Source organism: Anastrepha obliqua, chromosome 1 (genome assembly GCF_027943255.1).
Source record: "Anastrepha obliqua isolate idAnaObli1 chromosome 1, idAnaObli1_1.0, whole genome shotgun sequence".
NCBI lineage: Eukaryota > Metazoa > Arthropoda > Insecta > Diptera > Tephritidae > Anastrepha > Anastrepha obliqua.
Genome location: NC_072892.1, coordinates 82,179,874 through 82,324,052, shown reverse-complemented (window position 1 = coordinate 82,324,052; position 144,179 = coordinate 82,179,874). Strand labels below are relative to the sequence as shown.

Sequence of the window (144,179 nt, the reverse complement as noted above, 5' to 3'; positions counted from 1 at the left end):
GCATCGGATGGCAGTTACAGCAAATTCCCTTTAGAATTACCAAAACTTTATCTTTTTTAAAACTTTCCTTACGTGGAATGTAGGCAAGATTAAGATCATACTTGGCGCATTTCCTTACTAACCGTCCCTCACACTAAAAGTGAAGTACGGACGTCACTCCCGGGATCCAGAGATTTGTGGATTTTCTCAGCCCGAATAGCTGTAGTTTATTTACTTAGGTTAGGTTAGGTAGTAATCGTTGCCCAGTGAGTGGGTCCACTTGGACGAAAGAAGTTTGGTTCATCCTTTGTGATACCATTGCAAGAGGGGGAAAAAGAGGTGAAGGAGAAACCATAGGTCGAGAAGGAAAGGTGTGGGGAGGGTTGAGTATTTGTGTGCAATTTCTTAGCAAATATAAATACATTTGAACGTTTTTGCTACTGGCTACTATTTAATATAAGAAACAATACAGCTAAGAGCATGTAAAGTTCTCGAATATACCACGAAACTATCAGGCATGTTCTGCAAATCGTTTTCGGGCAATATTTTCGCATTTTCCGTTTTCAAATCGTTTGACATGTTCTGTAAATCGTTCCGTTTTCGTTTTTTTTCGAACATCAGCAAATCGTTTTTTCACCCTGTTCTGGAAATCGAAATCGTTAAAATTTTCCAGTTTTATTTTCGGCAACTTAAACGTTAGCGGTTTGTGATATTCTTAAAACTGTTTGTTGAAATAAATTTATCAAAATGTGAGTATTTACTCAAAATAACTGCATATATTTATGTAAATAAAAGTGTTTATTTAAAATATTTAAAACTTATTCAAAAACTTTTAGGGGAAAACACAAGAACTCCAAGCAAGAGCTAATTTTAGTCGAGTTTATGGAATCTCATCCAGATTTGGCGAAGAATTTTTTGAAGGGCGACAGAGTTGCTGTTGAGGAAAAGTGGAAAGAGCTAACGACGCTGCTAAATGCAGAAGGGCCGCCCCAAAAAGATGTTAATGGAAAGTAAGTATTTAGTCAAATATTAAAATAAATATTTTTGAGTTGTCTTTTTTCAAGATGGTCTGACTGGAAGGGGTGCATTCGGAAAAAGGTTGCCCATAACAATCTAGAATCGAGGGCAACAGGAGGTGGACCCTTTAATAAGCATGTACTGACGAGCAACGAAGAATGTGTTGCAAGATTTTGTGGAATTTTTGCAGCCGTTGAGGGCATAAGCCATTGTAGAAGCTTTGGGACAGAAGATAATAATAGCGCTATCGAATCTGAGGAAGAACGTCCCCAAACAAGTAGGGAAGCGGTGGCTACCCTGAGAGCTGCAAAGAGGCTACGAGTGTCAACGCAGGACAGCCTTCAGTCGTGTATGGCAACGCAATCTAGTTGTATGGAGAAAATATCCACAACTTTAGATAACATTTGTGAAAACCAACACAAGATTGCAAAATCGCAGGAAGATGAAAGGGAAGAGATTCGACGACTTCGTCGTGCTGTTGAGAAACAAAATGAATTGCTGGCAGAGCAAAATCGCTTGAAGACTCAAAGTATAGAGCAAAAGCAAAGACATTACCTCAAAATGGAGCAGTTGCAACAGGAAACAGTTAATATTAAAACTAAAATGCTTGAGATAGAGACTAAAAAATAAATATAAAAGAATCTTATTGAAATGTTATGTATATATTTACTTTTAATATGAATAAATTTTATGTTTCATAATATTAAATTTCTAGCAATAGAGTCTCTTATATTTCTGCCAACACTATATAAACTACTGTTTTCCTCATTTTCAGCAATTTCCTCATCAATTGGATTGTTTTCTAATACGGTTTCTGTTTCAATGTCATCTATTTGATTACTTCTACATATGTTATGTAGTGCGCAACAAACATTTATTATCTTCACTACCTTTTGCGGCGTATATGGCAGGGTAGTTTTCAAACAACGAAACCGACTTTTTAATACTCCTATAACACGCTCAACGATGTTACGTGCTTTTGCATGCTGCTGGTTAAATCTGTGTTCTGCCGATCTTGGGCCTGGGTTTCTATATGGAGTCAGTAGAAATGGCTCTATACCAAAACCAGAATCTCCCAGTAGCCAAGACCCTCGGTCACCAGCTTCATACTGCGATAGGTAATAGTGTTTTGCACTGCTCATACTAAATACGAAAGCGTCATGGCTTGCACCAGGCCGAGTTGCATCAACTGCTCTTATTATCATATCAAAATCACAAATCTGTAAAATAAAGGCAGTAAATTTTAAATTTTAGAAACACAATTTAAATTCATTCTTACAATCATTGCGTTTATGCTAAAAAATCCTTTTCGGTTAAAAAATAGATGCTCGTTCTCAAAAGGTTTAATCAGAGCCACATGTGTTCCATCAATACACCCTATTACTCCTGGAATACCGAATTTTTCTACAAAATTAAGTTTTGATTTTCTAGAATCCTCTTCAGACATTTTCAGCTTAATCCACTTAGAACACAGAACATTTTCCAAAGCATTGATCATTTCGGATAATATTTTTGAGACTGTGCTTCTACCCATAGCAATATCTGTATCCTTTCCGACGGAACGTTGATAGGAACCTTCTGCGAAAAACCTAAGACTTGCTGCCAGCTTTAATAAAATAGGTATGGACGTTTCCTTGACGAAAGATTTTACTTCATTCAGCACTTCTAAAAAAGCGTACTTGTTTAGGCGATAGTTGGAAACAAATCTAAAGTAGAAAAACTTAATGAATGCCACAAAGTATAACCATTTCTAATCTTACGTAGAATCCGGTGCACTGAGAGGATTCGAATGGTCTCTTAAACGCCGCCTATCTATTCTACTTTGGTAATCTTGCTCCTGTTCGTTTAACACATAAGCTGCCATAAAAAACATGATAATTTTTTAATTAAATCCTCTTATTTTGAAATTATTTCGTATTTTTTGCCAACGAATTCTTTTGTCATTTGGTTTGTTTAATTGCCAAAGAGAAATCAGCTGTTTCAAACTTAAATTCGAATTTAAATGAAATCGGACGAATTACAGAACACCCAAAACAAAATCGTACGAATTGCCATTTCGGATCCGAATTGAAATCGCGCGATTTTCAGAACATGCCTGTATATAACTCTTCAAAGGTAAGCAAAAATTGGCCTGCGAAAATTACTATGTCAACATAAAACTAAAGCATAAAACTCAAAATAAATGTTAAATTCCGCACGGCAATGAATGTAATGTTTAGAAAACGTCGAAAAACTCACAAAATAAATCTCCGGAAATGTATCACCTAAAATTTAATTTTGATGTTAAAGGCGACTGGCAGATATGATTTTGTCAATTTTTGTATAAGTGCAAGTATGTACAAGCATATGTGAGTAGATATGTAGCAAAGTATGGTTATGTAGGGTGGCAAGAGAAAGGTCATAAAAGGCACGTTGTCAAGCAGCGCTCAACGGCATCCATCAAATGCAAACAAAATTTCTTTAATTACATTAAACTTGAGTTATAACTGACTTTTCCCTCGACTTTTAGTTTTTTGTGCTGTACCTTACATGCACTTTTTAAGCTACTTAAAACTATTATGAAAGTGAAATTTATGACTGTCAAAGTTTCATTTACTTCTTTTAATTTATTACATTTCCATATGGTAACTTTATTTGCCAAGTCACCAAAGTCGTACGCGTTAGTTTTGAGAAAAATGCTATTGGTTTTCTTTCCTTTCATCTCTTTGATGGACTCACTGCGGGAGTGTTGATGACGTAGATATTCGTATATACTGTGAGAGTCTCACATTAAAACGAAAAAAAAATTACATAGTAGAAACATATTTAAATGATCAACTGTTTATATAAAATAAAGCGTGTATGGCATGTAGGGTTACAATTTTTTTCAATTTTCATATTTTCATTTTGACGCACCATTGCAATCCCGGGATTCCGAGACCAGAATCGGAATTTAGATTTTCACTATTTTGCAACCACTTAACTCAAAAAATGTTATCAATATTGAAAAAACTTTGAAATATATCTACTTATATTTTTGTCAAAAAGTCAAAGTCAAGTTTGACCTACGATATGTTTCCTAAGATATTAAAAAACCTGAAAATCCCGTGATTGTAGCGAATCGTCACGAGATTTTCGGGACTTAAAAAGAGCAAAATTCCGCAACTCCGGGATTCGTAGAACGACAACAGTCCTATAAGTTTGTTAGCACCCCTAACCCCAGCCGAATGTATTTTTTCTTCGGCTTGGTTAAAGAAGGCTTTATATCTAGCTTTCAAATGTTTTCAGTCAAATGATCCCATGAAGCACGATCGCATGTCTATATATTGAGCAATTGCCACGCAGCACCTTCCGAATGGGTGAAGTGGAGTACAAATTTTATTCGAAAGTGAAACATCCCACGCTTAATAATGACCTATTTTTCTAAGTAAAAACCCAATGATAATACAATAATGAACTATAGTAATTACAATACGGCAGTCGTAGCCACATCGATTGGTGCGTGAATACCATTCAGAAATACCAAAATGATAAAAAAACAAGTTTTTTCTAATAGTGGTCGCCCCTCGACAGGCAATAGCAAACATCCGAGTGTATTTCTGCCATAAAAAAGCACCTCACAAAAAAAATGATCTGCCGAGTCGGCTTAAAACTGTAGGTCCCTGCATTTGGGGAGCAACATGAAGGCGTACGCCACAAATAAGAAGCACCAATTATATATCAATTATATTTAGCAAAATTTATTTTGTGCTGGCTGTTAATCTTTGGAAGCAATGAAACTCATAGACTGACGCCGTATTTATTTTTATTGGGTTCATTATTTGCACCAAATTTGAGTTATTGTATTTTATTAGTAACAGAAACTTCAGTTTTTGTTATTTTGCTAAAACTACCGTTATATGGTAAGTGAGCGTGGCTAATTACTGATTTCAGACATATTCACTACTAAATTACCTTGGTCCAATATGTGTGCCAAGTCTCATTGAAAAATATTAATTTTTGCGCGAGTCTGATGAGCGGGCAGACAAAACTAATCCACCTCTCATCATTCTGAAAATTTTGGTATTTAGACAAAAGGACAATGAAAGGTGTACCACATTTCGACCAGTTTTAGCTATTTAACTTCTTTTAATATATTTAGTGGTTACTTTTTTTTTATAAATGTTTAGCTCATTATACAATAAACAAAAAAATATAAACCGTTTTTTTAACTTTGTGCAAAAATTATGAAAATTATGAAAAATCTGCAAATTTCACCAAAATTTCAATTTTGTATACTGTTGCATAAAATGATTTTGGCAGAAGTGCGCGGGGTATAAAAATGCTTATGAAATTAAAAAGTTGCTAAAATAAAAAAATATAAAACTAATTTCACTCCCCCAAAACGTATCACTTGACTCCAAATCACTCATTGCGCAAGGTTAATTAAAAAGTTAAGTTAAGAAAGGAAAACCAGGTCAGTTGGTTAATTAAGGAAAGCATAACAACAAAAAAGCGCAGAAATTGAATAATAAAATAATTAAAATTTGCACCCATGCCTTCTGATTCGGTAATCAAATTTAACAACTTTCTTTACAGCAAATTCCATTTTTTGGTACGCTTTATGCTTCATACATTTTTCTGTCTTCAAGCTTTATTTTCGGGAGCAGGAATTCAAAAAAATTTTCTCTTCTACTTCTTTCAGCTCCGCTCAATACAGCCGGCAAGTGACTGTGGGACGCATCTGCGACGCCCTTACACTGAGCAAAATGAGGGAAATGTCAATATTATGCATTGATAGTGAACTTGTGGTTCTAGATTCGAAGTGATTAAAAGGATTCTAGAACGATGAGTAATTCATGGCGAATGCCACAAGAAGGATTAAGTAATTGGCAAGCCCAATTATTTGGCATTAGCAAAATTATTAATTTTAATCGCCACTTACAAAAAATTAAAAGAAAATTGTGTGTGCTTGAGTTTGAGTAGAAAAACTTCGGTTGAAATTTATAATTAGTGGAAGTGGCTGCCTTTTAACTAGCAGCAAATACAGCAATACAAATAAAAACAAGCAACTCTCATCAGATCTACCACAAACGGCTGGAAACCTTGACTTGCGCGCCCGTCGCGTTGTCAAAAAAGATAAAACTCGATAAAACCAGTCAAGCTCATAAGAAAAAAGTTAGCATTAAATAAAATAAAAAATCAAGCAGTAAAAGTTTTCTGTTTTAAGCACAAACAAAAGTATTCATAATAAAACATAACGTCTTAGCTCTAATGCAATTTTTCGTGTGTGAAATGCAGGGTCTTTCAAGTCCCAGATCGATTTTAACAGAGCTTTGCTTTGAAGGATGTTAAATAAAAAAATCAACGATTTTGCTGCGCCATTAAAATCTACCATAAAAATGGTAGGCAAACTGTTTATTGATAATTTTTTCCCTTGACTGAGTATTCTGGAATGAATGGAATGCGTGTCCGACTTTTTTTTGTTGTAATTTTGATTAAAATGTTTGAAAATTTTAGGAAAATTTATCGAGTTCTTATGAATTTTGTACAAAATTGTAAACTTTATTTTATATGATATTAGTCCTAGAATGAACGATGTATTTATCAAAAACGAAATTTATTAAAATTAAAATAAACAAAAGAAAAGTAGTCATATTGTTGTGGTACTATAGTGTCTTCGCCGGCTGCATAGTTAGCAAAATAGTGGATAATTCCCTGCAGAATAAAAGAATTAATTAAACATAGGAACATCAGCACAAATTTGCCTTGACCATTCAATTGAAAATATCGGTACTGCAATGAAAGACATTTGGCTATTGTTCATGATATGGATATTGACGACACTCACAGCCACCTAAAAAAATTAACTTGAACTTGAAAGACCCTGTAGTTGGCGCTAAGCCACCCAAGACTAGCTAAAAGCCAACACTTTGTTCGCTGCCTGAGTAGGTTTGATGTTATTTCTGTTAGTTTTCCTTTCATTCATATACTTTAATATACGTACACACATATTTATCACTCAGTATTTTTGTTGTTGTCCGTTTTTATGTCAAAGCTTTAGTTTGTCTGCTTTTGTGCTTAGCTATTGCTTTGCTTATGAAATAAACTTAAAAACATGTTATGCCGTCGCGGTGTTTTAACGATTTATTTGTTGGTTTTTCGCAGCTATGACTTTTTAGGTTTCAATTTTGCAATGAGCTGAATACGCGAAATTAGTCATCGCTTTGAACTCAATTCGACAATTGTACACGTACATACATACATGCACATGCGCTGCTATATAGGTTTATATGTATGTATGAATTTCGGTATAGATTTATGATACCTAAAATATTAATAAAAAAATGAAAGTAAAATATTAAGAGTGATACCATAGCACACGACATACTGGTAGATATTCGTGTGTATCACGTCTACTTTCCGAAACCCCAGATTTTTTTTTCATTACTAGTTAAAACATACTTTACATTAATATAAATTTAAAAAAAGTATCATGTTAACTGGTTTATTAGTTCAACATTTAAATCTAAAACTACTTTTTTAAAATGTATGCTCTAAATTGCATGCCCGATTTTTTTTACAAAGACGAAAAATCCCCCAAAAAAATTGCCAAAAATCGACGATATTTTGTAATCGCTTGACAATCGCACTCGCATTAAAACGCAATGACCGAAAACTGCATAACCAGAAAAATTCTAAAAATTCTGATCAAAACTTTAAGGTGAAGGTTTGAAAAATTTCGTACAAAATTTGAAACTTTGCGTTTGTTATAGTAAAAAAATAGTTATAATTTTACAACGGGGAGTGTATAGAAGAGATTATAAGGGTACGAATTAATAGTTGTTACGGCAAGTATATTCAATATTCTATAGTGCTTTATAGCCTAAGTATGATAAGTCTGAGCTTTTCAAGTTTATTTGTACCTTTTTGGCAAAAAATCTGAGAAAAGTATAGCTTAATATCCCAGAAAATGGTGAAGATTTCACGATTTTAAGAAAGAAATTTTAAAATACCCGGAATTCAAAAAAAGTTGTATTCAAATTTGATACATTCGATTTGAGAATTTGTAATATAAATTAGTAAATTCTAAAAACTTCGTAAATCGATTTTTAAGCCCATTAACATAATTAAAATAGTAGTATAAATAAACACTTTATTCGTGAGTGTAATAAAAATTAATGTATTTATATTTTACATCAAAGTATTTGCCTTAGCAAACACAACCATGGCAACAGCCACCCCCACAGAGCCCTTGAAAACGTGCACAGCAGCATGCACCATGGCCGGAAGGGCAGCTACAGCTACATAGTTATCGGGGTATTGATGGCCTCGATGAAGCGATGCAGTGAAACAAAGTGCACGTATTCACAATTAGCTGCTTCACAGCGACACAACGGGCAGCAACAAAAGCAGCAGGGCATCTAATAATCTTCATGAGAAGCAAAGCGACAGTCAGCGACTGAAGCAGCACGGGCTGGCTGGCTAGCTGCCACCAACTCTTTACACTTCGATTAACCGCAATTTTATTTATTTATTTATTGAAAAATCTTAAGAGCTTCAAACGCACACGCGCCTTTTGTTTATGTTGTTTGTTGGCCTTTTCGGTGCTGTGGGTGGCTGAGTTCATTAGCCAGTTATTTGCCATTGGAGAGCAGTGCGGGCGTTTCTGAATATTTAGGGAAGTGAAAATGCAAAAACCAAAAAGCTTATGATGTGGGAGAAAAAGTTAGGCGAAGTTCCAGCGTTACTCACCAAGAGAAAATATATAAATTTTTTTTTGGTAATGAAACCATCATTTAGTTATGAAAAATTTATTAAGCTTAAAATAAAAAACAATTAAAATCGGTTAACAATTAAGATCTATAAAGTATTTTGAACCTCAACTTTTCTCCCTACACAGCGCTTAGTGAAAACAGAATGTGCAACGAATTGTTCCCACGACAGAACTCCGCGGTGTTCGTTCAAGGAAATGAAATTACCGATGAATTGGTCAACTGCGGATTAGCGGTTTTCACACAGGGGCCAGAGCCAATAATCGGAATGAATCAGCGGAATTGGATCAGCGATTATGCAACAGATTATTAACAGAAAACTGTCGAACTTTTTTCTAAAACTTGGCAGAAAAGATATTCGGTTCATGGTCGGTAATATTACAGGACATAGCGCTTGGGGTCAGCATAGGGCCACCATTGAAATCATTGAGCACCCGATTTGCCTGTTCTGCTTAGAGCAGCCAGATAGCACTGCGCGTTTTCTTTGTGGGTTCCGGTGTAATGAGAACGAGTAAAATTCATTCTCCCAATCTGGAGAGGAGTTACCATTCTCTCGGTGCTTCTCGGCTCGCCTTTTTCAAACTTCAATTTCACAACAGTCGGTTCTACGTTACCGGACCGACCCGGATTTATATCCGACCAAGGATTGTCACTCCAGCAGCATTTCGGTACATGTATGGGAAATGTTTAAGCTGATATAAAAACAACAGAATGTGCTTATGTTTTTTTTTAAATCAAATTCTTTTAATCGAAATAAATTGAGGGTGATGACCTTTTCCTGCATTCTTACTTGTTTTACAGGCACTTTATTTTTCCTTACTTTTTGTTTTTTTTTTAAGTTTATTTGTTTTCTTTTCAGTAATTTAGGAACATGTTTTTTACTGTTCCGCAAGAATTGGCAGGCAAAGTTTTTGATTTTGTAAAGTGCACAAATACTGTTATTGTTTATGTGCATATATATGTATTTTTAACAAATTTACTTTTAATCAAGTTTATTTAACTTGTCTTGAATTCGAATGCCATTTGTAAGTGATTTCCAATTAAATAAAATTGAAAAATGTATCGAGAAGCGTGATTGTTGTATCTACAATTTTCATTTATTCTTGCTTACGGCAAGTATTTACTACATACATATGTATGTGTATATGTGTGTACGAGGGCCGAACGATAAGTTCATAACCTGTGGTAAGCTGCATTCTTTTGCAACAGTAATAAAGGTTAAGACGCTTAAACAATAGGAGACCTGATTAATAACGTTGGCATGGAAAAAAGCGAAACCATAGTGATTGGACCTCTGAAAAGTACTTGAGAAACTAAGTAAAATCAAGCCCATAGTTTATTTTGTAAAAATATCAAATAAATGATATATATATGTATATATATATACAGTGCACTCGCGGTAACTCGAATAGCCGCTAAGTCGAACGACGTGCTAACTCGAACACATTTTTCCCCCTATTGACTTCTTTGTAACTCGAACAATAAAAAAGCGCTATAACTCGAACAAAAAAACAAATTTATTTGTACACACATTCTTTTCAAACATGTACATTTTGTACATAGATACATATGTAATAGTATATGTATATAAATTATATGTATACTAGTGTATTGTCCATATGAATATTTCGGCGTTAATATCCCGTTAGTTTTCTGGGAACAACATCTTCCATTGACCAAATTGCTTTAAATTTGTCATTTGTAGTGTATCAGTGCACGTGAGTAATGGATCGTAAAAGGTTGAAGTGTTTAACATTAAAAGAGAGGGCTGAAGTCCTTAACAAAATTAAACGTGGACGTAGTGTTACTTCTCTAGCGAAGGAATATGGGGTAGCCAAGTCCACCATAAGTCTTATAAAAAAGAAAGGTACGGCAATTTATGGCTTGCACTAACGCTACCGGCAACCATAAGCTTAAACTTCTCGTTATTGACAAAGCAAGAAATCCTCGTGTTTTCAAAAATTTTAACTGTCCGGTGGAGTACAAAAATTCCAAATCAGCCTGGATGACTTCGGCGATTTTCAAAGACTGATTTCATAATTCGTTCGTGCCGCAGGTAAAATCCAGATTCATTAAAACAATTTTTTTAACCAAGTTAAATGACTTTAATATTTAGGTAAGAAAATATTTGAAAGATGGGGGACTACCTGAGAAGGCTCTTCTTCTAATTGATAATGCCCAATCACATCCCAACGAAATCGAATTAAAGTCCGAGGATGGTTTAATTTTAACTATGTTTATGCCGCCGAATGCGACACCATTGATCCAGCCAATGGACCAAAATGTAATTCGTATAACGAAACTATACTACAGAAATTTTCTGCTGGCTTCCATTTTCAACAATCGATCGAAAAATCGATATCGATGACTGTTTTTTTAACATAGCACAGTCAATTGATAAGTCGAACAAATTCGATAAATCAAACAGCGCCTGTTTTAATTAGTTCGCGAGTGCACTGTATATGTATATATATATATATATATATTATTCTAAAGTATAGAGATAAAATACAATATATATTTTGATATATAAGTAATTCCGAGAAAAATTTAATTTGAAATAATATACAATATTTGGTAAATACATTTATTTACAAATTTTGTTTTTCCTTTACAAACACACCAAAATGGTATCATGGTGCTGTATAGTAACTATGGTATATGTAAATTATAAGCGAGTTCGAACGTTCTTTTGCAGAACAGTTGCAAAAGAATGGAGCTATACTTAGCGATTATTCGTCATAACACTATTTGTGGGACATATTGTGGCTGTCATTAATATCGAATGCGCACAACGAACCGAGGGTTAACAGCACTCGGGTCATGACTCGCGAAAGATGACTTAAAAGCTATGGAATTCATAATTATAGTTTTTTTTTATTGACCATTGTATTTACAGTTAGCTATGAAATACAATAAGCTATAGCTATGGCTACTGTGGCCTTAAGCTTTTTTTCGAAACTAGTTACGCGAACGAAACCACAACGGACTTACTTGGTCTAAATAAGTTGGCTATTCCAAACCAACTGCCACAAAAACCTACGCAAACGAAGATTTACTGAGCTAAAAATCATTTTTAGTGGCATAAAGGCATTACTTTGGCGATGTTGGAGTGCATTTTACTTAAGAGGAATTACGTTGAAATATTAAAAAATGTAAAACCATACTTTTCATTAATTCAGTATCTTAGGCCGCGTACTTGTCGGTCGCTTCTCGTATCTATATCCACCACTTTTATTATTATTATTATTTTTTAATACAAGGCAACATATTTTAAAGTGAGGAAATTACTCAATTAAACTTTAGCCGTACACTTCAATCACTGCGACTATTAATATGTCAATTCGTCATGCAATTGTACGGTAAACTGTTGCCACTAATTGTTGTTGTTGGCCTTAAAGATATTACACGTAAATCATAGGACGGGTAAGTGCCAAAGGTGCAATAAATGTTATTTATAGTATTTGACGATTCTTATGCAACCAATAGTGCTAATGTGAAAACAAAGCATTACAACAACTTTGAAAAAATACAGCAAAAAAACAGAAAAAGTGTTAAGAAAAATTTCATATATTCGCTTATAAATATTGATGAGGAAGAAAATATACAAGTCACGGCATACGACGATGCTGGCAAGGCAGTCGCACTAGTTACTAGAGTCTGCTCTCCCTAGCTCTCCCTCTCTCAGAGGTAACACAATGCAATGCACTATAAAATAATTAAAATGTTTCTTATAACTTTTTCTCTTCTCCTATATTCAACTCGAATGTAATTAACACGCTCGCATTTAAGTGGAATAAGCTACATACGTGGTGAATGAAAATGCAGCTGGAGAAGAAAAAATGTTGCAAATGCGGCGTTAACTAAATCACTATTCAACTCAATTTCCCGCCTTTCGGACCACTTGAACAGAGTAGTTCAGCTCAGTTGGCGACGGCAAAGTTCACATACGAGTAAGGTTGCAAAGAACAAAAAGAAAGTAAACCGGCAGGAGGTTAGGCGGTCACATAGGCATGCTGTGAACGCAATAGGCAATGTGTGAACGCATTAGAAAAATTAAAAAAAAATTTACATTCGGTATGAAATTTAATAAAATCACTGGCAAAACACACAAACTGGCAAACAAACATTATTCATAAACAAGTTTTTCGATACGGATTTATCTACTGCCTATTGGTCAGCTTTTGCTATAGAGTGCTTTTGTGTTAAATTTACTCAAGTCGGTAAATATTGAAATTCGTCATCAGACTAAACTAGAAATTCTCCAATTCACGTTTTTCCTTCAACTAAATAGTATTTCTTTATTTACTTGAGAGTAAGTGGTACCATGTCATGCCATTTTCCAAAACTTTATTGTAATCCTATTCGTTTCTGTAAAAGTATATACCATGCATACATATGTATATGCATAAGAATAATAACACCAATTTATAGCAAATTTTCGTTTTATAGGAATATCGAATTTTTTGGCAACTTTGAAGATGGGAGTCGTTGTTCATTACATCCATTTCACCCATTTCAAATGAAAACTTACTATTGAAATTCGTGCATAAAAAGTTGGCCCGTGTAAAAAATATTTTTTTATTTTATTTGGAGATGAATATATTTTTTGTTGCATTTTAATAATCGTCAAGTACGAAATTACCTACTCTAGTGACAAAGTAAACCTTACTACGTCTCTTTTTGAAGCTTTATTGTTTCTTTTTTTTATTATTTTCACTTTTTTTCTATTTCTATATTTTTTCTATTTTTCATTTTTTTTACTTTTTTTATTTTTCAATTTTTTTTTTTAATTCATATTTTTAACTTCTATTTATTTATTTGTTTTCTTAAAAATTATTTTTTTATTTTGTAACATTTTTTATTTTTTCATGTTTTTTTTAATTACAAAAATATTAATTTATTATCTATTTGATTTATTTTTTTATTATTTGTTTTATTTCTTTACTTATTTTTTTATCTATTTTTTCTATTTTTATTTTGTTTTGGTTATTTATTTGTTTTATTTTATTTTTTTTATTTACTTTTATTTTTTTTATTTCATTTTTTATTTTTTTTTATTTACTTTAAATTCGATATATTGTGTGCGTACTGCCGAACATTTATTTTTCATTATTTTTTCTTCGTTAGGTGTATTAAGCGTAGGAACATCCATTGTCAGAAAACGAAACCTCAAACGTTCGGGCGAAATATAGAGCTTTTCTATGTGGTCAGATTTCAGTGTCCGTTACTGTAATATGATATATAAAAGTTCCCAGCAGCAGCGTGAAAGGCATGTAATAAGGCGAATTAGTAGGAGATAAAGGTGGTGCCCAGAATTGGAAATGCTAAATAAAGTTATGAGCATACCCGTTGACAGACAGACACATACATGCGTCAAGATGAAAAATGAGCAATAGATGAAAGAGATAAGAGCTGCTTAGTATATTGTACGGAAAATGTTGCAAAAGTCTATTGGGCTGATGCAACGCGGATATTACACTTTTTGGTTTTGTTTCTTAGTGCTATACTGCCATTGTATACGACAATTGAGTGCACTCGAGGACGGCGCCTGAGAGCGAGCGAATACAAAGAAAAGAGCTGAAAAATATTTTATGTATTATATTTTATGTGCACACGTGGGTTGTATGGGTTGTATGTATGCTATCGTAACTTTGCGAACCGTATTGGCGACAATAAATGTCAACAGCATAAGAAAGTAAACAATGAAAACAAAAGCAATTCCACATACGCCCAACAACAACTATCCAAGTGGCAATAATCAACTTCCAGCAATTACATGCAACCAGCCAAACGGCAACAACAACAGCAAACGGTGGCAAAGTAAAATCCAACTTTATGGATGCGATGGCGATAAAAGCCGTAGCTACTATGAACTTAGCAAAAGCTATAACAACTACTTGGCCATATGAGCTACAAACAAACACAAGTTGTGTGTGAAATTATGATTTTCAAATTAATCTGTTAAAATTTGTTTTCATCGCTTTTACTACTTTTACCTGACGTTGGCATTTACATGCATGCTCTCAAACCGATTTAATGGCGCAATAAATAATAAGAAAAGTGGAAGGCAAAGATTAAATCTGGTAGTGACTATTAGGACTGCGTAAAAGAGTTAATAAAACCAAAGCTAAGTTCACGATAAAGCTAATACATATTTTTTATAAAAAAAACACAAAAACAAAGAATTTTTTGTTTTTTAATAAAAGAAACAAAGGATTAAAGGCGAGTATATGCTTGAAACACAGTTCTTTCGAGCTTTTTCGGGAATATTATTTGTTATGGTTGAAGACGAATACCCTCTGACATGTAATGACTTACTACTAGATTACGAACAAATCTGGTAACTTCTGACATCTAACGAGGAATTAATAACTCGCAGCGCTATTACTAAATGCAATTAAGCAAAGCTAAGAATACGATTGGTGTTTTAAAGTCCGCCATATTGACGGCTTAAAATTTGTGTTTATCTAAAAGGGATTGCACGTCCTTCGGTCTCGATATGGTTGGCAAGCCTAAAGCATATTTGAATGATGTTTTATAGAAGTTCCATTTATATATTCGCAGCACATATTTTCTAGCGTCAGTCGTTTTAACAATTGGCAGCTGATTTCTGCTCACCTCATTTTCCTGTTCTGGCATCAATAAGCTTAGCTTAGAATTAAACGATATTAATATGAAAAAGGTTTTATTTCAACACACAACTGCACGAATCCGACCAATCAAATTATTCTAAAAGCATGCGGTAAGCGTATAATTTCTCCTTTGATTCGTATCTGGGCTTTACTCAGAGATATCTAAAGTCATTGACCCACGTCGAAAACCAAAGGCATTGTACCATTTGAAAGCCAATATTCGGAAAAAGAGGTCGAAATTTTAATTTTCAAATTGCGCTTCATTCGAGGTAGTCGCTAGCCGAATAGGAGTACGAGTTCGGAAAGAAACTCACACAAAGGCTTTAAGGGCTAATTGTATAAATTTATATATGCAATATTACATGAAATAAACTGAAAAAAAATTTAGAAAAATATGTAATAATTTCGAGATTTACTCAACATTGAAAATTTTAACATGGAGGTTTAATAGTCAACTTAATTTGATCCTTTTCAACATCTTCACAATTTCTTTTACTTCCTTTGGGAGGAAATATACTTTTAAAAAACTTTTGCATTGATTGATATTTAAATTAAAAAAATTTTGGAAACATTTTCGTTTTTTGACACTTACGAAAAACACTTCTACTCAAATTTGTTTCTTTTTTTTCTTTTTTTTTTTATTATTAGCTGAGACTTTAGTTAGTAATCCCTGCAAATTTTATAGGGGGGTTCCCACGAATTTTCGAGTTATATTCAAATGTGTAAAGCGAATCAGCGAAAAACACCGCGTACCTGCTTACAAATCTACGAAGCGGTGCGCCGATCGATTTACAAACGGGCGTAATATACAAGGTGGGCCATATAGCGTTTGCTTTTTGAACCACCTATTTTTTTGAGAATGGTAACACAAATGATATGTCAAATGTGTTCATAATTTACTTAAAGGTTTGACATTTACGAAATGGGACGCTATACGCTTGAACAAAACTGGGAAATATTGAAAACCTATTTCCAAAGTGGTGAGTCTTCTTCTTCTTTTCTGATTTTCACATCGGTGGCTAGGTCAATAAGCAAAATTGTTGGATTTGGGGCTCAGAAAATCCACACGTTACTATAGAGAAGCAAATGCATCCCAATGAGTCACTGTTTGGTGCGGTTTTTGGTCTGGCGGCATCATCGGGCCATTTTTTTTCGAAAATGAGCGAGAAGCCGCGGTTACAGTAAATAGCGAGCGTTGCTCAACGAGTTTTTGGACTATTTTTTGTGGGGAGCCGTTAAGGACAAATGCTATGCGAACCATCCAGAGACGATTGATGCTTTAAAACACGAAATCGAAGTTGCCATTCATGAAATCGGAGCCCAAACAATCGAAAATGTGCTTAAAAATTGGGTTGATCGAATGTCCTACTGTAAAGCCAGTCGTGGCAGTCATTTGAACGATATTATTTTTTATTCATAAATGACAATGTTCAATCTTCAAAATAAAAAAAAAATTGAAAAAATATTGATTAGTTTTTTTTTTTTATAGCCGATTCAAAAAGCAAATTTTACATGGCCCACCCTATACGACAAGCACGTAAGCTAACGCTTCCCTAGAGTAGCATTTTGTACTGATTTTTCTTTGGTTCGCTGTACGTATTTCAATATCACTGGAAAAGTTATGTCAGTCCTACAATGAAAATTTCAGGGATTACTGAGCAGAGTCTAAGCTATTAATTAAGAAACAAACAAAAAATCTAAGGACAAATATTTTTCACAAATGATAACAAAAAATTAAATCTTTTCCAGGATGTTTCGGTATAGACAGTCTGTGGCAGTCATGCTGTTTTGGAAACTTTTGTGAAATCTGTTATTTATTGTTCAGGATGCCAAACATCACTGCAGTTATACCAGCACGAACAAATATAAAACTTGATTATCAACGATTTCATAGTTACCTCTTGCGAAGGTGACGTAAATTGGTCATGCAGCATAAAACATTCCCCATAAATATTTGGCAAATGCTGTTGCAGTGATACTCCTTGGGCGGATTAAAATCTGGGTCGTCCCGGAAACGTGGAACCAAATGTGGGGAAATATCAAATTCTGTGGTTTTTGACCCCACTATATATTTTCTTGTGGGCTTTTCGGAAGTCACAGGTAAACACCAATAAAGCCGCAGCCGGCCGATGCACCCAAAGACCACATATACCCAGATCATTCTTCAAATTCAGCTATGCAGCATCATTGAAAATTAGACCTCTCGGATACGTGCCATCATACAGGTACAACGCCGCGGAGGACAATTCATGTTCCATACGTAATCGCATAGATGGGCCTTTCACACGCACTCATAGGAAACCCTATATTTGGCCTGTTCTTCTTACCCTAGGCACCCAAACAATGTATTTATTTTAATACAAGGCATAACTCTGCTTTAGCGGGCACAACACATGGACCTGGTTTTTTAATGCTAAATACAAAAGAAGAGTAGAAGCTCAATTAAACGTATATACATACATATGTAAGCATTTGAATTAAAACATAAAATTTCTATTTTTGCAATCCCATTTCGTTAAAGATGTGTGTGGTAAACACGCCTCTTTATACTTTTAAAAGTAAAATGCACGCATACGTTAAACATCGAATAGGAAGTTGAAAAATTATTAACACCACATAATTCAGCTACAAGCACGCAGACATAACATTGCGTAGCCATTATCCGCATATTACACAATACAGAAAATACAACTACAGTTTAAACATATGTAGTTATGTATGTAATGCTATAATTTGCTTTCTTTTCTAGGTGCGTGCATACATTTTCCGCATTCGAAAAGCAGAGCAAGGAAAAAATTAAAAAAGAAACAAAAGCGAGTATGGAGATAATAAAATGAATAATAATTAGGGGTAAAATGGAGTGAAACCTATTGCTCCGCCTTGGGAAGAAACTGTATATCCAAATAAACTTTTGCACTTTTCATGTGAAATATATGTCATACACAATATTTGAGCTCCTAGCCCCACTGCTTGTAGACGATAGGGCAACAAAATGAGTTTTTGACATATTCCTTTATATGTTTTGACATCTTGCAGGCGAAGAAATGAGAGATTGTTAGTAAATTTATTTTTGGTGCGTACTCTTTTTTGTTTGTTTTTTTCTTTTCTTTTCTTTTTGTTTTTATCTTGGTTTTTTGTTAGCTTTTTTCTTTGTTTGACAAGAGTGTTTGTTGATTCCTACATGAAAGCCGAAAAGCAGACAATAGATAATTATCAATTATAAAATACCACAAAAGCAGAATCTCATTCAACATTACTAAATCCAGCTCGAGAGTTTAGAGAACACTATTCCACTTTGCGTGGTCGCGGTCATCTTTAAACAGAAATGTTGTAAAATATTTTTCTGCTGATTTTACTAACTGTAAGATTATTTTACATTATTTACATTATGTTACAAAGTGGCGCAAAATTAATCACTCTATCGGAAATTTTATAATTTCTGCAAAAAACGTCGTACGTCAACCATAATTGACGCTGCAGTCAACAAACAGACAAGCGCACTCCATTGAAGGTCAAAATAAGGATTTCCATTACACAAAATATTTTTTTTTATTTAGTAAAAAAAATTGATGAAAAACAAAATTGGATGACTAAATTTGCACCACCTTGCATATGCCCAATATAAATGTAAAAAATAAGCTCACAATCATTTGTGTTCATTTAGCAAAAAAAAATTATTAACTACAAAAAACTAATAAGATGATTAATTTTGCGCCGTCTTTTACAGTGACGGAATATATTCATAACTTTTCATTATAGCAGATATGAAAGGCAATGAAAATGATGGTAATTTTAGAAGGCTTAATTTCACTGCATTTGCATGGCGGCGTGGAACTACACTTGCGCTCACATAATTAAGTCACTTAATCTGTTTAAAATATACGCAATATTTATGTGTGCTAAATTTTCTTCTATAATCTTTTTTATATAAACTTAGTTAATTGTATAGCAAAAACCTCATAAATCAATGTTCCATGCTTTTTACAGAATTCACAAAAATTTAATAAGTTTCAAAAATTTATCGACAAAATGAACAGCTTTTTAATCAGATTCCTTAGAAAACTTCTGGGTATGCAGTTTAAAACCAAGTCAATGTTGGTACAATAAAATGTAAGTTTGAAGTCATCCAAAATTCGCGTTGATTTTTGACAATGTTTTTTGCAAGCTTTCTCAATTTTCTACAAAGTGTATTATGGGTACTAGATATGAAGTACTAAATATGAACTATCAATCACAAATTATAAAATTGATTTATTACGATTTATAATGTTTTTGTTATACACGGAACCATATTTTTACAATATAAAAAAATTATGAAAATAGTTTTACCTGAAAGATATTGCGAACATTGAAAAAAGTTGAAGGGATTTAATTATGTGAGCACAAGTGTAGGTATTTATAATATTATATTAAAATTTTAACTGGGAAATTGTTCAAATCAACGATATTTTGCAGCGAAAACGAAACAATAAAAGCATAACGCAGGGTGGCATTATAACTGTGTCAAATTTACGACTAAATTGTATCCTACCTTAACTTCAAGTGCATTTCGTTGTTACTTTGAGCTAATCAGCTGATTTGGCTAAGTGCCAGGCTATGCATTCAAAATACCCCTAATGTGTAAAGAGCTAAAGAATCAATTTTTCAATTGGTACAAACGATTTTTCGATGTCTATTTAAATCAAATTTTTAAATCTAAAATCCGTAGGCATTTGTTAATGTCTTTCTTACCCCTACATTCACTCAGTGCACAAGTACGCAGTGTTTGTGTAAGCGATGGGAAAGTAAATATGTCACAGACAAAAGATTTAAATATGTTCGGACAAAAATGTAAATTGTGTTTGCAACAGCTAGAAAATTGTTTTTCGGGCATACTGGCTCACCATCATCAAATATGGAGGAAGTTGGCTAATGATGCAAACATAAAGTCTTCACATTATACCCCCTGTTCCAAAATAAACGCGGCCCTGATGACCGAGTATATGCGGTATAACCTTACCATCCGTGGCAGAGTAAGAGCTGTTGCAAGCAAACTGGCCGCATGTCTGGGGGCTAAAGCCAGCATCTCAGCGCCAAAATCGGAGAAGTACGCTGTTAACCTGTCAATCTTAAACTCAATTCTATCAATCAAATCACAAGTGGCCTTTGTTCCACGAGGAACTATTATAAAGTATACTGGCTCACAAAGAATTTACTTTTTCAAAACATAAAAATAAATAAATAAATAAATAATTGGCGCGTACACTTCTGTTAGGTGTTTGGCCGAGCTCCTCCTCCTATTTGTGGTGTGCGTCTTGATGTTGTTCCACAAATGGAGGGACCTACAGTTTCAAGCCGACTCCGAACGGCAGATATTTTTATGAGGAGCTTTTTCATGGCAGAACATCATTTCAAAACATAACTAATGATTATTACTATTTGTTTATATCTTGCATTTTACTATTACTTATTAAAGCTTTTGAATGAAAAAAAAACACACCTGCACTTTTGAAAATCAGAAATCACCAATGAAATAATAATGTAAATTGACAGAAATATGAGTCATGCAATCGTGGTTTAAAAAGGACCTCAATAAATTTATTTGTAAATAAATATTTGCGTCAATAAGCTAAAGAAAATTATAAAACTGCATAAATATAAATAAATTTTTGTATTCATTTCATTTATTCATTCATTTTTTTCACGCGGTTTATTTGCTACATTAAATCTGTAAAAAAATGCGGGTCACTTTCTAGAGCAAAGCCAAGCAACAGTTGGTGGCCACCAAAGTTATGGCTGACTGTTGATGGTTAGCTTTGTAATTTTGTTGCTTTGCAGTTGGTGGTAGTTCAACTTAGTGAATTGGAAAATTTGTGAATGCAGAAATGCATAAATCGTCATTGTTGCTTACCCGCTGGCTTGTTGTTGCCATAGTATATGTACATACGAGTGGCATAAATGCAAATGCAAGTGCAATGCGCGGTTAATATGCAAATTAGCGCATTGAGTTGAGTAAGAAATACTCGATGGCAAAAAACAAAAAAATAAACACAGAAAAATTTTTCAAATGTATAAATATATAAAAAAAAATTTTAAAAGTAGTAAATAAGTAAGTAAGTAACCATGAGTAGGGAAACTCCTTTGTTATTTCTGGTCACTGAAGGTAAAGCGTTCAGCAGCGGACGTAAGGAGGTGGAGGCCGAGACAATTGCAGACTGTATGAAAGTGCTTGTATGGCAGCGCTTGTGCCCGCATTAGAGCTGCTACAAATTTGCAAGTGAGTGTAGGTGTTTACTTATTTACATACGTTTGGACTACACAGTGCAGTTCAATAAACTGCGCCCCCAGAGGAGCAGGTACTTGCACTCGTACTTCAATGCTGCTGCTGCTGTTGATGGCCAATGCCATTTGCTTTGCTCAAATATGCGAGTGAGCGGCTGCGCGAGTGTGTAGGTGCTAAAAATGCACTGTTTGTTATTATTGTAGTACAACGCAGCGGTATGCATAATGTGGTCTACTGGCTATTCAAGTGCAATGTGCAACGCCCAACCGGCATATGCAAAATCGCTAAAGAAACAACAACAATAGCAAAATAGCAAATTGTGGCATGTAAGGTAATGTTATGATTGCCGCTATTAACAGCAAATGCAAAAGCAACGCAATACTAGAGTCAACAATTCAATAAATAGTCGGTAAAGAGTCGATCTACACCATTGAAGTAATGTTGGCATTTGTGTTTGCGAATTTCGATTTTGAATACATTTTTGCATTTTTATTCTTGATTATTAATTTAATATTAATTAAGCCACATCAGCGATTTTAAGAATTTTTGCTGGCCAGTGCCTTATTGTGCCTAATAATTTATTTCAAATACTGAGACATGCTCAAGGTCCTAAAAATATGTAAAAAAAATGGACAGTGCAATACGGATAAAAAAAGATGAAGGTGTTTAGTCAAGATTACCTATATTATTATATTATTTTTATGGGTAGTTATTTTCAAGGTAACTCAGTAAAACTGTTCTATGGTGCCTCTGTCACCATTTAGTAAAAGTCATACGGGCATAATATATGTAATCTGAACAGCAAGTGAATGTAGGTACGAAAAACCGAGAACCATAGATTACAAATTTGGCTATCCGTAGCAAAATTGTGAGAATAATTGTTGCTGCACTTGCTCTAACGGAAGACTCGCATGGAGCATGGTAGATATAAAGGAATGTTTTTAAAGGTGATAATAGCCACAACCAAGCGATGCACTGAAAGACAACATAACATAACATAGCATAATACAATATAGCATAACATAACATAGCATAACATAAAGTAGCGTAACATAACGGAGGATAACATAACATAGCATAATATAACATATCGTAACATAACATAGCATAAAATAACATAGCATAATATGACGTTACATAAGACGACCTAAGGCTATTGTTCAACTTCAGCCGATTTTATGCAGGCAAATCATAGAATATTGGAGCTCTCGGATACTTATTCCATGCCATTCAAAGGATATAATAATACAAAATGGCATACAAGAGATTTCATAAAAAAATATTTCCTTAATTTAAGTATGTCTTCAGATGAAAAATTATTTTATGCAAAAATTATTTTATCTACCCTAACGAAACCTCGAACCACCGTGGTTCACTCCCTTTAATGAGGCGGCGATCTGCCACATTCGATGTTCCAAAAACAACAACAAAAGTGCATTTAAAACGCCAAAGTTTATAAAAGTGCAAAAGTAATGAGACGCTTGTGTGTATACGAGTATAAATGCTCATGGAAAGGGTCAAGCTACGTGCACCACACATATGTATGTAGTGTAGGTAGCAATTGCCATTGTTTTTGCATTTTTACTTTTCATGAATTTTGCAACTATGTATATATATACATGCGGTATTCAACCACAACACTTTCATTTTAATTCAGTCATTTAAATTTCATTTTTTTAATTTCCCACCAATAAGCCAATGTCCGACCAGACCAGCGATCGACCGCACCTTCAATGGACAATCTCATGGATGCAACCAATAGCTGAAACAATCAACAACAACTACATTGTTAGTTGGACCAGCGGAAAAAATGCATAAAGTTTCCCCACATAAAGGCATCAAAAAGGGAATTTTGGTTTCCGTTCCAAGCGCTGCATTTAATTGATGCTGTTGCATTTAAATCAAAGCAGCAGCAACACAGCACTAGCATCACTTTATTAGCATCGGGTATATAATCCCTACAATAAACAAATAAAAATTATCTTCCTTTAAAATTCAGATTTTACTGTAAGCGTTTTTATGTACTACATTGTTGTTGATTTTATTGGTTAGTTGCGGTATCAGCAAGAGCAACAAAAAACGCATTTTTATTATACCAATACTGTATTTCACTTTCAGTTCTGCTGTGTGATTGTTAACATTTATTTATTTATTTTTGCTGCGCTATTAAGATCGCGGTCATACATATCCATCCGCTAAGGGTCCATGTGAAATTTGATATTTGATTGCTTTTCATGTATTGACTACGGTCACAAAACTGACAAGAAACAAAGAGGAAGAACACTTAAGAACTCCCACAAAAATTAATATAGAAGAGAAAAAAATTTTAAATTAAAAAAAAAATAAGCACAATAAATTTTTATAAAAATACCATAATACCATGTTAAACGCTCCATTCATAAAGGGCTGAATTCCTTTCTTCTATTTTTTTCTGATTAAAGAGTGTATGAAAAGTTTGATTGACGCAAGGGTCTCCAATTACAATAGGTTTCAAATTTTTATCTTAAGAAAGATTGCATATTTCGACAAAAATTAATAAAAAAATATTTTTGAATGAAAACCTCTAATATTTAAGCGTATGTTTTTACATTGAAGCTTTCTTTAAATTCCTCAACATTTTCGTTGTTATATCCCGCTTTCTAAAGCACAATTTAGATTAATACTTAGGCAAACACACACAAATAAAAGCAAAGCCGTACACATTCGACTATCTTTTGTAAATCGCCTTTAATTATTAAACCCAAATATATAGCAACTGCGCTTAGATTCAAGTGTTAAAAAAATATATTTGAAGCAGAAAGTGTCAACCAAATATATCGATGAGGCATAGACAGCAAGAAAGCATGAAAACAGAAATTATGCTGAGTTGGCGTGAAAATGGAAAACGTGAAAACTCTTGGAATTATCAATTAAAGCGCAGCGATAGAAATCGAAATTAAGGTTCCAATTACATTATATTGGACATTAATATTGAAAAGGCATTAAATTAAAGTAAACGCACACACTCAAACACTTGTCAGTACTTATTGACATTTGAGTGACCAAATGAAGTGATGGCTTATTTACGGCGCTTGGCTGCATAACACATTCATGCATTCACTTTCGCTGGCGCACACTCGCCACCACTTTGTTTTTTCTTTCTTTTTTTCTTGAGTTTATTTCTTTCAAAAAGTAAAACGAAACCGAAAATAAAAACGAAAACGAAAACAGTCTAAAATCATAATTACTTAAACTGCGTAAGTGGGTTGGTGGTTTAGTACAGTTGTTGTTAATTGGTTACAGTTGTTGTTGTGTCTATGCTGTTGCGCATGAATGAATGAATGTTCGCGTTGACCGCAAGACAGGTTCCCTAGTAAACCAAACCGGATATTTTCTTTGATCAAGCAATAAAATGAAAATGCAAAGTAATTTTTGGTGAAGTTTTCATTTTCATTTTCTTCACTTTGCCTTAAATGCTATACATTTACTATTTTTGTAGTAGCTGTTGCCGTTCGTGGCTTTGCTGCAGTTTTTAGCAGTCAGTGCGTAGATTGCTTGTTGTTTATAACCTAAATGAGTCCAACACTTTTACTTCTGACTATTGCTTTTTTATGGAACACGAATGAAAGCAAAATTTATTACAGGTAACAGGTTACTCATACGCAGTGTACTCAGATGTAGTTAAATTATTATGCGTATGTATGTGCTTATGCATAGTTAGCGCAGTTCTTTCCCATTTAGATTTGTCATTACTTAAGACTGTTAACTGGCAGTTTTACTTACAAATATTCTGCTCTATTTTGAGTTCTTCAATGAGGATGAGGAGAAACGCAACTTACCTGCAATGAGAACAATTTTAGAGATTTACATAATTAGTACAGAAAACTAATTTTGAAGTAATTACTTATTATATTAAGTGTTTATTTCCTCATACAAGCAAAACATAGTTGCATTTTTGTTTTAAAGTAAATTTCTATCTTTGCGGTTGCATTTTCGTAGCTGTGCCACATTGCAGTTTTGACAAAATAATAATTGTTTATTCCTTTTTTATTTTTTTATCAAAGCAAAGTTTATAACACAACTAAAACCTTATAACTTAAAATTTCAAACTTTTTAATAAGAATTTTTATAAAAATTTCGAGTATGCAGTTTTATAGCGCCCGCAATTCTAATGTAGGCGCTCTCGATTCGCCATTTCTCTTATCGCTGTATTTGCGCTCTGCTCGCTAGGAATCAAACTTCATAGGAATACTGAGCATAGTATAAGCTATTAATAAAAAAACAAATCCCAGAAAAAAAGCTGAGGGGATTTGTAAAAATGCCAATAAAAACTTGTTAACAAAAAATATAAAAAATTATAAAAATGTTAAAAAAGCGTCCAAACTATAACTCGAAAAGTTACGGGAATATAGGATTACTGATCATCGCTTAAGCTATGTATAAATAAACAAATCGGAGCCATTTTATATCTCACAAATCACAAGAAAAAAAAGATCATAAAAATGTTTAACAAAAATATTAAATATTTCTCGAATTTTTTTTTTTAACCCTGGATCATTAAACATTCGTCTAATAGACTACGCACGTCTACAGTTTTGCAAATTCGGCATATTCCCGTCACACCACCTCACTAACAGAACTTCCATTAATAGTGGTTTGAAATAGAAAAAGGATATATAAAGATATACTTGTTTTTAATTTGTATTCTGTGAGACAAATGATTAGTAACTGAGTGGTTTAAGTTTAGTTATCTGGGGTTAATATATATTTTATCCTACAAAATTAAAGAAGTAAACTTAGCTTCCTTAACTTTCAAAAGGAACCGAAGACAGAATTTCACTTTAAACAGCTTCACCAAAATAGTAATAACCCTTTTATAATCTTTGCAAAAGGCGCCCTACGTCAGTCATATTAGGCACTGCTGAACTAGACAGTTACAGCTACAAACAGACATGCAATGGCGCGTGTAAAGGTAAAAATGAAGATGCCCATCACTCATAATCATTTTTTTATATTTATTTAGTAAAAAAGTTATTCAAAAACAAAACGGGATGATTAATTCAACGCCACTCGTAGCTAAATGCGGAAATCACACATTTGTACTATCTCAATGAGCATTTCCTATTGTAATGCCAAAATTTGACTATTCCCTGCTGAGGTAGATCCACAGGCGCACTTCTGTATGTGTAATTAAAAGAAAAAATAAATATCATAAAAAATAAGAAAATAAGATGGTAGTTTATTTACGAAAATACATTAAACGAAATAAAAATATTTTCTTTGCTGTTACAATGTAAATGTTAATTTATCATTTAGCGCCAAAGAGGAGGTCACGGCTAATGAACAGACATGAGTCACCAGATACATTCCAAAAATATTTGAAAGAGTCTGGGAAGAAAGAGGAGGAGCAGCGGAAGACAGAGTACTGCCTCCATAAAAGCGTAAATGATTACGAACAAGATGAACAAGTGTGTGTGTGAGCATGTGTGCGTGAAATAATAACAAAATGTGTAAAACTTAATTTGTCAAACATCAACTTTAGTAACAGCAGCCCTTGGATGCGATGTTTATATACGAGTAAATATGTGCGTATGTATATTTAGTTATACCGACTACAGATTACATATAATATGCATAAATGCATGTTTGTAAATATAAACGAAAGTGAAATCATTCTGTAGCTCTTATAAGTACGGACAAGCTAATTTAGTTAGCGTTGATTTTGCAGTTTCTTCGAGATAAGAGGAAATTTTTTCGTATACAGAATTGTGCGCAGTCTCTTGGCCGTTAGCCAAGCCATTAAAACATCATTTACTAAATATATATGTATGTACCACAAAACTGCAGTAACTGCACATACCTACAAGCACATAGATATAATTTTTGTATAATTACTTGTATGCATGGCTTCTGTGTATGGGTATAAATCCTAAAAGTAAATTAGAAATGTAAACTTTCTATTTTTGGTTTATGTAGAGCGAGGAGAAGTTTCATTAGAGGGGATACCGCAAAAAACTTAATGGACAGGTATGTCGAGGAAAACAAAACCGCAGTCAAATTGGAATAATAGTGAAACACCAAAGCTTCCGGCAAACATACCGAAATTCTATCGTAATGTCTCTTTTGTGATTTGTATTTAATGGTTGATAGCTTCGAAAATTAATTAAGTTTGAGGCCAAAGTGTTAACTAAAACGTAATTGTGGCCGCAACCGTGATTGAATAGAAAACTATAATTTTTCTGCAGCTGAGTTGTAAATTTTTGCAGCAATTTTATTTTTTTTACACAGTCCAACAAGTTTACACAAGTATTACGCAACACGAACATACGCTAATAATTATGAAAGGGGATGACTCCCTGACCAACTACACAGTATTGGCCCAGAAAGTCGAATTTTTTTTTACGGTGGTTAGAATTTTAACATTTTGGTTGGAAATGCAATAAATTTATCGAAAATATCAGGCATAAAACGACTTCAAATCAAATTTCTGTCCTCAGACTTCTATCGTAGAATCAAAAACATGATTTTTTTCGTGGTAGATTTTAATCTTCTAACTCCTTCTCAAATGGGCACTTTTAAGCCGTACTCAACACAGCTATAATGAAAGATCATTAAAAACGCAAAATAAAAGTTCAATTGCTCCATAGAAATTTTAAGCAGAGAATTTTACGGGAGGATCAACGAAGACACAACACATTTACAAGAAAGCTTTGTTCAAGTTTATGTTTACATATTTGAAATATGTATATATCATGTATTGGAAACAACTACGCTTATGAGCATTAGAGCAGATCGATTCGTGTGAAATTTTTGTATTAACAAATTTATTATCCTCGTTTGTATTAGGCATTCTAAAATAATAGATAATGAAAACGTAATCGTGTAAGAAGCTTTCGAAAGAAACGTTCCAATGGAATTCGTATTCCAAGAACATTTTTTTCAAGTTGAGGCATTAACAATTATAAGACTAATATAAAACGGTTTCTAGAAAAATATATTTAAATTGAGTTAAAAGAGCAACAAAAAATTTCCTGGAAATATTCTAAGACTAATAATGGATAAGTTGATAATTACTAGCGATTGGTGGATCGTAGATTTGCAGAAATTCTCTAAAATGATTGTCGCTGGCAGCTGAACAGCCACAGATTTCTTACCAAGCAGGCAAATACATTTGATACTAATGCCAAAGTTCTCACGCACAACACATATGTCCTTATATATTATATGTATAAACGGCTTTAGAAGTACAACTTTAAGTTGAAGTGAATAAGCACATCGGAGCTAATTTTTGTAGTAATACGCCGCAATAATCATGGCGAAAACCATAGACCCAGAAGGAAATGTGTGAAGATTATTTAGAATGAAGTTGAAATTACTATATTAAATATATTAATTTCTACGATTATAGTACTTGTATATATTTATAGATGGTATAGAAGATGTGATCACATGATTAAGTTTCTTTATCTTTTTAAAATATTTGCAAAATTATTTATGCCAAATTTGTTGCGTTAATCTTTTATAAAAATATAATGCGTTGTATAACAAAACCCTTAAAAATCAAAGTTCCAAACTTTGCAAAATCACAAAAATTGAACAAATTTCAAAAAGTGATGATCAAAATGTAAGAAAATAGACCACGTCGTATGTAAAAAAAAAAAACATTTCAAAAATGAATGCGACTTTCGATAGACTACAAACTATATCATACTAAAATTGAATGAGCTCTATAACTCTACATGCCAAGAGGTTTTCTCAAAATTCTGATAAAAAGTTCAAAATTTTGATTACAATTTTTGTTACTTTTTTTAATTTTTGTGAATTTTGTAAAAAGTCTGGAATTAAATTTAAAAGAAATTCTACCGAATTTAACAACATAAACAGCTTGAATAGCAAGGAAACCTATGAACTTTTAAATAAAACAAACTTAAGCAAAAACTAAACAAACTTCAGATTGATTAAAAAAAAACAGTGAGAAAGAATTTACAAATTTCAAGTTAGGCACACAGATTTATGCCAGAAGAATAAATATTCAAAGGTGGTGCCAAATTAATCACCCTATAGTAAGATTTATAATTTTTCCAAATAACATCAGACGTTAATCATATAATATTTGACACTTGTGAACTGAACTGCAGACAGCTGCAGTATACAAACAGATAAGCAATGGAGCACGCAAAGGTCAAAATAAAGATTTCCATCACTGATAATAATTTTGTTTGTATTTATTTATTTTTACAAAGTAATGCCAAAATAAAATTGCATGATTAATTTTACTCCAACTTGTATTAACAGCGGCTGTTGGCATCATGTAAGCGGAGTTCTAACTCAAAAGCCGATTTCCGCCTCTATTTTGTTGTAATTAGTTCAGATTAAAGCAAATATACACCAAGTAGTCAGCATTAATTTATTTGGAAACACTTTTATATCGGTTTCATTTTCTACAGGGTATTTACTGGTCTTACTCATATGTATGTAGGTGTATGGAAATATAAATTTTTAAATCGCAATTAGCTCTAAATGAAAGCTGATGTAAAAAATTGCCGAAAGGCGTATCACTCGAAATATTGTTAATGTACTTAAAATCGACACTGGAATCGCCAAAATGTAAGAATAATAAAGAACCAATCAGTTCCGCCTGCCACTCTTGCAAAACACATTTAATGATCTTCCACAGATACACGCACGTATGGAGCTGGGAGGCAGAAAGGCAGTGATCAACTAATCGACTGCACACATTTAAATTCACATACTTGTATATATGTGTCTGTACATATCTTCATACATCGAAAGACTTTAATATGCATGTGCTGCCAAAAACAACGAAATTGCAAGTAGCCAGCGCCAAGCAAACAAACTAAGCTATGCCAACAACGAACAACCAACAATTTAATCAGTCCATGAACCTTGAGCTGATGTTTCGGTTAGGTAAACCGTGTACAAACTCAGGTATTTTTCTGATTTTAATTTAGCATTTCGCTATAGGTATGTACACATTATTTTTTTGCGTACTGTTGTTCACAGTTGTTTGGATTTTTTTTTTTAGTTTTAATTTTAGCTCAGTTTCACGAAGGTTTTAGTTAGCCACTGCTTGGCTTCAACTTTTGGTAGAGCCATGGCACAGGCGTACAAACGCATTTATAAAAGTCTTTTTAAGCATGTATGTACAGATGTGTTATATATGTATATATATTCAAGTATTATGAAATTTTTGAGTTTTTCATGACATAAGGCGCGCATATGTATGTATTTGCATGTATATTTGCAAATATAAACATATATGTAAAAGTACATATGTATACGAGAACTGCTGAGCTGTCGAAAAATTAAAACAAATGAATGACGACTGCCTGATTTTCCAATAACTTCAAATAGAAACAACAAATATTATAGTAAAAAAATGCGCACAAAATTTCTCTTTGATTGATAAGTGCTCATCAATATTCACAATACTGCTGATATCGGTAAGCAATTCGAGTGAGCAGCGCATATAAGTACATACTCGTATGTATGTATATACAAAATAGTGTGTAACGGAAAACATCAAATGGTAACAAAATGCATCAGCACTGAAGGTCCGAAGATGGATCAAGAGGTCAGATTTCTGGTAGTAAATCCAGTAAATTCTCCTTTACCAGATTTGAGATTTTTACAATACTTACTTTAAATACCTTCACTTGACCTCGTAAACAAATATGACAGCACCGATTCATCTCCTGTCAAATCTTTTTAGAATACCTTGTAAAATGATCCAGTATTAGTTTTTGTTTGATTCCTCGCTCAACAATTTTTTTCTCAATGCCATCGCTTTATAGTTAAGTTGAGAAATTGAAGTAAGAGTTCTTGAGAAATTCTTGTACATTCTGACTATGAATAGAATAGTTCGATAAGAAAATTAGTCATCATCAACCAGCAATAAAAATTTAGAGCGTAAGCAAGAATCCTCTCTCACATTACGTATATTAAACAATTAAAATGAACGCAAAATCTGCATTCACTAGCAAAACCTGATAGAACACTAATCAGCCAGTTGAAAGTATGTATGCATTTAGGTAACTTAGCATTGAGGACAGCGATTGGAGGCGGCAGCTACCAAAATCCTCAATGCATTCAAGCGCTAAAATACCATCAAAACAAAAGCAGCTTCCAAGACTTGAAAACAAAAGTTTAAAAACCTTCATTGGCAATCAAAATTTGTTTTTATATATTTAGTATATTTATGTATTAAGTAAAATAATTTGTATGGGGTGTTTATAGTTTCATTGTTAAAATGTTTGCATTTTAAGCCAATTTACGTAAACAAATGTGCATTGCTCATAATTCAGGGCCAATCAAAATATCAGCTAATATTTAGCAAGTCAGATAAAATTAAACTGTACTAAAAAAAATTACGCTTGTGGGCTCAAGCAAACACAAAAGCACGGTAAGTATTCCAATGAATTTTAACTAAACCTGAACGCCCTGAACATTTCCTATTTCATACTCATTTTCTATAAAGTTGCAAAGTATTATAATTCACTATTACTCGGGTGTATTTGTATAACAAATTATTTTTTACAGAACAGCTCTGTCTAAAAAGTTATTCAAGCAATAATTTAAGTGTACGCATAATTTATACACTACTAAGTACGCGGAACTCACAGTTGGATACCCTCTGTCATCCCATTAGTGCGAATCACTAACACTTGACAAACACAGACACAGACACACACACACTACTTAATCAGATTGAGAATTTTCAAGTGCGTCGAACAAACAATTGGAATTCACAAATCAGTACAAAGTTATACTAAAATGTCAAGCGCGTGACATTCCAAAGGTAGCCAAGTGAAGGTTGGAGAGGCGTTGAGTGTAACAATATTTGATTGGATTGGTGAAAAACGTCACGAAAAGGCTCAGCCAACTGAGCTTATGAGCTATTGAACGCAAGGCCAAGGAAAAGCTTGTGATTTAATTTTACGAATACCGCCTAGAGGTAGGCAGGGGTACGCACAATCATTACCAAAAGGCTAGCAACGAGGAAGAAAATGAGAAAAATAAAAGAAACAAATGAATGAATAAACAAGTGAAATGCAAAACCTACAGTGATTTTGTTACAGAGAAAACCTACACCACATATAGTCTCGGATAGCAAAATAACGAACGGAGCTAAGAGTTACAAGTGTTCGCGTACACTTACACCTACGCTTTTGACTGTAATGTTTCAAGTATACGAGAGTATATGCGAGGTTTTGAAGATTAAATTTGCTGGACTTCGTTAGGAGTCTTAACGAACATCTCCACCAAGATAGATGTTATAGATTTATGTCAATATTATCACATTGCCTTTCATGGGGCGGATGCTAAATGTACAATCCCCCATTTGATGTTTCATACAATGTGTCACAGTGAGTATTGAAGGTGCTGCAGCCACGCCTACACTAATTGAAAACTTCAATATTTTTTTTATACTAAAATCACATTTATAGCAATGGTTTCAGATCAAGGAAATTAAAAAAAACTGATCCTTTCTAGCAATCTGTCCTAGTTTTGCTGTACGACATTTACGTCACTTATATTATAAGGCATTCTCGGAAATGACTTTTAATTTCCCTGAAGAAATTTTCCATTGATCGGAATAAAAGTATCGTGTATACTTAAGTATCGAATAAATAATTTTAATTATAAAAATCAGACATTTTTTTTATATTTTTTTTATGTTTTTATTATTGAATGGAAATTCATTATTCCATAGTTTGTTTGCATCTTACAAAAGGAAATGCAAAAAAATTAACAGTTTTACCCAACTGAGCTACAAAATATCAGTTCTCTTAAATATTTATTTGCCTAATAGGTGGTTTCTTTTGCTGCTTTCAGGAAAACTTTTTCGGAAGAGGCAGAAAATGCCACGAAAACTAGATAAGAACGTGACATTTAACAAAAGGTATGGAAAAGAAAGTTTTATTTTTCTTACTCTTCTAAAGGATTCACTTTAGGTATTTCACACTTCGGGTAGCAACTTAAGATGTAACTACTAGGTTGTTCAATAAGTTAAGCGGTTTGATAAGAAAAACCCTGAAGTGAGAGTCTGGAAGGGCTGCAAGATACCCTTTCACAGCTATAGTATACCTGTATACAACTGATATCTTAATACTAACCACTTATAACTCTCGCATGTTGTTAATCACCTTAAAGTCGTTTTTGTGTTTAATTTAATTTAAGGTAACATTAATTGTGCTTCATTCACTTGTAACGCATTAACTTTCTTATTCTGATTAAATTTCGATTCCAATGCATCTACTGCTCGGGCTTTTCGCGAATTTAATGAGATCTCGAATTCCATTTCTTGATATTTGGATCATTAAAAACCAATTCTCTGTTTTTGTTGAATGAATCATTTTAGTCGCTAATACGAGTATATTTATGAATTTATTTTATTAATAAACAGTTGGTATTATCAGTAAGTCAGTAATAAGTAGGAGCCTTTGGATTAGTGACAAAAAAAAATAAACTTTTAGGAGTCATCTAACACAAGTTACTTTTGTTTCCCTCAAAGGTCACACTTTTCTATTTAGTCCCATGCAGATTAGATCAACTATTCAAAATCAGCAGTTACAAGAAACATAAACAAGAAATAATAACGGGGAATGGAAATTTACATAGCGTACTTTGAGATGTTGGAACTAATTTATGATGATTTCTAGTTAGGGTAACGCTAAGCAAATACTGCAGAAAAGTATCGATGTCAAGTGGCAAACTTGAAAAAACCATCGGTAAAAATGTATTTAGTATTTACTTGCAGGTACATGCATCGAGAAATCACTATGAACAAGTAGTCCAACAGAGCCCATCCAAAATGCAAGGAGACTTTGTTCGGCCAAAATATATAAGCGTTATCGATATAATATTTACGAATAAACTGATTGATGGCTAGTCCACTTAGCTTCAAGTAGGGCAATTCCTTTATCACATTTTTCTCTGTAAGTTGTGCACATCCATCGACACTAAATTTTAACCACTTGAATCTGCTGATCTGTATGTATTGACCGCCACTTCTGCCTCACCTTAATTTTGAGTGATTTCAATGTTTTTAAATCATGTACGGCCGTGAAAATTTCAATTTGCGAGCGGCTTGAATTTAGTTTTACTTATGCTATGTTTTTTAAGGCAATATCCAGCTATTTTACGTTATTTTTAGTCATACTTTAGGAACCTTGTACTCAAAAAAGAATACATTTTCTTTTATTATTCTACCCTTTTGGGTACAACTAACCTCCGCGCATGTCAAGTTTTTACCTTTCTCTGAATTCTGTTGATAAAATTGTACAATACGTTCTCAGAAATGTTGCTGCTTTGAAAGCATTTTCAGTTATTACTTAGAGGCAAACTTCTACGGCCTACACCTCTCATTACAGTTTATGACACCTAGAAGGCTTAACAGAAGTATGAGCACGGCATGACCCGATACAGAAGGTTCGAGTCACTTTACTTCAACAAAAGCGCAAATTCATAGTTACCTATTACTTCTTGCATGGGTTTTAATATGATGAAAAATAAAATATTTATATTTGGAACGAAAATCAATATTCTGCTTTTCTGTTTGCTACTCAAACTATGCTTTTGTTAACGTTGCTAGCAACTTTGAAAAATATATATGTAAGATTGAAGAACAAGCTTCTTAGGTACAGTGGCTCTAAACGAAACTTGTGCAGATAAAGAAAATTCGGTTTTATCTATGTCAGGTTCGGTTCTATCAAAATTTTCCAGCGTATTAGATACACAATAGATTTACAGTGCACTCGCGGTAACTCGAATAGCCGCTAAGTCAAACGACGTGCTAACTCGAACACATTTTTTCCCCTATTGACTACTTTGTAACTCGAACAATATTAAAAAGCGCTATAACTCGAACAAAAAAACAAATTTATTTGTACACACATTCTTTTCAAACATGTACATTTTGTACATACATACATATGTAATCGTATATGTATATAAATTATATGTATACTAGTGTATTGTCCATATGAATATTTCGGCGTTAATATCCCGTTAGTTTTCTGGGAACAACATCTTGCATTGACCAAATTGCTTTAAATTTGTCATTTGTAGTGTATCAGTGCACGTGAGTAATGGATCGTAAAAGGTTGAAGTGTTTAACATTAAGAGAGAGGGCTGAAGTCCTTAACAAAATTAAACGTGGACGTAGTGTTACTTCTCTAGCGAAGGAATATGGGGTAGCCCAGTCCACCATAAGTCTTATAAAAAAGAAAGATAAGGCAATTTTAAAAGCAGTAAACAACACGTTTTTGGGTAATGGGAAGAGGAGAACTTTAAAAGCTTCTGAGTTTCCTAAAATGGAAGCCGCTTTATACAAATGGTTTCTGTCCCAAAGAAAAAAGAATTACCCAATAAGTGGACTCATCTTGAAAGAAAAAGCGAAAGCTTTTCATACCCAGTTGTGTGGGGAAAATTCTACATTTTTTGCCAGTGACGGGTGGCTTCAAAACTTTAAGAAACGTTATGGAGTACGTTTGTTAAAAATTTCTGGAGAAAAACTGTCATCACAGCCAGAGCTGGTAGACCCTTTCAAAATGGCTTTACAAGAAAAAATAAAGGAAATGGAGATATGTGCCGACCAAATATATAACGCCGACGAGTCCGGATTGTAGTGGAAACTTCTTCCTGAGAAAAATTATGTTTCGTTGTCGGAAAAACAAGCACCGGGAAGAAAGTCTGAAAAGGAGCGTTTTACATCTATGGCATGCACTAACGCTACCGGCAACTATAAGCTTAAACTTCTCGTTATTGGCAAAGCAAGAAATGGTCGTGTTTTCAAAAATTTTAACTGTCCGGTGGAATACAAAAATTCCAAATTAGCCTGGATGACTTCGGCGATTTTCAAAGACTGGTTTCATAATTCGTTCGTGCCGCAGGTAAAATCCAGATTCATTAAAACAATTTTTTTACATTACAACTTTCTTTTCGGCCTAACTTTTCTGTTAAAGCTGACTTTTTTGTGTAACTGACACAAAGACTGCCAAATATTTGATGAAAAATATTGAAATGAATTAATTATTTTAAACATATTCATGTTCATATCCATATGTAAATAAATAAGTAAATTTAATTGAAAAAAATCGATATCGATGACTGTTTTTTTAACATAGCACACTCAATTGATAAGTCGAACAAATTCGATAAATCGAACAGCGCCTGTTTTAATTAGTTCGAGTTATCGCGAGTGCACTGTATGTTTAGACAATTTATATAACAATATTGCAAATATTCAGCTATGAGTTTCACATTTCTCACACTTTCGACTAAGGTTTGCATGTGAACGAAATTGAACTTGCTTGCGTCTGTTCCTCGAAAAGGTATTTAAGTAATTCTTATAGTTCATAGCCAATATTTCCTTCGAAAGTCATTTTCAGCGCACTTAAAAAAGGAACCCTTCAACTTGACGTGGAATATATGGTTCTTCACTCGCAAAAAGAAAATTTGTTTAATTGCAATTTTTGACACTTTTTAAAACAATTGACGACAATGTCCAATATACTTGGATCACTTGACATGGAATCGCTCTAAACAGAAAATAAAAGTTTTGATTTTGTGGGTTGATGTACAACCCAGCCCCGTAGTAAATCGAATCATATTGGATTTTTTAAATATTTACAAAAAAAAAAAATTTGCTAAATGTACGAATTTTGCTTGGAGCTACTGTATGCACATATGTTTTTATATAGACAATGTCACCCTCTACCACAGTTTTGCTGGTTTCCAATTTGTGGCAACACTTTAGCACGTACAAAAACATATATGAATACCTACAAGCAAGTCTACATGCAGCGCTTGCAATCTTTCTACTGTCTGTACGTACAACTGAGTAATTTGATAATGAAGGTCAGTCACGGTGACAGGTGTTCGTAGAAGTAAAATAAGAAAAAATACGTAAATTAGAATCAGTACTTAAATTGCCAATAGGAGGCCGATTGCCGCTAGAGGTTATTGGCATAGAATAAGGCAGAAAACAATAGATTTAAAAAGATAATGAAAACAGCTAATTAGAAAGCGATTTGTCAAGCAAAAATGGAACTTAATGCAAAAGAAAGTAAAAGCGAGACAGGCAAAAGGCTAAAGGGGCCAAAAGCTAAAGTGGTGGAATGCTGAAAGGTTAAGCACAAGAAATTAGAAAAGTGAGAAATTAAGTAAAAACCAATTAAAAAATTGTAAAAGCTGTGAAAAGGAAAAAAAATTTAAAAAATGATGGAGAAAAAACTGCAGAAGAGTGCAGCCAAAGACGCATGAGTAAATGTAAAAGTTATATTTTTGATTTCTGGAAACATTTGAAACCAGCGCTTTTTTTTTACTACTTTTTTACTACCGTTTTAGGTGGAGACAACGCGTTACCAACGCAACAACTTTTCCTAAACAAAATTACGAACATTCCATGTATTTTAAATATCAAACATATTTAGCTTTTACGCCCGACAAAAGCGTCCCATTACGCCCATTAAAGCGTCAAAAGGAAGTTTTCAAAAATGAAGCTTCCAACTTTTATGGCAACTAGCTTTGAAACATGAAGAACTATGTTTACCATTGTCTAGAGTGTAGCACCTCGGTTTAAGCAACACTTTCATTATGGACACCACAAGTGCAACCTAGCACTAAAAAGCACTCCAGGCTTGTGAAGCTGAAAATTGGCTTTTAGCGCAGTAGGACATACAATCATTTGTATTTGCTTTAGTATACAAAGGAGGTATTATTGAGACTTAATTAAAAAAATTTACGATGACTTACTAACCAGTTTAATGTTAGAAAATTTCTTGAATCCAAAGGTCTTTACAAAATGGCTGCGGTCGCTGGTAATGCTGCCCTTTGACATCTTAAAGACTTATATAGATTTGAAGGAAATATTGAAATAATGAATTTTCCAACAAATTGTATAGCATTGGTCAAAAAATTATTAATCTTACAAATTCGTTTGCTGGGATAGCAGTAATGTATCTGTGCACTGACTCTTCTTGACATCTAACAGATGACACAATGTTTGATTGGGTAAATTCTGAAGATAGCGCATATATTAAAAAAAATTGGGAAGAAATAACGACAGAATAGAAACGGGGAATTTTTAAGAAACTTCCACGGCCAAAGTAACGCCTTAGCATGAAATGAGTAAATCTATTCGAACACTTAATTTTTTAACAAATAATTGCATACGAGTCTATGTTAACTAGATAGTAACCAGGCGAGGGCGCACATACTGTGTTCGTAATATTTTTTAATTATTTGTGTTTAAAAAATATTAATATATAAAAACTCTTTTAAAAGCTTCTTTGTTTTTTATGATGCGAATTTTTGTTTTTTGGTCGCACAAAAAACTTGAATTTTCAAATTTACACAATTTAATTATTATTGCAAAGCGAATAGCTACTGTTGTTTGCTCAGTGGACAGTGTTGCGTTACCTCAGTGGCAAAATGGCGCTTAAGTTGTATGCCGGACGTTACCAGATATATTTTAACCGGCAAATTGTATTATCGGGAGGAGTTACCAGTTCTCGTAATCTCAACTCTACTTCTTTTAGTTATAGGGATTTTGTTTTAGTAGAAACTATATTTTTGTAAACAGAAAAAAACAACAAATTAAAATATTAAAAAAAAAATATTAAAAAAAATATAATAAAAAAAATATAAATAAATAAAAAATAATAATCAAATAAAAAGATAACAAAAATTAAAAAAAAAACAAAAGAGTAACAAAAACCAAAATATTACAAAAAAAACTATAATAATATTAACAATAACAAAGAATGAAAAATAGCAAAGTATGAAAAATAACAAGAAATAAAACATACCGAAAAATAAAAAATAAAACAAAAAGTAATAAAAAATTATCAAACAAAAAATAATAATAAATAAAATTAAAAAAATAAAAGACAAAATAAAAATAAAAGATCCAAAAATAGCAAAACCTTAATAAAAAAGTGCGTGTAGCGTAGTACTCGTACACATAACAGAAGTGAAACTTTCAAGCAGACAAAGAAAGCGAGAGAGACCCGAGAAAGAATGAGAGAGAGAAAAAGAATATATGTCTAAATAAATTCACAACATTTGCAGAGAATACAAATAGACAAAAATTGCAAAAAACGGAGAAGGGTCGACCAGTGTAGGTAAACGCCGGACACAAACCGTGGCAACAACGCGCACTACTCCGAGCGTTTATCACCCGCACAAACGCAGCGATTCCAGGACCGCAGCAACGGCACAAATTACCGCAAGGCAATACCAATAAATCCGACGCCGGAATGGATAACACTTTATAGTACGCACAAGCACTAGAAGGGAAACGGAAATTAGCGCCAAAAAGTAGGCACCAAAAAATTTAGGACCAAAAAACGCCCCAAACACTAGGCACCAAGGAAATATAACGCCACAAAGTAGGCACCAAAAATATATTTTCTACAAGTTCGCCCAAACAAACAAGCGCCAAAAAGTAGGCAGTGTTATTTCTCACTAGAAATTAGCAACCACAAGGAAAAACTCAGAAAAATAGCCTAAAGTGTATCTAAGATATATATAAGGTACAGCTCTCTCTCTCCTTTTCCTCTACGTTACATCTTTTTTCTCTCTTGCGGAACGAAAATGCCCAAAACGTTGCATGGCCTTGAAATTTTACTCTCCATTCTCACTCGTCCATCGACGCCTATGAGGTTTCAATTCAAAAATAATTAAGTGTCAAATTTTTACAATATGTCGCGCTGCTTTTATTTTGAACACAGGTGTATACTTCATGCAAGATTGGCTAGTTCGAATCGAAATACTGTTGTTACATATTTTAGAGGGCCTTTGCCACTTGTATGCAATTTAAGAACAATGCTTGAATTTTTATATTTAAAAATTAGTATTTACGCGTGAATGATACCTTGAACTCAAATGAAGGCTAATGATTATTATGTGCAACTCTTAAAAATTCCTACCCATTGCCATTGTTTTAGCGTTACTAGCACCCTTCTCTGGTAAAAACTTTGTAAGGAATACGAAAAGGTTGTAAAAGTTACTAAAGTTTGTATTTTTGTTATGAGTCCAGTCCTGTTCAAGGCTTAATATATCTACATATATAAAATAAAGGTAAAAATATTCGGTCATTCAATTTGCTGATAATATTATATCGGATATTATGCTTTTGGTGTATACCTTCCACCTAATGTTGTTGTACAGTCATACATACATACGTCCCCTGCAATGCCTCAGCGAAGGTAAAATTGAATTTCGTTAAATATTCACGCTAGGAAGATTTCAAACGAATCACGCTAACCTAATTTAGAAATTACAAGGGAGTCAAAGAAATTTTATATGGAATCTAATTTTAAGCGCGTCACATATGCAGGTGTACTTAAATAGCTATTATATTTAATGAAATCGATTAGCAGCCACTTATAATATACGCAGATCCGAGTTATTTACTTTCTAAATGAGATATTATTAAAAGTAAAAACAATAGCGAGAAATATCAATGTTAATGGAATTTAGCGATTACATATCAATTTTAACAATTTTATGAAAAATAAAAATGTTTGTAAAAAACTTTTAATTTTTTGTTCAAAATTTTTTGAGCCCCTGAGAATTTTATAGTGGTATTCTCATAAATTCAAATTATTGAAATACGTACAGGGACTCAGTGAAAACTACCCTTTATCTGCTCTTCCTAATCTACGTAGCGCCTTTATCAAAATAAAACTAAATGGGACAAACAAAACACGGCAAACATATTGTTAGTGTGAAATTTCACTTTGACAACGATCATAAAAATTAAATTGTTTAGTCGATACTTTGCGAGATATCGATCACTACAGCCATCTACCGAGAAAATAATGGATTTCTTTTTCCCCAAACTAATATTATACAGGGTGATTTTTTAAGAGCTATAGGAAAGTTTTTCAAAAAAACACACGTAAAATTCAGAAAAATGCATGAAATTTTTATTTAAATCGATAGTACAGTCCATATAATTTAATGTTTGAAGATTACTTCATGCAAATGTTGACCGCAATTGCGGTTCAAATGGTCCATCCGCTTAGTCCAATTTTGGCATACTCTTTCCAATGTTTCGGCCGGTATCACACATAATTGAAGCAGGCTTGTCTGAATAGACATGAGCTTTAACATAGCCCCACAAAAGATAATCTAAAGACGTTATATTGCACGATCTGGGTGGCCAATTCACAGGTCCCGAACATGAAATAAAATGTTCACCGAACTCGCCTCTCAACAAGTCCATTGTTACGCGTGCTATGTGGCATGTGGCACCGTCTTTCTGAAACCACATATCGTCCACATCCATATCTTCCAATTCAGGCCATAAAAAGTTCGTTATCAATTCGGCATCATTTTGGAAAAAATACGGCCCAATGATGCGCCGGCCCATAAACCGCACCAAACAGTCACTCTTTGTGGGTGCATTTGTTTTTCAGCAATCACTCTTGAATTATCATTCGCCCAAATGCGTCAATTCTGCTTATTGACGAATCCACTGTGGTGAAAATATGCCTTATCACTGGAATGGAAGCAGCACGCAATAAACTTTCTTAACAGAACACGCATTTTTATATTACAATTCAATGATTTGCAAGCGTTGTTTGTTTGTAAGACGATTCATGGTTAAATTATTGACCAAACTGAAGATGCTTGACAGTGAAACAAAACACGAAACGTGCGTCAGCTGTTTAAAAAGATAATAGCTAAAAAATCACCCTTTACTTTTTGCCTTAACTCCTATATGAGCATAGCCGTAGTTGACCTCTTCGCCAGCAGACACAGTTTTGAGCTATATATTACAGTTCGTTCCACGTAAGACCAAAATAGTTCATTTCAGCTTCTGTTGAGCGTCTCCCGACGGTACTTGGCTTACCCACCCCTAGGCCAGCTTGCTGGAAGGGTTCCAACGCAGGGCTTGCCTGGCAACACTGTCATCACTTTTTATATCCTATCCACTGCTACTTCCTTTTACGAATTACAGTCGCCACATCAAGCTGGTCAGCTTTTTTAGCAGGTCTGAGTTGGGTATTGTACGGAGCCAAAAATTCACAAAATGCGGCGCAGGCCACGGTTAACAAACGTTTGCAGACATCTCGTGATTGCCAAGGTTGCTCTCCATGTGGTGCAATCATACTTTAAAAACTATACCGACATTTTCAACATTGAACAAATCTAAAAATGATCAATTTTCTCAAAATGTCTAAGCCTACTGTAGTATCACAAAGGATCAGCAACGGCCTAAGTGAGTTGGTGCAAAGACCGACTGCCATTTCTACCTACCTAAGCCTACAAATAAATCAAATTTCATAAAAATGTTCGGCAATGTCCAAAATACTTGGAGCACTGGCGTGAATCGGTCGGAAGTAGACTTATGGTGGACAAAGTTTAGAAGGTGCGGCGAATATCAGACCATTAATAGGCTCTCAGCAATTCTGAAGGAATTGGATAATTTGTTGACGTAATTGGGTTCATGACAGCGATTTGTTTACGAAAAACCTGAAATTGTGTTGGTGATATGCGAAAAAAATAACACAGCCTACGCTTATGTGATGTAGCCCAAGTTTACTCGTTCAATTTCGTTTTTCACCATAGCTGAAGGCCAAACCTGGTGATCATCCTTGCAGTAGACAGTATGCAAAACATGGATATTTCAAATGTTCTTCTTGTTGATTGCAGAGCAGAATAATTTACTACTCAGTAGTTTCGGCAAAATGAAATTTGTCTCCAGATGTGTCACATTCTCGGTAGTTTACCTAACGAGCAGCAAAGGTTATTAGAAAAATGCTTCTTGTGTGTTGACACATTTTCGCAGCTGTTTCTGGTGACAACTAATTCTATTTACCTGAACACATGAGACCACAGCAATAATTACCCTTTCTAATGAACCGCGCATTTGATAACAAATCAAACTAATTTTAAGTAGCAAAAAACAAGCAAAACAAAGAAATCTACTGTTGAAAGCTACCGTTACAATGGGCTTTATTCGGTTGATATAAAAAAATTAGAAAACATGAAAATACCGTAATTTGTGTAACTCAATTTCAATCTAACTCACGGAAACAGACGGAAGAACAGTTATAAACCCAAAAAGATAAGAAGTAGGAAAATACTATTAAAATAGGGCACGTGTCCGTCTTCATGGAAGTATGTAGATAGACAAATAAAAAATATATTAGAGAATTAAAAAAAAGTTATCAATTATTTCAAACTCACAATTTACACGGCGCAAATGTGATTTTAAAAGGCACGGACAAAAAAGTGCAACGCAATGCTGGAGATGAGAAATAGAGGAAATGCTTTTAAGCATGTCGGATAACACAGGTTACAAATGTATGTATGAGTGCATATCCAACGGTACAACGATGCAACGGAAAGCAAATCACAGCTCAGCTCTTCCGAGGAGAAAGAAGAGATCGAGATTCAGCTGCATAGCTGTTAATTTAATTGAATTAAATTTACCACCGAATGCCAAGCAATTGACTGCCAATCGATACGTATTGGAACACGACACACAACAACAGACACACAAGCGCATGCGACATTCATGCAACATGCCTAATTGGCAGCAAATGACATTAATCTAACAGCTAAAAGTTAGTATTAAGCGAAGAAAGCCAGTTTTGTGGCAAGTAGTCATGCCGCCACTCTATGTATGACTTGTAGTGCGTATAGAGCAGAGCAACGTGCAACAGCTTTGCCATTTTTCCTCCCACTGGCTGACGAATGGGGCGAATGTGGCCAGTGAGGCACAAGCCAGCACAAAAATGCAGCTTAATCATTGCTAACCATTTTAGGTAAGTGTGTGGCAAAGCAGGAAAGCGGAAAGCGAAGAAATCTCTATTTAAGAAAATGAGTAGGAAAATCCTAAATTAGAAAAAACAGCGGCGGCCAACTTAAAAAGTGGCGAAAACTAGGAGGAGGAAAACTACAAAACGAAGTCAAAGCAAACTGAACAAAGCCAAGTTGAGCCGACTTAGCATTGCTATCCAAATGAAATAGGCGTAGAGTCAGCTATTCATACAGTCAGCTTGTTGGTTATATAGCCAGTCAGTCAGACACTCAAGTGATATAGTACGAGTAAGTTGCAAAACTACAATGATAAATTAATATAAAACACATTTATAGTGACTGTCGTAAATATACGGACGGATCGTGAACATGCCTAGCAGATTAAATAGGATCACACGATTAAACAAAGAAACGTATGTATATCAGTACTTCAACTCAGCTATAACAATATATATATATATATATATACAATATATATATATATACAATATATATATATATATACAATATATATATATATATATATACTTTATGTGCGACTTGATGTTGTTCTATAAATAGAGGGACCTACAGTTTTAAGCCGATTCGGAACGGCCGAAATCTTTTTTTTTTGTGAGGAGCTTTTTCATGGCAGAAATACACTCATAGGTTTGTCATTGCCTGCCGAGGGGCGACCGCTATTAGAAAATACTTTTTCTAACTATAACTGAATGAGTGATATCTACATCCTGGAAAAGAGACCACACACGTAGTCGGAGTGTGTTCGAACTATGAAGTACTCTAATGGGTCTACGGTAAAACATGGTACCGGCGATAGCTAAAGATGGCTAGAAAAATTTTACTTGGTCAAAAATTTTGATTCGAAGAGGAACATTTCCGCCTCAACAAATCTCTCAATTCTGGCCCTGTACGCATTCGCTAATCAGGACGCAACATTTGGGGATTTCCCCCATGGTTGGTGACTCGGTTAGAACAACTTTGTAACACATGAGTGTAACACAAAAACAAATCAAAATACACAATAACTTTTAAGTTAATAATTTAAAATCTTTTTCCCTTCAAAGTTCTAGAAAAATCGTTTTTTCCTAAAACAAGTTATCTTATCGTTGAGTCTTATCAACCTAACTGCAAGAACAGCTGAATAAATTGTCGGGAGAGTAATGTTAGTGATACTCCACAGGTGTGACCGATTGAAGCACAATCTGCAGTTACGCTAACGCTTCCTCATTTCAAGCGCCAGCTCACCGCTTTTACTATATTACTGCCACTCGGGCCGCAACAGGGTACGCTCGTCAAAACGATCGTCATCTCGACACCAGACAGATGGTCTGTTCGTAAATTCGGAAGCGAGACAAAAAATTGCCGTAAGCGGTGCTCCAATGGCGGCAAACGATAGATTTAGCTCAAAAAACCCGCCGTCTAATTGTATTCGATAATACAAAGCAAACATTTTTGGTAAACATAAGAGCAGCGTCACTACACCAACTCAGCCGCAGCGAAGCTGCTGAGATAAAAATGTTTTTTTTTATAAACTGTAAACAAGTCGGCAATCGAGACATACACATAAGACCGTCATCCTAAGCGTTGATACGACAGTCAGTTCTACGTAACCGGAACGACCCGGATTTATATCCGGCCAACGACTGTCACTTCAGCAGCATTCCCCGTATATGTATGCTGCTACAACAACAACAACAATAACAACAACAGTATGTCTAGGATTGCGCTATCCATTCCCTTGCAGCTTCATAGTCGCTGATGTGTCGCAGTCTGTTTTAGGCGCTGATTTTTTATCACAAATCTGATAGCAAACTGATTGAGGTCACTACAAGCTAAACTGAACTCTGCGCCCTTTCTGCGACCAAAGAAATAATATTCAATTTGTCAACTACTTGTTTTCCATTTAAGCCAGAAAATATCTTGGTGAGCGTTGTAAAGAGAAAAACAAAGTCATAATTAAAAAGTTTAACAAAACTATGATTTTTGAATTATCCACCACTGTACATTCTTCCTCTATAACTCGCCACAAAAACCAACAAGACTCATCGCCCCAATTCCTCAACAAGCCACGGCTGAACAGGAAAATGAACGAAATTTGAAATAGCATAGTTGTTCGTTTGGTTTACATACATACAGGGTCTTCCAAGCATGAGTTCATTTTACAAATTCAAATTTTTTAATGGAAATCCATTATCTGCTTGTTGGCATAGGCCCGCAAATTGTATTATTACAGATTTTGATTCATTTGGTTAAATGTTTAATGATATGTCGGCATATTTGAGACTCTGCGCAAAATGTTAATGTTTAAAAAACAATTTAAAGCATCAATTGTTTCTGTTCAGTTCATATAAACTCCAAGTCCAAGAGCGTTAAATGAAGTCAGCTTGGCAGCCAAATTCTTGCAATATATTGTGAAATTAGTATTCACGGGCATTTTGTTGCTATCAATATATTGTCAATATCTATACTATCGACCCGTTCACATAAACGCACTTTCGATGGAAAATGGGTCAATAACACCACCGGACTACAATGCGCACATTGTAACATAAGAGCTAAAGCTACCTCGCTTACGTGTTTTGCCATTTTTAATGCCCAAATGCCATTTTTGTTTGTTTTGAAATGGAAATGAGCTGCAACTGAGAATATAGTTTTTTCAGCAAAATCCTTTGATTTTTCCAAGATGGTGGACGTTGCTCTTGGTCCGATTTCTTCATTTCTGCACCGAAACCTTGTGCAATATTCACTATGTGGTAGTTGCAGATAAGTCCAGTTGCTGTTAATGCAGTTGGATTGATAAATTTTGATATTAAATACTTTCCCTTGCACCAGCGATATTTTCGATTAAACGGGCGTGACGAGTTTTTAGGCGCTAATAATTTTATTCGGAGGAAATCGAATTTATTTTAGTTATTTGTAGATTTTCTATTTAGCATCTGTCAAAAAAGATAACATAGAAATGTGAAAGCTTTTAAAACAAAACACTGCAAAAAAATTAAATTAAACTTGAGAGACCCTGTATATAGTACAAGCAGGCAGTCAAGCAAACTTACGATTGAAAGAGAGTAACAAATAAGGCACGTGCAGGCAATGCCAAGTCACATACTCGGCACCGAATAGTTTGCCTTTAGAGGGAGGCACAACAAAAACACAAAAAATAAAATGCTTGGAAAAACTTGTAAGGAAAAAACAATCGGTTGACTGGGCGTAAATGAGGACGAAATGTGACCGATCGATCGATAAATGGCAACTATAATAACATACGACAACACAAGCTGGCATAGAAATAGAATGAAAAAAAGCATAAAAAAGAATATCAGTGGGTTTAGATAGAAAGAGCAATAAAATGAGCGCCACTGATTAGCTTTTAAAGTTATAATCGAAGTATAGTAATGAGAGTTTGTTTGGGTGGCAATCTAATAAAAGTGTCTATACTCGTATCTAGGGAAAAATAAGACAGTACGCCACACAAATACTTGTATGCGCGATGCGCGTGGGAATGTGGGGTGTTTGGGTTACGTGTAAATCGAATGAGATACGTATACACATGTATGCATGACGCCTGACACATCCACGCTTTTTCCACATACACAGCTCCTGGGTTCATTTACCTATTGTGCTAATAACAACTAAGCAGCGACAGCCACATCACTACTCATATGGCCTCTGGCCACGATCCAGCATGCTTGACTGAGCTTTGTATGTGTTAGTGCAGTCGGGTGGCGTCGTGTCATACATACTTGTTGTCGGTAAAAATCAAAAATTTTAGATATTAGCGTCAAGAACCCGACACGCACACATATAAAGTTCTTGTCAAACAATGCTTGACCGTCACCAGAGGCCAATAAACAGAAAAAAATCAGTAAGCGTCAACAAACACGATAAAATTTAATTTATTTGCACAATAATATTTATGGATCAAATGAAAAGTGTATATTATATACGAGTATATTAACAATATGAATCGACTGATGGTTGTGGTTGTCTGAACAGTAAACTTATTAAGACGCCAACGCTTTTGGTTATCAAGAGCGGAAAACACATTTAATATTAATTTTTATTTTTTTATTTAAATTTGATATTATAGCCATTACTCTTACTTGGGGTGAGTCATGTGTCACTATCAAGAAATTTCTTCCTAATATAAACTTGTATTGCAACTTTATGTATGTACATTTGAACTCACATAATTAAGTCACTGTACCTTTTTGCAATATTCGCAATATTTTTGAAGCTAAATTTTTTTATAAAAACGGGGTTATTTGTATAACAAAAGCCGTATAAATCAGAGCTCCAGACTTCTTGACCAAAAGTCATAAAAATTTAAGAAAATTCAAAAAAAATTATCAAAACATTCAACGATTACATCAGAATCTTTAGAAAACCTTTAGTGTAAAATTTTACTTTCAAGCACATGTTCGCAAGTATTTTATATGGAATAATAGTACTCCAAAAGTATTGTGATCAATAGGACTTTTCAGGAAGCTCAAGATTACACTTTATTATACTAAAATATAATGGACTAAAAAACTGCATACTTAAATTCTGACTATATATATACATATAATTGGCGCGAACACCCTTTTTTGGTGTTTGACCGAGCTCCTACTCCTATTTGTGTTGTGCGTCTTGATGTTGTTCCACATATGGAGGGATCTACAGTTTCAAGCCGACTCCGAAGGGCAGATATTTTTTTATGAGGAGCTTTTTCATGGCAGAAATACACTTTGCCATTGTCTACCGAGAGGCGACCGCTTTTAGAAAAAACTTTTTCTTAATTTTTTGATCTTTCACCGAGATTCGAACCGACGTTCTCTCTCTGAATTTCGAATGGTACGAGGGGTGCCTTTTATATGTCGGGATTAGAGAACAAAAACAAATTTTAATCATCGAAAATCACTTTATTGTTTTCAAAATATTCTCCATGAAGATCTATACACTTTTGCATGCGTTTGAACCAATTGTCGAAGCACTTTTGCCACTCTGAATGAGGTACCTCCAAAACATGCATTTTGAATGCCGCAACCGCTTCTTAAGGTGTCGAAAAACGTTGACCTCTCAGTTTGGGTTTTACGTAGGGGAATAAAAAGAAGTCATTCGGTGCCAAGTCAGGACTATACGGCGGATGACCCATTAATTCGATGTTTTGGCTGCTCAAAAATGCAGTTGTTTGAGCCGATGTGTGAGAGCTCGCATTGTCCTGGTGAAGAGTGATCCGTCTTTGGCGATGGGTTTTTCTAATTTCTTGGAAGACAACTGGGAAACAAATGGTTGTGTACCACTCAGAATTTACTGTTCTGCGTTGTTCTAGTGGTACGGTTGCGACATGTCCAGTTTTTCCGAAAAAACAGGCGACCATTTGCTTGGAAGTGCTTCGTGCGCGAACAACTTTTGTTGGATTTGGCTCATCTTGAAACACCCATACAGTCGACTGCTGTTTACTTTCGGGCTCATACACGTAAATCCATGATTCATCACCTGTCGCGATGTCATTCACATGTTTCGAAGCCCCGCGATCGTATTTTTTGAGCATTTCCTTCGCCCAATCGACACAAGCCTTTTTTTGAGCGATTGACAAATTGTATGGGATCCAACGCGAAAAAATTTTTTTGACAGTCAAATGTTTATGCAATATTGAATGTATGCTGGTCCCACTAATGCCTAAGATTGCTGAGTTAATCCACGTGCAATGTTGCTGAGTTAATCCACGTCGAAAGTTGTAAAAAATAATCGCACGAAAATGTTCACAATTTAATTCCATTTTTGGACCGAGATAAATCTTTTAAGTTACTGTAAATAACACAAATAGCGCTGGTATTTCAATACGTTCTGAGTACGTAAAAGCCAAAAAATGTCAAACTTTGTGATACAGCTGTCAGTTGCCAGATTGCAACACCAGGGTTGCCAAATCCCGACGTATAAAAGGCACCCCTCGTAGTCACGCACCAGCCCATTCGGCCTCGGCGGCCGCCGTTTCTGATTAAAAGCGTGAAATTTAGATGAAAACTTATTGATTTTTTATAATTTGCACAAAGTTCCAAAATATATGGTTTTTGTAGTAGAATGAGGTACATTTTTATAAAAAAAGTTATTAAAATTAAATTAGAAACAAGTAAACTGCCAAAACTTGTCAATAAGTCCTTCTTCTGTATTCAACATCTTTTCCCCCAAGGTAGTAAAACACATACGCACGTGCAAAACACCTCTTTAGCCTAAGTACTCAACCCGATTATAAATTCCATAAAATTTTGCCGATGCGCATTTACTGTTGATTTGCTGATAAAATTACACCACTTTGACAGATAGATAGTACTGGCGACGAGATAAAGACAACTGTAAAACTGTTGTAAGTGCAAGCATTTGTGTGAGCATGATTTGAGGAACATTGAAGCATTTGTGGTGTGACAAATCCCATAGAAAATTACCAACACACAAGATAACATAAAATAAATTAAATTCAAATGAGGTAAAACTTCAACTAGAAATGCCTGCTTGGATATTTTAAATATGTCAAATAAAATACCTCAACTTAAATACAGTTAGTAAAACAAAAACTAACTATTATAACAAAGCATAAAATAAAATAATACAAAACAAAATAAATTAAATTAAATCAAGATTGGAAAGGCCAGTATAAAAACAGTATTAAAAATAATAACAAATAAAATAAACTAAATTAAAGATAAAAATAAGTGGAATAAAATTAAATAAAATAAAATTATGAGGAATAAAAAAACAAATTAAACAAAATATAAAATAAAATAAATTTAAATAGAACGAAATAAGATACATTAAAATAAAAAATATATAATATTCAAAAAAATATAAAACAAAATAATTATTGTAATAAAATTATGAGGAATAAAACAAATTAAAGAAAATAAAAAAATGAAATAAAATAAGTGGCATAAAATAAAAAAATTTAAAATAAAATAAATATAATAGAACAAAATAAAATGCATTAAAATAAAAAATATAATATTCAAAAAAATATCAAACAAAATGATCGAAATTTAAATAAAATAAAATGAAGTCAAGTTAACAGAAAAAAATTCGAATAAAAAAAATGAAATAGAGCATATAGCCGATTAGAGTAAGCGATCACTAGCTGGTTATAAAAGACAAAACGTTAAAAACCGGAAGATGTAGTTGACACTTGAGTGTCAATCTGGCATTGACGGTGCAGAGCCGTTGTACTCATAATTTATCGGGGGTGATGCTTATTGTAAAGACCCCACAAACAAAATAAAATTAAATCAAATTTAAAATAAGATAAATTTAAACTAAAATTAAATAAATTATAAAAATAAAGACATTTAACATAAAATAAAAATTAAATAAAAAACATTAAATAAAATAAAATGAAGCCAAGTTTATTAAAGCTAGTAAGAAACTATTATTTTAATTTAAATAAAATGAAAATTAATTAAACAATATAAAGCAAAATATATTAAGTTTGAAAAATAATAGTAAAATAAAAGGAATTATATTTATTTCAAGTTAGTAGAAACTATTTGGCCGAGCTCCTCCTCATATTTGTGGCGTGCGTCATGATGTTGTTCCACAAATGGAGCGACCTACAGTTTTAAGCCGACTCGGAACGGCAGATATTTTTTATTAAGAAGCTTTTCCAAGGCATAAATACACCCGGAGGTTTGCTATTTCCGCCGAGGGGCGACCGCTATTAGAAAAATGTTTGTCTTCATTTTGGTGTTTCATGCACGGAGATTCGAACCTACGTACTCCGAATGGTAGTCACTCACTAAACCATTCGGCTACGGCAGCCGCAATTAAATAAAAAAAGATGGAATAAAATACAATAATAAAAAACTATTAATTTAAAAAATCTAAACATAAAAAAGTTTAGCAAACTAAAACATGAAATATTTAATTTAATAAAATTAAAAACAAATTAAATGAAGTCAAGTTAAATACAGTTAGAAAAACTAAAATTAAAACTAATAAAACTTGTTAGTTTAAACAATAAAAACTAACTTAAAAAATAATACAAAATGAAATTAAAAATAAATAAATAAAAATAAAAAAATAAATTTACATTAAATTTAATTAAGAGTTAAATTAAATTAAAATAAATAATTAAAAAATCATTATAATAATAAAATAAGAACAACATTTTATATTAATGATATAAAAATAAATCGAGCAAGATAATTCAAGTTAGTAGAAATACTAATACAAAGAATTAAACTAAAATACAAATAAATAAAATAAAACAAACTTAATTTCATTTAATTAAAACAAGCACAATAAAATAAAACGAAGTAGAATAAAAACCATAGCGAGAAAAAATAAAATATAAGATAAGGATATAAAACAAAAATAAAAAACTAAATAATTTTCACAGCAGACACAAATAAAATAAAATATTCACAGGCATATAAAATAGAAACATAGATACAAGTGTGGATGCGCCAGTTTTTGTGTCATGCCCCATAAAATTTACTACTCGCTACCTGTGCGGCCACTTTCAACGCAGTAAAGCAACACAAAATCAAATTAATGAAACTAATGAGAAAATATGTGCATATATCTAAGCAAAAAAGTGAAATAAAGAAATTAGTGGTATTAGTTTTAGGCGCGGATGTGGCTTAAACATTCACAGCAAAAAAAACGTACACTTCGACATATGTACATGCGCATATGAGTTAGAAATTTATCCAATGCAAGTGTAATTTGTGGCATGTGGCATGTGGCAGATAATTTTAGTTTTCGCGCACTTTCACGCGCCAGAGTCGGTGGAAGCATTTCTAGCGCGCAAGAAAACTGAAACAAACACAGACCCACATACAGTATACATGCACAGACAGAACCATTACATTAAAATCGTATGAACATGAGTGCAATAAATAAATGGGCCAATTCGATGGATCGACAAAAGCTGGTGTCTGTCAGTCATGTGGAAATAAAATCTCACACAAACGTAAAACAAATGTACTGTTGACTTGCTGTAAACGGGGAAAATAAACGCGTTCATAAATTTTCTTAAAAATTATGATTACGATGCGTGAAAAAGGAAAAGCTACCGCAGCTATTGGCAGCTGGCTGTCGTTGACGTGTGGCCGGTCACAGCTTCCTCTAACCGAGCTGCCAAATGCGGTTAGCGGAAATCAAAAACTAAATTTAGCCACAAACATTTTTACATTCGAATTACGCACCACAGAAAAACCCCAAGTGCAGCAGCGAGCATAAAAATATGCACATCTAGTATGATTGTATCTACAGGATTATAGAAACTGGCAAATATGTTTAACATTCATTAACGTTTTAACAGATAGTTGCGCAATCGCCGTGAAAGTAAAAGTGTGCTAAGAAAATGACCGAAAGCGGCAAGAAGAAAATTTTGGTCCCATGGAAATAAACATTCTTTCATTTCTTTCATTCAACATTTCAAACATTCTTACGCAAACTCGCACTTGATTTGGCATATGACTACATACAACGGCATAAAACACCAAGATTTCAAGCAAGAATTTAGCATAAAAAATATAACGAATTTTCTTCAGTTATTTATTATTATATTAACCCATTACTGCATAAAGTTTGTCCTTATACTTATAATGAATTTCTGTGAAAATTTCGGGTTATGGAGATCACATAAATCGAGTGGTGAAAGAAAAGTTACACATTTTTCTGTAGTTTGTTGTAAACAAGCCGTCCGATTTATCGAACGTTATGCATACCGGCACCTCAAGCTATCTCATGAGAAATAAAAGAAACCGAATGCTCCTATAAAAATTTATTAAAATATTACTGAAAATGAAGAAATACAAGTAAATTAATTATATATAAAATATATTTAGGTATTGGGCTCCACATGATACTCCATGAAACACTTAGGATGGAGGCCTTTTTCACATTTTTGGCATTTGTATTTTGATTTCCCACCACACTTATTTGCACAACGGCGTTCGACAATAGGCAAAAATTGGCCACCACCATTTCCTTATCCGCATCCTTGTACGCAAATTTGCAATCGCCTGATCGCATTTATCTACTCCACCCATATACTTATTATAGTTAAAAATTAAAGACGGTTGAGGGAGTGCAATTTTTGCTTTATTCACGTGTGACCACCGCGTGACAGTTGTCATTGTCATGTTTTCGAAATTGGTTGCAACCGTAACTACATTGTTATCTTTCCAGCGACAGGTTGATTCAAACCTGTTACACCTTATATTTTCGGAAAGAAGTTTTGGAACATCGTTGTCTCTGGAAAAATAAAGTCGTTTATTTGGTAACTTAGCGTTACCTGAAAGTATCATTCCTCCCAAAATGACATAAATTTCATCTTCAGTAACCATCAGCTGTTTATTCTTCTGCCCAGCGTAAATATTACTTTGGTCCACAATTTGTTTGATCAATTCCTGATTGAAAAACAATTTAAAAAAGTTTGTAGGAGTCTTACAGTTAAAAGCTTCTTCTGATGGTATTCGTTGGCTGAATTCTGTGCAAGAAAAATTTGGAATTTTCTTTGTTAATATTTCCATCATCGCTCTCCAAAAGGCTCAAAATTTCATCTACAGTCAATCTGGAAAACGCAAAAAACCAAACCACTTAGAGCCTGCTATGCATAAGGTTCGATATATCGGACGCCACAACTAAATACTACAGTAAATGTTTGATAATGAAGCAAACTTCAGAATTTTTTATGTTTTGCTTACTAACACACTTATGCATTAATAAACACTTGTCACTAAAATTGTTTGCTAAAAATATACCAAAAAAATATAAAAAAATATTTTACCCTTTACGCGAAAAAGTCTGCTTGCAATCCGCCATACTGAAAAGTTTAAAATAACGGGAACTCTTTGCGATGGGTCGACAAATGAAGGGTTGCCATTGTTGAAGAAATAGTTTTCTTTCGATTACAACCTTAGAAGCCACCTTCACATCACACTTGCTTGATAGAAATTTAATTTAACTCATGTCCGATATATCGAACGTTATGCTGTAATGGGTTAAAAGGCCTAATAAATATTTTTATTTCGAACTGATTTGATTTTTAATTAATTGATATATGTATTCTTGTTTTGAAAAAAAAAAAAAGAAAAACTTTTTGACGTTGGCTCTGGTATTTCCGCGCTCCGCACACGCAATTAGCATTCAAAAAGATGGACAAAACTGATGTTACCTGTCATGTCCGACCGACTGTCGCAGTTCCTCCTGTCACCAGAGGGGACTGTAGGAGGCTGGTTGGACTGATGACGGGCCACTTTCTATGGGCAAAGCACATGGAAAAGGTGGGCATCCGAGACAGTGCACTTTGCCCAGTATGTAGAGAGGAGGATGAGACGGCGGATCCCTTTCTGTGCGTCTTCGATCGCGGCCTTGTGGAAACTATCCAACTCTTCCTCCTGTTGTAGCTCGTTGCAAAACGCGCGTCCCTTTAAAATCACCTCATCATCAGAAAGAAAATTTTTTAAAATTCTCCACTAATGTGTCACTTACGCAAAACCGCTCAGTTTTATTAGATTGCGCGTTTTCACGGATGTTACCGGCTGTGTTTAATAATAAAAATTAGCTCTTGTCGGTAACTTACAGTTGCGGACAAAACTCTCCGTTTCTTTATTTCTCCCGATCTAAAGCATTTAAAAGAAATGTTATGATGCAGTTTTGATTTAAGTCTAATTATATAACAAATGTAAAAGAAAAAATGATTTTCAGTATTTACTTTAAAAGTTATTCACGAAAAACCAAAAAAAAAAGGCACTGACAAAAATGTATATACTTTATATTAAGACACTTATTTTGCTCTTCTTTTCCGCGAAAACTTAACTGTAAAGCACCGTTTATTTTATTTTGTGGTTCTACTTTGCATTCTTTTTAAAATTTATGGCATTCTGTCTTTTGAAAAAGTGTACGATCGGAATAATGTCGCTTCGCAAAGAAATCTCTACTGATTTGAGAAAATTAGTTGTTGAGTACAGAAGTAATATGAAATCCTTAGTGAAATAGCTGATTTATTGCATTTAAGCATGTCTACGGTACAAACTATTTGTAAAAACTTTGAAACATCCAATTCTCTGGAGAGTAAGCCGTGTAGTGGCCGGCCCAAGAAGCTCAACCGGAGAGAAGTATCCTTTATTCGCAAAGCAGTGAATCAGAATCCGAAAATACATGCTACTGATTTGGCCCAGGAGGTAGCGTGAGGTATCAAATTGTTGTCCACCCACGTACAATAAGCAGGGCCCTTAATAATGAAGGCTACAACTGCAGAACTCCTCGCAAGAAGCCCCTTATAAGTGAGAAAAACCGAAAGCTTCGTCTGGAGTGTGCAAAAAAGCACCTTAATAAGGGAATAGAACTTTGTTTTATTCACTGATGAGTCCAAATACAACATATTTGGATGCGACGGCAAAGCCAAAGTTTGGAGAAAACCAAACACTGCCATGGATCCTAAGAATCTGATTCCGACTGTTAAGCATGGTGGTGGCAGGGTCATGGTTTGTGGAGCAGTTTCAGCCACAGGAGTTGGAAACCTCGTTTTCATTGAAGGAAATGTGGATTGCTTTCAACACAAAACCATTTTGGAACAAAACCTGATGCCATCCGTGGACAAATTAGGCCTAGACTCGAGCTGGATCTTCCAGCAAGATAATGACCCGAAGCATACTGCGCAAATCGTCAAGGACTAGCTGCTGTATTATGCTCCACGGCAACTATATTCACCTCCACAAAACCCGGACTTAAACATTATTGAGCATGTTTGGGAAATTTTGGAGCGAAAGATTCGGAAGCACTCTATTACTAGTGCTTCAATCCTCAAAGAGAAGTTGCTGGAGGAATGGCAGAATATCTCGGTGGAGGAGCTTGAAAACTTAGCAGTCAGTACCTTTTTTTTGGTTTTCCGTGAATAACTTTTAAAGTAAGTACTGAAAATATTTTTTTTTTACATTTGTTATATAATTAGACTTAAAACAAAACTGCATCATTACATTTCTTTTAAATGCTTTAGATCGGGAGAAATTAAGGAAAAAGGGGTCGTACGGAGAGTTTTGTCCGCAACTGTATGTATTTTCAAAGCAACCTAGAAAATATTTTCGCAACCTATATTTGAAATGGATCGGGTTTGCATTGTGAAAAATGCTAACTTTCGCGCACATAAGCACAAAAATATCCAGTTTGATATGCTGACTTAAGCTGTATATCAGGACGCATTCCATATTATACTGGTGCTGGGGATACCGGCACAAGCCCCTGAACGCGTTCTTGCTCATAGGCACACCCTTTTGAAAACAAATTGTTAGTCCTACAAATTTTACTTTTCCCCCACATTTACTCAAAATTTCTAGAGTTAACAACTTAGTATCTTGCTGAGGGAGCCGATTTGAAGGAACGAGAAAGTTGTTTCCGGAGCAAACCTTTTATTATTGAAACTGAGGATATTTTCTCAAAACAACGAAATGAAATTCTTTCTGATATTTTGTTTTGATATCAACAAAAAAATACTTACAGTAAATATTTTTTCATATTATTTAAACAGAATGATTTAAATTCGGATAATCAGCATAACAAAATAATTTTTAAATATTTAGTTCATATAATTATTAAAACATTTCTTCTTTGTGATTTTATTATGTACCCCAGTTTTTTAATCAGAAAACTTTTGTGTATGCAGTTTTGCGGCTTATACAATTTTGATATAATATTGTGCCAGTGTAAAGTGTCTCGAACTGTTTCTTTCTTCCATATAACAAATACGCGAAAATTTTTTATAGACCAAAAAACAAATTTACAAAAATCAACACAAAACTCATTTTTGAGTCGCTTCAAATTTCCACTTCATTAAGGCAAAATTCTCTGAACTATAAAACTGCATCCTCTAAATCCTTTCCAAAATTCAAATTAAAAAATAGTAAAAATATAGTAAAAAGTGCAATATGTCGAAGAAACTTTGCAATATGAAGAAAGAATAGAAAACCAAACAATGTTTTGTTCAAAAACATTTTTCTTTCCTCAGAAGTGATAAAAACGACAAAAAAAAATCGAAAGACCACACCAGAATTAAAAAACCATTTCCGCAAAACTATTAACTTAAAAATAATGGATTTTTTTGGGATACCACTTTTATGTTCGCAAGTGTGGAAAGTATGGTTGTACATCTGCATGTATGTATGTATAGAGCTCTAAGTGCGACCCAAATATAACGCGAAAATGCATGAGAAAAGCTAACGTCATCACCGCGACTCACAATCGCATCATTTGCCGAAACGTCATCATGCTCAGCGTGCTACTGCCGCAGCATCGACTTCATCGGTACACTCATCATCAGATATTGCGTTTTAGGTTGCAGCACTGAGCTGTCGACAACAGCTGCAGTTGTCGACATTTGAGTGAACAAATGCCAACACAAATACACATGCACATTAGTATACGCGCAACACGCAAGTCTATTACAAGTATATGAGCGTGTATTGTAGAATTAGCCAGACAAGCCAGGCAAGCCAGCCAGTATGTTTCGTTGTGGCCAAACAGGTGCCGCCTGCAGCAAGTAAAGAGGCAGCAACACATGAAACGCAGTATTGTCGTGACAACGACATGTTGCTACCGATGGCATTGCAGTGTGTGTCAACATGTGTGCGGCGACATGTCGCCAGTTGTTAGTCGCCGACATCAAGGTCGTCATAAAATACACGACAACATGGCAGGTTGGACAAGTGCTAGATAAGTACTTGGTATGCTGCTGCTGCAATCGAGACGACACAACAGCCGCAACCGATGGTAAAATTGTTAATATTAATAGTAACTAAAAGAGACCTAGCCACAGATGGCAATTTTTAGTTAATACATGCAGTATTTTTGTGGGTTTTCCCGGTGGCCATCCAACTCTTACTTGCTCTGCACAGAGGGAAGTACAAAGAAGCGGTTTACTGAACCATGCCTGGGATTGGACCAAAAGCAGTGATTGGGTACTAAGTTGATATTTTTAGCTGCGATTAGCAACGGTAGAAAACATAAGTAAGCACAATGCAACAAACCGCAAGATAAAATATAGGATTTCAAGTATTAAATAAAGTAAGACATGATTTCCTAAGCTTCTTCTGACCTCGCCGTCATGAAACAAATTATAAGTGGTGACGAGACATAACTTCATAAGTATGACATGCAAACAAGTCAACAGTTATCGCAATGGTGCCTCAAAAACGTGCAGAATCGCAAAAACCCCGTAAAAGTCGTTCAAAAATCAAAGCCATGCAGACAGTTTTCTTCGATTAAGTGATATGAAGCACCCCGAATTTCTTCCAGAGGGAGAAATAGAGAATAGCGAATACTATTTAGACATTTGCGAGGGACTGTTCGCCGAAAATGGTCACTTAAACCAATGCATGGATATTGCACCCCGATAACGACCCACCGCACAAAGCCATCATTGTGCAAGTGTTTTTGGCCTAAAACTCAACGAATGTAATCAACCAAGCACCGAACTTTTTTGACAATACCCCGTGTGACTATATCTTGCTCCCGAAGCTAAAGTTACCACTTCGAGGAAGGCCTAATGAATAATCTGAAGCCATAAAAGAAACTTCGCAGAAAGGACTGAAGGCCGCACCTCAATTAGCCTACGATCAATATATGGAGGATTCGGTCAAGTGATGGCATAATTGTATAGCACTTGATGAGATCTACTTCGAAAGCGGCAATAAAAATTTTAATTTTTTGTATTTTATTTAACAATTCGAGCCTAACTTGTCATCATTAGTTTCATCAACTTAATTTTAAATGTGTTTTTGAAGTCAGCGACGTTCCCTCTAATGATTCAGCTGGCTTCAGCTCCACTCGCAAAACTCTACATTGATCAGCTAGACGAAAAAGGGGAGATTTAAGATTTCCCTATGTTTGGATAGGGATATCCTCTAATCCCCTTCAGGAACTTCAAACAATTCGTGGACCCGTGAATAATCTCGCTTTTCCTAATCGCTACTAATCAAAACTAATCCTTCGCGGGCAGGCGAGTTATGATTTTTGTGTTGGTAGGGCAAATTAAAACTCAGTGATGGGTTTCACTCACTATGATGACATTGAGTTCAGTCACTAAGAGTAAATAATTTATGTTGTAATTTTTTTTAACACGCGCAATACATGAAACGAAAATATTAACAAATATTTACTTCAATACAATTCTTAAATCTTCAGACAATTCTCGCTTAAATTATTCGCAAAATGGAAACATTTTTCGTTTGAAAAATTAATTAGATATTAGCCGCTATGACTCGCCATTTTTCTGGTTAATTAAAGTCGTTTGTACATTGGCTGGTATTTACTTAGTAGTAAGTAGAATCGCAAATGAAAAAAAAAGAAATATTTAAAAATTACTTGTCCATTTTTCTATTTTCCGAACTTTTTTTTTATTGATTTTTTCTTGCGCGCATCGAGTTTATTCACTACTCAGAGCTGATTATTATTTTATTCGTAGGTGGTTGGCGAATAGTCAAATATCTCAAAATCTTACCAAAACAGTTGACCAAATAGTGAATGACAATTGGGAATCACTTACCTAAAAATAGAGAGAAAAATATGTTATCAGTAAACTCGTTTATCAGTAAACTTTTTATAAATACAATATATTTTTAGAGCTTCCATTCAGTCTTTATAAAATTTATAAAACAACACAGATATGAAAAGTTTTTAAAAATTACTTTTAGTTAACTTCCCACCCAAAGCACAGTACTCGTATACCTAATTCACTCTGCAAACAAACAACTCCTACTCCTCTCGGGCATTACGCTGAAAATTTGTAGTGGCTTGCAGTTAGCCGTAGTTGCCGCTTCGGTTAAATATAATCCCAAAGCTTGGCGATCAAATTACATGATTGGTTAAGCAATACAAATAAACTAAAAACACGCCTAAGAGTGCACAAAGGGTGTTCCATTAAAACCACCTACCCTTACCTCTAAATATATTTCAAAAATCACAATTTTATAATATTATTTATAATAGTAAACTAATCGCAAAGAATAATATACTGTTAATCCAGTAGAAAAAATTAAGAAAAACGAAAATAAATTAATATAACTTAAAGAAACAATTGCCAAAATTAAATCCTTGGACTTTTTGTTTTGATATTGATAAATTGTCGAGGAGTCTCCTCTTACAGTATAGGAGTTGTGCTTGAGTTATCAGCAGACACTCTTTCTTTAAAAAAGCGAATAATAACGACTTCCCAACTGCCCTCACAAAACTATAACTATTTCAGTAGACGATATTCCCCATACCTATATTTTTATTACGAATAACCTGAATCCGCACAGATGGCAGCAGTCAAACAACAACACTTTATGACCGATACAAAAAAATTTAAAGAAACTGGTCATAATGGATCACTCTTTATATAGTTAAATTGTGGCATTTGTGGTAAGCTTGTATGCTCAAAAAAAGCCGAATGAACAACTGAGATGGCCAGGAAGGTCACCTTAATGCTTGGTGATAGATCGTTTCGTTGATGATCAGCAGGCACAGCTGTTACGAAGATTGCCAGTTTTTAGCCAACATATTACACAAGCAGCAATATAATAAAGTAACAATAAATAACGAAAAGAAAAACATAAAGCAAACACTTATGGCATTTTGTCTGCACTTAAACTTAACAAATTACAAAAAATGAGCTAATGCATGCATTTGGAGACTTTGTAGCGAGGTCAGTAACAACAGTCAACGGCAGATATTTTGCAATACCAGTCAAGACTATGTATAGATTAAAGTTTTTAGTCATTCTACTTGGCTCAATCAGTGATCTTGCATACAAACACTGCACTACCCACCCTCTTTTCACGATCACACCATCCATCATTTGCGTTTGTTGCTGCAGATCCATGCAAACCAACTTTCCCAAAAACAAAAAATTATAAATGACAAGATTGTAAAAAAATTGCTGTAGCATCAAAAGTGTCAGTCAACTTGTCAATACATCACTATGATCATTGAAATTTTGACAAACAGTCAACAAGTTATTGAGACGCCTAAACTCACCGGTCGGTATGCAATACAAGGCACTGGCATTGGGGTTACATAGCGCCAGTCAGCCAACAATGCCAAACGGCAGTAACTTATGGGCTCATGTAACTTACGACAACGCTAATATTTACTACCAATACATACATTCAATTACTAATATGCACTGCTACTTGTGTATTTGTGTAGGACTGCCAAATGGCGAATCATTAGATTTGTCTCTCTTTTTTTGATAGATAAGTCAAGTTGTCAAGTACCAAAAGTTGTTGAATTGTGACAATGAAATGATGATGCAACAGTGCTGATCCGCCTGAGAGTCAGTGTGACTGAATAAAAGCACATATGCACATACAAGATTCATATACTACAGCATTATGCCCAACAAGTACCGGGATCACTTAAAATACCCAGGCCCTGCCAGTGAATTGTACTCACCGTACGTCATCGTCTAACTCATCTAATGGTAGGCCTAGGAAGCATGCCGTTTCTACAGGTGGGATTCAGAGAGAGGGGGGTGTTAAATATAAATATAAAAAGGAAATTCGCAACGAGAACTGAAATCGATTCCGAATTGCAGCAATATTCGATGCAAAAAAAAACATTTTATTTTATTGACTAATTCCTGATACTTTTCTGGCAGAGCGTATGTGAAAAATTATCGATTAGCAATGTTTGCCAAAAGAAGTACTATAAGAGAAAGGTAGATCTCAGTAGGTGTTACTGAAGACCCGTCTGACGAAGATTCAGATGAATTTTTCGAACTTAACAAAAGTTTTTCCTGTGATATACCAATATCAATAATCAGTTTTTTATTCTCTTCCTTACATTCTTCACTGTCTGCATGCTTTTTTGAATATAAAGCCGCTGTGCAAGTGTTCTTTGCATCTTTTGCAACCGAATTGAAGTTAGATTTGAGAAACATTTTTTTTTTATGTATTAATAAAAATCTATTTTAATAATTTCATATAAAACAATGTGTTTTTGCCTTCATTTATCTACCACTATCCCAGCATTCTCGCAGCGATCTGTGAATTTTTCGTAGTGAACCACTAAAGCAAAAGTGGCCAGAAATTATTACAAAACCACCATCGGCAACAAATAATCGAGCATTACAATATATTTCTAGCAAAACGTGATTAACACTTTTTGCAATGGACAAGCGGCGAATATTGGAGACGAACAATTTGGCGCACGGCCAAAACGCCAAGCGCATTGATGTTATAAGTATTGTGCACAAACAAATGGCGTGCGTATATCCAACTTGAACAGGCAAGCTGCCACATTAGAATTTCGGCATTTCGCACGCCTAAAAAGAACAATTAAAACAAAAAAACGGGAAGAATTTCAGTGGAAATAAAAAAGAAAATGTGTGAAAAGCAGACGTGTGTTCAAGCGATAAACGCCAAAAGTCGCCGGCCGCACGAACATTCTTCTATTGTTTTTTTTTTGTTTTTAATATTATATTTATCAAAACCTAATAAAGCACGTTAGTAGCGTAAACTTTGTAGAGGTAGAGAAAGTTGGAAACACCAAGCGGCGCGAATGAGCCAATTGGCAGCAAACGGGTAGCAGAAAGTACATAGATGAACAATCAGTCAGCTACGAATTCAACGCAGCTCGTCGCTGTACGCAATTCGCTGTTGCTGACTACTGGCTGTTGTTAAGGATTTATTTGCGGTTGTTTTCACTGCTCATCATCTGGTTTATTGACGTTTCCACGCTGCTTCAGCCATTTTCTAACTACTCTACCGGTAACTTGAAGCTCACTGCTTTTTTGATCTTTTATTGGCGAATGGCGTCAATTTTTCAGAGCAAACTTTTTTTACTATTATTCGTTTTCTTTTGATCACTTTTATTACCAACTCAGAGAGCATTTGAGCAGATAGAAATCAAGCATATAAAAAAGCATAAACAGAAGTGTTTAATTTTTTGCCGTGCTAAACAGTTGTTAGATTGTTTTTTGTGGTAACTTCTTTAAATGCCTGCTATCGGCCACAAAAACTCAATCTTCTTCGTTGCTATTCATATACAGTGGTGTGCATTGAAATAGGGCCTTCTTGGTCAAAGTAGTAAATTTATTATTTCTAGGCAGAAATGGGACTTTCAAAGGATACTTGAAAATAAATGCGATGATGCATATTAAAGAAATATACAGGGTGCGAAATGACCCGGATTTATATCCGGTCAAAGACTGTCACTCCAGCAGCATTCACCGTATATGTATGGGGAATGTTTATGCTGTCACAACTTAAAGAATACATTCTGTAGTTAATTTCATGGGGCAAGAGATCTAAAAGTATTAATGGCAGTTGGTTATTTATTCTTAAAAACAGCAACAACTGATATTTACTATTTTAGCAGCGATTGTTGTCTCAACTTGAACCATCTTTGCTAAGTTCTTTAAGTTTGGTGGTTTTTATCAGTGAGTTAATCAAGTGAGCGTTAAAACTAAATCATTTATCATTCCAAGAAAAAAAAATTTAGTCCCCTTATCCTTTCAAAAACGTATATATGTAGTTCAGTGGCTTTGGAACTACTTGAAATATCCGTGGCTAAAAAAAACATCTTGAATTCATCTCTTTCTATCGATTAAATTCATTGTAATAGCCCAAAGTTCTGAAAAATAAAATCCGCATGAGTTTACTAAACAAATGACACAGTTAACAATAATATTAAAGCTCAATATTTAATGGAGTGGCCGTTATTTTTGACAACACCCAAAACGCAAAATGCATTGAATTCATCAATTATTGGCATGTCATGCCATTCTCCACTGACGTCTTCGTAAGTACCCACAGCTCGTCCTTATTGAATTGATGTTTGACTTTTAAAACCACTATTATTACTTAGAGTATTATTATAAGTACGAGTATTAGACCTATTTAAGTTTTGAAAAGTGTTTATCGAAGCTACAACCCGATTATTTCAACGTATGGTAAATATTCCCACATCATTATGAACCACGAGTCTCAGTACACAAGGACCCGTTTTGGTAGGAAGTAAATAAATTAATTTTCGTTTTAAAAGTATCCTTGTAACAGAAAGAATGGCTTGGAATGGAAATTTCTTGTTCGCATTGTAGAGGCCTCAAAATCCAAACAATATTGCTGAAGATGTTAGGAGAGGGTTCTTGTAAAGTGACGCAGCTTTTGCCTTTTCGGAAACGTGATCATTATATAATACTTTTTCCTTTTATTTTATGCTTGAACTTATAATTTATGTAAATGGTCTTATCTTATTTTTAACAGGATTTTCAATCATATCCTTCAAACATCTAACACCTAACACCGGCAAGGGAAACCTTTGAGCGTTCGAGTCTAAGCCTTTGGAAAGTAACGTCCAAAAATGACGATAAATCAAATCAAATTTTAAGAAATTGGTTCTATCGGGGATAGAAATAGGACTCAAAGACCAAAAATTCATTCAATTCATTTTTTTAATTCATTCAATAGGCATTCATGAATCTACTTTTTGGCAGATTTTATCTGTAGTGTGTACTGATGGTGGACATTTAAATAATGTAATTTCTCACATACATGTCAAGAGTCAAACGTGAAAGAATCTTAATTTTTACATGTTTTAGGCGCGTCTTTAACAGACACTTTATTCGGCGGTTTTTTCTGTAGCTTCTGTCGTCTTTATAAATTTTTTTTATTATTATTCTGTGTTGCTAACTTCCCATATTTAAACCTAAATTATATTTTTTATTCCTAAACATTAGTGAACTTTTATATTACTCTGTGCGACAAAAATCAACTTTTTTTTGTTATCCAGCAAAAAGTCGTAAACACGTGAAACTATATTATAAAGTAATTCTGTGTTCACGTAAAAAAATAGTTGTACTTAACACCTTTGAAATAAAGTACACCTAAAGGAAACCATAAAAAATCTATATTTTTCCTGGCGAAAAGTAAATAAAAAAATGTTTTTAATAGTGCGGTATCTCCTCGTTCGTTTGATATCCGTTTCATAGTATAGTTTTTAAACCCATTTTTGAAATTGAGGTCCTTTGAAATTGTGTCCAATTTGAAAGTCCATTACTTGTTAGAATTTAGAAAAAAATAAAACTAACAAACAATAAAACTAAAAACTGTCAACAAGTGTGCGACTCTATTTAATCGCACATCACTGTATACGAACACACATTTTTTCTGTGCTTTCATGGAAATAAAACCCACCTCTTTCTTGTTCATGATTTTGGCTATTTTGAGCTAATGGTCTTTTTTTGCTTCGCTTTTTTCGCTATTTCTTGGCAAAAGCTGAGAAATCTTTTCATTGCTCTAAAAATGAAGCTGATTTTAGTTAGTTAGCCAATTGTTGGATTTTAATTGCTAGCAGTCGCTTACGTAATGTACCGTTAACGAAGAAATTTACAGCATCGCAAACAGAGAAAAGCATTAAAGTAAAGAAAACGCTATCCACATATAAAAAACCTATAGAAACTCCTAAAATTAAAGCAGAAAAGAAAAAAAAATTACACAACAAACATTTCCTTTCTCACATTTTCTCAACATTTAATTTTACCACTCAAGAAATTGGAAACGATCAAAAGGTTTTGACATGCAAATGGTATTTTTATAAAGAGAAATACATGCGATTTCTTACAACATACAGAAACAAGGACTAAAGTGGGTTGGGTCCTACAAAAAAACCAATAAAACATCAGTAAGTATTTGCTAAACTTTAACCTGGAAATAATAAGTGAAGGTAGCGAATTAAATTCTGATTACTGTGAAGCATTGATGATTGCTTGAAATTGATATTTTAGTTTTTAATGATCCGTGTAGCCCTAGTCTGCGAAATCTGCAAATGAATTAAAACGACGGAATCCAAATATTTATTACTCAAACTCATAAAGGAGAAGGGCGCAGAAGTATGCGTTCAGTACGTCAGGTGCAGGTGACTGTGAAACAAAAACCGGAAGGGAAACTTTTGAGCGTTCGAGTGTAATTGTTGGGATACAACAAATGGCTTTTCAGTGATTCATAGGTCCACAAAATTCACTTTACTGTTTTTTTTTTCTTTAATATAAGACTGATTATATAAAATATATAGTATTTTTGTGAATTCTGGTGATGATTTTGAGAAAAGTTGATCCCGCAAAAACTTATTTTTGAGTGTTTTCACTCTCACCGAACAACAAATTTCTTGTTTAAAAACCCCTTCACATATATTCTATCAAAAAAGTACCGGGAATTTGCTCAATAAAACGCGAAATAATTGTTTAATCATCACAATTTATTTTGTCGCCTTCAAAATAGGCTAAATGCGAAGCAATACACAAATGCCAACGATTATTCCAATCATCGAAGCATTTGAAGAGATCTTCTTCGGCGTTGGAAGAGATCTTCTTCAGCTCTTTTAGCCAATTCTCTTTAATGGCCTCTATCGACTCAAAGCGGCGTCCGCGGAGTGACAATATAAGTTTTGGGAAAAGGAAAAAGTCACAGGGGGCTAAATCCGGTGTAGACGGTGGTTGTTCGATGATATTTGTCCAGTTTTTGGACAAAAAAAATTTTCACAATATGGACCTTGTGAGATGATGCATTATCATGGTGCAAGATCCATGATTTTTTTTCCACAAATTGGGCCGTTTCCTACGCACATTCTCTCTCAAATGTTGCATAACTTCCAAATAATATTCTTTATTTAGCGAATTCCGAGTGCACAACAATATGATAATCAAAGAAAACGAGTAGCATGACTTTCACATTTGACCGACTTTGACGTGGTTTTTGGGATTCGGCGCATGTGGATAGCGCCATTCAGCCGCCTCTTGAGTGGTTTGCATGTCAAACTCATATACCCACGTCTTATCTCCTGTTATGATGCGCTGGATAAATGGATAAACGGTGGGTCCGAATTCACTTGCTCAAGCAAGTCTTCAGCCACCTTCTTCCGATGAATTTTTTAAAGAAATTCAACTCTCTTGGAACTAGTCGAGCAGCGACGGGTCTCATGCCGAATTGATGGTGTAAAATGTTGTGAATTGATTCGTGATACACTTGAATGATAGTTCTCCAGCTCCATTTCCCTGACTTTGTCGACGTTTTCATCCGTTGATGGGCCACCAGATCGAGGCAAATCTTCCACGACTTCTCAGCCCTCTGCAAAAGCCTTACATCTATCGTAGACCCATGTTTTTGATAAATCACACTCGCCATAGTTTTTCTGCAACATTTTCAACGATTCGGCACACGAAATCTCGTTCAAAGCATAAAATTTAAGACAAATTCGTTGTTCGGTATTTTTATCCCTAGTGAAAATCGCAGAGCGCACCTGCGGTTGGCGCTCACACTCTGCGACACTATAGAGGACAGTTGTACCAACATTTCAGCACAAAAAAAAAAAAAAAAAAAAAAATGTGTAACGCGCGCTTTTTAAATGAACAATTCTCGATAGTTTTTGACAGAATATATAAAGTAGAGTTTATAAAGGATCGAGAGTAAGAGTCGAAAGCGCTATATATAATATTTGAATGTGCAAAAACTGTCTGGGCCCTAAATCGACTCTAACACTGGTTTCTCATTGACGCACTAGTTATTTTATTCTATTCTACGAGGATTATTAGGTTATTTTAAAATTTTTTACAAAGAAATATTTTCATGTGTTTTCATAATGAATTAATACGATTTTTCAATGCATCTTGATTGCAGCGACACCTAGCGGGTCATATAGAACAAACATAAAACTGGCTTTAAATCCATCCATGAATTTTAAAGCCATTTAATAACAACGAAAACTGCTATCATTTCATTTACAGAGCATATCTGAGGGCATAATGCATTTTTTTAAATATTTATAATGTTTTTATGACACACCCATTGGCTGATGCCACCGCCAAACTTCGTCAACTCGAAATATATAAATCCGCGTGCAGTCGACCTTAAAATAAACTTCACAAAAACCAAGCTTATAAGAATAAAAACAACAAACAAACGCTTATTACAAACGAAAAAGCCTTCATTATTGAAGATACGGATGAGTTCTGTTACTCCGGTAACCAAATAACAAAAGATGGTGCCGAAGTGTCTAATGTGGGAGCACAAATTTATAAAGCACGTACTGCACTCCATAAGCTAGACCTACTGTGGCGCTCTCGTATCCTATCAGTAAGAGCAAAATTTAGAATTTTCAATACCAGCGTAAAATCGGTATTCCTATATGGATCTAAAACCTGGCTCATCTCTGCGGACATAAGCAAGCGACTTCAAACGAATTTTTTTGGTTTTGTTTTATTATTGATCATTTTCGACTAAACCATATACCTAAATGAAATTCTCAAACTTTAAACAAAATTTCGAAAACATTAACAAATTTTCATCCCAGTTTTGAAGTTTTTAATCTGAATAAAATTTTTTTTTTTAATATTATTAATCGAGGAGTATCAGGGGTTACTGAAAAAACACTGTTGAAGAATCCCCCGCGCAATCGCGCTTTCTCTAAATTGGTATGAAAACACCAAAGCAGCGCGATAGCACTTGTTTTATTTTATGTCGAGAAAAGTCAATACCAATAAAAAGTTTATTATTGCGTTACTACAATATTATTCTACCTATCGTAAAATGTACATCAAAAAAGCTGTGTGAAGCACATGCTTCAGTAAATCTGTGCGCAAAACTTAAAAAAATTGGTAACGCAACGTCAATTGTCCAGAATGTTCGAATTTTTGGAAATTCTGGATTTTTTCGACATAAAACTTCACTAGGGTGATCGTGCTGCTTGGGATTCACACGGTCCAAACAACATAATATTTGTCGGCATACATTCAATAATATCACTCGTTTTCACAATCTTTCTTAAACATGGTGAAAGAAACAGGCATGAGATTATAGCTTTATTTAAGCCCTTGTTTTTTTGTTATAAGATTTAAGTACAATTACATAATTTTGTTTCTAAAATTTTTTTTTTTTATTTCGTTATATAATATCTCATCACTATAGTATATTCAATTAGCTTCGGCTCATCTGTAGCACTGACTGCAATTCACAATTCAACAAATTACCGATCCATTTATACAAAGGCAAAATTTACGCCGATTAAATCAAGTCCCTCCAACAAGACCGACGTAGAGGCACTGTTTAAGGCTTCCGATATTATGTAAAAGAGACCACATATGGTATATTGTCTATAAAGCGGAGCCTTTCCTATCTGCAGCGCAACATTGGCAGAACCGCCTATTTTAGGTTAAGTTTCCTCAGTATTCGACACCATCTACTTAATATGCACATCATTTTCGCATGTGTGCTATTCAAGGAAAACGTTTCAAGTATTCAAATATTCGAATAGAAAACTGCAAAAATTTGCATAGCACAAAGAGGCGTATAATAAAAATATTTTACACAAAATAGGCAACAAACATTTAAGACACAAATCCAAAACGGCAACAAAGTAGGAACATAGGAAAGCATGAAAATAGCGTAAATATAGAAATAGCGAATATTCATACAACTAAATAAATCAAGCAGCACCACTAGCCAATGGTCAGCAAATTAATGGTTGGGCAACAGCAAAAAACAGGCACGTGCAGTGGGCACGAATGCGATTGCAATGCAAGTTTCTACTAAGTGGCAGAAATGCATATATTTGTAGTTGAAAATAGAGTAAGGCTCATATATTTGGATACAAAACAAAAAAAATACAAGGTAACAGTTGTTAGGGTAACCCCTCGCTGCGTCTAGCGCATTTGTAAAAGCTGTAAGTTGGTTATTTGCAGATTGCTGTTTGTAAGTTGTTAGTCAGCAGCAGTAGCAACACCAGCACCAATAAAACTACGCACCCATTTCGCGCTAGTAGCATTTTAAAATTGCATAAGTTACGACAGCATTACGAGCAACACTTTTAGCCAGTTTATCACGCCACAATTTTTATTTATATTTTTTTTTTTTTCCTATTATACATATTAAAAATTTTTTAATAGTTTTTATGCTCACATTTTTTTAAGTTTCTTCCAAATTTTTCATTCCGTACTTTTAATACTTGTATATTACAAAATTGCTGCTTGCCTACTATTTCAAGATGACGGCATTATTTGCTGCCAGTAAATACTGAGCAGTCGGTGCTTGAGGGGCGAATTTCGTAATACCTCCACTGCACTTACAATGCATACATATGTACATGCATACGAGTATATTACTCCGATGACGAGTATAACAAAGTCAACGGCATCGAGGCCATGAAGCGAACAAACCATAGCTGGTGGAAGGTAAGTTTGTATATGACGAACTGATGATGTCGCTTCGACTAACCCGACTGCAAAACAATGCAGTTTGGGCTCTCTAAAATTATAAGCATTAAAAACGTAATGCAACTTAAGCTGAGAGATTCGGAAAAAAGTATAAAAGTAGTATCAAATTATTGAAAAAATAGCGAAAAATGTAATAAATAAAAAGTAGTCACTACCCATGGCGTATTGCACTACATTGCAACCATTTATGCAACAAATGGATCAAAAGAAAACAACGCCTGCCACATGTGCAACATGCTTACACATAAAAACTGCATCGGTAGCAATAACAGCAGCCATTGCTTATCCGCCGCTGATTTTCACTATTTATCTGCTGTCAGTGGTGGGACCGATAGACTAGCAGCGCTGCCGTCAATGGCCTGTAGCAATTTAATTGAGCGGTTACAATGGGTTTGGTGTTATCGCTGATTAGTAGCAAGAAAAATCTGCAATTGCAATTACAACAAAAAGACATACTTTTATAATCACAGCGCTACTCAACAGCTCAATAAAAGTATAATGAATTGCATTTGATATATTGTATTTTTTTTTCATTTCCGTCGGAACGAAAAATTGTGTAAATTCATTTCAAATAGTTTGGATTGAAAGATAGTCATAAAATATGTTAACATAAATTTGATTAATGATTTAAAAGCTTGACGTACATATCGCACCCTAAATACAAAAGGGTCACAACTCAAAATGTACTTCTGCTCAAATATGAACGAGACGTTATCAATAAAACGGTCCGCGGATGACATAAGGCAAAAATAAATTTTTTGTTTTTTGGTAGGACTGTTATAAGCTTACATGGCAAATTTCAGCGTGATATGTCACATAGTTTGTTTTCTGTGCTGCTGTTAACAAGTCAAGCTCGAGTGTGGAAAATTTTGAGTTGTGACCCTTTTGTATTTAGGGTGCGATATGTATCAACACTTAAACATTTACAAGTTGATTAAACTCTGAAGTGAAAAGTAAGGGTTGCTAGCGAACTTTTTACAGCATCAATGGTTGAAGCAGATTGAAATTCGTGGGCTTCGCATTTAAAATGTGTATTGAGGGAAGTGACTATGCTTGAACTTGAAAGCATACATTTTGTTTCTTATTTCTTTTTCTTTATTTATTAATTGTTTTATTTCTTATTTTTTTATCTGTTATTATTTTAATATTTCTTTTTTTTTCAATTTCTTATTTTTTTAATTTCTTATTTTTTTAAATTTTTTTAAAAATTTTTTTTTAATTTTTTTTTAATTTTTTTTTTTATTTTTTATTTTCATTTATTTATAAATTTTTTTCATTAATTTTTTTTTTAATTAATTTTTTTTTTTTATCAATTTTTTTCATTCATTTTTTATTTTTAATTTATTCTTTTTTAATTTAATTTTTTTGGAATTTAATATTTTTTTAATTTTTATTTTAATTTTTTTTGTTAATTTTTTATTTTTTTTTTTTAATTAAATATATTTTTTTAATTTTGTTTTTAATTTAATGTTTTTTAATTAAGTTTTTTTTTAATTTACTGTTTTTTTAATTTACTGTTTTTTTAATTTACTTCTTTTTTATTTAATTTTTTTATATTTTTTTCATTTTTTTTCTTTTCATTTACTCTCTTTTCATTTTTTTTTTTCATTTATTTTTTTTTTCATTTATTTTTTTTTTTTTCATTTGTTTTTTGTTTTATTTTTTTCCTTTCTTTTTAATTTTGTTGGTTTTTCATTTTTTTATTATTATTGATTTAATACTTTTTTTGTTTATTTACTTCTTTTTTATTTATTTACTTTTTTATCTATTTATATTATTAAAGTTATTGCCAAACGTAAACGTAGCATACGAGGTATGGTTATTAAAAAAAACACGAGACTGACGCTGTAATAGACTGCTATCTGATTAACTCGAAGCCTTCTCTTTTGAAGGAGTACCCCCCTTAATACTAGCTCCGTTTACATAAAAGAAGTTTCTTTTTTTTATTCCACCGAAATAATGTGGGCAAAACATTAGAGCAACGAACGATTCTAAAATTTCACTTTCACTTTATAATTTATGAGAAAGTCTTTGAAAATAATACTAAGGGTCGCCTTCCCGTGTCATTAGACATTAAAACTTGAAGGGTGTCACCGATGCATACGACGCAGTCATATCTTCAGTTCTGCTTTGTCCAGAAACAAAAGTTTCAATACTCCTACAGGAAAACTACCTTTGTTACTTACTTCTTCTTTTTGTTTGTTGTATTCTGTTTTTTTGTTTGCCCTTTTTTTAATATTTAAATATAATAATATATAATACAATATAATCTTTTTCCCAGTGTTTAATAGTTTTTTTAGTCAATTATATATTTTTTAATTTGTTTTTAATATTCTTTGTAATTAATAATTTTTTTTAATTTTTATTTTTTTATTTTTTAATAATTCAAAAATAAATAATTAACATAAAATACCTATTTTACCACTAGGGATATACAAACTCGAATAGTAAATTTAACGTAGTCCAGTGATAAAACCCAGAAATGAGGTTTCAGTAATCTAATAAATATAATTTAGTTGTTTTAAAGCCAAGAAGCTATAAATGCATCCATAACTTTGCTACACTTTTAAGAAGTTTCTACCTGTTCCGATATCTCAGAAAGATAATAAAAATTCAAATTTATCGCATTCAACCAAAACATAAAAAAACACCAAAAAAACCAAATAAATATTTGATTTAGAATTTGAAAGTAAACTTTAATTGCAAACCTATCAAAAATTATTAATCGATTAAACGGAGAATCCAATCATCATTGACTCGCTGCGCCACCACCCACACCCTCGAATTTGCGTTCGTGCTTTAAAACGCTCACAACAACTAAAAATGAGGTCATAACTTCCGCAAATGCGCGAATAATTAGAAGTACGAACGGTCGCAAAAACAGTGACAATTACTGTAACAACAGACACCACTTCATATTAAAGAATAATTATAAGTAAATAAGCAAAACAGAACAAAAAAAAACACAGCAACATATATATACTCGTACTATATTATAAGGAAAAGATAAGCAAGCAGTAAAAATATAAAAGCAATAAAAATAATAACTGAAAAGGAGTCAAATGCGCGCTGTGGACTCATCTAATGTATGGAGTGTGAGCAGAAGCCGTTGCGGCGCAAATAAAGTCAGAGAAGTTCCAGAACAAGTTCGCAATCAGCGCAATTTGCGAGAGAAAAAGCAAAAAGGAAAAAACTCAGCGAGGTAGTCAAGAAAATTTACACTTTATAAAATTGCACAGATAAATACAAATAAAAAGAAATAAACAAAACAACATTATACACCCAATCACAATTGCGCGCATGCGCAACACTTAACGATTCTCATCCTCATTTATATATTTGCGAGCAGTTGATTGCTGCGCGGCAGGGCAAGAGTTGTGTTTACTTCGCTTTACACCACGTCACGCCATCTTGGCTTTGAAGCCAGTTGTTCTATCTTTTTATTTTTTGTGTTGCCATGGCTTTTTTATATCATGAGCGTCAAATGGTAGCAACAGTCACAACAGCGAATAAAAATAACAACCAGAACTAACAATCGGCACAATTTAAGCGCATCATTCAGTGGAGAAAGGCAATTCTCTGATATCATACGCTGCTGGTGAAGCAGTCACAGTAAGCCAGCCAAAGTCGTTAGTCTATTTTAGTATTCGCCACCAATTCGCAACAACTGTTGGTTTCCCTCTATTTGTGTATACTTGTGTGATGAAGCGCAGACGGAGTACGTTAGGTTAAACTGTGGGATAATTTATGGCGCACAGTATTCTAAAGAGTAAAAACAACAGATAATTGCGTATTAGAATTAGTAAACTGAAACTCCATACCAATTGTTCCAGGTACTTTCAGCTGTTATTATTATTAGCCTTTGAAACATAATCCCTCAAAAGGGAATTTGGGAAGCCCGATTCTTTTAACTCCCAAAACTTAAAAACACTCGAACAAAATGGAATTTGTTGCAGCATTTTATAAACTCATACTCGTAGAGATATCGAGGTTCAAGATGATACTTGGTACTCAGAGTACACCGAAGTGATAGCATAGCGTCTTTCCATCCCTCGAGCCCAGCAAATACATTTTAAGGATCATGTAAGCAAAAACTAGACTTGTGGAGGCATAGATAACGCCAATGAAAGCTATTTCTCGCGCGCATTGAGTCGGATGATTAGAAGGCATTCGGGGATATTACATACAATATAACACTATCAAGCATATTCTCACCGTTAATTTTTTTTATTTATAACACACAAAACTTAATTTGGTATTCTAAGGCAATGGTTACAATATTTTATAAACTACCGAAAAATGTCGCAAATCAATAAGGTGCCTATTAGGCGTTTGGCATTTCAAGAAGTAAAAAGGAAAAGAATGACGGGGATGAGGCTATGCAAAATACACTTTAATTAATGTTTTTATTATATTTTTTATGCAACACAATTTCTTTACTTTTTTTACATCTTTTTCTTAGATATATTTTTTTATTATATTTTTACTTTTTTTTAATTATTATCATTTTTATTATTTTTATCTTTTAATTGTTATTGTTATGTTGTAATTATTAATATCATGTTTTTTATATTAAACCCAAGATTCCCAACCGATTTCCAACACTCTACAGCACTGCAACAACTCAGTTTTTTTCATAATTTACCTGCATTTCCCCCCCTTTTCACAGTGCAAGTCTGCAACTTCGAATGTAGGTGTCTAGGTCGCAATACGCAAACGTGTATCCACTTTTTTCTGCTGTAGCCAAGACTTTTGCCACCATCTCAGTTTGGTTCAACTTTTTCTTTTGCCTTTAATGCAATTCTCATTCCCATTTTCTACTGTTCACCCACATTTAACACTGCACACTCACTGCGCTAGAAGCTCATTAAAATGGGAGTAATGCAAGCAGCAGAGTCAGAAGTCAAAACATAGAAACCTGAGAGATTTATGCACAGAAATGAACGAGCCACACACAGGGCCCATCAAGTTCGAGTTTCTTTTGAGCAGTATTTTTAATTTTTGTGCGCGATGTCGCCTCATTGTGTAAATAAATTGAAGACACTATTTGGCAAGTTCTGTAATTCTCTTTCGAGTAAGTTTTAATGCAAGCTCCAGAAACTTTCAGCGAAATTCACTAGAATAAATAAACAAATAATGAATTTCCATTCACATATGAGTTTAATTTGAATTGAAAAATGAACTCGAACTCGAATCTCCCTGTAAAATACCATACAAATTGACAAAGAGTGGAATAGGTATACATTCATACATCATCCGCGCGCCTGTCTCAGCGGAGCAGACACTATTTTTCTTCACTTTTTACAACCTCAAGCTTCAAGTGAATCCAACAACTCAGCCAGCTTTTATAACATCCCGGCGTCATGTCTATTAATGCAAGTTTATGTCTTAAATGCGGACGTTTATTTGTCTGCATATTCATTCGCCAACTACAGATGGATGAATGAGACACTTTTAAAAAGATAGTTGATATATGTGAGTGTGCTTGAGTATTTTACATTTATAAAGGGTCACTTAAACACCCAGGCCATCAATCAATATTAGAAATTACTAAACCGAATTTCCCTTTAAATTCTTGGTGTGTTTCTTGAATAGCAGGCTTCTCATGGCAGAAATACAAATAGGGCTTAACCAATACCTGTTGAGAAACGGTATCTACTGTGCTTAAATAAGAGAATTTTTATTATTTTGATGCAAATAAATGTAAAAATTAGGTTTGCAGTTCGACCTCACGGCCTTTTTTGCCCTCTACTCATCACATTATCTCATCCAAACCAAAAGCACTCTGAATAGGCCTAAGATATCGCTGGGTTGGCCTGAGCGTACGTGCTTTTCTTCCACCCGCATCCGGCCGAGATATCTTATCCTTCTTCGCGCATTAGCATCACATTCGCGAAGAATATGTGTTGAAGTTTCCGAGGGCTGGTCGCAGGCATGACAAGGGTCACTGGATCATAACCCAATCCCGTGCAAATGGCTGCGCAATCCGCATTGGCCCGTGGGATTGTCCGTGAGCATTCTCCATTTGTCCTTCGGAAGGGTTATGAGTTGCCTGAGCCTCCTTTGATCACGGTGTCACAATTACTGGCAAGCTTTAGGACCACTTCTGAACCCATTATCAATGTGAATGTGTGGAATCTGAACGGCGATTGATTCATGAAATTGTCTCATCTTTGAAACTAGGCCTTAGACGGCTACATTTTAGCGATTCTCAGATTTTGGATTTCTTCTACTAAAAAACCCCCGTGAGAGTGAAAGTATTGCATATTTGTCATAAATTGCATAGGTCAATGGAAAAAGATTCCATTTGTGGAACAACATCAGCACGCACGCCATATATAGGAGGAGTAGCTCGGCCAAACTCATAAAAAATAGTGTAAGCGCTAATTATATACGTAAGCATGTTCCACGGAAAATATTAAACAAGTACATGAAATTCTAAACTTGCTCATACTCCTCTCCTCCGAGCACATCTAAATTTTAAATCACAAAAGTTTAATTTTTGATTTACCTCGTCCGAAAGCTACTTTCTAAGCGCCCTTTACTTCTTAGTTTTGCGGAATTGTAGCTCTTTTAGATCGTCAAAGAGTGGGAGTAACCCCATTTAAGTAGTGAAACTAAATAACTGCAGATGCGTAAACACATAATTGCAGTGCCGGTTGTCAATTCCTTCGCCAAGTGTCTAATTCATGAAATGCGCAGCCGGAACAGAAACAGAAAGAAAACTTGCCAGCTAAAATGGTGGAAAAGAAAACAAACAACAAACGACAAACAAAAGCGTCATTTTAATAGCCGCGATTTCAGAATTACAAAGTTGTAACTAAACGCACTTTGCTTTGTTTATTTTACTACTTTTAGCTCAACCTTCTACAAATCGAGGCAAAGTAAATTGTTGCATTGTACTTTTTCTTGTACTCGATAATTAACGCACTGACATGAATACGATTTTTTCTCTTGACTTATTCAACGTTTGAGTTAACATGCCTTACTTTTGCCAATCCTTTGTCAGAATAGAAAAGTAATTAAAAGCGTTGCAGCAGTAAAGGTTAAGAGCAAGAGGAGGGCTAGAGAAAGTTGTTTAAACAGCTTATACCACACAGCCAAATATTTTAGGGTCTGCAAGCTGTTTATATACTTTTTCATTTCTTTCTCGTAAATGAGATTTTTTCGCATGAACAGTCTGGCGACAAGGCAAGCGGACAACAGTTGGTAGCTATTCATTTCACATTAAGCTGAGTACATATGTGTATACACATGCATACTATGCGCATATAAATATGTATATGATAATGACAGCGGAGCGTCAAAAAAGAAAGCAATTACACAGAAGTATAACCAAGAGCATGATGCAGCTCCAGCGTAGCAGAAGCGTGCATTAAACCTGTCAACCAAACGCTTAAGGGCCTTATATTTCATACCGTCTAAGAATCAGCCCTGCTGTCGAGTAGAAACTTGTGTTTAATTATAATTACAATGCAACCATGGGCTAAATTTTAAACGGTAATATGAGTAGAAATAAGCATAAAAAACTTGAGGAGAGAATTAAACCAACAAATACCTACATTCTGGCTCTTCGTTTTAGTAAATAAACAAAAGCAAAAAAATAGGTATTGGTTTTTATTGCTCACAAAATGGCTTGAGGCTTAGCTTCACATGGCCTTCTTTTAATTGATGATTTTCGTTTTAAGGCAGGTGCTTGTCTATGTAAGAAACCACGCAGCGCTTAAATAGTCATTTAATATATTTAAAAATAATTTAAGGCCACGATTTCAAAGCATTTCAGCTTGTTTTAAAATAATTTACCAAAATAGCATTTAAAGTATACAGTGTGCAGAGAAATAGAGTGTCATGGGACCAAATTTTTTAAAATACATTTACATTGTGTTAATATAATTGTGTCTGGACATAGTGAACTCATTATTGCAAGGCCTGTTAACAGTCTCCAGGTTGTTTACTATATAAATGTGAATATTTTTTGTTCAAAAACTTGCGTTATTTGCTCTAAATACATACGTGTGTAAATGCAAGAGATTATTAGAATATAAACTGCCTTTGCAAAGAGCCTTCCTCTTAGATGCTTGTCTGGTGAAAAGTAGTACATACGAGTATTACGTATATTTTCTTATTTCCGAGAGTGTTGATTTAGCTGCTCCAAATGTTTCTGCGATTGATGAAGCACTAACCCCTTTTCCGATTTTTTCAACAATATAACAAAAGGAGTTTCCGCCAAGGCATGGTGGCACTATCAATTTAATAACTTTCGGAAACTTTTAAATACACGTAACACAAATACAAATTCAATACAAACTGAAAGGGCTATAAAACTGCATACCCAGAAGTTCTCTTAGATTTTTAATTAAATAGTTAATCATTTTGATGATAATTTTGAAACATTTCTTAAATTTTCATGAATTTTGTACATAGTTTGGAACATTGCGTTATAAGGTTTTTTTATACCATGAACTATATTTTTTATAAAAAATTAACGAAAAAATTTTGGATACAAAATATTTCGATGTTGTAAAAAGATAATGTAACTTAATTATGAGAGTACAAATGTATATACAAAAATTAAAAAGGCTCATCAATGGAAATCTACTAACATACTAATCTCTATACCACCGAAAAAGGATTCCCAATTTCGGTCACTCTATAATAACGACTTTGCCAAATTCACTGAGCGGTATTCACTGATTAGCTCTCGCAAATGCCATTTTCACTTATTTTTGTATGAGAGACAGTCAAAAGCAGCCTAAAATTAACTCCGCATGATCAATGACGTCAATTGGATGCTTAAAGCATGAAATACACGACAACATCACAACTTACCTAAACGAGTCAAGCCTAACATTATCAAAAGGCCGTATCTTTACGTTATATGTACACGTACTGGTATTTGTCACTTTTTGCTTTATATGGTTTATAAATGAAATTAACAAAAAAAGCAGACATTATTGAATTTTACTCAATCAACTGATTTTTATTGCTATAAAATTTAATTATACAGAGGCGGAGGTAAAGTAACGGAAAAAATCCAAAACCGCGTCTACTCCTACAGATCAATGAATCGCATTTTTTTCGCTTTTCAACGATTTATGGCAAAGTAAATTCGTTAGATCTACAAAATACATACTAAATAAATATATATGTACATATATGTGTGTATATGAATGCAGTAAAAGCTATGTAGCGCAGCCTCGTAGAAATAATTCTTAATTGACTGCGAATTGTGATCGCAACTGTATAAGCTCTGTCAAAATTTATTGCAACACCAACAAAAAACGACAGTTGCAATTATATCACATTAATGACGAAAGTGAATTAACAACAACAGTTCGAATTTAAAACGATATTTTATTGATAGTTATGGTTAGATAAATTGAAACTGGCAAGTAGGAATATGCGTATGTACATATACATATTTACATATATTTTTGTTATGCAATATATACCATCCGCGAATATAAACATTTAGGTAAATACATACATAAGTTTATAAGCTCAATATATCACCACATCGGGGCCAAATGGATGGCTGAATGGACCAATGCAAACTTAGTTTTTTACTTTTGTTTTTAGTGTCCACATTCTTCGAAAATTATTTTTGACTGAACGAAGGCATGGAAAAAAAACATGCATACATTCGGTGTCGGTGCAGCAGCCGCCAACATTTTTCTTATCAAGTGTTTCGTACAATCTTTTCTACAGATTTAGTTTATGGGGGGCTATAAACAGTAATGATATTTTCTGCAATAGAGGTTCTCTATTAGACGTCTGAGTTCAGAATTCAAAAAAATCAGTTCTACCAATATTGAGTTCAACTGCACTTCTACAAATACTTTACTAATGTTTAAAAAAAAACATTTAAAAATTCATAATTTCCTTTAATAAGAGTCAAAGGGCTGCTTGACCATTTACTGTCTTTGTTTGAAAAACAATTTTTACTCTTATTTATTGTAGAACTATTAAAATCGAACATCTACATCTACAAGCTTTGTTTCCATATAACACGTTCACAATCAAACTTAAGTTCAGGAAAGGTACAAAATGTATGCGTCATAAAAATGTGTCACAGCTTCCATTTCATTTGAAAAAGTACCACGAATTGGTTAATAAAACACAAGATAATCATTATTTATTCAAAGCCATAGTGTCGAATTCAAAGTCGGCCTGTCGAATATTCCAATCATTAAAATATTTTTCAAACGCAGTTTTCGGAATGGACTTAAGTTCTTGGCTAAAATTACCTTTAGGTATTTTAAATCAACGAATCAAAATTAATTCCAGTTACAGTACTCGGAAAGAAAAATATAAAACTTTTTGCTGTTCTCGGAAAAAGTTTGTACGTGGTGTAAAACTTCGTGTTTTCGTAAATCTGACCTATTCGGCGAAGCAACCCCCTCAAGCGCCACATAACGTTTGGGTCATAATATTTATTTACCGTCCGCCTTTACTTTTTTCGTTTAGTTTTATCTTTGGACTTTGAAATGAACTTCGAAACATTTTTATTTTTTTCAAATTCTTGAGAAATCATTCATTGCAGTCTCTATTCCTAAGCAATTTTCACTTCACATTATATAAGTAACTATTCACAAAACTTTATAGTTACGTATGTAGGTATGCATGTATGTGCTAACGACTCTACCAGTGAAGGCATTTTCAATTAGCCAATAACTAACTGGCAAGCAAAATTGCTAAATCAGCATAGAACCTAACGCTTACGCAAAACGTCAATAGCAATCAATATACTCACGTCCATATACGCTGGAAGTGCATACATACAAACAAATCCATGTATGTACGAAATGAGACTGGCAAAGTGGTGCTAAGCAGCTCGCCACAAAGCGCATTTTCACGCACTGCACGAGAAGGCAGGCAGTGTTGCATATGGTGCATGCGAGGCGGCAACCAGCAGAAGTCTATTGGTGTGGTTGCGCCTGACGTTAATGCTGCTGCTACGGCTGCGGCTGCTGCTGACTTTCGCACTTGTTGGCCAACAACGTGTTAACCCACTTGTTCTGGCAAGTGATTGACTGCTGGGCTGACTAACTGACTTGACTGGCTGTTAGTGTGGTAAGGCGCGAATTGCCACATATACACATACACGCACACACACACACGCAAATAACCAACTTCGTTCAATTTTTGTTTTTCTTTCTCGCTCCTTTTAATCAAAAGGTTGTGAAATCGATGTTGGCTGTGTGCGTTGTGATTGAAGGGTAAATCGCATTGGCGGCGCTCACTTAGTTATTGGCGCGCACAGCAAATAGAACGTATTGACTTTGAGTGTGAAACGTTTTAGTGGTGCTTTTTGGGTAACATAATGCGAATGTGGGTATGTTATTTAATGCGATTTTTAAATAGAAATATTGCGCTTGCATCAGATTATTGGGTGTGTGGAAAATTTGCATAATACTGAGTGGCATTTGGTTTTTCACAAATATTTGCGGTTTCAATCGCACCATTGCATCAAACAGTATTCACCTAACGCCGCGCATCGCTTGCATATGAACTTAGCCATTATTCTCTGATTTGCTGGTTTATCTGCTTACCGAAAGTGCGCTTGAAAGCAGTTACTGCATAATTGAAAATTTGTGAAAAAAATAAAACAACACTTCTGAGTAGTAAACTAGTTAGCTAGTTCTGTTTAAAATTGCTTTGAAAATTACACAACAAATTGCGTCATCTACATAAAAGAATATAAGTTACAAAAACAACAACGCGATCAAATTGAAACATTTACAGAAGGGTTACATTTGGTTGGTTAAAAATCAAATAGCCTATTGCTCTAGCCTACGGATACCTGTATTCCGAGTCTTGTTAACATCTAGAAAAAAGTTATGATTTTTCTACTTATCAACAAAAAAATCATTGGCCTTGTGTTTGTAAAAATATTCTCAAATGTATTACAAATCTTTACAATCATATAGGTCTGAATTTATTTGTTAACATAATTTCGAGAAAAGTTGTATTTCCAGCCTAATAGTTCGCTGCCAAAACTGAGACGTACTGCAGTGTATGAAACTGCATACAACGTTCCTACGACAGTCGTTTTAATTTTACCGGAACGGTAAAATATCCATACGTATATGAGGAATGCTTATACTGCTACAACAAACACATCAACAGACTACACAGAGCCGCTCGGCAAAATAAGCTGTCAGGCGTTGTAATAATTAGATACGTCCGCCGTAGCCGAATGGGTTGTGTACAGGCGGGTACGAAACACAAATTGATGGAAAGTTGTTTTCAATGACGGTCGTACCTTGGCAGTTTGTTTGTTGTTGTGGTTGTTGCTGTTGTTGTAGCAGTTCACTAAGCCCTGCCAGTGCGGTGTAGTCACCGATCCTCACCGTCTAGCTCATCTAACGGTAGGCCTAGAAAACGCGCTGTTTACACAGGTTGGATCCAGAGGCTGTGAGCTGTTAGATGAGTGGGTTTAAGGGGGCATGTGAATAGGTGGTTAGATTAGGTAAGGATGTAGCGATTGCTCACTTCGGGACACACTTAGGCTCATAATCCATTGTGATGCCGTATAGGAAACTAGTCCTTATCTCTACCAAAACCAGAGTGAACGTTTCAGAAATTTTAGAAAACACCGGATTTCCATATTACTTAGATCTTCCAACTCATTAAAAAATTGTCTACTTAAAGTGGTGAATCGACGACTATATGGAGCAGGACAATGGCACCGATGATGTAAGTGGCACAGAGCGATATTGTTCTTCCGCTTTCTTATCTAGACAGCTCCTGCGGAAATAATGTGTCTGCACCCTCATCCTCTGGGCATGTCTGCCTTTTAGGCAGACCCCTGAGTGTATTTCCACCATGAAAAAGGGCCACATAAAAACCATCTGTCGTTCGGAGGCGGCATAAAAAGTGGAAAAGACCAAGACACATACCACAAATAGGAGGAGGAGCACGGCCAAATAACCAAAAGAGGTGTAAGCGCCAATTAGGTGTTGTTCAAAAAAAATCTTCCAAAAGAAAATTGGACTAAATAAAATCAGATTAAAAAATTCTAAATAAAAACAATGTAAAAAAATATTAAAAGGAACCGAAGATATTTCACTTTGAAAAATTTTATGCCAAAATTTTCTACACTGTATAAATTTCATAATTATACTTTTTTCTCAATTTTTTCAGTTTACTTCGGATTATACTCAACTCTACAAATTAACCAATTACAATTAACAATCGGCAACAACGTCCAAAATATAATACTTGGATCACTTCACAGGAATTGACTATTATACATATATTTTTGTTACAGTTTCTCGAACAGGTGGAGTACAACTTTAATAAAAATATTAAATAAAAAATATGTAATACAAAAAAATATATTTAATGTATATAATATAAAAAAAATGTATATATGCATAAATGTATAAAAGAAAATACTGCATCGCTCAAATGGTTATGTCATGCACATTCATAAGATAAGAACCAGCTAGTGCTCAAAACCTTTATATACTTCTATGCATTCTTGTGTAGTGCAGCTAGTAAGACATGACCGTGAAACAGGTTACGCCATATATTTTCACAAATAAGTGCTTACAAAAATTGACCGTAAACTTCAACATAGAACCTGTTCAGATAGACAGACAGACAGTCAGACAAACAGACGAGCAGTAGGCTACTCCAGGCCAACTATTGGATATTTATGTGCCCCATGCCAACCGGAAAAACTTAATTTACGAACAAATGCAGCAGCGAAAAATAATATAAATACGCCGACTTCAAACTTTGGCACAAAGACAGAGGAACGAGGAACAATTTTCAATAGAGGTCGAGACGTAGAGGAGTATATGTATTAAAAGGCGAAAACCAAAATAAATGAATCCAATGGCTCATTGAAAAACGTGTTTTTCTTGCTTCTTTTTTTTTAGCAGGCAACCAAGAGATCAGCTAGAATGCATTGCTAAGTGCTAGAGGTGTGGCATATGCCACTTGCCGACTCAGAAAAACAACGGCATGCCACACGAATAAGCAAATTAAACGTGTTAACACATAACATTTTAGTAAAACAGACTAATATGTGTAGATTGGCGGCAAAGCGAGCAAAGGTCAGTCGAGTTTGTCACACTTCTGACTATACCATTAGTCTATTGATATGAAATGGTTTTCCTATTTCTACAGGCAGATATTCATTCTTTTACAGACTCGCCAACATGTGGATATTCATAACTTAATTATAATTCAAATTCAAGCAAATAGAAGTAGACGGCAGCGGCAGTCGCTGTGGCGGATAGAAAGCAACCAATTGCTTGACGCTAGACGACCGAACGGTTCTAGCACAATAAGCAGTCTGCAGTCAGTTTTTCGATCGCACGTTGTAGATCTTTTTATATTTAGTTGTTTTTCTTTTTCAGTTCCCCAATTTTCTTTGTTTATTTGCTTGGCTTTAATGTCATGCGATGCTAGACCGCGCGGCCACTCATGCACAAAATGAAAAAATATATACGAGTATAAGTATGCGAAGCACGCATTCAACAAGTCTTTGTGACAAAAACCGGCAGGCACCTATGTATACTACTATGGTTAGTATAGTACATACCCTGCAGCAAAAAACAGATACATTTAAACAAAAGCTAATACTTAAGTAACTATTTTTTGGTAATTGTAAACAAGGTCGAATTTTTCTATCAGACTCATGTTGCTGAAAAATCCAGTTGATCTAAAAGAATATTTTATATGGAGAAACTGCGCAACACCTTCATGGTGGAAAAATTAAAAAAAAATTAGCGGGATTTTTCAGCGACTTCGAACTTGCACTTTATATGGCATAGAATTGCATACCAGAATTCTTTCTAGAAATTCCAGCTAAAAACCATGGAACTAGGATGATAATTTTGTGAACGTTTTCTATTTTTTTATAGTATTTTAAAAATGGTATTTATATAGTTTATAGTTTTTACTAAGTCTATTCTTTTATAAGAAAATAATAAACATTCCCAAACAAACAATAGAACAAAGTGCTAAAAATGTTAATGTGCCATCATTTGTGTAGGACTATACATACATATATGTATATGTATATGTGGCGCGTGTAAGAACAATTTCTTTTTTTTTTTAATTTTTTTTTTTCGGATCCTCAATTTTTTCTTTCTTTTTCTTTTTCCTATTTTTGTTGTTTTTTTTTTGTTTTTGTGTTTGAAAGTAATTTAGTTATTTCGACATTAACTAGTATCGCCAGTGGTCGAAAATGCGACCCATAATAATTCTCACTATAAGCAGTAGGTTTTATCCAATTTCACTTGAACTATACAACGTAACCATATAGTCAGCTTAATGATTATCTTGGCAAATACCAAGAAACTCTGTACAGGAGAGAAGTTGTTTGGGTTTCCTGAGCACAAAACGATTTTTTATTTTATTTTTCTTCTGATGAAATATGTCAATCTTTTTTCAAACCTTGGCAGCGATCCATATAAATCCAAGAAACTCTGTACAGGAGAGAAGTTGTTTGGGTTTCCTGAGCACAAAACGATTTTTTATTTTATTTTTCTTCTGATGAAATATGTCAATCTTTTTTCAAACCTTGGCAGCGATCCATATAAATTGGTTCGAGATTTTGAAATTTCCGTCTATTCATTTATTTTGTTTGTATAGGAGATGCGACGCCCCCCCCTTTTCCAATACCTGCCACTTTTCACCATAAGTACAGAATACATAATGTATACATTCCTGCCACGCTTCACATTTTGTCAGTTGCCACGCCCCCTATATATCGGGTCTAACAACTCTGCACTAAAGAAAGTTATTTCGGCGCATGTTTCATTGAAAGTGTACCGTTTGCCCGGGTACACTCAAAAAAGGAGTTTTAATATTTCAGTTATATATGAATATATTTTCCTGCAGGGTATTTACATATGTAAGTAAATAAAAAAAAGAAAAACCCATCAAAAAATGTAAAAAAGAAAAAGCGGAGCAGTAGTTGCCGGCACCGATAAAGCAGTAAGTATAATAAATAAAAATAACTATAATATCAAATAAAATAAAGCCGCATTAGGCCACCCCACACACACACACTCACACAGCAGTCAAAAAATATGTTGCGCGGCGGTGGCATACATATGTATGGATTTATATATGTATAAATGACAGTTTGCCGCCACCGCCCGCCTGAATGTACAACACACAGTATACGGCATACTGCATGCCGCATGCAACACAGGGGACTTCATGCCACGCCACTTCCAACGCTCTTGCGGCTAGCATATCACATCTTACAACTCGAAGCTCGCAGTTTCCGCATTCCACGGATATATCACAAAATCAAGCGACGCAAGATGCATAAAACGCGATCGTACATACTATATAAGGCCAGCAAACGGCAAACGGCATGTAGTTTTTTCTCACTACTCAACCATCTACTTCGAGTGTTACTTCGTTGCACCATTCATTGCGCATTCAGACGAGTCACTATAACAAGCAATGAATTCACAGTCATTGCTGCAACGCGCTTAATTATCAGTTGAGATGCCACTTAAATTTGCCAACCAACAAGTCTCACTCACCCATTCGGCTACATACCCATGTGCATATGTAACCTAAATTCGGCGGCGCAATGCAACTGGCTTGTGATAATCATCGTGTCAACCGTAAGCAACAACTAGCAAATGGGCGAGCATCCAACTCAATGATAGATTTTTTCCTTCATATTTATAAATTGTTTTTGCGATTTCATATTTTCGCAGATGCATACCGCAAGGAACTGCACACTGATAAGCGAAATTGTAGGGCACAAAAAAATATTTAATAACTGTATGGAATGGAATGTGTGATGGAGTGTGGCAAGAGAATGCTCAGGCTAAGAGTGGTGTGATGCAGCCATTATCTTTGTGACCTAATACAACAAACATTTGTAGATTTAAATTGATGGCTGACCATTAAAATATTTAGTGCAAAGGAATGAATTGATTGTAGGTCATATTTGCGATTAAAATTTTAAATGGTATGAAATCTATACGAGGGTCACTATTTATATTGTGCAGGCCTAATACTTAGTAAAAAACGCATACAACGCCTAAATTCAGGAGGAGCCAATCAAAGCTGTTCAGGTCGAAAGTGATTCAAAAATAAGATTGGATAATTAATTTTGCGCCACCAAATATACAAAAGAATAGGGAGCAGCACAGCTCACACAATCACCAAAATTCCTTTTATTGTCATAATATTAATTGTAGTAGAAAATAATTGCTAAATTTTATTAATTCAGAGTGGGAGTTAACATTTCTGAATTTTATAGCACAAAAACAGTAAACCAATTGGTAGAACAATTTTTTATTTGTTACAGTAGGAAAATGTATCTATTGTTTTTTTAACACATTTTGGTTCATATCCACGCCCCTTTTGGTACTTTATTTTATAAGATTTAGAGATATGCAGTGGAATTGTGAAAATATCTCACAGAACCTAGTGTTTCCATTATCTTCAAAATGCCCAGCCGATCTGCGATTAACTGGAACTTAGTATTCATCCGCACTTTTTGCAATCATTCACTCACAGTTCTTCACTTATTCTTCTTCCATATTCTTCAACTTGTCTTCACTTATAATTTGTACAAAACTTACAAAACGGTTTTCTTAAATAGCAGTACATACCTGTAAGAAGAAGAAGAAAAAATTGTTAAAATTTAGAAACGTAATGAAAATTACAATTATAATGAAAACAAGACATGTAAAAACGAGAAAACTTTACTATTGCAACAACACCTCATAATCGGTCATTAATCGTTCAACAGATGTCATAGCCTATAAAACGCACAGTAATATAAATTTTCTAATTTTAAAAGTGATGAAAACATTCCTGAAATCTGAAGTATATCAAAGCAATTATTTTGGGTATTGAAAAGTGAAGTAAACTGAAAGACCTAAATAATTACTTTTTTTAATTTGATTTATTCACTGCTGAAAAATGTGGTATAGTTTTTTTGTAGTGAAATATCTTCAATTCCTTTTAAATTTTAATAACTTTTTTTAATTTTTTAGGATAAAATATACTTAAAAAATTATTTCGAGAAAAAAAATTGTAAATTATATTTAAAAAATACATTTTTTTCTACTTATATATTTTGGCAAAGTTAGCTGTGAGAGGATAGGGAATTTTTTAAGGCGCATATTCCTGTACGTTGTTTCGACTATTCAGAGAATCAACAAATGCTGCAAATTATAGTCACACTGAGCCGATAACCAGATGTCTCAGGTTGTGTGACAACTATTCTTCTTTAATAAAATTTAATACTACTTTTTCTAAGGTAAAATTTTGTCATAATGATGTGGATATCAAAGAGAGGTACCGAAACATGTATGTAAAACAATATAAGATTGAAGACAGAAGAAGAAACGTCATTTGAATGACTTATAATTCCATGGGTTTAAAACATAAATTTAAAATCACATCAACTCACATAGTGGAGCGAATTCCATGGTTCCAAGAAAAGAAAAAATATCTATTATTTTAGTAAAATGTTACGAAAAGATCTTACGTAATTATCTTTGTAGCGTATCATCGTAGTATTTAGGGTAAAAATCGTATATAAAGCACAAAATACGAATAGATCCAATAAAGGTGAATGTTTCAGATGTTGCTTCTTTGAAAGCAAGAGCAATTTTGTTATTTGCGTGCAACATAATTTTCTTTTTTTAATTTTCCATTTTCATTTTTGTGAAAAAATACGTAAATCTGTGAGAGGTCATTTATTTGTGAATAAAAAACACTAAGTCAAGCTGTGCAATTTGCAGAAAAATGTGGACTTATGAAGGCTAAGCCTTCTTCCATGTACTAGCGGTGTGCCACTTACCTAGCATTCTGGAATATGTGATCATCTTTTTTAACGTTTTCCTCTTTTTTAAATTATTAGAAAGGATATAGTGTTTAATGGTGAAATATTTTTTGGCTCCGCCATGAAGTCGACCTTCCAATAAATGGAAAAACCAAACCATATTTCAAGTGAAGTATACTTTTTTGTAGAAGTCATGAAGTAAGCGCTTGAAGAGCAATAGGTATAATCGATTAATCTTTACATCAACTGGTCAAAAATGATTTATTTAAACATAGTGCTTAAAACGCGTATATTGATATTTTATCTAGGGTGCATAGGTGTGAATGGTTTTAAATCGAATAGTTTTTACACGCAATGATATGCGTTCGCACACACTTTTTTCCTGCTCTTATATGATACTTCACAAAAAATTTAATAAAACTTGCTGTAGCTAAGGTACCTATCCAAATTCGATTTAATTTTAAACAGTTCTTTTTGTGTTTTTGCTAATCCACACGATTATAAATATATATATATAATTGGCGCGTACACCCTTTTTAGGTGTTTGGCCGAGCTCCTCCTCCTATTTGTGGCGTGCGTCTTGATGTTGTTCCACAAATTGAGGGACCTACAATTTCAAGCCGACTCCGGCCGGCAAATATTCTGAGGCCAGTTAATTGAGAGTAATTATTATTTTCTCATTAATTTCTCTAAAATTCTATAAAAAATATTACGAGTTTCAAAAAATCGCAGCCGGGCCGGTATTAGTTAACTCCTTTTGTGTAAATGGCGTCCAAAATAAAATACAGATATCACTTTTTTATTAATCACGATGACTTCATCATCTCAAAAGTGAGAACGTTTAAAAGCGTTTTAACTACAGCGGCAAATCTTTTACTTATTTGCAATGCCTTCAGGTGCTGGACTGGAATCTTGGACTTATTTGCAATACCTTCAGGAGCTGATAAGGAAAAATTTCGAAAGAATTTTACCAGCTTAAGCGATAAAAAAGAAATGCCTTTTACGTATTTGGAAACCGGGCAGTGCAATGTGAATGCCGTTAGTAATACACAAGAAATCTTTAGCTAAAAATACCTATTCATACAATAAAACAAATGTTGGTGTAAAAAGATAAAAATTTAAAATGGAAATAAAAATATTAACTAATTAAGTGATCCATTATCTTTTTAACAATAACTATTGAGTCGGCATACATCTACGAGTCAAGCATTAAATAGCTGAGTTTTAAAGAATTATCTAAGCAACTACTCATTTATTGCCTTAGTTTAAACCTACTGAATTCAGATAAGATGATTTATCACAGATATGTACTGATCACTCAATACAAAATATATCCAACCACTTGCAAATGAGCTATTAAATTGTTAATAAGACGTTTGTGTAAAACTTTTTAAGTTGTGTTATTTCTAGAACTGGGTGTGTCTACACATATTTCATGAGAATTTCGTTGCATTTCTCTTTTACTCCCAAAAGTACATTTATGCCAAGACTTGCATTTATGAACGACCCAGATTTATATCTGGCCACGGACGGACTGTCACTCCCCACGCATTCTCTAAACATTTAAGGGGAATGTTTGTCCAGGTGCAACAACAACAACCACGGATATCTGTGTTCTGTTCGATAGTTCAATAGAGGACCAGAGAGGATATTGTAATCTAGAAGTGGTCGGTGACCATCTGCAATGGAGAAATAGCGCGGAATCAATCAATAACTGGCCAAAACATCCGTGTATCCACTGGTATCATCTTGCATCACATACAAGACAATGGGAAAGAGAAGAATTAAAAGGATGGGTTCCAAATCTCAAGTTTTCCCAATTGTCGTTAAAAACTTAGTGGACTTGTGAACTTGACTTGGACATATCAGCAACACTATTAGGAACCAGTGCACCGAAATCGTGGAGAATTTAATCTAATCTTTTCAAGGATTTTTAGTTAATAAATCAAAGAACAGCTATGGCAAAGATCGGCGATGTGAAGATTATTATTGGAACGTTTTTTTTTTCATGTTATGATCTATTACAGCGCTTTAGAACAAGTTAATCGGAAAATTTATGTTTAAAAGTCAAATACAAGGATGGGAAATCCATATTCAGGTGCGCTAAAGATTTGTATAAATTTCAATATATATGTTTTAGATCTGGCGCTCTAGCGACAGGTAATTCATACATTCCACCTGAGTCGGAAATCTGGTGTATAGATGGGCAGCGCTCTAAAAGATCGACGTCAATGGGCGCCTGTCCCTCATTATTATAAGCGGAGATCCATGACACAGAGATTTACGGCAAAGAAACCCTACGAATAGGTATCACTTATTTTGAAGCGCATCTGTATTTTGCCAGACAGCCAGGCAGCACTGTGTGTACTGCAGTCTCATGCAATGAAATCTAAACTCGTTGAAAAATATCAAAAACAACACCAACCAATAACACTCAAAAAGAAAGGAGCGCGAAGCAGTTGATCAGCTACAATACCACCAAAAACAACAGCAAGCAGTTAGTTCTGAGGCTAAAAAAAGATTTGTTGGCTGTAGTCATTCGGTTGAAATACAATGGAAATACTGAATACAGAAATGCCATGAAAATACTAAAAATTTTAATCTTTAGACGGCCTCATAAAGCACATAAATCAGATTGCACTCAAATTGCGTGATCATTTTTTATGCACCCTCAATTCGAAGGTAATTTGATATTTAGCGCGATTTATCTGCATTGTTCAAGCAACTTAGAAATTGCTAGCTTTTAATCACAACTCAAATCAAATTCAGATTAAGGCTAAGGCTGAGAAATGCTATTTGAGAAAGATATCCGATCTAAACGATTGAAAGAAAAGTAAACGAGTTGCTCTGCGTAGGAAAACGAAAACGGAGTATTGAAATGGAAAAAAATGGGAGTACAATTGCACAAGTTTTCCATAAATATAAGCAGTATAAAAAAACAACGGGAATAGAAAACAGATCTTCAAAAATTACCAATCCACGATTGAATAAAATTATAAAGGGTAGTATTGTGAAAACTTCAATAACAAATTTCATTTCATTTATTAAGTATATGGTTACTATGGACCAGAGGCATAGAAAACAAGTACGATTTAAAAAATTTAACATGCCACTTTAAGTGAAAAAGCCAAACGCATATATTTATTCATATATATGACGACATATTCATATATATACATACAGGGCGCTTACATCCTTCGGAGCGTCTTGATGAAGCCCGCTTCGAACGGCTGATAGTTTTTTGAGGAGCTTTTTCAGGGCAGAAATACACTAGGAAGTTTGTAATTACCTGCCGAGAGGCGACTTTCTCTTTATTTTGGTTTTTGACGGACATTCGAACCTACGTTTTCCGAATGGTAGTCACGCACCAACCCATTCCGCTACGGCGGCCGCCACACTTTGGAGAATATTCAAGCTTATTTGCACCAATAGATCTGGGCAATCAATAGTGCCATAGACCATGTCATAGATGCCTATTTCGCTTCTAAGAGAGTTATAACGCTTTGGAAAAGTTATATTTCATAGATTCGAGTTAAAAATCGAAAAAACTAAATGTAAAATTTTTTATTATTTTCTGCACATTTTGCGATCTTTTTACTGCTTAAAATATGTCATAAAAATTATTCTTAAAATACGTTCTTTTAAATTTTCGTTCGAATGATAATCTTCTTGTCGAACAATCACTGTGAAATCATCAAGAGTTATAAACATTTTTGAGTAAGACTGACACATAAATATGAAAGAATTATTGTGGAACTAAACATCCATCGCCAAGAAATTCTTAACCATTCTGAAAAAACAGTACATAATAAGAAGTTTAATTTGTTAATCCCACATTTTGTAGAAAGTAGAAACTGGGGGTGTTGGCAGGGAAGTTTTCATAAATCATTGCGTTCTCAGACTATCGTTTTTTCGATCTCTGAATGTAATAATATTTCATTCAATAAAAGTTTGCAAAATGTACGTAAATCTGAACGCTGGAATCATAGCTAACCCAGCAAACGGGCTTCAGATCAACAATAAATATGGCACGCATTTGTTTATAAGTTTATTAAAAAACAATACTCACAATATAAAAAATATACAACATAAATTTTCTCAAATTTGTTACCAAACTGTTTAGACAAAACGGGTGGTAAAAAAACAGCAAAAGCCCTAAAGAGCATTAAATCGTTTTTAATTATTCATACTTCTTTTATTTACAATGGAACTGACACACTTTACTAATTTATTTCAATTTAACATGCTTTTGATCACAATTACACAATTCATTTTAACCCTAACAAACTCTAACTCCAAGCATAAAAAATTTAAATGACTAACAAATTAAAATTAATTTATAAAATTAAATCGAATCGTTAAAAAGCATAAATGGGTACCATTAACATGGCAAACTCTACATAAATTGCAAATCAAGAAGATCTTCACTAGAGATGCTCAGGCAGTACTCGCCAGAACCCACACACTCTCACTAGACCAGCCAGTCATACAATCAAGCAATTGGGGTTCAAGTGGATTTTTCGCTTTTTATTGTAAGCACAAATACAACACAAGCAAAGCAATGAATACAATCGCACATTTACACGCGCATGCATATGTACTATACATAAATAAAAATTAATATGATGAAATGGGTGTTATGGTTTCTGCCAGTGAAGTGACTTTTATTTCAATTTTATCGTATTTTCGTATTATAGAGAATTCAATTCATTGATATCAATTTTTCAATTCACATAAATGTGTGCATGCATAATATGTATGTATGTTGTACATACGTACACGCGTACATAGCTCACAAGGAAAGCCACTGGGCCCGTACCGGTGCCTGCCTAGTGATTATATGCATGTGTACATTATTTGTAAATGTAGGTATGTATGTTAATGCGTTAGTAATGTAGCTAATGATAATAATAAAGAAGAGAAGCAAACAAGTAACAATAGATATTATAATGACGAAAGGCCGTAAACGCAGCCAACATGGCATGACTTCAGTCAGGCCACTTTAATACGAAATCTGATTTTGGGAAGTATATCAATGAAATGTGTGAAATAAAAAAATTTCAGAGAAAAAATCTCATATAGATGCTGAAACTGGAAATTGGAAAAAAATGAGTTAACAATTGTCATGCAAAATTTGTTGATCTTTTAAGTTAGGAATTTTTTTGAAAATTATTTCGCGTGTTTGCGCAAGAGGCAGAGGTGATGAATTGCTAATGTGACATATGAATAAATTTTGCAAACGATATTTTTGCTTAGTGCTCTGCGGATTGTACTACCTTCATATGAAAAATAAATGTGGGTCGACAATTGCGACTCTGAAGCGAAAGTTGTTTCATTTGTATTTTCCACTTTTAGACAAGTCGATACAGTATAGTGGCAAGCCTTTTTCGGCCTTTAGGGTACGGTTTTGTCCCAGAAAATATAAAATGTTTATTTATGTATTTATTATTATATTTTTATTATATTATTTTTATTACTATATTTTTATTATATTATATTATTTTTTATTATTATTATATTTTTATTGTTATATTTTTATTGTTATATTTTTATTGTTATAATTACTTTTATTATTCTATTTTTATTATTATATCTTTATTATTATACATTCATTATTATATATTTATTATTTATGCCACACCAAAAACCATATAACTGACCGTTTCAAACTTTTCACAAAATTTAAAAAAATTCAGCAAAGTTTCATCAAAATTTAAAATTTTTTAGAAAAGTGGCTGATTCTTGAAATTTTTTTTCCTTTTTGTTTTATGCATTTCCTCTACATATATAAAAAACGTGAGCAATTGTTAGATGTCAACAAATGAAACTATTAAAAATCTACGCTATTTTTGAGCCACTTTAAACCTTCACAATATTATACATACATATATTATATAAAATTGAATGGGCTATAAAACTGGATACCCAGAGTATTTCCAACAAATGTCTTATTAAATAGTTTGATATTTTGATGACAATTTTTTAATTGAATTTTTTATTGTTGTTGTTGTAGTAATATAAATAAACACGTTATAAAAATAAAAAAGAAAATTAATAAAAAATAAAAATAAAAGTAGAAGTAGAAGTAAAACAACAATAAATAAAAAAGGAATAAAATAAAACAATTAAATATTAATTAAAAAAAACTAAATAAAAAACAAATAATAAAAAAATAAAAAAAAGATAAATAAACAAAATATTAAAAACTTATTTATTGTGGTAAATAAATAAAAACTTAGCTTAAGGCCACACTAGCCATAGCTATAAGCTTATTGTACTTTATAGTTAACTGTAAATACAATTGTCAATAAAAAAATAATAATAACAACAAAAAAATATAAAAATAAATAATAAAAAAATATAAATAAAAAACAAATTAAATAAAAACAAAAAAACAAATTAAATGAAAAAAAAAACAATTTAATAAAAATATTTAAAAAAGAAATTCATAAAAGTAAAAAACAAAAACAATTTAATAAAACAACTTAAAAAAATGAATTCATAAAAGTATAAAAGAAATTTTAAAAAGCAATATATGTAATAAAAAACCAATTTAATAAAAAATAAAAGAATAAAAATTTAAATATGTAGATTTAATTAAAAATAAAAGAAAAAAACTGTTAGTCAAAACTTTTTAAAAGACAAACACCTGATATATTGTAGTTAGCACCTAGTAATATGCGTATTTATATTTTCTCACTTAAACATTGGGCAGTAGATAAATTAAAATATGTCCTTTTATGTGGTTCTGACATTAACAAAAAATGAGAATATATTCGGTCGTATGTCTACTCTCAGCCACCACATCAAGGAGCCATATTAATTTTATACTGTATCTATTTATAGAATTAATAAATCCTTCATAACTTACATGTTATGTATCACTGCTTTTTCAACGCAAATTAATTCCGACCAGTACAACACAACAAAGAGTTAATAGATGTTATCGCATATTACCAAAATGAGCTCGTCTACAAGTTTGCAAAATTATTTTTTGTATAACAATTGGCATTCTATGTCTAGGACTTTTTGGATATTAATATACCATATGAAAGAGCTTTATGTATAAATTTGGTCAGCTGTTTAAAAGTGGCCGTATTAAAACAGCCAACTAGTTACCCCGTCGTGCATAATTAGCTGATTACCTAATATGTCGAACCCTGGCTAAAGCCTTACCAAAAAGCTCGCAAAATAAGAAAACCTAAACTAAATATTTGGAGACCCTTAATTATTTTAAATTATATTACACAAAAAAATAATAGCCGGTTATATAAGTATAACGAAATAGGACCTTTTAACCATCATTAGGGAGTCTGATCATATATAATATATTAAAGGTTGAGTTCCTCTTTTCTCGTATCTATCCCTCATATCTATTGTAATACTAAAAATCTTTGTTGAAGGTTCACTTATTTTTCATTTCATTCTACCTTTTTATATACATTTTCATATATTTCTTATTTTTATGTATTATTTTAATTAATGCAATTTAATTTAATTTATTTTAATGTAAGTTCACGTTTTGTGAATTTGATTTTATTCATCTAGTATTTCTGTGTCAAATTGTCAGGTATAAAATTTCCATTATATGTACCTATTTGGCTATCGCCCATTTATAGACTGCCCCTAAACTGAATCGAATAAAAAGTTGTAAGCCCGATCGGTAATCTCATTGTATACCAATACATATGTATAGGTATGTACATTTGTATGAATACATACACCTGTAAACAACGCAAAGTTCACTAAACATTTTCAATTCGCGAGCTGTACCCTTCAACATGCAAAATTAACTGGCAATCAAGGCGAACAAACAAACAAAAAAGATAGGGTTGAAGCACAAATACGGTTACAGTCAGCTGACTATTTCCAACTGACAAATTGCGATGACAAAAACCTGTCTCAATTCAAAACATTATAGATTTCACTAGCAAAAACAAAAAAAATGTATGTAAACATGTGTGTATGTGTGTATATGCAAATATATATGCAATAATAAAAATATTAATATGAACATTTAGACACACATATGTACATTAGGGTGTCCCGTCAATGTATGAAATTTTTTATTTTTCAAGATATCCAAACGCAAGAGTTGTCAAAATTTGCGTAATTTTACACAGATTACGAATATCATAAGAAAATTTGAATTACATATTATCTTGAGGGCTCTACAGAACGTTAAAGTTTATTAAATCTTACATTTTTACAAGAATGAACCATATGCCGAAAATAAAACAAAAGTTAAATTCATAAGCTGGTTTATTATGCAAATTAGTGAACTACAGAACAATAAAATAAAATAAACGAAGTAAAGCGGTCAATTAATAAAAGAATCTTAATATTTAAAAAGATTTTTGTGCCCAAAATTTGGCATTTCTGCTCGAGATTGTAGCCTGGTTCTAATGAAACCATCTCTAGAGCTTGCGGCAGTTACACGTTGTGAGGCCTCTGTTACCAGTTTTACACACCTTTCCACTGATTGTGTATGACAAGGAAAGTCATCGATTTCCAAGATCTTATCTTTTGCCATGTTTTTTAGCTCCTCGTCTGAAATGTGACGAAGAACAGGGGGTGTTGTAGTTAGGCATTCGTCCCATAGAATCATTTCAGTGTAATCTCGGGCCGAGAAGTTAAGTTTTGGTGGCCTGAATATTCTGAGTTTTGTTGAAGATTCATTTTCTCTAGCTGTTATTATTTTCTGTAATGCCAGCTCCCGAATGTGATCCCTCTCATCAAATAACATACTGACAAGTAGGTTTTCTGGGTGCGCATAAAAGGCATTTCTTTCGATAACAGGATCCACAACAGATTTCAAATTTTCTGGCAGAAATCGAGAGTACTGAGTCAATTGGTAAGTATGCTTCGCGCCATCCTTAAAAGAACTTTGTTGCTTGATAAGGAACCACATCGGGGCGTATGCTTTAACAACATAATTGACAAGCAGTTTCAAATTTTCTGTTGGATGAAGAGTACTTATATAAAGTCTGAGTATACGATTAGCAGTAGTAAGCCATCTCGAGTGCGCCATTTTTCCAGGTTGACGGTTTGCCAGCTCAGGAGCACAGAAACCAGTTGATACAGCATTACTCATCTGATAAAGGTATTTTTGATCTGTACTAAGATCATCGATCACATTTCTCGGCAAGTCAGGCAAATTACCAGCCACCGCACAGAAAGACACGGTAGTTTTAGTTTCACAGCCAACTAATTGTTTTCCGATAGGTCCAGAATATTCTTTAGGCCCAGAAGTGGGACCATCTAAAGTAGAAAATAGATGACGAAGCGGTAATTCGTTAGCATGAAGTAAACAAACACACCATTGGAGTGGCCGTTTTAAATATTGCTCTAAATTTTGAATCACGCCACCCTTCCAACCGGTATTAGTTGCAGTTCCGTCACATCCCACGCAAATCAGGTCATCTAACTTCCAACGTTGTCCTTCTAATAAAGTTGTGATCGAAATCTGAATTTCCTTCCCAGTCCCATGATTCGGCGTTGTGTGACCTAAATAAATTGATCCAGGTTCAGCCAAAACTGAGACGTGTTCTTCTAAAACTTCTTTGCGACGGTAGCGATTCCCTATTTTCTCATTTATCAGAGTCTTGTCCTTACGTCCATCAAAGTAAATGCTTTTTATAACGATGCTTCCAATATCTTTTGAGGCTTCGGTCCGGGCTTTAGACACCGCTCTGTGGATCTTGTTTTTATCAATAACCAGAGTTAACTCTTTGGTAGAAACCAAGCCAACGTCTGCCAAAACCGCCGAAGTTACAGCCGTAGCAGATCGCAACGATAAGCCGTATCTGTCACAGACCTTAGCCACGGTAGGCAACGGCAGTGTGTTTCGATTTGCCGTTGAAGTTGATGGCGCCTCTACTGAGGGCATGCTGGTCGATGATCCCTCTAATATCGGATTTATTTCCAGACAAGATTCACTCATCGCATCTTCATAACAGGCTGAGTCCGAATAGGTTTATTGAGTAGAACAGAACTTTTTTGTTGCCCTTGTTGATTCTTCTATTTGTCTCTGCTGTCGTTTCATTAATCTAGTCGTTTCCTTCTTATCAATTCCGCCAATAGCCATTTTCCTGTCATTTCTCTGATCCAACATAAAATTTCTTTCATTGATGGGAACTTTTTTAGGTTTTAAACATGAACAAAATTTGAAAGAAGTGCATTTACAAGCAGCAACGTCGAAGAGTTTTTCTGATAACACTGAGAAATATTTCAGTTTATTTTCATAGCTATCACTTCTTTTGTTTTTGGGGTATCTTTTTAAATGGAGATATTTTTCGAAATGTTGTTTTTGTAATTGAATAATTCGTTCTTTTGTTACGATTGGAATCGAAGCTTTGGTCCAAATATCGCATATTTTTTCAGAAACAATCGCAAATGTATCTGAATTTGATGGATCTTTTCTATTGTACTTCAATTTTAGATCGTGTTTTACGAATAAAATATATTTAATGACGTCCTTTATGGTTGGTAGCTGTCGATCGCCAAGTTCTTCGTAAGGTCCCAATATAGCACAAGTAGTTTCACTACGCCTCAAACTCATTATTTAATCCACTTTTAAAAATAAACCAATCGCAACTGCACTTTAACGACACAAGAAACTGAGTGGCTTTGAAGAAAACACTCCCTAGTTAAGGTAAGAAACACTTCGAATTATGTTGAAAATTGAGGGTATTTGCAGGTTGAAACCTAGCAAAGATTTAGTGATTGGGAACTTGTCAATGCATGCGAATTAAAATATTATGTTTACATTATACTTGAATGTAATAAAAAAGTTAATATTTTTGTATATTCAATTCAGTTCAGCGAAATTAAAAAATGCGAAAAATTACAAAAAAAGGTAAAATATTCTAAAGTTTGAAGATCGGTAGAGACCTGAAGATATAATTTCATTTTTATTTAAAAATTATTTTTGGAATCTACAATTAATTACACAAATTTTAAGAGGTCTTGCGTTTAGAAAAACTAAAAAAAAATATTTCGGGACATCCTAATGTACATATACATGTATACTCGTACATAGGTACATAGATATTTTTATGTACTGCTCGTATCGTCGAAATCACAGAGTGAATGCTTGAATTTATTAAATAAATGTAGAAAAAGTAATTAAAATTCCACACTGCAAGCAGCAACAAAAATATGCACAACACATGCATATGAAAAGTGTTAATGTAGATAAGAAAAATATGGTTATATGGCTACATGTTTATGTGTATTGGTGTATTTTAAAAATGGCAACTATGTGAATGGTGGCGTAAGTGGTATGTGGCTAATTTGTAATGTCTTGGATTATTGAAATGAAAAATTCCATTAGAAAAATTAGCTGCACAGCAACAACAACATAAACCTCTGAACATTTTAGAGACATGGTATGCACGTTTATATGTATGTGAATGTACGGAGAAACTAGCGATTTGCAAAAAACAAAACTATTTGCAGTTGCGTGCAAAATAATAGAAGTGACTTCAGTAAATAACCAAAAAATTGCATTACTTAAACAAAAATCCCAATATTAAAAGAAAGAAATAGCTAAACAAATTGAAAATCAATGAGGAAATAAATATTTAGTTGGATGGTCCCAATTTTCTTATTACAGCTGTGCAAATGCATTGCATGGAATCGTTGAAATCACCCTATCGTTTCTATGTGGAGCTCCTGCAGCTCTCTAAAATTTGAGGGCCTATTCTCAAGCGACACTTTTTTTATATTTTTAATAGTGACGAAAAGTTATTAAGCCGATCAACATTTTGCATCCATTGGCCCGAAATCAATTTTTTTTGCAAATTTCTGTAGGAAAATTTATAAGCGTTTTCAATGCCTTTTTATGTTTCTTCCGCACGAAATAAAAATGCTGAGCCCGCTCGATAAAACAAATAATTTTTTAATTTGATAATTCAGTGCTCTTAGTCTAAGAGTTACTCCAAGGTAAGTAGTAAGGTAAGTAAATGTGGCAGGTAAAAAAACGAGAAATTATTTTGTGCATTTTTATAATTTGTTTGCCAAAAAACGTCTAGAAAAAACTACGCCACTTACAGGACGGCAGATAAAGTGCCAGGATTTTCTTCACATGAGTGGACTATTCTAACTATTCTTTACTAGTAGAGGCCTTTCAGAAGCCTCATGGCTCATAATAATTATATTTGTAAATATTTGCTATGGACACTCCAATTATTTTGGACGCAAATGTGCATATATTTTAATTAAAAGGCAAAATAACATAGTAAAGCAAATTCAATGAAATGAAATATTAAGTGCCACTAAAGCCGAGAGGCGACAAGTGTCGAAGAAGAGAAATTTCGCTTTTTTCAGTTTTCCATGAAGTGGCAACGTAAAAGTGACACAAACATGGCATTGTGGACGCTTAAACATTGCAACAACGGCATTAATAACAACAAATTAATTCATATAGCAAATATTTCTCAGCATAAATATACTCAGCTTAATGAAAAAATGTATCAATGGATGAGTGCGTCGATGCGACGTGATGAGAGAATGTATTGGGATTGGTGGCTAAAGAATGCTTGCACTGATATATATTGTATATATATATATTTTACCCATCCAATGTATGCTCTAAAAAGTAAAAGGTCCAACTTAAGATAAAATAGCCAAGATAAAACTTACAAACAAATCTGTGTATGATTTTCATGTAGTTCAACAGTAATTCAATCCGCGCATAGTAAAGAAAAATAAAAATAAATCTCCACATTTTCAGTTAGATTCTGTCGCACAAACTTCGATAAAATGTGTAACTTTATTTTTTTTTTGTTTTTGTTTTTTTAGTTTTTTTTATGTTTTGTATGTTCGTGGTATTGTGAAGCATAATGGCCCTGAATTTGAGCGCATACATTGCTGTTGTATGTTATCGAATTGTTCCAGAGGAAATCGAAACAGTACTATGTATATGAATGCACACTTAAATTAGACCTCTTTTAATAAGTATGTGATTCTCCTTCCAAGTATGGAATTTGCTTTATGATGGCCGTTTTTTATTACAAAGTGTTTTGAATAGTGCTTTGAAACCGCACCGTATTATTTATCCCGTATTTAGCGGTATTACAAATCCATTTCATTATTTTCTAATAGCGGTCGCCCCTCGGCAGGCAATAGCAAACCTCAGAGTGTATTTCTGCCATGAAAAAGCTCCTCATGCCGTTCGGAGTCAGTTTAAATCTGTAGGTCCCTCCACTTGTGGAACAACATCAGGGCGTACACCAAAATTGAAGGAGAAGCTCGGCCAAATACCTAACAGAAGTGTACGCGCCAATTACCATATTTATTTATTTTATTTTACTCCAGAGAAAGAAACTGAGAATAAATGAGAAAGTATGTAATATTACCATGGTATCATGCCCAACTGATGCATTAGATGTACTTTTATGCATGAAATGACATTGAAAGATCTTAGAAGACTTTCTAGATAATCCTATTTTTTAGAGGTTTATCGCCCAATCTCTTCAGGAACTTTCAAGTTCTTACTAACACAACCTGGAGAAATAAATCTATCAACTTCAAACCTGGCTCTCAGATATGGGGGCGGGGATCATTGAGCCTTAATTTAAAAATTAATTTCAATGGGTTTTTACACAACAATCTTCCGGCCAAATACATGAAATCGAGGTATGTGTGAGGGAATGTATCCATGAGGAAATGAGAGGAACCCATATTTACATACTTTCAGATAGTCAGGAGGCTTTGAAAACGCTTCTATCTACTGTAATCATGTCAGAAATGGTAAATGACTGTCTGAAACTTCTTAATACGTTAAGGAACTTCCACACAGTATTATTAGCTGGGGTTCCTAGACATGAGGGAAATGAAATGGCTGATCATTTATCTAAAAAGGGAGCAATCATGCCTCTAATTGGTCCTGATCCTTTCTGTGAATTAACAGAACGCCACATTAACGAATTTCTCAGAAAGTTTGTGGAGAAGAAATTCGATGAACACGAGCGAAATTCTCTCGACGACAAATAAAAAAATTTCTAATGGTGAGGAATTGCTGATAAGCTACTACACTGAATTTAAATTTTATTTTGAGATTATTATTCGTAAGAATTTCCCTACCCGTCACTGCACAGTAACGAAGCTGTAATGGTGCATTTTTATCTAAGATGCATTTAATTTTTAACTTTATCTTTATCTCTCTCAATTCTCTTTGTCTTTATCTTTACGCATCTGTACTTTTATTTTTGCCTTTATCTTTGCTTAATGCTTGTATCGGGTATTTTTTTAGCTGAATGAGAATTACAATCTGTGTTGACATTTCTGTTCAGTAAGGTTTTGCAAGTCATCATACCAGAACAACGATTCCAAATTCTGAAAATTTACTTTGAAAAAACAAAAAATCGTTCATAAAGCTCAAACTATTTTACATGCGGTTTATAGGTACACTGGCGGCATCATCCCTCCTTATTCCTTTCGAAATGTGAATGGCGAGCGCTATCGAGCCATGCTGACTGAATTTTTGTTTCCAAAAATTAATCAGTTAAACATCGACGACATTTGTTTCCAACAAGATGTCGCAACTTGCCATACAGCGCGCTTAAAAGCGATATAATGGACTGATCGAATAAATATCATATACAAAAAATATATTTGTTTTGTATTATCATTTTAAGTGGAGGCATATCAACCATGTTTCACTTTCGCGTAATTTTTTTTAATGATTTTTTCGCTTTATATTAAACTAATTTGAAATTTGATTAATTTTCTTCACTTCAGCATCAAAATATCATTCGAATGATATATGTGAATTAGTGGAGAACTACTATAAATCAAATAGAGATATTGCAGTATTCAATCAGTCCTTGTCTGGTTGTTTTTGTAGCAGCTTAAAGATTCTATAAACAATTACAACAAACATAAAGATTCTATAAGGGGAGTGGCAGTCATTGGCATTATATAAATCCGGGTCCCTGTCTGGTTTCCATGGCATTTTAAAAGTAGGGTATTGGTTAATTTTAGCCCTATTTATACACTTGGTAAAAATGAAGACCATAGACTAGGCACTTGTGTGTCGACTTATCTGTTGATATTATTTCAACAACGCAAAACATCTCCTAAAACTTGAGTGTAATGCAATAAATTTATATAACTATATACTGCATTATAAAAATATATTTTATTTGATATGTCTTCGAAAAAAATAAACCTTCTCTTATAAAACCATCGTCATAGAGGCAGTGTATGAAAAGTAACAAAGATAAATGACTACTAACCATTTACTTAAGGCCTTTCATGCGTGCCAAGAATTTCGTTGAACAGCGGTGCATTTATGTCGAAATAATATATCCAGCAATTAACAACTCGAACATATGTGCATATATGTATTAGCAATGTCGATATGATGGCAATGAAGTTATATAGATTTCGTCTGCAGTTCCATACGCTGTGACTGTATTTCGCGCGTTCTTTTGTTTTTTCATTTATACAAAAAATTAAAATAATTATAAAACGTCGAAGAACACGGTGAGAACCAGAACCGAAATGAACGTAGGAAAGCTCAATAGTATGACTCCGTGAGATAAACTTACGACACTTTCATGTTATTAAATTAGCGAAACAAGTAGTTTCAGCGTTGGAAACAGCAGCAAGAGTTGCTCTTGCATGCAATCTAGTGAAGTAGGCAATTTCAGTAGTTAAAGCTTTAAATATCCGCCACAAATCGTGCAAAACTCAACTCAACCGGATATGCAATTATGGATGTGCACATAAGTACATGCATTGTTGTGTACGTGTGCGCATTTTCGATTTTTCGAATTTCTTTAATTTGCGCGACACACTTAAAAAATTTCCACACAACAGCGAGCCGGCAGATTTTCACTTTTTCACGCATCACCTGACGTTTGGCGTGATAAATTTCATTTTTGTGCCACTAATTGATTTGCAATTTTTTACTATTTTTATGCGGTTTTCTTGTATTTAAATCTTTAATTAAATGCTCGCACATATTTTAGGGTAAAAATATTTTTATTGCTGTATCACATATACAATACCACAAAATTTTCACTCGTAACTCAATGCACTCTGCAGGGGGTAGATCAAGCGATCGATAGATCCATGCAAACGCACACGCACTCACAAGCCCAGTTTCACCATTTCCTCGTCAACATATGTTTGACAAAGTTATTCGTTGTCGATAGCGCTGTTTACGATCACCCAATGTGAACTGCTAAAATAACAGAAACAACACCCAAATGTGATATAGGTACTCGTAAATACGTTCATAGGCATTCGTTAATTTCGCGAGAAATTAAACTACATATTGCAACGAGTTGGAAAAAACAGCGAAGAGGTTTAACGTCGGACGCACATAGATTTATTTGCTCTATTCAATTATGTCTAATATAATAGCTTTTGTACAGTTATTGTATTAATTTTTCTTTACTTCTTTATAGTATACATTTAGCCTTTAAATGTGTAAATTCTTATATTCTCTTTTTTCGCGCACTTTCTAGTTGATAGCACATCATAAACTCAGCAAAATTGCCAGCGCAGCGTAACGAATTAAAAGTAACTAGCACCACATATTGTAGAAAATTTACAGAAAAAGCAACATCAACACAATTGACAACGATAGCGTAGCAGTTAACAGCGCTATAAAAATAATAATAACGACTGCGAAGAGCACGAAAATGACAACGTCATCAGCGAAATTTTAACGAAATAATGCAAAATGTTTTAAGAAAATCGCGAAAATCTGAGGACACAAGTAAAATTAAACAACGCCAAGTAAGTACTTCAATCCGACCGACCGTATGACGGTAAAAATGTCAAAATGTTTATTTTATTAAACAACAACCAGACTCAAATGTTGCTCGTGATTGGACTGCACTTTGACAACTAAACAGAGCAGTACAGCTGCTTTCAAAAGAGTAGCCACAAATGTTGGGCAAGTGAGCTCACAATACGAGAACGAATTTCAGTTCAGCACTCACGCACTGTATAGCAAGCATACGTGTATCTCACGGATTGCAGCTAGACACTACATAATTCCAAGTTGCGAGCAAGCGTCAAAATCCCAACGCTGGGCTGAGTCACCTCGCGTGAATAAGTTGTTACTCTGTTTTCTCAATGTACATCATTTGGGGAACCCAACAGCGAGGTCTGGTAGGCAACAGTTTTAGACGCTAGCAAACCTACACATTGCTAGTTGCTTAGATTGTGTTGGCTATAGCGCTGAATACAGATATGAAATGTAAAGAGAGAGAGAGAGCGAGAGAGAGCGCGTCAGAAAAAGTAAGTGGTTTATGAAGAGGCAAGCGCATTTCGATGAAAATAATTGCAGCTAGACAGAGAGTTAGTATGCTAGCAAATGAGCGAAGAAACTTAGTAAACAGCTGCTCACTTTCTATTTACCAAATACTCACAGCTGCTGATGTCATACACTAAGCAATAAACTTCTACTTGCAAATAATTACACTTATAATAACTAATGGAAATACTATTTACATACATTTATTGAATACATATTTTGATTCTAAGTTAAACAACATTGCCAATATTTATTGAAAATTTAACAGTGACGTTAAAAGTATAAGCAATATTAACAAATTACCAGCGGGAGTCGTAGTAGTACGATTTATCTTGACTGTAGTTTAAAGACGGTCGCCTCGTTACCTAGCAAACTTTCGTCACGATTCCCCCCGTTAATGTGTTAGCACTATAGTAAAGTTAAAGTTCAAATAAAATCTATTGCAGACTAAATCTTTCAATAAAATTAACAAGACAAATTAACCAGCTCGTGTCGAAGAAACTTAAAGGTAGGTCTGGACATTTAACGATCGTGAATAAAAATTAGCTAAGTCAAACGCCAAAGCATTTGAGACAGTTACCCAACGCGAAAACCACCTTACACTCTAATAGGTTTAATACGTCTAGTTCTTGTATATATACTTTATTATTTGGAAAAAAACATTTGGACAGCACACATAAAAAGATAAATTTTGTTGCGTAGTGTGACGATAAGGGTTGCTCCAAGAAATGTGTGCGGGATTAGAAAATAATACACTGTTGCGAATTAGAAAATTATACACCTGTATTCATAAGTAAAATTAAATATTAACTTTCCTAAAATTCTGTTTTACCCATACCTTTAATCTTATTAGAAAAAATCTTTAAATCGCATTCAGCAGCTCGATTCAGCAGAGTTTTCAAAAGTCGCACAAAACAATTTCGCTCCCTCTCTCTCTCTCTCTCTCTCTCCCACTCAATATTTATCGTAATATCTCAACAGATGTTGCCAGCCCCCATAACTGATTGATTTCGGGGTTTGTTTACACAAAATACACAATTTAGATAGTGAGTTTGTTTTTGGTGATTTATAAATGTGAGTAAGTAAACAGATCAAAGGTGCACACCCGAATTCGTGCACCCGCATTCCAATGAAATTATAAAAAATACAGTTTTTTTTTTATATAATAGAACTGTTTTTCGTTTATGTGAAATACACTTCAGGTACTCAACGCTACTTAAGTGGCATACTTTGGTGCATGTAGTGCTGATATAAGTATTTATGCTGCTTAACTTGAATGCAGTAGAAACGCGCTCACTCAAGTGTTAACAAATACAAAAAATACAGTGGCGGCCATATAAATATATGCCATATACATACACAACTTTGTCATTTTTTTACCACCGCGGAATGATAAAGTTAATAATAAAACTTTGGAGAAAAAATTGGTTGATTTTCTTGAAAATCTAAAACAGCGCTGTCTGTGAAATAAAAATCAATCTGTGAAAAAATATCTGAAGAGTATCATGAGTTTCCCAAAAGATTTTAATTTCAACCATCCATGGGTGACGATAGCGTCGGAAAACTCTCACCAAAGTCTTAAGAAGGCTTTTTTGACTATTCGGCTCATTAAAACAAAAAAACAGCTGCGGTTATTTTAGGCGTTCCGCTTCTGATGCCCACTACTGTATGCAAAAGGTGCATGTTTATTGTAGGAAATGCTACTTAAGAATATTATTGTGAGTGTATTGCTCTTTTACCTAGTTTTTGTATTAATTAGCGTCATAAAATATACTTAAGAATGAGAATCTTACCACAAGCGCCACATAGTTAAGGAATCAAAACGCGCAAAGGTTTTAAAAGAATTTGTAAATCGATGAGTAAGTTTTTGGAATATTATTAATATTAACCTCCGATCACCCTTTTTAAGTGTAAAAAACCAAATGTACGATAAGCAAAAGGCTTATCTACAAACAAACTGATTGAAGACAAAGAGGTGTTTTTTTGATATTCAAAGAAAAATTCTATTTTTTAATATAAATGATCGGATGTTTATTCCATTATAAATAGGAAGTTATGCCGTTATTAGTGGACAATAACGTCAGAGAAATGACCACCACGACCACGCTTACAGGACAATATCCTTTTCATGAAATTTTCCATAACCGAATTGCAAAGTGGTTGCCCTATGTCCTCTATAGCCTCCCGAATTCCATTTTTGAGGTATTGAATCGACCCTGGGCTGTTGGTGTAGACCTTCTCTTTCACGTCGTCCCAAAGAAAAAAGTCACAAGGTGTTAAATCACAAGATCTCGGTGGCCAATTGTAATCACTTCTTCGAGAGATAACACGGTCCGGCAACTTTTCCCGTAAACGATCTATGGTTTCGTTGTTTGTGTGGCACGTAGCGCCGTCTTGTTGAAAATAAATGTTGTCCAGATCAATATCATCCAATTCCGACCATAAAAAATCGTTAATCATCTCTCGCTAGTTATACATAACACCTGTTGTTGGACGAAACTAACAAAATAGGTGTGATTAAGTAAATTTTTTATTTGCAAATCTGAAGCTTGCAAAATGTGGAAGTTATTGAAATTCTTTAGAAAAGATCCTTTACTACAATACTATTAACCATTAAATTATTTCCTAAGCATTGCTAGCCAGCTAATCAAATAGATATTCAGTCTACATAAAAGGTGTTTATAAACTATTTATGTATGTATGTATATTACTATGTATATAAACCCTTTCAAGAAAGAATGCCAGAACAAAGAGCAAAGACGAAAGAAGCGTTCCCATGGCAGCCGGTTCTACGTTACCGTAATGACTCGGTTTTTTTTTCGACCAAGGGCTGCCGCCCCAGTAAACTAGCCCTGTCTAGTGTACCGTATCCCTCCCCCAATCTCTCGTCGCAGGAGCAATCCCTTGCAGCACGTTTGCTCCAAATCCTTCTCTTCAGGGATGGCGTTGAACCCAACTCTGGACCAGAGATATTTTACTGCTGCATCTACCACAAACGGCTCCACCCGAACTCTACCTCGGTTAGGTGCAATAAGTGCAACGGGTGGTGCCATCTTAAGACCTGTTCAGGCGTTAAGACTCACAGGGAGTGGTCCACAAGGTATGTGGGCACGTTTTGCTTCCGCCATCAGGCGGCCACTACCTCAACGACGATACCGTCCTCAGTGCCGGCAAGTCAAACTGCCGCCACCAACAATACCTTAACGGTAAGGAGCCCTCAGGCACAACTCCCTTATTGACCCACAACCCTCCTGCTCTTATCCCAATGCGGAGACAAACCAGCAGCTCTTGGAGCACAGCCTGCTCCGTGTGTCATACGAGAGTTCCTCGGAACCTGACAACAGTCCAGTGCAATTCTTGCTGGTGTCACCTTCGGAGGTGCTCTGGCCTCCGCACCACCCGTGAGTGGACACGCGACTTCGTTGCCCCCGCTGCAGAGCTCTGCACCCGCAACTGCCCTCTGTGGCGCGGCGGTCCGTCAACGTCAGGCCACAAAAACTTTTGCGGAACGCACAGCAGAACTAACGCAGACAACCCCACACGTCCCTCACTCCCCGAGTTACGATCACACTCCCGAGGAGTTTTAAACTCTTACAACTGAACTGCAACGGACTTACGAGTAAGATTGACGAGTCGACTTCATGAGCCGACATGGTATCAAGACAGCTGTGGTCCAAGAGACAAAACTGAGAGACTACAGATCCAAACGTAGTGCTACCAGACGGCTGCACAAACTGACATACAATAGTGCGCCACTTGCTTTCTCCAGCGATGAGGTTCAGGGGGCCATCAAACACATGAAACCATCTAAAGTCATTGGCCCTGACAGACTAAACATGCTGATGCTGAAAAAGCTGGGTCCATTGGGAGTATAATATCTCACCAAGGTCTTCAATTTGTCTATGGCCACTCTCATCATACCTGATAAGTGGAAATTAGGGAGAGTGGTCCCACTACTGAAGCCTGGGAAACCTGGCAACCAAGGGGAGTCGTATCGCCCGATAACTCTCCTTTCCCCAGTAGTGAAGACTCTTGAAGCCCCTCCACTCCCACTCTTTACGAAACACCTGACCCCAGCCTCACACCAGCATGGTTTCCGAAGAGTGCATAGCACCACCACGACACTCACCGTCATTAACACCCAGGTAAACCGCGGACTCAACCAAAACCATCCCTGTGAGAGAGCAATAAATCTAAACTGGCACAGCTTAGAGCTATGCTTAAAAAATTTAAGTATTCAAATATTGGAGGATGTTACTTTTGAAATCAAATAAAGTCATAGACAATGCGAGTTATAGCTTGTAACATTAGATGGACGCTCTTTGTGTACATAGATAAAGGATTGCGAATGGTGGCAGCAACGAGAAGGGCTTTTCTAACACAAGCTTTAACTTTAACTATAAATCATTTTTTTCAGATACTTACGCAAATGCTTTGTATTCTATTCGTAGTTCTCTTTCTTCATTTTAGGTTTAATATTCATCATTAAACAGTTTAAAATTAGTATTCGAGACATGCAAAGCGGACGTTCGCGTCGAATCGTTTCTGTTTATTCGCTTTGAAATCTTTATTTAATTTTCTAGGTTACTTGTACAAAAGTTGATGACAATCGAAAATTAATGCAAAACGTATTTTGTGCGAACATTTTGTTATCAACCAAAAACCAGTCCTAAACATACAAAATTAATCACCCTAGCGGAAGATTTATAATTTTTGCAAAGGACGTTGTACGTTAATCATATTTGCAATACAAACAAACAAGTAATGAAGCGCGTAAAGGTCGAAATAAAGATGTCCAAAGAAGTTATTCAAAAACCAAATTGGATGATTAATTTTTCGCCACCTTATACCTTTAATATACATACATATATGCTCATAAATCGATGTTACAAATTTGAATCACTTTGGAAAATATTTAGATTTAATTTAAAACTCCACAAAATTTAAAACTCCACTTTGAAAAGCAAACATACGATAAGTACATGTTTTGAGCCACTTTGCAATTCATATCTCATATTTAGCATATGATTGGCAGCTTCCAATAAAGAAAAGTCAAATAAAAGTTAACAAAAGTCCACTTCTTAAAATAAGCAGCTAATGGAAAATTTCAAATCGTCAAAAATTATTCAAGGAGCTTCAATAAAAGAGACTTATTTTGAGCTTCCAAAAAGTTACATATGGTCATACATACATGCATACATAGATTAATGTAGAAGAATATTGAGAATCAAAAAGAAATCAAGAAAGAAGCGAAGAATAAAGCAATTGTTTGAAAAATCATTTAAAATTCATTGCATCGGAAGCCATTAAGGGGCGCATAAATATAATATTCAACTAGAAAAAAATTGTTAAGTACATATCAGCTAGAAATTCAAAGCGTATAAAAATGCAGCAAATGAAAAACTCTCACACGATTTTTCAAGATTAGTAATAAACGCAACAGCAACAACAGAAATTACTACTTAAGTAAAGAAGCTCAGAAATTATCAAAAAGTACTAACACCAGTGTTCAAAATAATAGAAGCGCGACGAAATAACAAGTCTTACCTTTTTTTTATTTATTTTTTTTATAGAGCATTCAACAACAAAAATTATATAACTCAAAGTTCCAAACTTTGTGCGAAATTGACAAAAATTTAATAAATTTCGAAAAGTTATAATCGAGATTTTCAACTTTTTAAGGGGGGAAGCTGGTCTAGAATTTTGAAAAAATCGAAAAATTTTTTTTGTGTCTTAAAAGGTGCTTTAGGGTCTTAGAAATAATATACCAAATGAGGGATGCCAGCAAAAATGTCTAAATGCCCAAATTTTTCATTCGACGGCAGTGCCTCGCAGGTATGCCCCGAACTTACTTACAACTTTAAACGCGTTTTTCTCGAAATCACTTTTTTTAAACTGGCCGAAGACATAACTCGAACAAATCTTTACCGATTCTTACGAAATTTTGACAATACATTCGAAATACCTTTCTCCGGAGACGTACGTAGGATTTTTTATTTATATTACATAGTTTTTTTTTTAATCAACAATTTTATGTCGTTCTTTATAGTGAAAATTGTAACTTTTTGTTCAAACGTGCACCATTTCGCGAAAAAACAAAATATCGAAAAAATCTTACGTACGTCTCTTTCTGTTGTTATATAGAAACTAAAAAAATTTTATTTTTTGATCCAGGACAAAAATTAAGGAGTTTACGTCTTCGGCAATGGACCCACTAGAAAAAAAGTCGCCTTAGGAGAACTGCTGGACAGCGGCCATTTTGAAATTAATTCAGACGAAAAATTTTGTATTTGTACCATGAAAGCTATATTATTAAACCTATTTCACAGATTTTCGATTGATTCCTTTGTTGAGTCAAAATAAATTCATAAAATATGCCCATTTTTTGCGCTCTAGACCAGCTTCCCCCCTTAATCAGAATCCCTAAAATACTTCTTCCATATAAAGCACATGGGAAATTTGAACCACTTGAAACTAATATTGAATGATCTATAAAACTGCATACCAAATTTTGTTTGTTAAAACTTGCTAATTCTTCGCGCTCCTATTATTTTGAACACAGATGTACATTATTTCTATCAAATGCGCTTCTAAATTTCAGTAATACTATAACGCAAATGGAATTCAATTTTTATTTAAGACATACATACATACATAAATACTGCCATCGATATACCATATAAAAGGGGATAAATATCAAATAATAATTTATGTCGTTTGTAAGCATGGAAATTGAAAACCGTTGAATTCTCGGCAATCCTAGGTGGTGATGGCGATGTGAGAGCATCACAAACAGATGTCGGTTTTATGAATGAGTGCACGAACATAAGTACTAACAGAGAAATCACACACTAACTGCACCTAAGCAGTCATAAAATCCACGCTGAATCATTTCAACCGCAATCAAATTCGAATTACCCCGATTTTTTCTTCATCCTCTCCTGTGCGGAAAGATAAAATTATCTAATATTTACGTTCCTACTCATACTCATATATCCAAATAGTAAAGATAAGAAGTAGTTAATAGACGTCAAGAAATATTACTGTATTAATAAGGAAATGTTTCTCAGAGCCAAAACGAAAATGAGCAGCCCACGAACACAACAGAAAAAAACATCGAATTTGGTATCAATATGTAGCAAAGAAACAGTTAGAGAAATTTTATTATGTCGACAAATTTAGCTGTCTGCTCCATGATCCTCACATTTACACTTACGAATGCGTTTATGTTTGAAGTGTGATAAGAGCTATTGGAGCAGAGCTGTGAACAAAGACTCTGGTTAACATGGACCACGAAGCATTTATAAGTGATATTTTTTTTTCAAAACTTCGAAATTTATACAGAATTTATAAAAAATCAACAAATTTTAAACAAAATTTCACATTTTTAACCAGAATTTTCAGAAACTTTAAGGCAATAAAACTGCACATTTAATTTTAACTTAATAAAGAGTAAATTCAAAGTGCTCAAAAACTGCCACTCTTTTGCAATTTTTTGCCTGTTTTACAGAAACGACCATCTGTAAAAAATATAGCATAAAAACATTGTAAATACAAAGTATGTTCAATAAATAACATAACTTTTCAGATGTAGAATAAAACACGTATCGTACTGTGTTTGAAAGTTATTTTTTATTCAAAATAGTCTCCATTTAACTCGATACAACGTTCAGAATGATCAACCAATTTCTGCATGGACTTTTTATGTCATCTAAGGGAATGTTCTTTAACACCTGTGTCACGGCTGCTTGAATGGCTGGAATATCATCATAAAACGCACCTTTCATGGCAGTTTTCAATTTAGGGAACAGAAAATAGTCGCATGGTGATAGATCAGGAGAATACGGAGGGTGGTCGATGACACAAATATGTTTTTGCATCAAAAATTTACGAACATTTTTGGTTTTGTGAGGTGGTACATTAGCATGCAATAAAAACAGCCGTTTCCCCTCTGGATATTCAGGTCTTACACGAACAATTCTTGACCACAAACGATATAAAACTTGTAAATAGTATTCTCCATTAATAGCTTGACCTTCTGCAACAAATTCCTTGTGTACAATACCCTTGGAATCGTAGAACGTGATCAACATTGTTTTGATTCTTGACTTCTGAAAACGCAATTTCTTTGCTTTTGGCTCCCCTTTCGCCTTCCATTCTGCAGATTGACGCTTAGTTTCAGGGTCATATTTGAAGCACAATGTTTCGTCACCAGTTATGATCGAATCAAGAAAATCTGTATCGCTCTACACGAGCGATTTTTTGATCTTCATTTAATTGGTGTGGAACAAAGCGTGCACAAACCTTTCTTTTACCCAAATCGTCAGTTAAAATTTTCCAAATAGTACCAGTACATGAATTTAATTCTTCAGCCAACATTCTTACAGTAAAATTTCCGTCAACAGCAATGATTTCGCGGACTTTTTCCAACAATTCCACGATTACTTGCTTCTGGACGACCAGGTATTTCATCATCATTCAAATCTTCACGACCATTTTTAAATCGCTTAAACCAATTATATACATTTGACCGAGCTAAACAATCATCACCATAAACGTTTTGCATCTATTCGTACGTTTCACTAAATGAGAGTTTAACAAGTTTAACACAGAATTTAATATTTGCTCTTTGCTCCATTGTATTTTTACGACACAAGCACGAAACATACTGTCAATAAAAGACGCGTAACTTTTTAACCTGTCAAACGATTTACACGAAGTTGGCTGCGGTTGAAAGCTGACGCTTGTACCTTTTCAATATGATCAAAGTTTAATAGATAGCTCTACGTGTTCCATGATTTAAATAAAAAGTTCTGTTATTTATTGAACATACTGTGTATGATTAAAAATCACTATGTGAGAACATTTGTAACTCAGTACATTAAGCAATGATCTAGAAAAACATAAAAAAATGTAAAAAACGTAAACCGATGTTCCCACGACAATCGGTTATTAGGTGAATGTTTATTCTGCTGCAACAACAACAACGGATGTTTCTATTGTGGAATTACGCCGTTTTTCCACTGTATTTTTTTCAATTTTGCTACTTTTGAATCTCCAAATTTATGCTAATTATTATAAAATAGATCTGCTATGACATTTGTTCCATCTGATTTGAAGATCTCTTTAAATTTTTATTAAAATATAGTCAAACGTCTCGATATTCATTCGCATATATTCTGAAAATCTCCCGGAAGGAAGCTTTTGTTGTTGTTGTAACAGTTCATCAAGGCCTACCAATATAATGTAGTCATCGGTCGACATCGTCTATCTCATCTGACCAAGAAACATGCAGTTTCAACGGGTTGAGTCCAAAAGAGGGGCAGCGTTAGGTAAGTGAGTTTAAGGGCGCATGTGAATAGGTGGAAGGTCTTAAAGTTTCGTACACATTATGAAACTCGTAAAATTTTGGACTTTCTTCAATAGTATGGTGTACAGAAAATTTTAACTAAATGATAAGTCGTACTTAAAAACAACAAAAATATTTATTCTACAGTATCACTAATTTCTCATTTTGCTTCACTTTCAAACTAATACTGAGATTTACGCCTTTATCGCTATCTAAGAAATTAAAATGTAGGGATTTTTTGGAAAATGAAAATACGGATAGATGCATCTAGTAAAGAAGATAAGAGTTACAATCCACGCTTCTACGTATACTATCTAACATATTTTGAGGCTGCAAGTGGCATTGAAGGCATCGAATATTTCAAAGTTCAAGGAGAGGAGTAAAAGTCACTGATCGTGATGGAAGCATAGCTAATTAAAGAAGCAGATCTCATGTTGACAGTTCCATAGTTAAAATTTTGTGTGATATCTTAATGTTTTTTTGTATGTAAGATTAATGCTTAACGTTCGAGCTTTATGATGTGTGATGATTAGGACAGAAAACTTCTTGATAGTTAGTAGCTTTTTATAAGTGGTTCGAATTTACTTTGAATCAAAGGTTGTTTTTGACACTCCACTCAAAATCATGCTTACGAGGAACGAAGTGCATGTTGGCCATTTGATGACGGCAGCTACGAATATTAACGAACCAAGTTGAATTGTATTTATTATTATTTGTGAGATAGAGCCACATATATTTTATTTATTTTTAAAAGGATACTTTTCTTATCGCTAACGCTTGCCTTGCCGATAAACGATATAATATGTACATATATCCGCCATTTAACGAACAGCTGGAAATCCTTCAAATCGAACATATGAATGGATAGATGAGTCGCTTTGCTTGCGTTGATAGTACACACATACATAGATACCACAATCGAAAACCGGCATACACTAAACGTAGAATCATACTACTTGTACTAATACTTGTTGTCGACTTTTCAATTGGTTGGCTGACACAAACTAAATAAATCCCGGCTATTGAGAGCTTGGACAAACGATCAGACGACCTTTACATAAAGCGCTAAAGTCAATAGCACAATAACAGAAGTACTCTTATATATCTACATAAGTGCCTATTATTTACTTACATGCATATATGTATATACATATATATATGTATACATTCGCAACTCATATCAATACCAAAAGGCGAGAACAAAAACTGCACAAAATGAAGATAAGCAAACCAGTGAAAAAAGTTCTGACGATATACCAATTTCAATTTGTATAACAGTTGTGTGTACAGCAATGAGTCGAAGGAAATTCAGTAAATTTACTTATTATACTCAGGTTTTTATACAAGCTCCAGCGAAAATTAACTGCCAAATGAAATAAGAATATTATTTAAAACAAATTTTCTTCTATCTTTGAATCAATATAAATAATATTTTGTACGTCGCAATCTCATGTTAATCACATTGCAAACGATGATCTTTAACGAGGGTTTGGCCTGAACTTGCTGTCAATGTAAGTTCTTCTTTGCTGTGTGTATGTGTATATGAAGATCTAAGTGAAGATACTATACATTACCATAAATTTGGGTGTGTGTGAATATCGGCAAATATTAAATGTGAGTAGATGCGCAGCATGTGAGTACATGCTTTGTTAGTGTTATGTCAATCAATTAATGTTTCTAATTTGTGATAGTCAGCATGAAAAGAAGTATTCAAGTAAGAAACAAATGTTGAGAAAATTTATTATGTAATAACCGAAAATAATTGCCTATTAAGGCAATAAAAGGCAACACTCGAAAATCAGCAGCATCAGGAGTTTCAAAATAATTTATTTCAGTGTGTTAAAATAAGTACATTATTTAGTCATTTAAACTATCCATTTCTTTAAAGTTAACTTAGGATTGCAGAACAAGTATGTGCGTAATTGAAAGAGTCGAATAACTGAAATTCTCGGCATTTTCGAATCCTTATGTACAAGTAGTAAATATCGTAAAAGTGTATTGAATCGTTAAAGTTTCAGCGAAATATGTGGTTTTGAAAAGTTAGTAGAATTAAAAAGAAAACGCCAAGAGTCGACTGTTTGGCAATGCAGAAGCGAAATGCACCCAAGGGAAACAAATTTGAAAGAATGTCACATTCCCATTTTTATAGAAATCTCTTATTTTGCAGGCGCCCGACAAAAATACGAAAGGTGCCACACATACAGGCACTAAACTGCAACTAAATAACACAATAACTACTGCCACTCCACCAGCTTTCCTCAAATATTTATGGAGAATGTTTATGACCACCACCAACACCAGAAACTGAGCCTGAAGCTTAATTTTGGCCATGGTGGGCATTCTTACAGGAAGTTTCTCTTCCCAATATTTGAGGCTCATACAGAAACCATGAATTAATGCTCCAACCCTGGTAGCTCCAGGAAACGCATGTATGTAGTCATATAAGATTTTTCATGTGCCTCAATAACTTTCTGGTTTTCGTTTGACAAATGCAAGTCAACGAGAATATGTTCCTCTGCAGGTTTAAAGTTAACCCTAGTATATTTCTCAGCTTGTGAATATTTAAAACACAAACGAACTTCTACGAGTATATGCGTCCATCGCTTTTTTCTGGCAATAAAATTATGCTCTGGAGTATAGTTTTAGTTGGCGTGCAACTGGCGTTCTGATTTTTCTTGTTGTAACAGCATAAGAATACGCCCTAAATGTTTAGGGGTGACAGACCTTGTATTTAAATCCGGTCGTTCTGATAACGCAGAACCAGTTGTCATTGGAACGACTCGAGTTCTGGTCAAATCATTTATTAACTCAGCCTCTAAAACTCTTTATGATGCTCTAGACTGAATAATAATAATAAAAAATATAACGTTTGCCTAACCGACTCGAGAAGCGCAGTCCGCCTGACGTAAGGATCATTCTTGTTTTGGCGCTGAGTCGAGATTCCTTTTTTTTTTTAGGTGTTAATCATTTTCTTTCCTATGTATGTTCTTATTGTACCTATGTAAATAAAATTAGGTAACCTCTAATCTTTTATAAAAGTATTAAAAACAATTAGTTAAAACTTGGCAATTCGTCGCACTACTACTATTTTGAACACAGGTGTATCTATTTGTCTGAACAACTGAATTTGTTTGCTGTAAATTCTTTTCAACCTCTTTTTTTGGAAGATTTGTCAACCAAACAGCGTGAGGTGCATATAAATTGTCTGTACGCATATGGTAAGACATAATGTGGAAATATGCAGTTGAATGTTGACGCAACGATTGTGTCGAATTTCATGAGCATATATCTATGTATGTATGTATGTGTATGTGTATGTAAGTGCATACTTCCAACAGTTAATTCAATCGAATATCTGTGAGAGACAATTGACGAGCGAAGGAAAGAAGTCGCGTGGGACAAACGCCAAGCCCGCTTTGTGTGCGTAAACGATTGTGGTGGGTGCAAGGTGTGTTTATTAAGAAAAGTCATAAAAAAATATTTAAAAAAAATACTGAAATTGAAAATCGAACGCAAATAGAGAAAGGAGAACAAATATACAGGAAAAATACACTTCCGAGAATAGAGAAAATTACATATAATAAATAACTTATTTATGTCTGTGCCTACGTTTATAAAATGTAAAACTACGTTAATAGACAAAAACTTTAATAACAACTGCAACTTACAGTGTGCCAAGTTGTTTCCAATCTTTAGGCAACTGTTGTTATCAAGATAAATAAACGATTTTCGCTTTTAGATTCCATTGAGTAAACAAAGCAATGGCAGCAATGACGACAACGGCGCTAGCTATCTCCTCGAACCGATAGTATACAGGCAAGCCCAAAATAAGCAACGCCAACACAACTTCAACTTCGCCACTATTTACCACTCACCACATCACACCGCAGGAAACCGGCAACAAAGCATGCAACCTCAATTCTCAATTTTGGCCGACAATGATTTTTCGTTTGCAGGCATTGTAGCTAATTGTAAATGCAACAACGAAAAAGGTCTGTATTCAATGATTTCATTGGTCGAGGCTAAAAATAAAAGCACAAACTTGTTTAGAAAAATCAGTTATATTGATAACAACGATTTGCCGCTACTGGTTGCCAGATGCCAAATTTGCTGATTATTTGTAACGTTTAATTGTGCGATCCGCTCGTCGGAAATGTGGTAGTGGATAGCTGTTGTTAGCTGGTGCACACATTGATAATAAAGTCTATAGCATGTAGCTGAAAGCCTACATATGCGCGCTTGTCACAATTCAGTGAATTGCTGCTGGTGGTGGTGCTGCTGCTGCTTTGGTTGCAACTATTCAAACATTTTAGTATTTAGCTGCGCACCAAAGCGCATCGCTCCAACCGCAGCAGGTATTAGTTGGCTGGGGCTGGGATATACAATAATTCAACCAAAAACGCACCCACTGCTGCAACATGCGACGAAGCGTTAAGTGGCAGAGTCGACAATAAAAATCGCTTTCGCACACAAACACATGCAGTCATGTACCAACGTGCATCGGTACAGCCCAGCAACGGTGCAAAAGCGTAAGTGAAGCATAGCGCGCAAGCATACATAATAAATACTCGCTGAGCTGTGGCTACTACACCTGCATATGTATGTATGTGGGTACATATAACTACAGGTGAAGCTATTTGTTTGTGAAAAAATACAAGAAATTTGACAGTGGCTTTAGAGCGTTACGGCAAAAGCGCATAATCGGGGTACATCAAAGGAATACGTGGATGAGCAACAAGCAAAAGCCATAACAATAAAATATCTAAAAATACCAGCAACACAAAATATCACCAGGTCGAATCATCAACAGTAGTAAGTAGTCAATCAAATTTCAATAGGAGACTATTGAGAAAAGTTCTTTTATTATTTTGCGTACACTAGCCAATTTAGGATATTCAAAACTTCGGCAAGGACGGATCCGATTAGAACACATACTTTACATATTCACATATTGTTAGCGACGTCTGTCGCGAAGACCAGGTGTACAATACGGAGCAGTCACCGCTAGTCATCGTCTATCTTGTCGAACGGTAGGCTCAGCAAACATGCTGTTTCGACAAAGTGGGTATAATGGAGTGGGGTATTAGGGTGCAAACGAGTATCGTGCGGGGTACCTTTACACGCCGGATATACATATGTTCAGTATTTTGGGGCCTATTCTGAATAGGTAGGAGTTTAACCAGCTACAATATCCTAAAGTTCTTCACCTGCAATGAGTTGTGATTAGTCTCCAATTGCGGTATTCGGGGATCGAAAGTTTAGGAAGGTGGTAAGAGACCGTTCTGGATCTGTAATTGTGCTTGTGTTCGTTCCTGGATCTCGTTAGTTGAAAAGGGAGAACCACCCTGCGGTAGCAACCCAGCAGGAATTACTTGCTCAGCATTTTACTATGCCATTTTATCGGAAGCATAATAGCCTCGTTGAGGAGATGTTGCTGTAAACTATCCATCTCTAGTGCAATGAACCTCACACCTCGCCTATTTTATTAGTTGTTGTTGTTTCAGCAGTTCATTATGGTATTAATCAATATATTCGCCTTCTACTTCAATTCACAATATCGCACGATTTTCGAATTCATCAAACGGGCCATCTTTGCCCTTGAATGATTGACTTATGATTCCACTCTTTCTTTTCTTTTCTAAATACAGTTTCAGAAAAGTTAATAGTTTCGGTAGTACAATAATATAAGCTGCCAATTTCAATATTCAGGCTAAATATGCGGTCAAAATGCGATACAAAATTGTTTAGGTAATCGATTTAAATCGCAGATTTGAGAAACAATAATCAACAATTGCTTTTTTAGCATTTGATAAGTTGCGGCAAAAGACACATAAGTCAATTGCAGCTCTTTGTTTGAAAGTTATTTTTCGGCCGTTCGTTTAAATTTAGAACAAAGGATACAACGAACTTTAATACAAAAAAAAATTGCATTCCTTAGTACATAGTAGAAAAAAACTTATTAAAATAGAATTTGGTTTTGTCCGTCTTTCTGAAGAATCGAACCCTGAACTACCAAATGCAACGTTTTTTGCCGTAAATACTCGTATTTGTTTTATTTCATATAGCACATATTAATATGTTTATCAAAAGAGGGATACAAGGTGCGGCAATTCAAAATTAGTGGATTTTCCTGCAGGGAAAATTATTTTAAAGGCCATATATGTATACACATATATACCCATGTATACATGTAAATACTACATACGTATATACATATGTACAAGTGGTCATATGTAATTGCGGGTAGAACCCCTCCCGCATCAATTATGAGAAATACATACATGAGTGGATTCCTCTTTATGCTCGAACCAAGAAACGCAACTGCACGCATATTTATAAAACAAAAACATTTATATAAGCAAATTAATAGCGACGGGTAACAAGTGCATTACCAGCGCCACAATGCCGAAGCAACACATGTTCTCGGGAGCAATTTGCAATGCTTTCGACAGTGCGTCGGGCCATGGCAACGTCAGCTGCTCTTTTGTTGGCGGAATTGGGTGTGATGTACTCACTACTTCAACATACGCTTATATGTACGTACAGTTTTCGTTCCATTTCATAAACTCGCCAAATTCGTTGTACAGTATTGATCAAAACTTATGCACTTTCGTAAATTATTTTCGCATAATAGGTTCTGTTTGATCGGTTAGTTTTCAAGTAAATATTATGTACATATATGTATTACGTATATGTATAAATTCTTTTGTATCTACTTTTCCAACGCTAAATTAAATTTTGTAATGGGCACAAATTGTTACCAGCTGTGCGCCTTCAAATTTATCAGCTTCCCCTAAAATGAAATCTTACTTCGCTCTCTCAATTTCTCCTACTTTGCTACAGTTTTGAATCACACTGATATATATTTTATAACGACGACTATATATTATATATAATTGGCGCTTATACCCTTTTTTGGGTGTTTGACCGAGCGCCTCCTCTTATTTGTGGCGTACGTCTTGATGTTGTTTCATAAAAGAAAGGGTCTACAGTTTTAAGCCTACTCCGAACGGCAAATGATTTTCCTTATAAGGAGCTTTTTCATGGCAGAAATACACTCGGAAATTTGTCATTGGCTTCCGAGGGGTGACCGCTATTGGTGTTTCCTCATTTTGGTGTTTCGCGGAGATTCGAAACTACGTTCCCTCCGAATCCCGAATGGTAGTCACACACCAACCCATTCGGCTACGAAACATTGCTGTTCACTAGACAGGTCGACTTCTACATCTTGAAGCTCCCCTAACCACCAGAGGGAGTCTCCCTGGTCTCATACGCTGACGACTGTACGATAATAGCGCCGGGCAATGACATCGATGGCCTGTGTTCCAAAGTGAACAACTACCTCACCGACCTTTCTCGCTTTTTCACTGCAAGGAGTCTCCAACTTTCCCCCACTAAGTCCACGGCGACCCTCTTTACCACCTGGACAATTCCGACGGTAAACAACCCCAAAACTTTGGGTGTAACCTTCGACAGTCCGCAATTGCCACTAAAGTCCAAAATCGCATCCTCAAAGCGCTTGCCGGCAGCACTTGGGGCAAAGACAAAAAACTGTTGCTATCGACATTTAAGGCAATTGGTCGGCCGGTTCTGAATTATGCTGCACCTGTCTGGTGGCCTGGAACTAGTGATTCGCAGTGGACAAAGCTACAGACATGCCAAAATACTGCCATTCGGACAGCGACCGGTTGCCTCCTGATGTCCCCTGTTCAACACCTTCATAACGATCCACAAATACTCCCTGTAATGGAGCATAACAAACTGCTCAGCAAGCAGTTCCTGCTTGGATGTTACCGCAGGTTTCACCCCTGCACACACCTGCTTCAGCCTGAGCCGCCTCCCAGGCACGTCAGGAGACACCTCTTAACCACTCATCTAACACCTCTCTCCCTCTGGACCCAACCCGTCGAAACTGCCAGTTTCCTGGGCCTACCGTTAGATGAGCTAGACGAAGACGACCGGTAATTTACACTACACTGACAGGGCGAAGATACTGCTACAACAACAACAACAACAACACCTCTTAAACTACGCCGACGAAATCCAGGACAAAACTGACAGAAATTTAATGGACCGGACAGTGTTTAGACAGTCAATAAACGACATTCACCAGGAGACCGTCGTACCTTCTTAAGCTCCTGTCCTGTGAATGCCGTAATCGGAGTCCAACCACCACCTATTGCAGATGAAGAGCTCCAGCTTCCCCGCGAGACACGTGTAACACTGGCACAATTACGTTCTGGATACTGTAGCAGGTTAAACTCCTACTTATACAGAATCGACCCCGACATACCAAACATACATATGTCCAGCATGTGAAGGCACCCCGCACGACACTAGCCACCGCGTTTCCACGGCAGTCGGTTCTACGTTACCGAAACGACCCGGATTTATATCCGGCCAAGGATTGCCACTCCAGCAGCATTCCCCGTATGTAAGAATGGGGAATGTTTATGATGTTACAACAACAACACTAACCACCTTTTCACATGCCCTCTAAAACCGACTCATCTAACTCCCCTCTCCCTCTGGACCCAACCCGTCGAAACAGCATGTTTCCTGAGCCTACCTTTAGATGAGCTAGACGAAGACGACCGGTGATATGCCCTACACTGGAGGGGTTTCTATTACTGTTAAACAAACAAAGCTACGAAGCATTTTATTGAATGTCTGTAGTGAGTTAATTAAGTTTTTGTTTATTAATAATGAAAGTGCAATATACTATACACAAATAAAGAATAATTTAACAACGAGAAATATGTACAAACGTGGTTTTTGTTGTTGTTGTAGCAATATAAACATTCCTCATACATATACGTTAGTTCTGCTGAAGTCACAGTCCTTGACCGGATATAAATCCGGGTGGTTCCGTTTACTACAAAAGTGGTGTTTAAGTTTTGCTCAATACTGTATATTAATACATACTTATTTAAATATTGTTAATATCGAAATCTTTAACCAACCACCAATGAAACAACAGCAATAGAGCGGGAGCGACTATGCCGATGGCTTATATTGGAGGCCAAGTGACAGGGGTGGTATTGTTGGTATTGGTGCGGTACCGGCAGCACTGGCTGTCGTTGTCATCGGGTGATCGCACTGCCCTGTTATACAACAGACCGAGGCAATCAACCAAGCGTGAACTCCAAACAGAAAGCGATCAACAGCCAAAGTAGCTTGAAAAAGAAACAACGAGCATATACCTATAAAAAGCAAAAACAAAACTAACAGCACAAAAAAATTAATTGTAGAAAATAACAGTTGCACTCATGTATAGAAATTATAGACAGCAGAGCATATACAAAGCATGAATAAATTTATATTCAAAAATAATGTACATTAAACTGCAGCAAAGTAAATGAGGAAAATATTTAATGTGGCAAGCGCGCAACGAAGCAATTCAGCAACGCAGTGCAGTTGCTCAGCAACGTGATACAATCAGGGTGGAATGGTTCAGGGGCGAATTAGATACTAAAAACTTATTATAGTGGTTTTGCAATAAAAACGGAGAAAATTTGCCAATCAGACCGGAAGTTAATTTTCAAAGCCCATTTCAAACGACAAAACTGGTTGTGACAAAGATTTTTGGCGAAATTGAAAGTCCGTAGCTTACAGCATACAAAGAAGATACCAAAAATATTCGCATAAGAATTAGAAAAATTATAAACAAGTAGTAATTATAGACAACACATCCCTATGTTCACTTACCTTTTGACCCATAATATCCGCCGCTGCAACTGCCTCCTTAGCCACACCCACGCCATCAGCCGAAACAGCATGCGAAGACGGCGATGTTGCGTAAACGAATAATGGCAGCGAATTGAAATTACGCAAAATTCCGCCACAATCCTTGAAGCGCCGACACAACAGTAGCTTTTTGCCACACAAACGCGTCTCTGGTGCATCATTCATGACCATTACTGACACTGTGGCGGCAGCAGGTGGAGCCGGTGTTGCTTCTGCTTCTGCTTCCTCTATTCTTGTTTCAGAACAGTGTGTAGTATTGTTTGTGATTATTTGGGTGTGTTGCTCCTCTCCGTCAATTACTTCTTTCACCGCTGTCGGTGTGACGCACCCATTTTTAGTCGACGACTCCTCCACAACATCATTAACTATATTATAGCTTGTTTGTTGATCTTCATCCCCACCTGCCTCCGCTAATTGCACTTGCTGTGGGTGTTTCGATGCATTTTCTACCTTTGTCGTTTTTGTAGTCGTAGCCATTTCAATTTCTTACACACTAATTCGCCAATACTAGACGTATGAAAATGTGTACGCCGACTTTGTTACTATGAATGAGCACTTTTGTGCGTGGTATGTCTCGGTGATTTGGACGGTTTTTAAATGATGATGCCTTAGCATGCTGAAGACAGACATGACAAATCTGCTAACATTTGACTCATGTAGGCAAAGCCGTAAAGAATATGTATGTACTATATGTGCTTATCCTAGATTTCAAAAACTAGGTACTTTTGGTTATATTACAGTTTTATTCAGTATTAAAAATTAGGAAACTGCCAAACTTGGCCAAAAGCGTCGGCCATAAAACGAAGATTTACACGAAACAAAGAACGAGATCGGTAGGTAAGGCATACGACAGATGCGCCCAAAGCGGAGGAGCAATCGTACTAGCAAAAATGGCCTTTGTTTCGATTTTTCTACACAGGGACAAATGACTGTTAATACTTGCTATTTTACACAAACCACGTATACATTTGACGTTTTCTTTGTTAACTTAAACTTTGTCACCCACTATTTGTAAGTTTAAGCTGTAATTTTTTAATCACATATTCTCTGGCACTTTCATAGCACAACCACTTTTCCATTCCAAACAATTTACTGAGCAAGTAGATCGCATGACGAACAGTAGCCTTGCGCGTTTAATACAATTGGAGCCTGTTAACATAAATTAGATATTAGAAGTTTGAAAATTTAGTTTTGGAAGGTTTATAATCACACACTTTTTGCAAATTTACAACTATAAAAAATGCAAACTAAATATTCGGCTGCTCACCTCGCGAGTCGCGACGATTGAAAATTTGATTGACAATTCACTTTCATCTCGCTTTTGTGGCTGTTTCGTTATCTACGTTTCGCTTTTCGCTTACAGCCGCCTTACAGGGTTGCTACGGGCGACTTAACCAATTAAAAATTAATTAAATGAATTTTAAATAAAATATACAATTTTGATATTCAATATTTTAAAGAACAATTTATAAATGCGAGCTAAATAAAATATTAATGGAATAATAGTGAAGAAAATAGAGGATTTTCCTCCGAAATTCCTCAAACTGAACCGACCAAAATCACAAATAATTGCAATTGTACTCGCTCTTTCTCGCCAATGTACAGTGTATTAAAAGTGATTATATATATTCATTATTCTTCATTTCCAATAACGTCGTCAAGCCGGTTTAAGGCCGTTTTAAGGCGATATTTCATCATTCTTGGTGTGTGTGTAGACACAGTGTACAAAATACAGAAAGTGGCGCTTTCCGAAAACAGCTACTTTATTTTTGGGATTTTGGTAATTGAGAGCAAGTCAAGTGTGTGAATATTTTGTGTATTGCTTATGAATTTAATATTGAGATTGAAAGATTAAATAATATACGATTTATAATTAAAAAATAATAATAATGGAAATAGAGTGGCGCGTGTTAAATTGTGAATGCACGAATTATAATGTGGTATAAAACATTTCCCTTCATTTTAGAATGTGTAAGTGGAAATAATAGCGACAATCGAAGCAAAGCAGAACTAGTTTATATCTAAGCCACCATAATTAAATATTAGTTTAAATTTTTAACCACTTTCAAATTCCAACGATGTTTATATTACCATATATCATTCATGATAAAGGAGATATTTTCTCTAGATTGTGATGTTGTTGTTAGAGAGAGTGGGAATTTATTTAAATGTTGAGAAGTAGGGCACTTGTCCCTTGGGGGAACCTGTAATCCCTATAGGGCGCGTCCCCAGGTGGTGGATAGGGGAACGCCTCCCAGATATGGAAGGTAGGAGAGTAGGTCTCCCGCGAACCACACAGGTCGAAGACGTAAACTTCGTTAAAAAAACTCCCTCAACCCAAGGTGTTACGCGACCCGTGCCTACTGGGTGGGTTTGGCAGCCGGGGGATAAAACAAGGCTGTCTTTTAACGGAGCCCTCCTGACACCAGGCCGCCTCAGCTTGTAACGGTGGCCTTACCATGGTATGGGGCGCTGCCATGGCGGACTGTTTATTTCCCCTAAATCCTCATTGGTCACCGCACATGGCGACATGTGCAGCCTTCTGGAAGGGCAGGTGACCGTACGAAACAGAATGAACGAACAACAAAAAACAAAAATTTCGGATAAGATTATAAAGAAGACGGACAAACGGACGGACACAGACCCAAAACGAACTGATAAACGGACGCACCCATTGACACAACAGACGGACAAATGGACAACTCGGACCGACACCAACGAACTGAGGAAGTTGGGAACTTCCTCAGAGGACGAACTCTTGGCCTCCAGCCAAGAGACGGTTGATGGCAAAGCTGTGGGCCACAGCACGCCATCAACATCTAATCAACCATCCACATCCGCTGATGCCAAGGGGCAAAAGCGCCAAAACGTTAAAAAAGGCCCGTCCAGGTATAAGCTTTACCAGAGGTCTCTGACTATTCTCGGAAGAATAAATAAAAATGAGGCTGAAGGTAAAACTCATCCCAAGGACGCGGCCGATAAGGCAAGGTGCCAAAAGGTGGTCGATGAGTACCTGGCGTTCCAGGCCACCCAGAAGGCAGAAGCCGTAAAACGCAATCGTTCGCAGGACGAAAGCGACAAACCAACGAAGAAGCACAAAGTGTCGGTTCACACTGCTTCAATACCAAAACCAACCAAACGCTCATTTAATGAGGTGGCACGGGATCACCTGCAAATAGCGTTGGTTGATGAAATAACAAACCGCGGTAAACCTGCATCGGATAAGTGGTCCGAAATCGAGGCACGGCTGTCCCGCATTGTCGTCGATCACGTCATGGCAAACCCGGAGGGTCATGTGCCAGGATTTGATTCAATGAAGGTGGTCCGCGGATACAGGGTGATCAAGTGCGATGATCAACTCTCCCTTAACTTCCTGCAAACAGTTGTGGGCAAGATCCAGAACGACTGGGAAGGTTTGAGGCTCAAACTAATCCCGGCCAGCGAAATCCCTCGACGGCCGAGGGCTCGCATTTGGATCCCGAACATGGAATTCGAAGCTAAGCAACTTATTCCATACTTGCAGGCACACAACCGCACTGTTCCGATGGGTGACTGGAGCATCATCAAAGCGGAGGCTCCGCAAAAGAACAGTGTGTCCTTCCTTCTCCAAATATCGGAGGAGAGTATCGAGCCACTGGGGAAAGTGGACAATAAACTTCGGTTCGGCGTCAGGAAAACGCAACTGAAGATATTCCGATCTGCTAATCCGGAGGATGAACAGGACGAGGTTGACGGCGCCAACGAGTTGCTCACAGGCATGCAACTTGACGACGCCGCGTCTACCAAAAACGATGGCGCTAATGAGCAGTACCCGGGAGTGCAGCTTAGCGACGCCGTCAAATTGTAAAGCGACCAGCAACATGGGTCTCAAGGTTGTCCAAATAAACCTGCAGCACTCGCGGACTGCAACGGACAACCTAACCGTTCTCCTGTCGGAGGAGGATGTCGACATCGCTTTAATCCAGGAGCCCTGGGTGCGGAGCACCGAGGTGAAGGGGTTCACTGGGAACAACCACAACCTTTTCTACAAACGGACTGAAGGTAACCCCAGATCTTGTATTGTAGCTAAGAAACATTTGAACATATTTTTAATCCCATCATATTGTTCACAGGATGTGACGGCTGTGGAGGTAGAAGCCGCTGACGGTGTCGGCATCATACTGGCTTCCATCTACATGGCACATGATCGGCCAGCACCACCCGAGGAGGCTCGTCGGCTGGTGTGTGAAGCCAGAAACAAGAACCTGCTGCTCGGATGCGATGCCAACGCGAGGCATGCGTTGTGGGGAAGTTCCGAGACAAACGACCGAGGTGAGTCTTTATATAATTTTATTATTAATACTAACTTATCGGTATGCAACAGGGGTAACACTCCCACTTTCACCTTTCCTAGTACGGAGTACTTCAGAGGATGGGAGGAAGTGATTGATGTTACTCTACTGTCTGAAAATAGCTTAGTAAGGGTAGATAATTGGAGGGTATCCAATAAAAGGTCCTTTTCTGATCATAGTTGGATCCTCTACGATTTGGATCTTAAGGTAGATCCACCCCTACCGTATCGAAATCCTTTAAGAACCAACTGGAAGAGGTTCAAAAATGCAGTAAACAAGAGGATAGGAGGGACTCCTATCCCTCAAATCACTCTCACGGAAAGCCTTGAGAGTAGGGTCATAACACTGGAAAAGGCATTTAGTAGGGCCTACAAAACGTCCTGCCCCATAAAATTTAGCAAAAAAACTCACCCTCCTTGGTGGAGCAGTGAGCTCTTAAAACTAAGGGAAAAATCTAGATCAACGTTTAACCTCAGCTACTCGACGGGAAATTGGGAATTGTATAGAGAAAGTCGGAGACAGTACAAGAAGGCAATCAGGGCCGCCAAAAAAGAGAGCTGGAGGGAATTTTGTTCGTCAATCGAATCCACTAGGGATTCTGCTAGGCTTAGCCGGGTTCTTTCCAAAGACCACTCTATGGCTTCTTGGGTCAAGAAACCTGATGGAACTTGGACTGCTACAGCAGAAGAATCGCTAGAGCTTCTGCTAAACACGCATTTTCCGGGATGCAGCCCTTACGAAAGGGAGAGGGAAAACATTAGGCGGAGCCAATATAATCCACAGCATCTTGCAAATGAAATCATTACGAAAGAAAAAGTTGCATGGGCAATCAAATCTTTCTCACCCTTTAAATCTCCGGGGCCAGATGGGATCATTCCAAAGATGTTACAGGAAACCTTGGACTGTATCCTACCATGGCTAGAGGAAATTTTTAAAGCGTGTTTAAACTTAGGCCATATTCCAGACAGCTGGAAACTAGTCAAGGTCGTCTTCATACCAAAAGTAGGTAGAAGAGGACATGAATCAGCGAAAGACTTCAGGCCAATCAGTCTTTCGTCTTTCCTGTTAAAAACTTTTGAAAGACTTTTGGATACGCATCTCAGAAGCTCTTTGGAGAGCTCTGGTATATCAACTGCACAACACGCATACCTTAAAGGCAAATCTACGGAGACGGCGCTTCACGAGGTTATCGGAACAATAGAGGGCTCTCTAGAGAGCAAACATTATACCATGGCGGCATTCTTGGATATCGAAGGCGCCTTTAACAATGTTAGCACAGATGCCATCCAACGGGCGTTGATAGACCTGGAGGTGGACAGTTGCATTAGTAACTGGGTCATCTCCATGCTAGAAACGAGGATCATCAAAGCTAATATGGGTAATATCAACATAACCAAGAAGGTCCACGGGGGCACTCCACAAGGGGGAGTATTATCTCCACTTCTTTGGCTATGTGTGATCAGCAAAATCTTAACAAAACTTGACGGAGGTGGGGTAAAAGTGGTGGCGTACGCTGATGATGTGGTGTTAATGGTGTCAGGACTGTGTCCAAATACGATCAGTGGGATCATCCAAAGGGCTTTAGGCGAGCTTAACTCTTGGGCCACAGGATGTGGGCTAAGTTTAAACCCGCGTAAAACAGAACTTATGCTTTTTACCACCAGATACAAGGTACCAACTTTTACCCTACCAAATATCAACGGACAAACTCTGGCTTTATCAACCAGTGCAAAGTACTTAGGGGTAATTTTGGACCCCAAACTTAGCTGGAAGTTAAACGTCGAAGAACGGGTAAGGAAAGCAGAAATTGCTTTATATGCCTGCAAACGTATGCTTGGAAGAAGTTGGGGTCTTCAACCTAAGCATACATTATGGCTGTATAAGGCGGTTATACGACCCATTTTATCGTATGGTTCGGTAGTTTGGTGGAAAGCTCTAGGGAGAGAGTACAATACCAAATTACTCGGCAGAATACAAAGATCAGCCTGTGCAATAACGGTCGGTGCAATCAGATCATGTCCTAGAGAGGCTCTCAATGCACTGACACACGTTATTCCAATAGACCTACACATAAAGAAGACGGCAACCATAAGTGCATTTAGGTTAAATGAAGCGGGTCGCTGGAAAGGAAAAACTTATGGTCACGCTAGTCTATTACTGCGACAAACTCAGTTAACCTCGGAGAGGACTGACTACATCGTCCCGATGGTAACGTTCAACAGGAATTTTGCCACACTCTTTCCATCTAAAAAAGAATGGAAGAAGGGATTCTCTCTAAACAACTTCGATACCACAGTCTATACAGATGGCAGTAAAATGGATTGTGGTGTCGGAGCTGGTATATATTCTCATAAACTTGGAATTGAAAAATCTGTGCGTCTCCCTAATACCAGCAGCGTCTTCCAAGCGGAAGTACTAGCAATTGGGGAAGCCTGTAGGTTACTAATCGCAGATTTTTCTTTTAAGGGCAATATCGCTATTCTTTCGGATAGCCAAGCCGCAATCCAGGCGCTGGACGCGACTAGAACAACCTCTAAAGTGGTGGAGCAAAGTAGGAATAGCCTCACCAACCTGAGTGAAAACCATAGAGTAACCTTGATTTGGGTCCCGGGACACCGGAACATAGAAGGTAACGAAAAAGCTGATGAACTGGCAAGAGGGGGATCTGCCATGAATAGCGCTCTTGCAGTACCAGTATTCACTCCACTAGGTGCGGTCAAGAACGCAATTTCCCTAAAATACCTTCGAATTGCATATTGTAGATGGAAAGACCAGACGAAATGCAAAATCAGCAGAACGTTATGGCCCACCTACAACCTCAAGCAATCGTTGACACTAATAAACATGAGACGACGGGACACCTGCAGACTTACGGCAGTCATAACTGGCTTCTGGTCCATCGGAGAACAAGCCGCCAAAATGGGCATCCCTCACAACACATACTGTCATAGTTGTAAACAACCGCAGAAAAAGGAAACAATCTTCCATTTCCTCTGTGAATGCCCTGCCCTATGGAAGGACAGAATGTTAACCCTGGGCAAACCGCTATTCGAGAGTCTCGAACAACTGTCTGGCTTAGATGTCAACAACCTAATAAGGTTCTTAAACCGCACAGACTGGATATAGTCATGCCGTAAATAACTGTTAAACAATTTGGTAACGAGGATGTGGCAACAAAATTCTGGATGAATCACCACTCTAACCAACCAACCAACCAGGGCACTTGTTTTTTTACTTTTTTTCAAGTCTATTTGTGTGTCTAATAAGAATCGCAAATCAATTCACGAAGTCTCATACCAGCAGCTGTTTGTATTAAATTATAATTAAATATTGCCCTCTTTCGGCTCAAGCAAACAGATTGGTAGTATTTTTGGAATTGGTACCATATAATAGATAACAAATAGAACTTTCAGAGCCCGTTTTAACTTTCTATCCATTGTTTGTGCGTGTGTCTAAACTATTACCTTGAAAGAAACCCTAAATCACTAGCGAGTGTCGGTAACGCAGTATATTAACGATTCGAATACTTTTGGACATAGTTTTCAACCCAAGTGGAACTGTTGAATTTGTTTTACTGAACGTTAAGGGTACAACGATATTTAAAAAGTTTTTATAATATTCGTAAAGCAATGTTACAAAAGAGAAATATTTAGAGAAATGAAGGTATAAATGTATTTGATTTTTGCATTATTATATTACGCAGTCAGAGGAAAGAAAGTGTTCACAGCGAAAGTGATGAATGCGGCGGCTGATTGGGAGTAAGTCATTATATATTATAGGTATTGTTCAATCATCCCAAATCCATTATTATTATTCTTATTCATTATATATATGTATATATATATATATATGTATATATATCTTAAAAGCAAACAAATTCAAATTTGAAGGTAAAGTATTTCGGTTGTCTAGTGAACTAGCACAGTTTAGCAGCTGTTTTCCTAAATTGAAGCAGTGCCAGAACTTCCGGTGGCATAGTAGCTTAAGTACAAAAATTTAGACAAAACTCGTGATAGCATTGTTTAAGACTTAGACTCTGCGTTTTTAATTTCAAATATACTGGGCAGCTGTAAATAAAATGGACAGCTCTTTAACTCAAAAAACGTGCTAGGCTAAAGGCTATGTACCAAAAGAAGTATAAGGGTAAATAATTGGAAAATGCTTAGTATACCATCGTATTCGGACTATAGGTACATTAGCTTTAGCATCACGTTCTCATAAACGAAAAAATGCACACTAATAAGGAATCATAGGAAAACTAATAGGTATCTTTATAGCATGTTACTAGATAACAAGCGGATGAGACCTGCTAAGTACAACTCGTATTCTAAACTTGAAGAGAGTGTTCTTCCCTAGCGCCCTAGTTAAAGCGTACCATAGTTTTTACACACCAACGCATATTTAGAGCAAACCTATTCCCCTTGGTGGAACAGGGAGTTTGGAAACTTATATCGAAGGATCCAGCCGTACCGAAATTAATGCATAAGAAATATGACGTTTTGACTGACAATTGTGAGGAATCGTTACAAGGCTTAATTTTCAAATATCGTGAAATAAAATCTACGATACTCCGATACGGAAGGAAGGAATTTTTCATTTACATGGGGTTCTCATTAGTTTGATCGTAACAGCTGACAAGGGACTGCTTTTACGTCGTTCACTATTTTCAGCATAAGTCAATGTTCACTTCTCAGGGCGCAACTAATGATAACGAGTCTGAAAGCGATAGTGTATTGTGCATTCCTAAGGATATGATTACAGTAAACAAAGTAGAATAGGCAATTCCTTTCTTTGACCCATTTTCATGAGGTTCAGTTATGTGCCACATTCATGAAGAGAAGCTCGGGTTGTTTTTATACCAAAAGCAGGTAAGAGCAACCCTGGTTGGCTAGTGTAGGTGTTGTCTGAGCGACACAAGCCGGGGCCAATTAGTACAAAAGATGCCATTTTGATACACCACTTGTAGAACCACTACTTTTTATTAGTCCAACCATCTTGATTTGACTATGAATTCTTTCAAGTTGGCTATCGGGACTCGATTTTTGAATTGGTTTAGGTGACTTTAAAGCTCAGATGGCTGCGTGGCTATATGAAGAAATGCATATACTTCCGATAGTTGTTGCGGATGGTTTTAATTATCCTGCAAGCTTCTCTTATCCCCAGAACTTCTGCTTGAAAAATATTATTCCAATTCTCCGGCGAAAGGACTTGGAAGTTCCGAGGTCTTTCGAATATACAACGCGCCGACGCCGCAATCCATATTCAGTGTAAAGTGCAGTTGTATTCCCTTTACGAATATTATACAACGAACTATAGGAAAACATAATCAGAAAATTCAGGACAAGATGGGAGAGCTTGTACACTTGCACGGATGCTAACATTATATGTAAACATGACGATCATGGTCATACTCGACTTACATATATGTGATTTTAACCTTCCGTCAGGCGCAACTATCAGGCTGTGAACTTCGGGCGCAATGTGCCTAAGTGGCACACTTTTAAAAACTCATAATAAAAGTATAATTACATAGTTTATATATATGGGAAATACAGAAGTGGCATTAAGGGATATGAGTAAGAAATAAATCTAAATATTTTCATAAAAATCTGTTTATTTGACAAAAATTTATCAGTTACAAAAGATAGTCGTAAATTAAGGTTGAAAATAAAAATTTAAAACAGTCAACCGAAAATAGTTTACAAAAAATGAAAGAATCCAATAAAAATTCAATTTGTTGTAAATATAATGATCAAGAAAACTAATTAATTAGAGGTACAATAAAAATATAAAACTCAAACAATCCTTTTATTGCGCTTGTTTTATGTCTCTTCGGATAGAGTATTTTCGTCCTCTGGACATAGGATAGTTTTTTTCGTTTCAGTTCGTCAACTAGATCCATATCAGTAAACCAGTTATCGCCTGTTATATTGCGTCCAGTGCCAAAAAGAGGCTCAGACATTCTCAAAACTACGTTGTTGCTAATAGAAAAGGACCCCTCTGGTTGCCTTCCAGCATAGATTTCCATGTTGTATACGTAATTAATTTTCGCGTCGACGAGAGCAAAACACTTGATGCCATATTTATTTGGATTAGACGGTATATACTGCCTAAAGGAACTGTTTCCACGAAAACCGGGTAGCATTTCGTCTATAGTCATATTTTCCCCAGGAATGTAACTAACTTGGCAACTTCTTATGAATTTCTCGAAAATGTCTCGAACTGGAGCGAGACGATCTAGTTCTTTTCTTTCCTCTCTTGTACTTCGGTCATCAAAACGAAGGCACCGCATAAGTGTCTTGAATAGCTTAATATTCATGACAAGGCCAAATCTTTCATTCCCATCATCGTCTATTCCCCAAAGTTCTTCCAGATATTGACGATTCCCCTGTATGCTCCTGCAAGATATATATATATATATATATAATTGGCGCGTACACTTCTGTTATGTGTTTGGCCGAGCTCCTCCTCCTATTTGTGGTGTGCGTCTTGATGTTGTTCCACAAATGGAGGGACCTACAGTTTCAAGCCGACTCCGAACGGCAGATATTTTTATGAGGAGCTTTTTCATGGCAGAAATACACTCGGAGGTTTGCCATTGCCTGCCGAGGGGCGACCGCTATTAGAAAAATGTTTTTATTAATTTTGCTTTCACCGAGATTCGAACCAACGACCTCCTGCAAGATATAATAACCCAATAAAAGCTCGTATTTCTATACGGTCAGTGGGTTTAATGTCCTTTTCTCTAGAAAAATTGTTTCTAATGGTCTCAATGTATTGGTTGGTGTATGTTACTATTATGTTTAATATTTCGTCGGTAAAAATATTATTCCATATATCAACAGCAGTACTAGCATTTCTTGCATTCCCTTTTACTCCAGGTAAGTGAGTAATTATGTTGTGAGGTCCTCTGCGTGCACTTCGCAGAGGTGGATTTTGATTCCACTTACTGATCTTATCTTTTCCTAGAAAAAAATGTATGTCTCCAGAATTTTCATCATCTAGGTCGGTCTCATCATCCTGCTCTGTCTCGGAATTTTCACCCCGTTCTTCTCCCTCGTCATCTGAAGCAACATCGCTTTCCTCCCCAAATTCGTCTTCCATTGTGGGATCGTCGTCATCAGCCACCACCAAAATTTATAACATCTTCCACGTCTTTGGACTCATTTAGATTGAAGTATCGACGAGACATTTCTATCAAGAATATAAAACAAATTAAAACATAAAACCTTTGTAACGAGTTTGGGCGCAATGTGCCCTGCAGGCCACATCAATAAATCAGGTTATTTTCAACTAATTATTAAATGTTAATAAATTATTTAGTATTAAAATGGGGCAGTAGTTAATTGAAATCAGTAATTTTGAAAATACTTACTTTAAAAAATGTGATGAGTTTTGGCGCAATGAGCTTCTCTGATCAAACTGCGTATAACTTCACTTTGGGAAGGGAAAACACAAACTGAGTTGATTTGATATAAAGAGCACACCATAAGAAGCAGCTATTGAGCAAAAGAGTAGTAAACGGTAAAAAATAATAGAGTGAGACAAAAAAATGTGTGAGCTGTGCCTCACAGATCGGGTGCGCCCGACGGAGGGTTAAACTCGAAATAGGAACAGGAATCTTGAGGAAAAGTAATGATAATAGGGAAATAGATTGCGCCTTCCAAATTCGTTGTGCCGTAAGGGTACATGAATAAACAAACAAAAGGAAGGCGAAAGCAAAGGAAACAAACAAACACAAGAAATTATACGCGCATTCCGCATAAAAACGCAAACAAACTGCGTTTAAAGGCTTTATATTAATTTGTGCTTTCACTTTTCATTGCACTTCCTTTTCATTACTTTGAATAGTTTAAATCTCCTAAATCACAATATTACCAAGCCATTCACTAAATTTTCACAAACATGCATTTTCTCCTACTTTTGTTGGTTTTGTTCGTTTCTTTTGTATTGCGAACTGTGTTGTCGTCAGACTCATCAAAATGGCGAAAAATAAAGTAACTGTTTTTAACAGCACCACCTGAGATACTCTATTCGCCTTGCTTCAAATAAGCATTTGTAATAAACCAAGGCGAATGCATACAAGGTGCTGTTACTAGAGTAGCTGATTTCTTTTTTTTTTTCTTCCGATTTGGTATTTTGAATGTAAAAGTGATATGCTTTTATATTTTTTACTCTGCTTGTGTTTTTGCGTTCTAATTTAAATGTGAACATTCAAGCCAGCGAATGTTGTTATTGCTCTAGTGGGCTTTTCTTGTACAGATTTGTCTTGTAATATGCAGATTCAAATTATATTTATTCATTCAATATGCGATATGAACACAAGGCGAATTCAATGATGAGTATATATTAATTCGCTTTGCTATTAACATAAATCCCGTCGATAAAGTAGTTTTGCAATACAACGCTGAGCTATAGATTAGTAATCTGTGATGCATTTTGTTTATTTAAATTTGTTTGTCAATAAAAAAAAAACAAAGGTTCTTTCTGAGTATTGACTTAATGCTAATGTAACCAATATGTTCATAATGGAATAACAAAAAAAGAGGTTGTCTGTAAAGTCGGTTTACTGACGATAGTTTAACGTGATAACGTCATAAGAAAATACTGATTGAATGGTTGCATTTTTCAAAAGAAAATTTTAATTTTATTTGTTTGATAGATATTTTGTATGGATATAGAGAATGAGTTAACATTAACATAACATAATATACTTTAACATAACATAACATAACATAACATAACATAACATAACATAACATAACATAACATAACATAACATAACATAACATAAAATAACATAACATATAACATAACATGCTGTTCAAGCAAGGTAACGACGCATGAGCAAGATAACGACGCATTTTTTGTTGCGTGCAGCCGGCTACATAGAATTATAAGACGTTATCACGTCAAAAAATAATAATAACATTGAAACAACAGGTATAATTAACAAACTTGGTTTTATTTTAAATTCTTCAAGTAAATCAAATTAATAAAAATCAATAAGAAGGCATATGCAAATACAAATATGTGAATTTATATATGTACATATGCGCATATACATACATATATACGCTCACTTAAGTAGGAGAGAGCAAGATGTCGAACGTTGCCGTTCGTTTGCTTTGTCGTTCGTTCCGCGCTTTCGCTTGCAGTTCATTCAAGGTAACGGCAATGAGCAAGGTACCGACACATGAGCAAGGTAACGGCAATGAGCAAGGTAACACTAATGAGCAAGGTAACGGCAATGAGCAAGGTACCACTAATGAGCAAGGTAACGACACATTTTTTCGTGCGTGCAGCCTGTTAAATCGAATTATAAGACGTTATCACGTCAAAAATCTAAGTCTAAAATACAACTTGATTAAAACGAATACGATTATATTAGCGAATCAAAGATCTCATTGATCTCACGAAGATCGAGCCGAGCATTAGTGGATTGGAGTCGAAATTCGTTTTGAATATCTTTAGATAAAAAAGGTAAAGCTTCGTTAAGTCCTCGCCATAATAAGACAGTTAATGTGTTGCAAAAGAAATGCACAATCAATGTCCCCTTGAATTAAATTAAGCACAAACGAAAGCGATAGAATCTTCCTACAGCACTTAAGCGACTTTAATCCAATTAATAAGAAGCGGAAGATATAAGAGGGATATAGGAAAATATATTTTGTACCCTTCCATTGGTACATGAATATGTACACCAAGAAACGAGTTCATTAAGGTCATCAAGGTCATGAAGCCTAAGCACATCCTTGGGTTTCTTATTGAGGCAAACATTTTTAAGTTGGCTGCTTGTAATAGGTGCCTGGCAAATGAAAAGCATCTGCTAATATCATATCTAAATAAGACAAATACTAGGAGAACCGGAACACTACCCTCAATTACCCCAGAAGTAGCAATGAAAGTGGCAGAAGATTCACCCTCAATTATAACAAGAAAATTCCTAAGATTTTAACCATAAAGGAAAACCCACTGAATGCCAGGAGAACCCAGTTTACACGAAATAATTGTATATGACTCTGTGTCACAGGCATTCGAGAAATCAGTGTAAATGCAATCAACTTCAAGTCCACAGGAAAATAATTCAATTCAATATTCACTGTAGACAGCCAGGTTGAAAACAGTGGGCCTACCTTTTACAAAACAATGCGGGTTGGAAAAAATTAGACATTTCGTAGCAAAGTATATTTTTACTTTAATAATAGTTTCGAATAATTTTGAGTTAATTAGGTCAGCGTTGAAATTGGTCTATAGTTACGCACATCATTCTTATCTCAGTCTCTTTTAAAGACTGGAGTAAGTGTTATTATTTTCCAATTAACAATGAAAATTTCGAATGCAAGTGAATTATTAAAAATAAGTTTTAGCGGAGTTGCTACAATGGGACACTTCTTAAAGGGAAGTACTGAAACACCATTCACATCGGTCTGGGATGAGGGCTTCAAAGTTAAAATTCCATCTAAGACCAAAATTTAGGGATGGAAACTGAGCAGATTGGGGAACTGCATAAGAGTGACCACTGTCGCAGACAAAATTTGATTAAAAGAACTGGTCAAATAAATTGGCCATCTCAAGAGGAGAGTTCGCTACTTTATCATCCAGACTATTAGCATGGTAGAATATACCTAAGAAGAATATAATTACGATACAGAAATTTGTTTAGACAATGGAATTAAAAAAAAAACTTATATTTAATACAATAGAAAATAAAAATTAAAAAATGTTTATATAGCTTGTTTAGTAATTTGATGCTTTTACCATCTTGCAGTTTTGATACCTGTTTTTTAATAATGTTGAGAATTAAGATATTAGAATTTAGGAAAACTCGTAAATAGTCTGAATGTGTTTATATGCGCTTTTTTTATAGAAAATTTTAAATTCAGACTACAACATTTTTAACTAAATATTCATAAGCTATGAAATTTTTTACATAAGTAGAAATTAATAGTACAATAAATAAATAATATTCTTCAAGTTTGGGAAATAATTTATGTATGCCTAGCATATTAATTCTTTTTTTGCCATTGCAGATGGAATTGCCTATTCTGCTTGAAACAGATTTTTTTGCAGTTTCAATTAACAACAAAGGTTCCTATTTTAAATTCTACAATATATAATAATATTATTTTATATTCTCTATTATGTTTTAATATTGATGTATACTCTCTTATCGACCAAAAGCGAAAAGGCAACAATCTAACTTTATTCAAAATTCGTGCGTTTATATAAACATCATTGTGTGCAAGTGAGAAAAACATATCCATGGGGAACTTTTCTACTTGACAGTTCGAAAATAAATTTAAAGTGTAAATAGTGAAAATTTTCGAATATAAATTCAAATGAAAGGCATACATTTTCTAAAATGAGTTTAAATTTTTGTGTTTAATTATCATTCAGCTCGCAGAAATCAAAATTTCCAGTGAACGGAGAAAGCGTGAGTCAACCGCTATAGTGCCATTCGACTTCACCGCTTATTTTGCCTTGGTCAATTGGGAACAAAAACGAAAAAACGAAACAACGAAACACAGCGAGTCACATCTGCGACGAGTGTCATTCGTACGCAGGTAACCCAGTGTATTCAGATTTCACCAGAAGAAAGTTATCCGAAACGTCATTAGTTTATTAAATGCCATTTTAGCAGGCGAAACATTTTTTCTTTTGCTTTTCAGAAAACTGTGAATCGAGTAAATCGGTTCGTGAGACTTTTGAAAAGTAGTTAAGACGGTAAAGTAAAGTTAAAGGCGGTATTGGTAAAAGGTATTGAACATTAAAAGCGAATTGGAAAAGCTTGTAGGCGAAAAAAGTGTATGTGTGAAAAAATTCGCCGAATTGGTAAAATTCCGGCTGTCAAAAATAAAAGAGACTGGAAGGCCATCTTGCTTGCGCACATAATTTCTCGATTGGTAGTTGAAGTTCCGCCAAAAGGAGTACTATCTGTGCTAGTCACACTACAGTTGGCCACGTAAGGGACAGATATTGAGTAGCTGCACCGCATAATCGACTTTGTAGCAGACGAGGACCGAAGCTAATCGAAACTGGTGCGTTTCGTCTTCGTGGTTGTTCGGTCTTATTGGTCGTGGTTGTTCGTGAAGACAAAAATTCAGTGCGATTGCTGCGAGAATTGAATTCGTCGTACTCGTGGGCTTTAAACGGCAAAGAAGGAAAAATTTTCTTTTTTTAATAGAAATTTAATTTTGTGCACTGCGGTCCACACACATTAAAATCAAATTTGAACAAAATGGCGTTAAAAAGAATTAATAAGGTATGTTTTGAAGTGTTTAAAATGGGCAAGGAAATAAAATGCATTTTAGGGCATGGTGCGAAACTTCTTTATGCAAGAAATAACGTGAAACGATGAGCCAGCAGAAGAAATGACGGGGAAGAATTGATCGAAAATGGGCGACGAAGCACCGACTGCGACTGCGATAGCAACGACCACGACATCTGATGTTCATTGTAACAATATAGTGCCAGGGAAATTAGAAAAAATGAGTTTAATTACTAACGTAAATTAAGTTATGCAGGAATATGACTGGACAAATACAATAAGAAGAATTATTGGCTAAATTCCCCGGTGAACGCGTTTGATGAAACTCGTTATAGGCTGATTGGCTGGTATGGACATCGTTGTAGTTAAAGTGTGCCTTTGTGCTCTGTGATGCCAAAATAATAATGATTTGCCGATTCCAAAGTGCAACTAAATTAGTATCCACAAGAGCAGTTTCTTATTAATTAACCGAATTTTGTACATGACCTTACATCCCGTTTGCGATCTTTTCGTGGTATTAATTTGTTCTCAGTGGTCTGGAATTGTTACCCAATTCAGTGGTATACATAGTAATTTATATGTGCTTTAACATAGAAATTCAATAAAAAATCCAGCAGATTCCTAACCTTACATTTGAATAGCTGGCACGATTTATAGATTCATAAATGACTCTTTCCAAATATTAAAACCACATAAAACTTCCATATATCTTACAATAAGTCATTTTTTGGTTTGCGATATAGTGTATCCAATGTTCTTTATATCCTTTCTTCCAGTCAGCCGTATAAAAA

At 34.9% G+C, this 144,179-nt stretch overlaps 4 protein-coding genes across 6 annotated transcripts in view; 2 read left to right on the top strand and 2 right to left on the bottom strand.

Annotated features, from left to right (window-relative positions):
* Positions 1-1,691: 1,691 nt before the first annotated feature.
* LOC129235675 (putative nuclease HARBI1) lies at positions 1,692-3,013 on the bottom strand. The gene is made up of 3 exons (XM_054869659.1): positions 2,757-3,013; positions 2,276-2,702; positions 1,692-2,216 (listed from the first exon to the last, which is right to left on the bottom strand). Exons 1-3 carry the CDS (start codon positions 2,867-2,869, stop codon positions 1,692-1,694), a joined length of 1,065 nt encoding a protein of 354 aa, XP_054725634.1. The 5' UTR covers positions 2,870-3,013.
* An 85,847-nt stretch (positions 3,014-88,860) lies between these two features.
* Positions 88,861-128,224, bottom strand: LOC129246157 (uncharacterized). Of its 3 annotated transcripts, none has more exons than XM_054884748.1 (2): positions 126,748-128,222; positions 88,861-89,231 (listed from the first exon to the last, which is right to left on the bottom strand). In XM_054884748.1, the coding sequence occupies exons 1-2, from the start codon at positions 127,261-127,263 to the stop codon at positions 89,214-89,216; spliced, it is 534 nt and encodes a 177-aa protein (XP_054740723.1). In that variant the 5' UTR covers positions 127,264-128,222; the 3' UTR covers positions 88,861-89,213. The 3 variants fall into 3 exon arrangements, with proteins under 3 accessions (XP_054740723.1, XP_054740707.1, XP_054740716.1); XM_054884732.1 differs by lacking the exon at positions 88,861-89,231 and adding an exon at positions 125,948-126,242 and having other exon boundaries at positions 126,748-128,224; XM_054884741.1 differs by lacking the exon at positions 88,861-89,231 and adding an exon at positions 126,176-126,263.
* A 1,134-nt stretch (positions 128,225-129,358) lies between these two features.
* Positions 129,359-130,633, top strand: LOC129235671 (uncharacterized). The gene has a single exon (XM_054869648.1). It carries the CDS (start codon positions 129,359-129,361, stop codon positions 130,631-130,633), a length of 1,275 nt encoding a protein of 424 aa, XP_054725623.1.
* Positions 130,634-142,493: 11,860 nt separating this feature from the next.
* LOC129246140 (ubiquitin-conjugating enzyme E2-17 kDa) overlaps positions 142,494-144,179 on the top strand; it is a 19,674-nt gene continuing 17,988 nt past the window's right edge. The window contains exons 1-2 of the mRNA XM_054884712.1: positions 142,494-142,684; positions 142,790-143,382. Of these exons, the coding sequence (XP_054740687.1) occupies positions 143,359-143,382 (24 nt within the window). The 5' untranslated portion in view covers positions 142,494-142,684; positions 142,790-143,358. The remainder of the gene's footprint in view (positions 142,685-142,789; positions 143,383-144,179) is intronic.

Coding starts and splice junctions, on each gene's coding strand:
- LOC129235675 (XM_054869659.1), bottom strand. CDS start 2,869: ATGTTTTTTATGGCAGCTTATGTGTTAAACGAACAGGAGCAAGATTAC. Junction 2,703..2,756: donor CTCAGTGCACCGGATTCTAC/GTAAGATTAGAA, acceptor TTTCTACTTTAG/ATTTGTTTCCAACTATCGCC. Junction 2,217..2,275: donor TTAGCATAAACGCAATGATT/GTAAGAATGAAT, acceptor TTTATTTTACAG/ATTTGTGATTTTGATATGAT.
- LOC129246157 (XM_054884732.1), bottom strand. CDS start 127,263: ATGGCTACGACTACAAAAACGACAAAGGTAGAAAATGCATCGAAACAC. Junction 126,243..126,747: donor CGGATATTATGGGTCAAAAG/GTAAGTGAACAT, acceptor TGCTTTTTATAG/GTATATGCTCGTTGTTTCTT.
- LOC129235671 (XM_054869648.1), top strand. CDS start 129,359: ATGAACGAACAACAAAAAACAAAAATTTCGGATAAGATTATAAAGAAG.